Raw genomic sequence first — 137,361 nt, 5'->3', positions numbered from 1 at the left:
GAGAAGGAGGCAGCTAGTGGTGATGCTGCACCTAAGAAGCGTGTTCCACAGAAAATCCTAAGGTATTTTCCAGTGACCCCTCATCTGCAAAGGTTATACATGAGAGCGACCACATCTGAATATATGCGTTGGCATAAGGAGGAACTTGTTCAAGATGGAAAAATGCGGTACCTTGCTAACTCCATTTGCTTTGGACCCTCGTAATGTTACGATGGGTCTTGCATCTGATGGTTTCAATCCATTTGGGATGTTGAACGTGACATACACTACATGGCCTGTGATCCTAATCCCTTACAATTTGCCTCCTTGGTTGTGTTTGAAACAACCGTTCTAGATGATGTCAATGTTGATACCGGGACCAAAATCTTTAGAAAATAACATTGATGTGTATTTGCTGCCCCTTATTGATGAGCTCAAAGATCTTTGGCTCAATAGTGTTTAGACATGGGATGCAAAGGTAAAGAAGAATTTCACTCTGCGTGCTGTTCTACTTTGGACAATTAATGACTTCCCAGCATACGGCATGCTATCTGGTTGGAGCACAAAAGGCAAGTTTGCATGTCCATATTGCCACAAGGATACTGACTATTTATGGCTGAAATTTGGTTCAAAGCATTGCTACATGGGTGTGGCGGATCCACTTTGGATTAGCTTGATTAGACAGGGTTAAGCCGCCTAATATGCGACACCCGTGCTTAAGTCAAGCTAACACGAAATGCCGTCGGATTTCATCCGATTTAACCACTTAGACAGGATCGAGTTTAGCAACTCACACGAAGGTGAGTGGTTCCAGAGAATACAACGAGTCCACCGTGTTAACAAATTTACCCATTTAGTTCGGCCATAAAATCCAACATCAGAGTTTGTACACGGTTCAAAGGAAAACAACAGAAGGTAAACACTAGCGGAAGACTTCGTCGGGGTCGGATGTCCTAGTGAGGCCAACCGGAACATCACTGAGTCCTCTCCTCGTCGTCCGAGGAGGGATCCCACTTGACCGTCCAGCCTGGCGGAAGCTGGGGCGGCCAAGTGCCAGCAAGAAAGGGGTCGGAAGCAGCGACTTCACCTGAAAAACAGGAGCCACAACAAGGTTGAGCTACTAAGCTCAACAAGACTTAACCGATGGGAGTCAGCTACTCCTCCATCTAGACATGCAGGGCTTTTTGGCTGAGGGGTTTGTTTGCCAAAAGCACTAAGTAAAACCCTATTTACAAGTTTTAGCTCCGGTTCTAAGTTTTATTAGCCGGTCTAGGTTTTGCAACCTACTCTAAGCAGTCATAGAGCCAAACAAGATGTGTAGATATAACAACAAACATTGCCATCATCAGATTCCTCATTTACTCAGGGTGACATAGCGATCAAGCAATCTCAGACTGTGAGAGGCAGACGAATCGATTTGAGTTCTTTAACCATGCATGGTGAACCTAGCCTCACGACATCCGCGCACCCAGAGGTCGCTTCCTGTGTCGGCCTTCCCCATCAATCCCCTAACCCGTGTCGGGCCCATTTCCTTTGGTGCAAGGTTCCATAGACCCGGCCTCTGCCGTTCTGTGACCACGCTTGCCACCACGTGCGACAACCAGCAGGGGAAACTCCGTTCCAAGAACAATGGGGCGACCGCTCATGTCTAGGTTCAATCCGGTACTAGGCTTCCTCATCCCATACTAAGTATGAGGCTAGTACTTTCAAACACTTGATCACGAACACCACCACTGTCGGGCCTTAGCAAGATTTCATAGACAGACGGGGCGACCATCCGTCCACCAAAGAGTTACCAAACCCTGCCCCGTCCATCATCCTTATAGTGGTAACAGGAGAGTAAACAAGCAACTCCTACAACTCGCGAGTGACAGGAAATCACTCGGCTTTTACCGTCTCCTAGTTAAGCAATGCATCTACTCGGTCCAACAGCTAGTGCTCAGATCAGGGGGGTAACTGAGTCATGCATCTAGGATTTCAAACAACTCCTATACGTAAATGCACAAACATGTTACAGAAGGCATGCGCAAGTCTGGTAAAACACTTAGGACTTTCATGCAACCGGGGCTTGCCTTCAAGCAAGGAGGAAGAAAACTGCTCGACTTTTGGTGCGACTTCGGCTTCCGCGGGTAGGAACTCGGCTACAGCTTCTTCTTCTGGCACCGGGTGCAACTCGTAGAAGCCGTCAGCGAGGTGCAGCTCTACACGAATGCAATGCAAGAGTTAGCATAGACAGTTATTTCAACAGCAACACTGGCTCGCCTGAGCCTAGAAACTCGCGACAAAGAGCAGGAGGTTATGGTGGTTCAGGAGAGCTGATGATGATCAAGAGGTAAGGGTAGGAAAAGGAACTCATGATCTGATCCTTGAACTAGAGGATGTGGTATACTAGGGGTCCTTAGACGCAAGCGCTGAAGGGTTCCCAAGTTTTACACATACACCCTCGGGTTGAAGAAAAGATCACAGCCAAGCCCTCGGGCGAGGCGGATAAGGGTCGGCGGAACAGACATGGTCGGGCGAGACGGAACCGGGGTCGGGCGGATAGGAGGGGTCGGGCGAGGCGGACTGGGGGTCGGCAACTCACCTTCTTCCTGAAAGGAAAGCTCGGGGTCGGGAAGAAGCAGACTAGGGCAGAGGGACTAAAGCTTCGAACAAGGGCTAAGACTGGGAATGCTACGGCGGCGGCGGTGCTTCTTGCAGATCACAAGAGAGCTTTTACGCAGCACGGAGGAGCAAGCTGCGGGGTGACTTGGAGAAAACTGAGAGAAGAACTCCTCAAGAACTTGGTGGGTGGCGCTAGGAGCTTGAGCAGGGAGCGAGAGAAGGCTTGAAGGCAACAATGGCGGAGGGAACTCCGGTGACGGGGGCATTCCTTTTATAGCTGCTGGAACGGAGAAAGGAAGCGGCGTGGGAGAGAGAGAAGGGAAGCGACGCAAAGGCCGGGGAGAAACAATGGAGTGCTCTGCCGGGGCGGCGATTGAGCGAAGAGGGCGGTGCTGCAGAACTCCGGGGGTGACGCCAGCGATCATTGCGTTCTGCCGTCAGGGCGGCGTAGGAGCGGGTAGACCGGTGGTTGAGATTTGGCGGAAAGCGGGTGTCGCCGTGTGGAAGATTTGATAGAAGCGACCGGTTTAACAGCACTAGAATCGAGGGTGCACAGGTGAGAGGACAGGCAGCCGCGGGCGCGGGCGAGAGCGCGGAACAACAGATTGTCGGGCGGCTTCTGACAAGGCGGGGGAAAGGAGCTGTCGCGGCCGCGGTCGGGGTTGGCGGTGGAGGAATCGTCGGGTAGCGGAGACCGGGCGGCGCGACTGTGGCTGAAGGGATGGAAAAGACGGGTGACATCGGGCTCTGGGGCCGGGATCTGGCGGCGTGATGATGGGCGCGGGAGGCGAGGCTCTGCAGAAAGGGGTGCAGAGGGGCTTCCGCTGCCATTGGGGAAGGGGGCGCGAGAACCCACTTGGTCGCTTGCCAGAGACAAAACTGAGCGGCGGGCGTCGGAGAAGACGAGCCACGCGGCAGGGAGACTCTGAAGCGGGCATGCAACTCGAGTGCGCCTGTCGCGGAGGATCTGGGAAAAAGATCTCGCGGGTCCACCGGTGGATAGAACGGACGTTTGAGGAGGGTCAGAAGGATCCGACGGTGGGCTGAGCTTGCTGGGGTCGGGAGAGGAACGAAGCGGAGAGGGGTCGGGTCTCCGGGGTCGGAACCATGCGGAAAGCTGAGCACTCGGCGCGGTCAAGCAAGACAGATGACTTTGATCAAGGACTCCGATCAAGACTAACTGGGAAGGTTTAGGGGTCGGTCGTTACAGCCTACCCCTCTTAAAAAGAATCTCATCCCGAGATTCAGGGATCAAGGGGGGGTGTGCTGTCCTTACCTCCTTGATGGGATAGAAAACATGGGAAACGCTTGTTCAGATATTCGTCCGTTTCCCATGTTGCTTCATTTTCGGTGTGGTTTCTCCAGAGGATCTTGTACATCTTTACCACTTGGCGTCGGGTGTGCCTTTCCTTCTGGTCAAGAACCCAATCTGGGTACTCGGCGTAGGTCAGGTCGGGTTCTACTTGAAGCTGTTCTTGCTCTAAGATTTCTGCTGGAACTCGGACACATTTCTTCAGTTGAGACACATGGAAAACATCATGTATGGCCGATAGCTGTTCTGGAAGTTGGATCCGATAAGCAACGGGTCCACATATCTCCACAATCTCATAAGGGCCAATATAGCGGGGAGCTAACTTGACCTTTACTCCAAACCGTTGCACTCCTTTGGTCGGGGAGACTCGAAGGTACACATGATCACCAAGGTCGAACTGCAGGGGTCTTCTCCGTCGGTCGGAGTAACTTTTCTGTCGAGATTGGGCAGCCTTGAGATTAGCTTGAATTACCTTTACTTGCTCTTCGGCTTCTGCCACTAAGTCAGGGCCATAGACCTGTCTTTCTCCTGGTTGGGACCAGTTCAAGGGTGTCCTGCATCTTTGGCCATACAGGGCTTCGAACGGTGCCATCTTCAAACTGGCTTGGTAGCTGTTATTGTAGGAGAATTCTGCTAAGGGCAGACACTTGTCCCAATTCTTGTCATAGTGGATAACACAAGCTCTTAACATGTCTTCGAGGATCTGATTGACTCTCTCGGTTTGGCCATCGGTTTGAGGATGATATGTCGAGCTTCGGATGAGCTTGGTGCCCATGGATGCTTGTAGTTGCTCCCAAAAGCGTGCCACAAACTGAACTCCTCGATCAGAGACGATGGTCTTGGGTACACCATGTAGGGAAACTATGCGGTCGAGGTACAACTCTGCATACTGCTTGACTGTGTAGGTGGTGCGAACAGGAAGGAAGTGGGCGGTCTTGGTCAAACGGTCCACTATAACCCAGATGGAATCATATCGTTGCACTGTAAGGGGTAGTCCAACTATGAAATCCATGCTGATGTCTTCCCATTTCCAAGAGGGAATAGGTAGCGGTTGCAGGGTACCTGCTACCTTTAAATGACTGGCTTTGACACATTGACAGGTGTCACATTCTGAAACATACCGAGCTACCTCTGGTTTCATTCCACTCCACCAAAAGGTTTGACGGAGATCATGATACATCTTATTGCTGCCAGGATGGATTGAGAACTTGGAGAGATGAGCTTCATCTAGGATTTGCTTTCTCAGCTCGGGGTCGGCTGGTACTACTAGTCGGTTTCCATAATGCACACCTCCCGTTTGGTCCTGCCGGAATTGCTTATATCCTTCATCCTTTACTGAGATCTTACTGATGATCCGTTGTACTTCCGTATCTCTCACTTGTGCTGACCGGATTTGGTCTTCCAAAACTGAGTTAAGGATGATGTGACCAAGGGTTCCTTGAGGAATAAGCTCCAGACTGAGGTTTTCCATCTCGTGACACAGAGTCTTGGTGAAGGCTGCTGACAACAAGCAGTTGCAATGGTGTTTGCGACTGAGGGCATCGGCTACCACATTGGCTTTGCCGGGGTGATAGTGCACTTCCAATTCATAATCCTTTATCAACTCCAGCCATCTTCTCTGGCGCATGTTGAGGTCGGCCTGAGTGAAGATGTACTTGAGGCTCTTGTGGTCGGTGTAGATGTTGCAGTGAGCTCCCATTAGGTAGTGCCTCCATATCTTCAAGGCATGTACCATTGCTGCTAGCTCAAGATCATGGGTTGGGTAGCTTAGCTCATGAGGTCGTAACGCCCATGAGGCATAGGCAATGACTCGGCTGTCTTGCATAAGAACACATTCGAGTCCAGTGCCAGAGGCGTCACAATATACGTCATACGGCCTAGAGGGGTCGGGCTGAGCCAAAACTGGGGCTGTGGTCAGCAAGTGCTTCAGGGTCTTGAAGGCTTCTTCACACTTGCTGTCCCACACAAATTTGACCTCTTTCTTCAACAACTCGGTCATTGGCTTAGCTGTCTTGGAGAAATCCGGTATGAAACACCGATAGTAACCGGCCAGTCCAAGGAAACTTCTGATCTGATGTACTGAGGTAGGAGACTTCCATTCCATGACTTCTTGGACCTTACTGGGATCCACGGCGATACCATCCTTGGAGATAGTGTGTCCCAAAAACTTGACACTATCTAACCAAAACTCACACTTGGAGAACTTGGCATAGAGCTGGTGATCTCTTAGCCGTTGGAGAACTATATGAAGATGGGCGGCATGCTCTTCTTCGTTCTTCGAGTACACTAGGATATCATCAATGAACACCACTACAAACTTGTCCAGCTCGGGCATGAACACCGAGTTCATGAGGTACATGAAATAGGCGGGTGCATTGGTGAGTCCAAAGGACATGACTAGGTACTCGTACAGTCCATATCTGGTGGAGAAAGCTGTCTTGGGTATGTCGCAGGGTCGAATCTTGATTTGGTGATAACCAGAACGAAGATCGATCTTGGAGAACACTTTTGCTCCGGCTAACTGATCGAACAAGACATCAATGCGTGGTAGTGGGTACTTGTTCTTGACTGTCACAGCATTGAGGGGTCGGTAATCCACACACATACGTAGACTGCCATCCTTCTTTTTCACAAACAGGGCAGGGCAACCCCAAGATGAGGTGCTGGGTCGAATGAAGCCTTTTTCCAACAGATCATGCAACTGTGTCTTCAACTCGGATAACTCAGCGGGTGGCATCCGATAGGGTCTCTTAGATATTGGGGCTGTGCCAGGAATCAACTCTATGGAAAACTCCACTTCTCTATCAGGTGGCATACCCGGCAAGTCTTCTGGAAACACATCAGGGTACTCACAGATAACAGGGAGGTCTTCTAGACGGGCTCCCGATAGAGGGTAGGCACAGGGAAGTGCAGACTCAGGATGGGTCAAGGATACGGTAGAACTGCCATGGGAGGGTGAGCTGATGTAGAGAGATCGGGCTACTGTATCTAGAACCACATGATGTCGGGCCATCCAGTCCATACCAAGGATGACATCTATGCCTTCTAGGTCAAGGATGATAAGGTTTTCCTTGAAGAGGGTGGGGCCTAGCTGGAGAGGTACAAGAATAACAATCTGATCCGATGTTATCCTTCCTCCAGGAGTGGCGATCACGTAAGGTTCCTTAGTGTGACCGACACTTAGCCCACATCTTTCCCTAGCCTTACTCCCGATAAAGCTATGAGAGGCTCCCGAATCAAACAACACAACAACAGCTTGATTTAAAACAAGGAAGGTACCCGTCATTACTGGCGCACCTTCGGGGAGCTCGGTCAAGCTGGTGTAGTTGACTCGGCCTTGTCGGACTTGCACCTTGGGCCTTCTTCCTCTGGCTGCCATGGGGTTCTGACCTTGCTGTGGATTCTTGCTCCTGGGGCAGTCTTTTGCAAAGTGCCCTTCGTTGCCGCAGGTGAAACAACGGCTACTGGCGGCCGGGCGAGGTGGCGTTGGCAGGGTCGGCCGGGGCACTTGCGGTTGGAAGCCTAGGAAGCGAGACACTGTTACTGGTGGGGGTCGGGCGATCCATTTCCCTGACTGCTGGGGTCGGCCAGGGGCTTGTGGAGGAACCATCCGGAACTTTCGAGTCGGCGGACTCGGAAATGCCACAGAGGCCTTCCTCTTCTGGTCGGCCCTGAGAGCTTGCATGCAGTCCTCTTGAGAGATGGCCAGGTTGACCAACTCATTGTAGGTGTCCACCTTGATGGGATTCAACCTTTCCCTAAGCTCTAAGCTCAGTCCTCAGCGGAATCTATCCCGCTTCTTCTCGTTTGTGTCCGCATGATAGCCGGCATAACGGCACAGGTCGTTGAAAGCTTGGGCGTAGGGCAGCACATCTCGGGTTCCTTGGGTGAGGGCCAGAAACTCGTTGAGCTTGCGCTCCAAGAGACCTTCTAGAATGTGATGCGCCTTGAACGCCGTCTTGAACTCATTCCAACTGACCATGTGGCCAGCCGGCAGCATGGCATGGTAGTGATCCCACCAAAGCCGCGCGGAGCCACGCAGCTATTGGGCTGCAAACCGAGCCTTGTTGTTGTCGGGGTATGGAGCGGTGAGAAGCTCAAACTTGGATTCGATCGTACGAACCCAGGCGTCAGCATCAAGCGGTTCTTGTGTCTTTTGGAACAGAGGGGGCTGTGTCCCCAGAAAGTCCTCATACCGTGCGATATGCGGCTGCTGCTGAGCTCTTCCACCATGTGGCTGTTGCTGTTGTCCTTGCACCAGATGCCTCAGCAGCTCAGTTTGAGTTGCTAGGATTGCCTCCAGTGGAGATGAAGGCGGGGGCAGGGGAAGATCCTGTCGCTGATCGCTACTGCCGGGCACAGAACCAGACCTAGTGCGGTGCGCCATCTGCAAGAGTTAACGCTCCATTAAACTCATAACCTTAGAGGTACTCCAACAAATGGAACGTATAAATTAAATCCTTTAATGCGACTCTTGCCAATGGTGCAACACACGTCCTCATAGGGAAAACACACTTTTTCCCACTCTCAGAGCAGATAACACTTATCTTGACCTGGTACTCAACTTCAGGCAAAACAGGTCATATACAGACTCCTATGATCCAACTCAAGCCAAGGGGTCGGGCAACGGTCCAAACTTAAAAAGGGTCGGACGGGGCGGAAACTGCCTCGAGGGTCGGCGCACTCGGCCTCACAGACTGGGGTCGGCCAACTGAACAGGCTCCCCGAAAACAGCATATGGCGCAACTTACTCAACCTAGCATCCACACCATACCAAGACGAAAAAGCTAGGCACCAGAATTAACTTTATATACAAGGATGTTCCAAACACAGGGAGTACTCAACTCTAGGCTAACCTATTACAACTTTTCCAAAACTAGGCTGCCGAGGAGTACAACAAAAAGATGGTTCCCTGAGAACCCTCAATCTACCAATGGACACTATGAGTCGGAGAAGGGGCGCCATCTTCCTCTATATCCATGCTGGACGCTCCCTCATCTTCCTCAGGGTCCTCCTGAGCTTCGAGCTGCATGTTGAGGGCATGCATATCATCGAGCTCAGCTTGATGCTCCTCCAGATGGGCATTGGCAACTTCCAGTTCCATTTCCACCTCCATCTTTTCCTCCGAGAGCTCTATCATGCCGTCCACGAGGTCGGCGACTTCTCCCTCAAGTTCGGAGATCCGATCTTGCATGTCGTGGATTTGGATACCCCGTTGAATCAGCTGGTAGGTTTGGCCTACCATATCCCTTCTTGCCGCTTGGAGGTACACGTGAACATCTGCTGCTGTCCGGGCGAAGAGGGTCATGGCTCTCCCCTGAAGTTCTATCAGCCGGTAAAGAGCTGCCATGCACCTGATGTTGGTGGAGATGGTGACCATGGCGCAGGTGGTGGCTAGCACTTCGATGTTCCTGACGCGGTCAAGCCATGCCGGGTCCAGCCGGTTCCTGATAGGGAAGAGGCCGATCGGGTCGAGCGTGATCTCCACGGGATGCAGCTGGAGGGCGGCAGACTCCCATGTATCCTCAGGAGCGAGGCCATAGGCTATTATGCCAAAAGAGGGCCAGTCGGGCCGTGCAAGGGGAGGAGGTACCAAGGCCTGCACTTGACACGTCTGGATGCCCTGCTCCAGATATAACCGCCCGGCATACAAGGGCGGGGACTGGTACCCAAACCACTTCAGCGTATCCCACAAAATCGCAGGGAATCCCTCGAAATGTAGGCACGTCGATTGGAAGGTACCGTCCGCTCCAAAAAGAACATGTCCGGGAACAGCCATCTGGAACCAAGAACCAAAACCACGTGAGATAAACTCCAAGGGTCAGGGGTCGGATAGAGAAGCATTCGGTTTTAACCGAGAGAAACTAAAAGAAACTATAAATCCTTAGATCCAAAGGAACTCTTCCGAACAGGGTTGCTGTTGAGAAGGAAACATTACAGCTTTTTAGGTATGACGCATGCACGGCCTAGCTTATACTTAACCAAAAACAATTGCCCGAACTCGGGTCTTACGCGGTCAGTGCCGGTGACAAGGCAACAAATACGTCTCTTCCTATAATAACTAGTCGGTTCTACAACGTGTCTTAAACGAACGCGGTTAGCGTACCTGCAGAAAAACACCACACACGAACCTTTCGTGCCAGCACCCACGAAAGCGTTCCCAAACATTACCGCTCACTATAGGAACGGCACCCATGCGTTTAAGGCTGCATGGACAGCACTCAACCGTGGAAATAGGTTCCCTTTGAATGGAACCATATAACCCTTCGCATACTCGTGATGCGGAATCGGCACACGTATGACAAACGTGGCGAACCAACCGTGCTGATAGGTTCGTTGGAATCGAACCGTACCAACCTTCGTATGGATCACATACGGAACCTGCACACGTGTGATAGACGTGGGCGAAAACAACTGCGAAGATAGGGTCCTTTGAATGGAACTCCCTATCAACCCTCGCATGCTCGCGATGCGGAACTCGGCACACGTATGACAAACGTGGCGAAGTGCTAGAAGGGTTAGCAAAATAACCAAATAGTTATTAGTCACCTAAAACAAACCCCAAAATCCCCTAGGGCCTCTCGCACTAAAGCCATCCTTAGCGGTCGTACGAGATTTTTTTTTAAAATGTTTCTTGCAACTTTTATCTTTTCCAAAGAAGTGTGTAGGGCTTGTTGGGTTCTCTGTAATGCTAGACACGGCTCTGATACCAGCTGTGGCGGATCCACTTCCGATTAGCTTGATTAGACAGGGTTAAGCCGCCTAATATGCGACACCCGTGCTTAAGTCAAGCTAACACGAAATGCCGTCGGATTTCATCTGATTTAACCACTTAGACAGGATCGAGTTTAGCAACTCACACGAAGGTGAGTGGTTCCAGAGAATACAACGAGTCCACCGTGTTAACAAATTTACCCATTTAGTTCGGCCATAAAATCCAACATCAGAGTTTGTACACGGCTCAAAGGAAAACAACAGAAGGTAAACACTAGCGGAAGACTTCGTCGGGGTCGGATGTCCTGGTGAGGCCAACCGGAACATCACTGAGTCCTCTCCTCGCCGTCCGAGGAGGGATCCCACTCGACCGTCCAGCCTGGCGGAAGCTGGGGCGGCCAAGCGCCAGCAAGAAAGGGGTCGGAAGCAGCGACTTCACCTGAAAAACAGGAGCCACAACAAGGCTGAGCTACTAAGCTCAACAAGACTTAACCGATGGGAGTCAGCTACTCCTCCATCTAGACATGCAGGGCTTTTTGGCTGAGGGGTTTGTTTGCCAAAAGCACTAAGTAAAACCCTATTTACAAGTTTTAGCTCCGGTTCTAAGTTTTATTAGCCGGTCTAGGTTTTGCAACCTACTCTAAGTAGTCATAGAGCCAAACAAGATGTGTAGATATAACAACAAACATTGCCATCATCAGATTCCTCATTTACTCAGGGTGACATAGCGATCAAGCAATCTCAGACTGTGAGAGGCAGACGAATCGATTCGAGTTCTTTAACCATGCATGGTGAACCTAGCCTCACGACATCCGCGCACCCGGAGGTCGCTTCCTGTGTCGGCCTTCCCCATCAATCCCCTAACCCGTGTCGGGCCCATTTCCTTTGGTGCAAGGTTCCACAGACCCGGCCTCTGCCGTTCTGTGACCACGCTTGCCACCACGTGCGACAACCAGCAGGGGAAACTCCGTTCCAAGAACAATGGGGCGACCGCTCACGTCTAGGTTCAATCCGGTACTAGGCTTCCTCATCCCATACTAAGTATGAGGCTAGTACTTTCAAACACTTGATCACGAACACCACCATTGTCGGGCCTTAGCAAGATTTCATAGACAGACGGGGCGACCATCCGTCCACCAAAGAGTTACCAAACCCTGCCCCGTCCATCGTCCTTATAGTGGTAACAGGAGAGTAAACAAGCAACTCCTACAACTCGCGAGTGACAGGAAATCACTCGGCTTTTACCGTCTCCTAGTTAAGCAATGCATCTACTCGGTCCAACAGCTAGTGCTCAGATCAGGGGGGTAACTGAGTCATGCATCTAGGGTTTCAAACAACTCCTATACGTAAATGCACAAACATGTTACAGAAGGCATGCGCAAGTCTGGTAAAACACTTAGGACTTTCATGCAACCGGGGCTTGCCTTCAAGCAAGGAGGAAGAAAACTGCTCGACTTCTGGTGCGACTTCGGCTTCCGTGGGTAGGAACTCGGCTACAGCTTCTTCTTCTGGCGCCGGGTGCAACTCGTAGAAGCCGTCAGTGAGGTGCAGCTCTACACGAATGCAATGCAAGAGTTAGCATAGACAGTTATTTCAACAGCAACACTGGCTCGCCTGAGCCCAGAAACTCGCGACAAAGAGCAGGAGGTTATGGTGGTTCAGGAGAGCTGATGATGATCAAGAGGTGAGGGTAGGAAAAGGAACTCATGATCTGATCCTTGAACTAGAGGATGTGGTATACTAGGGGTCCTTAGACGCAAGCGCTGAAGGGTTCCCAAGTTTTACACATACACCCTCGGGTTGAAGAAAAGATCACAGCCAAGCCCTCGGGCGAGGCGGATAAGGGTCGGCGGAACAGACAGGGTCGGGCGAGACGGAACCGGGGTCGAGCGGATAGGAGGGGTCGGGCGAGGTGGACTGGGGGTCGGCAACTCACCTTCTTCCTGAAAGGAAAGCTCGGGGTCGGGAAGAAGCAGACTAGGGCGGAGGGACTAAAGCTTCGAACAAGGGCTAAGACTGGGAATGCTACGGCGGCGGCGGTGCTTCTTGAAGATCACAAGAGAGCTTTTACGCAGCACGGAGGAGCAAGCTGCGGGGTGACTTGGAGAAAACTGAGAGAGAATCTGAGAGAAGAACTCCTCAAGAACTTGGTGGGTGGCGCTAGGAGCTTGAGCAGGGAGCGAGAGAAGGCTTAAAGGCAACAATGGCGGAGGGAACTCCGGTGACGGGGGCATTCCTTTTATAGCTGCTGGAACGGAGAAAGGAAGCGGCGCGGGAGAGAGAGAAGGGAAGCGGCGCAAAGGCTGGGGAGAAACAATGGAGTGCTCTGCCGGGGCGGCGATTGAGCGAAGAGGGCGATGCTGCAGAACTCTGGGGGTGACGCCAGCGATCATTGCGTTCTGCCATCAGGGCGGCGTAGGAGCGGGTAGACCGGTGGTTGATATTTGGCGGAAAGCGGGCGTCGCCGTGCGGAAGATTTGATAGAAGCGACCGGTTTAACGGTGACGCACGCCAAAATTTACATGTAGATATAAACAGACACTTACAGAACCCAAGCGCTGATCAGAGAGACGTCCAGGGCATCATGATGATACACTTCGTATATATCCTTGAAGTCTAGCCACAGCACTTTCTCCCCTTCGCCGTGAAAATCTATCGGTTTTACCTTCAGGCCGAGCATCTCCCTCGAGTCGGCGGATGCCATCATATACCATTGATGGAACGCGTACATCTTTGTTGATAGCTTCCGTACCAATGAAGGCTTTACTAGAGGTTTGCCTAGCTCATAAGGCCATCTCGGCTTAGGGGGTGGTGCAGTTGGTGTCTCAACTTGCCCTATGCATTCATCAAGTCCCAGACCTGTTTCTTCCATGAACTTCAATACATTTGCTTGTTGATCCAAGGGCATTGCTTTTACCCGTTGAGCATCTTTTTTGATAAATGGCTGAGGTCGGGGACAGGACCGCTGGAAGATGACTTTCCTTTCCTTTTATCCTTTTCATCAGCCTTTACTAAATCCCGTTCATAGTTTGATAAGAGTGGTATCCTTTTCTTGGCTCCTTCTTCCATCCTGATAAAAAATTTTAAATCTCGCCAACAAACTGGCGGTGGCTCCATCTCCCTTGCTTTTTTTTTCTCCGGCTTGTTTCTTGAACCACTCACTGGCCTCTCGTTGGATTTCTACCCACTGTTCCACATGAGACATTGCCTCCCAGCGTTCCTTACGAGTCACTTCAGGCTCCTTTGTTTTCTTCTTTCTCTATCTTTGCTTGGGAGGCGGTGCTCGTGACTTCTTTAGTGGTGGTGTAGGTTCCTTCAAGGGGGCCGCTCTTGGTGCTGGCGACGGTGATCGGGGAGGGGTATTGTTATTGTTGTCATCGCTCCCACCACCAGGATGTGGTGGAGATGGAGACCTTGATATAGATGGAAGGGACGGTCCTGGAGCAGGAGATGACGGTCTCGAGGTATGAGGAGAAGGTCGCTGCTGGGGATCTACGGGGAGCGGTCTTGAGCTCTAGGAGATGGCTCCGTGCCGGGAATAATGATGTAGCGTTTTCGCCATAGAACGATCCCATCAAGCGCATCTGCCAATGTCTTTTCCCCATCACCTCCCGGGAGGTCGAGCTCTAGACCTTCATACTGGCTATCAACTATTTGCTCTACGCGGACGCTGGCGTAGCCAGGTGGAATCTCCATGCCATGACTGCTCTGCCCCGCCAGGGTTGCTAACGCACTCCCGTACGCTACCTGTACATATAGCAGAAGTAAACAAGTTGACTCCGATCTCGAGGCCTAGATCAATTGACAAGATTGCATAAATATTATGTATAAGTATACCTTAATAGTGAGGTTGCCGACCGGTGCATGCAGCTCACATGAGGTCCATTGTGTGATGGCATCCACGGGGAACCGTTGCTCCTCCACGGGTAACCTGGGTGTCTGCGCATCGAGGACCCCTGTAGAAGCACAACTGCTCAAGAGGCGTTGAGAAGGGCTGGCGGTGTTAGGATTCGGCAATGCTCCAGATTGGGCTAACTCCGCAACTGCGTGGGCCACCCGACGATTGATTTCATCCATCATTCTTTGTTCTTGTGTCTGCACTTTAGATTCTAGCATCTGCCGCCAGCTCTCCTCAATCTGTTCCTTTCTTCGCTTCCGGCTTCTGTACGAGGCGCTGTCGCCTCGGAAAGCAAACTTCCACGGAACCACCCCGAACCCTCGGCAACGTCCTGGGTGCTCCGGATTACCGAGGGCCAATGTGAGCTCATCATTTTCTCGGTCCACCTTCAACCTCCCAGCCTTAGAATCTTCAATGTTCTTCACAAGATGTTCGGCCTTCTCACGTATTGTGTCATTAAAAATCAACGTCCCATCCTCTTGGCTCTCGGAGCCTCCATGAGCATAGTACCAATTTTTTGATCGTTCGGGCCATTCAATAGTTGCAGGTACGATTCCCCATTCGATCAGATCTTGTTCCATCTTCCTCCACTTGGGAATTGCTGAGCCATACCCACCTCGCCCCAGATGATGGTGGTAGCCCTTCTAACTAGCATTTGTTGTGTTGGTCATGATCTTTTTCACACCGTCTTCACTCCTCTTATATTCAACAAATGCATCCCAGTGGTCCCTCAACTTTGGCCACGCGTTGAAGTCTGGAATTCGGCCCTTCTTAATGTAGTGGGTATCCAGCATCTTCTTGAATGTCTGCAATTGTGTAGCCATCTTTTTAAGCGTCCACGCTTTGACATCCTTCTCAATATATCCTTCGGGAATGTGAAATGTCTCTTCACGTCTTCCCACAGCATATTCTTTTCTGTCTCCGGGAGGGCGTACGGATTTGTGCTTCTGCCCTTCCATTCTTTGATGCTGAGAGGCACGTTGTCCCGGACGATTGCCCCGATCTGACTCATGTACTTCTTTGCTACTTTCTCAGGAGCAGCCGGCCTGCCCTCTTATGTCACTTCCGTGATGACAAGCCTCCCTTCCATCACCTTTGTACGACCTCGGGTCTTCTGCCCTTGCGTCGATCCGGAGGGCTAACAATTCAAGATTCGTTAATTAGTACGTAGTAGTAACAGTGGCGTGAAACAATACAAGAATCGTTATATATACCTCGCCGGAACCTTCCGCCACGGCAAGGTGTTGCTGCGGCTGTTGCTCTTCATTCCCATCGGCGGACATGTTGAGGAACATGTCCGCCTGGGTGCCCTCTTCATCCGTGTACAATAGTGGAACGTTGTCGCCACTACCATCACCAGCGATTATCTGCTCCATGATATACCTTGCGGTCTCATCATCTGTCATTTCAACTATTGATTGAAACATACATGGAATCATACATGACAGTCATAGAAATCGCCTTACTTATATGTATATAATGAAATCATAAAATAACATGAATCCTACAAAGTTCGAAATATTTATACAAATTTCTACAAATTAGTAGTACTTTGTGATGAATTTCTAGCAATAACATGAATTTTTACGAATTTCTAGCAATAACATGAATTTTTACGAATTTCTAGCAATAACATGAATTTTTACGAATTTCTAGCAATAACATGAATTTTTATGAATTTCTAGCAATAACCACATGCGGTGCCTAGGTTGTGACGGTGGCGGTCAGGGCGGCGGTACAGCGGAGGCGGGGACGGTTTCCCGGAACCACGTGCGGTGCCTAGGTTGTGACAGCGGCGGTTAGGGCGGCGGTACGGCGGAGGCGGGGACGGTTCCCTGGAACCACGGGCGGTGCCTACTAGGTTGTGACGGCGGCGGTCACGGTGGCGGGACGGCGGAGGGGACACATATACAAAAATCTAACTTAAAAAAATCTAACTTAAAAATCTAACTTAAAAAAATCTAACTTAAAAATCTAACTTCAAAAAATCTAACTTCAAAATCTAACTTAAAAAAATCTAACTTAAAAATCTAACTTAAAAAAAATCTAACATAAAAATCTTACTTAAATACATATACAAAAATCTAACTTAAAAATCTAACTTAAAAAAAAGGCCCTCCCGGCGCCAGTACCGGCCGGCGTGGCGGACCTCTCGCGCGCGGTCGTCGACGGTGGCCGAGGCGACGAGGTGGCCGGGTCGGCGGGACGGCGGCAGCCGGGGCGGCGGGACGGCGGTGGCCGGTGCGGCGAGGACGGCGGCCGAGGCGACGACGACGGAGCCAAGGCGCGCGGGACGGCGGGACGGCGTAGGCAGGACGTCGACGAGGCGGCGACGAGGGGCAACGAGGCGGCGACGAGGGGCGACGAGGCGGCGACGAGGGGCGACGAGGCGGCGACGAGGGGCGACGAGGCGGCGACGAGGATGGAGGTGGCGACGAGGCCCGCGATGGAGCTCTGGTGGCCGGCGGTGACGAGGTAGGGGCCGGGCGCGACGGACGAGGAGGATCGAGGTGGGCCAGCCGGGGCGATGGAGGAGGAGGATGTCTGGGCGCGGTCGACGGCGGGACGACGACAGCCGGGGCAATGGGGGACAACGACGCCGGCGGCCGGCGAGGGAGGCGAACGGGCGGCGACGGAGCAGAACGCGCGGGACTTGGCGAAAATTTTGCTAAGTGTAACTGGCGTGGGGGTAGAAGGGAGTACAGTGCCTTTTAACCCCCCCCCTTTATCCCGGTTCGTAATGGCACCCGGGACAAAAGGGTGCATCCGCCAGGTGGGGCTGGGAGGCTACCCTTTTATCCCGGGTGCCACCACCAACCGGGTGCCACCACCAACCGGGATAAAAGGGGGCCTTTTGTCCCGGTTGCAGTTGGCAACCGGGATAAAAGGGTACGTCCGGGCGGGAGACGAAAAGTACCATTTTATCCCGGTTGCCGTGTGGAGCCGGGATAAAAGGGGGGCCTTTTGTCCCGGTTGCTGTTGGCACCCGAGACAAAAGGTCTTTTTCCTAGTTTTCTGTGGCGGAACCGCCCAACTTAAGCTGGTTTAAGTGCGCCTAATCGCTGTCGGAACAGCAATTATCCGAAACGCACCTAAAACAGCATAAGTCCGGTAGTCCGTCGAGTGTCCCTAGGACTCCTCGAAAAATCCACGACGTGTCTCATAGCCATACATCAGGATAGTATCCGCGATGGGATAACATCAACAAACATTACATTTTTATATACATATAGAAGGTACGAGTTATTACAGAACATAGATTGAAGCAAACTTAGCGGTGCAGGGTTAGACAGAGTTCTAAGACTTAAACATAAACAGTTTAGGAGAAGATGTGCATGTAAAATTTCTTCTCTAGGGGTATTGTGAGACTCAGGACAATACCCTAGGACTTTGGGGTCTCCTCCTCTGTAGACTCCTGCGGAGCTTCTGAAAGATAGCCACAAGGGGAAAACCCTGAGTACGGGGTACTCAGCAAGTCTTACCCGACTAACCAATATAATAGCTTTCTTTGGAATGTATGCTAGGTTTTTGGTGTGTTTGGCTAACACAACTTTTGCCGAAAAGCTTACTACGAGCGATGCCTTAGTTTTATCTTTTATTTGGGTTAAGTTATTACCTAACCATTCTAAATGATAACAGAAAGTAAAAACAACCATGGATGTTAAGTCATACAACAAATATTATCAGAGGCTATTCACTGCATGAATTTATACTACGATGCTCAACAGTGATCAAGTGCATTCATAACCGAGAATTGCGGCGATCCGGATCCATTTACATCCTGCAGGAGAGTACTCTGATCACCAGCTTTATACGACTGTCCAGGTCGTACGTAACTACCTCTCGATTAGCAAAATCAATGATTAGGAATACGACTACCCGGACCTAGGGATGCACCCCCACATGGGACCCCACGTCTGGCCCGATCACCATGTGAGTTTCAGGCTACACCCCTGCCAATCTCCAGCACGTCAAGCGCGGGTACGAAGTATTCCCGATCACAGAGTTTACTAACCTACTGGGCTTTGCTGGTCCCATACCCAGTAAGTGATCAGATGCTTATCACTTGATCAAAGGTTAAGACAACGAATCGGGCCTTAACCAATTTAATCTAGCAGACAGAACTATATCTCTAGCTTCTGTCCGCTTTCAACTTTCCAAGATATCTTCTATAAGCAACATGTATGACTCAAAAGTTTTCCTTAAGGTTGGTAAACCAAGTATGTAAGCAAGTAAGCAATTCTAGACTTGGGTATCTTCTAAGGTTTGAACAAGTGGCAAATATGTCCTTAAAACAAGGCATGATCATACACAAGAATAGGTTTCAAACAACTCCTAGACTTAGTGCATACATAAAGCAAATAACCGATAATTGGACACATGAAATAATGACTCCAAAATAGATAGGTATAAATGCACCGGGGCTTGCCTTGTTCGCTTAAAAAGTTAGTATTCTCTGATGGGTTGGCTTCACAGGGGACTAACTCAAAAACTTCTTCGAACTCCGAAGGTCCTTCTGAAAATTCCAAATATTCTCCTTCTAGCGCTTCGGGATCTATAGCACAATATATGCAGGGGTTAGGAATGCAAAATTTTGAATAAAAGACTATATAACTTTCCTTCATGATAAAGTTGCAAGCCAACAAGGACTATACAACCTATCATGATAAAGTTACAAGCCAACACACGTAAACCCCAAAAGATTAACCCACAATTTTTATTTTCCTAATTAACCCTACCTAAGGCTTTTTCTTTTGTCTTTAGAAAAAGTTATAATTATTTTCTAACTTGAAAACCTAATTTCCTATGAGTTAAGAAAATTTTGTGATTAAGAAAATGTTATTCATATTTTATGCATTTTATAAATATTAAGTATTTATTTAATTACCTTAAAAGGAAGGCATTAAATAAATACCCGAATTTTTATTATTTTTCTAGGGTGTAAAAATTTTAATGCATAAAGGAAAATAAAACAAGCCTAACAAAATTGGTTTCACTAATTTTGGACACTCCTAGAAATTTCTGTGATTTAAATGGTGTAAAACGGATTTAAACTAATTACTTTCTTAAAGGAAATCTAATTTTCCCGAAAAACACCCGGAAAACTTTTCTTACTCAGCCCAACTCTTCCCCTTCTCATGCGCACTGGGCCCCACGGCGCGGACCCACCTTTCTCCTGTTCCACTTACCCGCCGGCCATTTCTTCCCCTGACGGGCCCCGTGGGCCGTTTTCTTTTTCTTTTCCCTTCTCCGGCCCGACACCGGCCCAACAGCCCTTTTTCCCTTTTTTCTTTTCTCGCGAGCGCGGCCTACCAGGTCCCCGGGCTAACCAGGTGTTGGGATACGAGGTAGGCTACACTAGCGCAATTCAAAATTCTACCGTGTATAACCAGGAAGAACTGTCGTATAAGGATCACGGGATTACCACTCGACGCACTACTAGTGCGGAAGATGTAGATATGCGTCGATGCAGTGAAGACGATCACGTAGTCGTACGTAGTCGATCAACGTAGTCGTACGTAGTCGATCACGTCCAGCAACTCCTCAGCAGCTCGTCCACGTGTAGCAAGATCGCCTCCGGTGCCGCGGCTCGTCGTCGACTCGTCGCGGCTCGTCGGCGGCTCGTCCAAGTGCTGCAAGCGCAACACCTCCAAGGTATCCACACGTGCAGGGAGGAAGCGTCGCAAGTCGGACTGCTAGATCCGCGAGTTGCAACAGGCGAGGGCGTGGGAGGCGCGGCAGGTGTGTTTTTCCAAAAAGGTGTAAACCCTAGGGCGCCCCCACCCCTCTATTTATAGAGGTTCCTGATGGGCCTCTGGGTCCGAGGCCCATTAGTACATCTAAACCTAATCCAACTCGGATCAGATCCGAATTGAGCTTCCAGCCCCTTAAGTGTGTGACCCTATGGGTTCGGATACGTATAGACATGGCCCGAGTACTCCTACTCGGCCCAATAGTCAGTAGCGGCCTCTAGCAAGACGTGCCAACTCCTATACGTACACGAAGATCATATCAGACAAACCATCACAACATAATATACATGCTATTCCCTTTGCCTCACGATATTTGGTCTAGCTTCAAGCCGACCGCTCTTTCTCGATCCTGTGATTCGAAATCCCTTTGTAGGTTAACTCTTAACCGTACGTAGCATGGCCATGCATTTTCGGATCCGATCACTCGAGGGGCCCAGAGATATCACTCTCAATCAGAGAGGGGCAAATCCCATCTTGATTGACCATCTCTCATAGCATGCTTCTTGACAAACCCGAAAGCTACCTTTATAACTACCCTGTTACGGCGTAGCGTTTGATAGCCCCTAAGTAGGTGGATCCACATCTAGAATACATGCGACAATCTCAGGTCTAAGGACAAAGCGTATATGTTGTTTAAAGAGAGAACTACTTCTCGTGTTGGGTCAGTCCTAGCACATGTCTCCACATGTGTCCACATTATTAGTTCAACATCTCCATGTCCATGACTTGTGAAACATAGTCATCAACTAATACATGTGCTAGTCTAATATTCATGTGTGTCCTCACATGAACTCCGACTAGGGACAACTTTAGAATAACCATACAAGTAAAGAGTTTCACATACAATTCACATAATTGCAAATCAATTCAAGTAGCCTTTAATGGATATTCAATGAACACAATATACAAATCATGGATACAAATGGAATATCATCATCTCTATGATTGCCTCTAGGGCATACCTCCAACAGTCTCCCACTTGCACTAGAGTCAATCTAGAAGGTACCTAATACCCATAGCTCTTACATGCGCATCATGCTTAGCCTGCGGGAGTGGTTTTGTCAACGGATCAGAAATGTTCAGATCCGTGTGTATTTTGCATATCTTGATCTCACCCCGGTTAACGAAGTCTCGAATGAGATGAAATCGCCGCATTACGTGTTTGTTCTTCTGGTGGTTCCTTGGCTCCTTTGCTTGCGCAATTGCCCCATTGTTATCACAGTAGAGATTCAATGGGCTGGACGCATTCGGGAACACACCAAGCTCAATGAGGAAATTCCTTATCCAAACATCTTCCTTCGCGGCTTCCGAAGCCACGATGTACTCGGCTTCTGTCGTAGAATCGGCCACCGTCTCCTGCTTGGAACTCTTCCAACTAACAGCACCACCATTTAGCGTGAACACAAATCCTGATTGTGACTTTGAATCATCTCTGTCGGTTTGGAAACTAGCATCGGTGTAACCTGTTACAACGAGCTCCTCCTCACCTCCATAGACGAGGAACATATCTTTAGTCCTTCTCAAGTACTTAAGAATGTTTTTCACCGCTGTCAAGTGACTCTCACCTGGATCAGATTGGTGTCTGCTTGTCATACTTAGCGCATATGAAACATCTGGGCGAGTACTTATCATTGCATACATGATAGATCCAATAGCCGAGGCATATGGCACTCTACTCATGCGATCCCGCTCATCAGCAGTCGAAGGACACTGAGTCTTGCTGAGATGTATGCCATGTGACATAGGCAAGAACCCTTTCTTTGCCTCTTCCATGCTGAACCGCTTCAACACTTTGTCAATGTAAGTATCTTGGCTTAAACCTATAAGTCTTCTCGATCTATCTCTATAGATCTTAATGCCCAGAATATATGCCGCTTCCCCTAAGTCCTTCATCGAAAAACTATTTTTCAGTGAAGTCTTTATGGACTCAAGCATAGGAATGTTATTTCCAATCAGTAATATGTCATCCACATATAAGATTAGAAATACTACAGAGCTCCCACTAACCTTCTTGTAAACACAAGACTCTTCTTCATTCTTGGTGAAGTCAAACCCTTTGACCACTTCATCAAAACGAATGTTCCAACTCCTAGATGCTTGCTTCAATCCATAAATGGATCTCTGAAGCTTGCATACCTTTCCAGCATTTTTCGGATCGACAAAACCCTCGGGCTGTATCATATACACGTCCTCAGCTAGGTTTCCATTCAGGAAAGCTGTCTTGACATCCATCTGCCATATCTCATAATCGAAATATGCAGCTATAGCTAGAATAATCCGAATGGACTTAAGCATCACTACGGGCGAGAAGGTCTCGTCGTAGTCAACTCCTTGAACTTGTCGAAAACCTTTTGTGACAAGTCGTGCTTTATAGATGTGAACATTTCCATCCATGTCCTTTTTCTTCTTATAGATCCACTTGCACTCAATGGCTTTAACACCATCAGGCGGGTCAACCAAGTTCCAAACTTGATTGTCTCCCATGGACTCTATTTCGGATTGCATGGCACTCTGCCATTTTTCGGAGTCTGGGTCCATCATTGCTTCTGCATATGTCGCAAGCTCATCATTGTCCAACAATAATATTTCCCGCATTTCGCGGAGCCTTGCCGACCTTCGTGGTTGTGGCGGTGCTTCTCTTGCCATGGGTATCTCAACTTGTTCTGCTACGTTAGCATCACTCATTGATTCTTGCCCGATCGGCTCATCTTGAACTTCTTCAAGATGCACTGTCTTTCCACTCTTTTCTCCTTTGAGAAACTCTTTCTCTAGGAAAACCCCGTTCCGAGCGACAAACACTTTGCCTTCTGATCGGTTGTAGAAATAATATCCCAAAGTTTCCTTTGGATATCCCACGAAAATGCACTTATCCGACTTGGGTGTGATCTTGTCCGACTGAAGTCGCTTGACAAACACTTCACATCCCCAAATCTTTAGAAAAGACAAACTAGGAACCTTTCCAGTCCATATCTCATATGGTGTCTTAACTACGGATTTAGATGGTACCCTATTAAGTGTGAAAGCTGTTGTTTCTAGAGCGTATCCTCAAAATGACAACGGTAGGTCCGACTGGCTCATCATTGATCGAACCATGTCTAACAAAGTTCGATTACGTCGCTCGGACACACCGTTTCTCTGAGGTGTTCTAGGCGGCGTAAGTTGTGGAACAATTCCGCAACTCTTTAGATTATTGCTAAACTCATGGCTCAAATACTCGCCTCCACGATCAGATCGTAAGGCCTTAATTTTCTTGCCACGCTGATTTTCAACTTCATTCTGAAATTCCTTGAACTTTTCAAAGGTTTCAGACTTGTGCCTCATCAAGTAGACATAGCAATATCTACTAAAATCATCAGTGAAAGTTATGAAGTATTGGAATCCTCCTCTAGCCGTCGTGCTCATTGGTCCGCATACATCACTATGTACGAGTTCCAACAAGTCTACTGCTCTCTCAGGAAATCCTGTGAAAGGCGTCTTGGTCATCTTGCCTAGCAAGCAAGCCTCACATGTCTCGTATGATTCAAAATCAAACGAAGTTAGAAGTCCATCAGAATGGAGCTTCTTCATGCGCTTTTCACTTATATGACCCAAACGACAATACCACAAGTAGGTAGGACTCAAATCATTAGGCCAAGGCCTTTTAGCACTACAGACAGGTGAACCATCAAGATTTAAAACAAATAATCCATTCACAATGGGTGCAAAAGCCATAAACATATTATTCTTAGAGATCACACAACCATTGTTTTCACTCGCAAATGAATAACCATCCTTCATCAAGCATGAAGGAGACAAAATGTTTTGACTTAAACTAGGAACAAAATAACAATTATTCAACTCCATAATAAATCCTGACGGGAGGTGGAGTTGCATCGTCCCGACGGTCAACGCAGCAACTCTTGCATTATTGCCCACGCGGAAATCAACTTCTCCTCTTTCCACGCTTCTACTTCTTATCATTCCCTGCATCGAATTGCAAATATGAGCAACCGATCCAGTATCAAATACCCAAGAATTAATAATTGTATCAGCGAGAAATATGTTGTCTATAACATTAACAACAAGCGTACCTGAGGTAGAAGTACTCTTACTTCTGCCATTCTTCAACGAAGCTAGGTACTGCTTGCAGTTTCTCTTCCAGTGACCAAGTTCATGACAGTAAAAGCACTCTTTGTCTGGAGCAGGTCCAGGTCCAGCTTTAACCTTGGGCGCTGGGTTTGGCTTGGACGTTCCAGCCTTGCCCTTCTTCTTCCAAGAATTGCCCTTCTTCTTAAAGCTAGGCTTGTTCTATATAGCCATCACATGGCTGGTACTAGCGCTTTTCTTGATGTCTACCTCTGCTGTCTTGAGCATACCACACAGTTCATTCAAACCTTTCTCCGTCCCATGCATATGGTAGTTCGAGATGAAGTTCCCATAGCTAGGTGGAAGAGATGAAAGAATGAAGTCAGTGGCCAACTCTTTGCCCATTGGGAAGCCCAGCTTCTCCAATCGCTGAGTGTAACCAACCATCTTGATTACATGTGGTCCTACTGCTGCGCCTTCTGCTAACTTGCACTCCAGAAAGGCTTTGGACACATTGAACCTTTCGGTCCTAGCCTGTGTCTGGAATATGTCCTTGAGCGCCACGATCATATCGTGTGCCTCATGATTTGTTTCGAACTGCATCTGCAGGTCGGGTTCCATGCAAGCAAGCATAAGGCAGCTTACCTCAAGATTAGCATCAAATGCCTTCTTGTAAGCAGCCTTAACGGCAGCAGATGCATCATCAGCAGGTACTGGTGGTAGTGGGGTGTCTAGAACATCTTCCTTTTTATCGGCCCTGAGAACAATTCTCAGGTTACGGATCCAATCCGAGTAGTTTGTTCCATTCAACTTGTCCTTCTCAAGGACCGAATGCAAAGCAAACGATGTGGTGGTGATGCTAGGTGCCATTTAATCTACAACAAAAGTAATGCAAAATACACTAAGACAAACATATCCATGATAGAGCAAATTACATTAAACTATTTTAACAGAATCTACTCCCACTAAAATCAATATCCCTCTATTGAAACTTAGTGATTCAGGATCCACAACTAACAAGTCGACTAGTGAGCTTTAGCATCACCGCTAGCAAACGAGGTAGATCGGTAAGCAACTTTTGCTAATCATATCACATATGACTCCTGTTGTTGGGTGACATCTCTATGTCTCGGTGTCCAACCTTTGTGCCCCAAGGTCCTTAACCGTTAAGATAACCTTGTTAAGCAGACCAACCCTTATGCGTGTAAGTGTCCGACACAAACCCGTCTAGTCAAGGAAAACTAGTGGCACCCTAATTTCATAGACCCACCACTAATTGTACAAGACATGGGACGGTGCAAGTTTTAGTTGGGAGGGCATACTAACTTAAACTTTGTGAGGGATCGTTCTACTTCTAACATCACAGCATGCAGAAAGTAAAACATAAACAGAATAGCATTCACACAGTTGTGACACAGTATGGCCCGTTTTCATATGGTGATCTCCATCTCCATAGAACCTGTTTACCATGGTGATCTCCATCTCCATGTTCCATGTGCGCCATCCTCCTGGTGATGAGTCCTCCAAGAACTAGAACATGCTATTACACCTAATAGCTAGTAAAGAATCTAGTAATGAAGATTACATAGTTGCTTGGATCATCACAGATTGGTACGCACACCATTAAATACAATAAAGTGACAACACACATGGCTCCTGCCGTGTTGCCGTACGCGCGACACGCAGGTCACGAATGAGTTACACACATGCATCACATACACAAGGAGGCCATACTGATCACAAGATACATACATACATCCTGCAAAACAGAGTTAGGTGCCCTAACGTTCCAAACTTCGAAGGCCCGAAACTCCATCTTCCAAGCCGAATTTGGGAAATCTAACTTTGCCGAAAATGGCGGAGCGGTTAAATTTTATGTGTAACTTTTTCTGTAGATCAATTTTCATATAAAAGTCGCCCCGATCCGAGATCGTACCGAAAAGTTACGGCTGATTTACCGAAGCATACGCATACGGCAAAAATCCCGACCCCGGCAGTAGATCTCATCTACTATTGCACATCTAATGCGCCTGGCGTATGACCCTGGATCTCGATTCGACCAATCATATTGATCTTCGCTCACTGCAACTGGATTTACGTGTATCACTTAACTCCGATGGCGGAAACCGACCGGTAGGAGTATGTCGTTACACTACCATTGCAGCAAGGGCACGAAACCAGGACATAGATCAAACGGAAAACTCGCATATCTCCATATGCACACATCCTGAATCTAAAACTAAGCAGCTACGACTCTGATACCACTGTTGGGATATGAGGTAGGCTACACTAGCGCAATTCAAAATTCTACCGCGTATAACCAGGAAGAACTGCCGTATAAGGATCACGGGATTACCACTCGACGCACTACTGGTGCGGAAGATGTAGATATGCGTCGATGCAGTGAAGACGAGCACGTAGTCGTACGTAGTCGATCAACGTAGTCGTACGTAGTCGATCACGTCCAGCAACTCCTCAGCAGCTCATCCACGTGCAGCAAGATCGCCTCCGGTGCCGCGGCTCGTCGTCGGCTCGTCGCGGCTCGTCGGCGGCTCGTCCAAGTGCTGCAGGCGCAACACCTCCAAGGTATCCACACGTGCAGGCAGGAAGCGTCGCAAGTTGGACTGCTAGATCCGCGAGTTGCAACAGGCGAGGGCGTAGGAGGCGCGGCAGGTGTGTTTATCCAAAAAGGTGTAAACCCTAGGGCGCCCCCACCCCTCTATTTATAGAGGTTCCTGGTGGGCCTCTGGGTCCGAGGCCCATTAGTACTTCTAAACCTAATCCAACTCGGATTAGATCCGAATTGGGCTTCCAGCCCCTTAAGTGTGTGACCCTATGGGTTCGAATACGTATAGACATGGCCCGAGTACTCCTACTCGGCCCAATAGTCAGTAGCGGCCTCTAGCAAGACGTGCCAACTCCTATACGTACACGAAGATCATATCAGACAAACCATCACAACATAATATACATGCTATTCCCTTTGCCTCACGATATTTGGTCTAGCTTCAAGCCGACCGCTCTTTCTCGATCCTGTGATTCGGAATCCCTTTGTAGGTTAACTCTTAACCGTACGTAGCATGGCCATGCATTTTCGGATCCGATCACTCGAGGGGCCCAGAGATATCACTCTCAATCAGAGAGGGGCAAATCCCATCTTGATTGACCATGTCTCATAGCATGCTTCTTGACAAACCCGAAAGCTACCTTTATAACTACCCTGTTACGGCGTAGCGTTTGATAGCCCCTAAGTAGGTCGATCCACATCTAGAATACATGCGACAATCTCAGGTCTAAGGACAAAGCGTATATATTGTTTAAAGAGAGAACTACTTCTCGTGTTGGGTCAGTCCTAGCACATGTCTCCACATGTGTCCACATTATTAGTTCAACATCTCCATGTCCATGACTTGTGAAATATAGTCATCAACTAATACATGTGCTAGTCTAATATTCATGTGTGTCCTCACATGAACTCCGACTAGGGACAACTTTAGAATAACCATACAAGTAAAGAGTTTCACATACAATTCACATAATTGCAAATCAATTCAAGTAGCCTTTAATGGATATTCAATGAACACAATATACAAATCATGGATACAAATGGAATATCATCATCTCTATGATTGCCCCTAGGGCATACCTCCAACACCAGGCAAGCTGTGGGTGAATCTTAGAGTTACCCATAAGTTGTTGGCGCAACCAGGAGGGAAAAGTTTCCATGTGATGATGGGTAAGCCAAGCATCGGATTTGGTCGGGTTTTTGGAAGCTACCATTTGCCTGTGCTGCTCGATATACGGAGACACAAAGGATGACTGTTGTAGAACAGTGTAGTGTGCCTTGTCGAACAAATCAGTATCATTGCTCAAACTTGATTTCCTTCCAAGGGTGCCCATTCCTCGGAGCCTCCCCTCGTGGCATGAAGTTGGAACCCCAATCGAGTCAATTGAATCAATAAAATCAACACAAAACTCGATCACCTCCTTTGTTCCATATCCCTTGGCGATGCTTCCTTCTGGACGGGCATGATTAAGAACATAGTTTTTTAGGACTGCCATGAACCTCTCGAAAGGCCACATATTGTGCAGGTATACAGGTCCAAGAATACCAATCTCTTTTACTAGGTGAACCAGTAAGTGCATCATAATATTGAAGAAGGATGGTGGAAATAACAACTCAAAACTGACAAGACATTGCACTACATCGTTCTGTAGCTTTGATAGCTTGGATGGATCGATTGCCTTCTGCGAAATCACATTGAGAAACGCGCATAGCTTTACGAGCTGCAACTGAACATTTTCTGGTAGAACACCCCTTAGTGCAACCGGAAGCAACTGGGTCATCAACATGTGGCAGTCATGAGCCTTGAGATTTGTAAACTTCTTTTGTTTGTCCTGCTTACAATGCCTGATATGGTGAGCAGGGAGAAATTGACGATGACCCATATAGACGACCTTCTTACAATGCTTCAAGTACATGCTGTCTGTGTCGTCTAAACAGTGGGTGCATGCCCGATATCCCTTATTTGTCTATCCTGAAAGGTTACTCAATGCAGGCCAATCATTGATGGTTACGAACAACAATGCTCGTAGATTAAAGATCTCTTGTCTATCCTCATCCCACACACGTACACCTTCTTCCTTCCAGAGCTGTAAAAGGTCATCAACCACCAGCCTTAGGTACACGTCAATGTCGTTGCCGGGTTGTTTTGGGCCTTGGATAAGCACTGGCATCATAATGAACTTCCGCTTCATGCACAGCCAAAGAGGAAGGTTGAACATACAAAGGGTCACAGGCCAAGTACTATAGCCACTACTCAACTCACCGAATGGATTGAATCCATCAGTACTTAAACCAAACCTTATGTTCCTTGCTTCACTTTCAAAGTCCGGGAATGTTCTATCAATTGATCTCCACTGTGCCCCATCTATGGGGTGTCTCAGCATCTCATATTCCTTACGGTCTTCTTTGTGCCATCGCATCAACTTAGCATTCGCCTTGTTCCTGAACAAGCGCTTCAAGCGTGGTATTATAGGGAAATACCACATCACCTTCGCGGGAACTCTCTTCTTGGGAGACTGCCCCTCGACAACACCAGGATCATGTCGCCTGATATTATACCGCAGGGCTTCGCAGACGGGACAAGCATCCAATTTCTCATATTCATCACCACGATAGAGGATACAGTCATTAGGGCATGCGTGTATCTTCTGAACATCCAATCCGAGAGGGAAAATAATCTGTTTAGCTTCATATGTTGTGGACGGTAATTCATTATTCTCGGGGAGAATCTTCTTGACAATGTTCAACATTCCTTGAAATGCCTTATCGGACACACCATTTTATGCCTTCCATTGCACAAATTCTAGTGTCGTACCTAGTTTTTTATAGCCCTGCTGGCAACCTGGGTACAACAATTTTTGGTGATCATCTATCATGCGCTGCAACTTTGCTGCTTCCTTCTCAGTTTCGCAATCTCTGTACGCATCTCGTATCACCTGACCAAGGTCATCAGTAGGGCCATTTTCTGCAAACTCATCTTCATCAGCCTCGCCCATTGTAGTACCTGCAAAAGCTTGGCCTGCAACCCAGTCCAGAATGGTGTCATCTTCCTCCTCCTCCTCGCCATCTTCCATTACGACCCATAGTTCACCGTGCTTGGTCCAAACCAAATAGTTAGGCATGAAACCGTATTTAAACAAGTGGCTGTGAATAGTCCCCTAGGAATCCTTTGAATACTCCTTCTTGTTATTGCATTGGAAGCATGGACAACATACGAACCCATTCTCTGGCTTGTTCGCTTTGGCCACTTCAAGAAAATAATGCAAGCCATCAATAAACGCCTTGCTCCGCCTGTCTGCATTATACATCCATTGCCGGTCCATCTACATCGTATTACGCATGAAAATGGATTACACTTGACAATGGATTACGCGTGAAAATCGATTAAAGATCCAAACAACATGGTACAATACAACAACATGAAGATCCAAATACACATATTTAAATTAAAGTCCCAAACAACATGATACAATACAACAAGCCATCCACTGGTTATTATCAAGGAGGACTTTAAGCATCCTTGGACGGTGAAGACGAAGGTTCCGCTGACCCAACCTCATCCTTAGGTTTAATTGTGCCGCCTGAAACAGTAGTACTAAGTGGACGTGAAACACCCGGGACTGAGGGTGGAGCATAACGACCACCAAAAGGAGGTTCCTGACCCGCGGCAACAGCTTCTTCATGACGTTGCTGCAAATAACGAAGCATTGCTTTTTCTAGCACGCTCTTTTTCTTTGGCTTATGCTGAGGGCCAACTATGATTTTCCCCTTGCCTAAATAGGAACCACGATCGCCCCCACGATCGCCACTTCCTCCAGTAGCAGAAGCCATCTATGTACAAAAATTATTACCTTAACACTACATAAATTGTTGAACTTGAAGACCGTGATCATCTCGCGAGCATGTCCTCAACTGGGCGGCACTGCACTTCGTCATGAAAGAGGTTAGATGCTACGGAAAAGGGGACACGGTCACGATGTCCGTATCCACTCTTTCTCGTAGAATCGAACCTCCTTCTTGACATACGTTGCTGCTCGGCGGAGAACATCCTTGGAGAGATGAACACGGTATGCAAGTTCAATAAGTATGGATTTGAAAAACATTATTGAATTTGATAAGTTTAACAAGTAGCAGAAGTCATCTATGTACAAAAATTCTTTCCTTACCACTGCAGAAGTTGTTGAACTTGAAGACCGTGATCATCTCGCGAGCATGTCCTCAACTGGGCGGCACCGCACTTCATCATGAAAGAGGTTAGATGCTATGGAAAAGGGGACACGGTCACGATGTCTGTATCCACTCTTTCTCGTAGAATCGAACCTCCTTCTTGACATACGTTGCTGCTCAGCGGAGAACATCATCGCAGAGATGAACACGGTATGCAAGTTCAACAAGTATGGATTTGAAAAACCATATTGAATTTGATAAGATAAACCGTCTAGACAAGGTAGCATCATTCTTAAACCACTGCAATAATGCATACTATATATATGACACATCAATCTCCCTCACATTCTAGCTCAAAATACCTCTCCATTTTTCTACTTCATCATCACATTCTAGCAAATAATCTTTCCATCTCCAAAGCATAAATCAAAGCATAACACGAGGATGAAGTAGCAAGACTTCACAACACTTGTGTTGGCCGAGTGAAATTCCCACGAAAATGAGGGAAAAAACTTCGGGTAGCACCTCCCTTGCTTCGGCACCACCGGAGAGTAGGTGAAGCTCAGCTCTCTCTGTCAATGTGCTGGACTGGCTCGGGCTGGAGGAGGAAGAAAGTCCTCTGTCTTGGCCGTATTTAATGGGGATGAGTTTTTATCCCGGTTAAAAACTCCAACTGAGACAAAAAGGAACACCTTTTGTCCCGGTTGAAAGTTTAGTCTCGGTTGGAAGCTCCAACCGGGACAAAAGGGATACCCTTTTTTCCCGGTTGGAAGCTCCAACCGGGACTAAACTTTTTATCCCGGTTGGAACCTCCAACCGGGATAAAAGGGTTCACCTTTTATCCCGGTTGGAGACTCCAACCGGGATAAAAGGGTGCCGCCACCGACAGCCCTCCACTAGCCATTGCAACCGGGACTAAAGGGGGGCTTTAGTCCCGGTTGCAATTACCAACCGGGACTAACTCTCCCCTCCATTTTTGCCTACCGTGGCGCACCCCTTTTATCCCGGGCCAACAAAAGGGGGCGCATCGAAAGCCAATTCTCTACTAGTGAAGAGGCAGCTTCGGTGGTTCACCGTCACCGGGCACGAGGTGACGCACCTCCTGTGCCTGGCTACTTCTTGGGGTGCCACCGTCTGGGCTATCTTCTTTGGCGGCCTCGTCATGTTCATGTAGGCATTCTTTTTCTAAAACCTGGTATAGCTTGGATAATGGCTAGCGCCTATGTCTACTGTATATGTGCTTGTAATTTAAGGTCTGGAGAAATAGTTGAATTGTGTGCTTTGGTTGGTTTGCGAAGGAACTTGCCGAGGCACATGATGGGTGCCGTGCTTCCGGCTCACGGCGGCGTCGACGGCCATCTCCGCGGCGGCGTTCGCGTGGCTCCACTACCCGTGGCAGGCGGCATCGGCCGTGGAGCGCCGGCAGCTCGCCGTCCTCGTCGCTGTCGTACGTGGGGCTCGACCTTGCCAACCTGTTCTTCTTCAGCCCCAGGACCCTCAAGGTACGGGGTCACTCCCATGACCACGAACACCGCTTCTAGTTTTGTGGCGTGATGAAGCTGACACCGAAATTTTGAGCCGTCCGTTCCGCTCACCCCTTTTAATCCAACGTCTCGATCAACTTCTTCTTCCAGGTGATGCAGGAGAGGCACAAGGTGGAAAGGAGCCTCAGCGTCGGCGGCCAAATCTTCCTCGACGGCTGGCGGAGCAACGCCAAGGGGCGATGAGCAGCGCTGACCTCGCCGCAGCCACCAGGAGGTTCCGGAAGGCCCACGTCCAGTCGGCGCTGGCCACCGTCGCGTCCTCCGCTGGGCTCGCCGCGCACACGTGCTACCTCACCAGCAAGCTTAAGCTGTAGAGGATGTTAGGCCCATTAGGCCCAGAAGGATGTAGCTTTACATGTGCATGATTTTTAATGTATTGAACTATGAAAGATAAAAGATTTTACCATCTGCAAGTTCATGGATTTGGGGTGATAAACAAAGCCTAAACAGATGAACTGTGGTCAACATTGGAAAACACATATAATTCCATTCTTTGAACTGTGACTGGTACACTACCAAATTGCCATCACAACACCAGTTTTGAACATGACTGCGGTGTTTAATTCGCTTGTGAGCTAGGGTCTATCATCTCGTTCGTGGTGCGCATGCACTAGCAATACATGTACAACATGGAGAAAGCGCACAGGTCGAGAGGTGTATAGATAGTCATCCACATACAGTTAATTCAATTGGCAATCCCCAAGAACAAGTTGAGTGCGCTTTTCCCCTGGTCGACTTCAATTATCCAGTAAGTGGTGTGGTCCAAGACGGAAGCATCGGGGGTTGGAGATGGTGGAGAGAGCTCCCCGTCGGTGACCACCCTGGTCCCGACGTCCACTTCTCCGGAGACGATCGCCCGGCTTATGGTCTCTCATCATCCCTGGTGACCGGCCTCCCTTTGGCTGGTGTTCTTTCTCCCTTCTCTTGGTACTTCTTGGGTAAGATCCCATGGCCTCATTCAAGTTTGTGCAAAGTCATGGCTTTGCCTTCGCCGCCAAGGTGAGAGATCTACTTGGATCCCAAGTGGTCCACCCCCTATCTGTTCAGCATCAAGGTTTTTCTCTGGTGATAGCGTTCAGCAGGAACAATTTCAGATTGACTCCGGCTTCTGTGAGCCATTGCCTCCAAGCGATCCTTGGCGGGCATGCTTCTGGTTTTCATGTTTCTCACCTGGGTCATCAAGTTTACAAGTTTCATGTGTCCTCCAAACATGTTGGCTTTCTTTGTCTGGACCTCAAGGATTTCTCTTGCGATGGTTTTCATGTTGGGTTTTTCTTCAACAATTCCTCCGGTTTAGCGCATGCTTACTCCTTTGCTAAGAAAGATTCTGGACCTGCTTATCGCTGGGAGCTTGTGCGCCCCAGAAAAGGAAAAGCAGTTTCTCTTGTTTTTGATGAGTCAATCTTGAAATCTGATAGTCTTTGGAATGTTGAGTTCAAGAATTCGGCCAATTATGGTAAGATGAATCAAGCTTTCTCTAGTCATCAATCTAATGGAAGCTCCTCTCAAGCAGCTAAGGAATTTCATGCTGATAGTTTGCCTTCTTCGGCACCAAAAGCCTACCATTATTCTGGTTTTTCTCGGTCTTTTGTGGATGCTGTTAAGATGAATTTGGGTAACGTTGCTCCTCTCTCTGGTGCCAATTTGGTTCCCCTCGGATGTCGATCAATTCATCGCAGCTCGGTCTCTCTTGGTGGCGCCACTTTGAACTATGATCGATCCTCTTTTTTGGCTCCTAAGAAAGTCAGACCTTCAGTGTTCCAACGTCTGGTTTTTCCAAATTCAAATCGGTCAAGGTTGCTGGATAATAGGCCGGCCGTAGCCTGTGGGCTGTTAGCTTCTAGGATCCCTAGCTCTGCTGTAGCTGGAAATAGAGATCTCATGTGTTCCCGATGTCTTTCTCCCAACCACCAAAGATCCTCCTGCGTCAGCCGTATCTGTTGCTGGCACTATAAAAAGAAGGGTCACACCCGTAATGACTCCAAACCTTACCACGATCTTCAAAGCTTCATTAAACGTTGTGGCAACTCTTTCGGCTGCGCATTTTCCCCAAGTCTCTCAGCTGGAGATTAGCCCTCTAATTGCCATCTCACCTGGTTCAAGGCCGGCCCATCTTCAGGCCAGCGGCCCACCTCACCTGCCCAACCTCCGCTTCCCTGACTAGCATCGCAACCGTCGCTCCTGCTCTGACCCCTTCGTCTTTGTTGGGTCCCCCCCCTTTGCGACAGCTCTCCCCAACCCCAATGAACCTCGCCACCTGCCACTCTCCACCTCTCCCCACAGCACCCATGGCTTTTCTCAACATAGACCCTCAGCCGATGATGCTAGCTGGGTTCAATAGGGTCATCGTTCAAGGCCGCCAGCAGTTTGCTAGGGTCGTTTTCCCCAGGACGACTCCAAGAAACGAGAATCTGGCTATTGTCACTGTGACAAATCTTCCCCCTGGTGAGATCCTCTTTGGTCCTCTGCGCAATATCATCTTATAGTTCTTGGAACATGATTTGGGTCTAGAGGTTCTAGATATCCAGCGTTGTCCTTTTGGAAGGGGGCAAGCTTATGTTCGGATGGGCCGACCGTCAGACAGAGACGCCTTGATTGCTCAAAGCCCCCATTTTCGCAATGGGTTTGCCTTTTCTTTTGTACAGCACAACAGAGCAGCTAATGCTAGGAGGGTCACTTTTAACAGAGAATGCTGGTTAATGCTCATCGGGTTTCCTCTGGATAGCTGCTCAGTCCGTGAAATTGAAGATGCCATCCGATCTTTCGGCAGGATGATCCTTTGGCAAAAAGATAATGTGCTGGCAAGAATAATCATAAAAGCAAGAGTGACGGAGCTCATTGATATACCGCATTATCTTATCCTATCTGAAGGAGATGATTTTGAAGGAGTCTCGTACACAGTTCAATGTGAAATTTTGCAGCAGAATTTGTTGGGGGGCTTTCTGCAGGATGAGGATATACCCCCAGGTGGGCCAGATGACAACTTTGTGTTTCCAGGCATCCAGCCCCAAGCTCCACCAAATCAGCTCGGTGATTTTCATAACCTGGCCATTCAACAGGATGAGGGTATTCCTGATCTGAATGACAACCCACAGGACAACCAGAACATTCAGGAAGATGATTTCATGGAGGAAATAGGTGAAGAGGAAGAACTAGATGATGAAGTTATGTTGGATATTCTCTTGGAGGAAGCTCAAGCAATTCACCAGGAAGAGGAACAGCAAGTGGAACTGGATCTTCACCTCCACCAGTCTCCACCGCTCCAGGCTTCTCCATCTCCTGACTTGGATGCTCCACTGCTGCCTATGGTGGTCTTCAATGAGGGATTACCTCAAGCTATAGTGTTGGATCCCATTGCACCACCCCCCCCCCCCAACAATTGGGTCATCCTTTGGATTTTCATGCACAGCTTTTGGGGGCTCAACATGGAAACCTGGTCCAGATGGGGGCTCAGGAAGGGAACCAGGCTGCCCAGGAAGTGGTCCTTGGGCTGCCGGCTCCTATTCAGGAGGAAGTGGTTCTCGGTCAGAACGTGGCCCAGGAGGGTCATATGTTTGTTAATCTCAACATAAACATGGTCCTCACTCAAGACCAGCAGGTGAACCTCAATCACCTGCCCAAGAATGTCACGGACAGAATGTCTTCGCTTTTACCAGACTGCCTCTCCATACCCAATGATTTTAATATGGAAAAACGAAGGTCTGGTCAGAACCCCAATATTTTCAGACTTTGGGCCCAACATTTCTCTCCTGTTGGATGTCCTGAGCAGGTGACCCAGATACCCTCTGATTGGGCTGCCTTCTTCATCAACATGCTCATGTCTCCAGAACACTTCGATTGGGCTAACCAGTTTCTGGCCTCCAAGACCTGGGAATTTCTGCTCTCGTGCTCCAACTCAACAGCTATGATGGCCTTCGCTATACCTCTGAAATGTCCAAGCTCTAGCCCCCTCATCTGCTCGCTCTCCTAGGAAGAGGTGGGAACTTCGACCCCTAGATTCAGCAAGACAGCTGGAGCGGAATTGAAGGAAGCAAGGTCACACAAAAGAGCCAGAATCCGATTGGATACAAAAGCCACACCGGAGTGTGAATCTTCGGTCAGAAGGAGTGACCGCATCAAAGCTAAGAACAAAGGTTTTCGCAGATCTTCTTGCCAGGACAATACCTGCTTAGCCTGCAATGCTTGCCCACCTACAATCAACGCTGAAGTCATTCAGAGCTTAGGAACAAAGGTCTGTGCGCTCAACAGAACCAAGGTTTGCCCGGGAAAGTTGTCTTTCAACACTGGATCTTAGAAGCCCATAGGGAGGACGATGGACAGAAGAAGCTCTGAAGCCTCCAGCAAGGGGAAGGAGGTCCTGTCAGAAGTTTCGTCCAACAGCTCCACCGGTGCATAAGGCAACCTGAAGCTGCTGAAATGATTTTGTCTTTTGTTGGTTTCTGGGGTTTTTCTTTGGAACTGCTTGTTTAGTGACTCTATGATGAACTTTGATATGTCATCCCTTGAACCTCTTATGGCCCCTCTTAATTGTGGTCGGTTATGTCCTTTGACAGATGTTGTGCTCTATGTGCTTCAGACTTTTGTTCATCAGTGGTGCCTTTTTTATTCTCCTTTTGCTTTTTGCCTCCTATGCTTCACTATGCTAGGTGTAAAGGCTCAGATGACTCATCCCTTCGTTTAAATGACTGCTAAAAGATCTTGGAATATTCTATCTTGGAATGTGAGGGGTATCAATTCGGTGACTAGATGGAATGCCATCAGAAGCAAAATTACTGAATCTAAGGCTGATATTATTTGCTTACAAGAAACTAAAAGAGACTCTTTCTCTGAAGCCTATCTTAGGAATTTCTGCTGCTCAAATTTCAACCAGTACGATTTTGTTCCGTCAATTGGGAATTCAGCTGGCTTATTGGTCATTTGGAACAATGATAAGCTCAGAGGTGAACCTCTCTTTCAGAATAGATTTGCTCAGTCCATTGAGTTCCATTGCAAACTCTCTGGGGATTCCTGGATTATAACAAACATCTACGCTCCCTGTACCCCAGAAGAAAAATCTGAGTTTTTAAGGTGGTTCAAACGAATTGACATGCCTAATGAGGAACGTTGGCTAGTTGTGGGTGATTTTAATCTTTTGAGAAGGCCAGAAAATAGAAACAAGCCAGGGGGTAATCTTCAAGATATGTTCCTCTTCAACGATGCCATCAGCCGTTTAAGTCTGAACGAAATTCAGTTAAAAGGAGGAAAATACACCTGGACCAACAAACAAGTCAGTCCCCTTCTGGAGAGATTAGACTGGTTTTTTTCTTCCTCATCCTGGATATCCAAATACCCCAATACTAGCGCATCTGTCCTCTCCAGAGATTCATCAGATCATAACCCATGTGTTATTTCAGTCTCAAACCACATACCAGTACCCCAATTGTTCAGGTTTGAAAACTATTGGTTGAATCATGAGCAATTCCCAGCACTTTTGCAAAGGGGATGGAACTATGATCCCCCTTACAGTGACAAGGCTAGGATCATTGGAGCTAAGTTCAAGAACCTAAGAAAGGAGCTAAGATCTTGGAAATCAGATCTGCAAAGTTTAGCTAAAACTATTCAAAACACAAAAGATGTGCTTCTCTTCCTTGATGTCATGGAAGAATTCAGAGATCTATCTCTGGATGAATGGAATTTCAGGGGTGTAATTTCATCACATTTGACCTCTCTTTTACAACAACAGAAGATTTATTGGAAGCAGAGAAGCTCTATCAATTGGGTTAAACTGGGAGATGAAAGTACTCACTTCTTTCATGCAAGAGCCTCTATCAGAAACAAACTCAATCATATTACCTGCCTGCAAGATCAAACTGGTCAGCAAATAAAGGATCACCACGCCAAAGCTACCTTACTGTGGGAAGCCTTCAGAGACAGAATGGGAAGAAGCGATTTCACTCACATGTATTTCGATCTCCAATCTCTTCTAATTCCCTCAGATCACTTAGATCTGTTAGAAGCACCCTTCTCAAGACAAGAAATTGATAGTATTATTAAGGATTTACCTGCCAACAAATCCCCTGGTTCAGATGGTTTTAATGGTGAATTTATAAAGAAATGCTGGCATCTGATAGCTCCTGATTTCTACTCCCTTTGCGATGCTTTTTATGATGGGGAAGTATGTGTAAGGAGTATCAACTCTTCATATATCACTCTCATCCCGAAAAAAGACTGTCCTTTGGAGGTGGGGGACTTCAGACCAATTTCTCTCCTTAACTCATCAATCAAGCTTCTCACAAAAATTCTAGCTGAGAGACTTCAGAAGGTCATCCCAAGGCTGGTTCATAAAAATCAATATGGTTTCATCAGGTCCAGAAGCATCCAGGATTGCCTGGCCTGGGCCTTTGAGTTCTTACACATATGTAAAGCCTCTAGGAAGGATCTGGTCATTCTTAAATTGGATTTTGAAAAGGCCTTTGACAAAATCGAGCATCGGGCAATACTGGAAATCCTAAAGCATAAAGGCTTCGGGAACAGATGGATCAAGTGGAATGAAAGTATTCTTACCTCAGGAACCTCCTCGGTAATTCTGAATGGGGTACCTGGGAAAGTTTTCCATTGCAAAAGGGGAGTCAGGCAAGGTGATCCTCTTTCACCGCTCCTCTTTGTGTTAGCGGCAGACCTCCTGCAGTCCATTCTCAACAAAGCCAAAGAGGAAGGTAGGATTCGACTACCCATTGAAAATGGGGCGGGCACGGATTTTCCAGTCATTCAATATGCAGATGACACCCTGTTAATCATGGAAGCAGATCAGAGTCAACTTCTACACTTAAAATCCATCCTAGACATGTTTGCAGAATCCACTAGCCTGAAGGTCAACTTTGCCAAAACAGTTATGGTCCCCATAAACACGAGTCCAGAAATATTGCAGGACCTTGCTAACTTGCTCAATTGTCAAGCTGGCTCCCTCCCCTTTACCTATCTTGGCTTACCCCTGGGAATGACCAAACCAAAGATTGAGGATTTTCTTCCAGTTATTAAGAAGGTAGAAAGGAAGTTGGGTGGTATTTCTACCATGCTATCTCAAGGAGGAAAGTTACAACTTGTCAATTCAGTCTTAACATCAACGGTAATGTTCCACATGGCTACCTTCAAGCTTCCAAAAGGGGTTATTGCCCAGGTTGATAAATTTAGAAAGCATTGCCTTTGGCGAGGTTTGGACTTGACATCTAGGAAACCATCTAAAGCGGCTTGGCCTTTGGTGTGTCTGCCCAAGAAATAAGGGGGTTTGGGGGTCATCAGCATCCATACTCAAAATGAAGCTCTCCTGCTCAAATTCCTGCATAAATTTTTTTCCAAAGTGGATACTCCCTGGGTACATCTTCTCTGGGAAAGCTATTATCAACATGGTAACCTCCCCGAAGGACGTAGGAAAGGCTCCTTCTGGTGGCGAGACATAGTGAAACTCATTGATTTATACAAGGGGATAGCTTCTGCTAGAGTTTCGGATGGTAGTACAGTTTTGTTCTGGAAGGATACTTGGAACAATCATCTCCTATCTCGTGATCTTCCACAGCTAGCTTCCTTTGCAAAAGATGAAAGAATCACGCTCAAGGAGGTTTTACAAGGCCATTTGCTTAACACAATGCATCTACCTTTGTCAGCAGAGGCACATGGCCAGTTCACACAATTACAAGAAATCTTACATCAGATAGATAATTCACAGCCTCAAGATATTTGGGTATACAGCTGGGGTAATCCTATCTTCTCAGCTTCTAAGACATACAAAACCCTTATTGGAGAAAGAGGAGCTCACCCGATCCACAGTTGGCTATGGAGATCAAAATGTCAAAACAAGCACAAAGTTTTCTTTTGGCTACTTATAAAAGACAGAGTTAATACCAAAGATGTCTTCAGCAGGAGGTCCATGGTTCTGGAATCCACAGCTTGTGAAATGTGCATCCTTCAAAAATGTGAGACAGCAACACATCTCTTCCTGCGATGCAATTTTGCCAAGGCCTGTTGGCGCTCGGTTGGCATCTCTTACCCCTCCACCAGATCAGCCACCTCCATCTTCAATAGTATTCGAAGACAGCTACATTTACCCTTCTCTATGGAAATCATAGTTCTCATGACTTGGAGTATTTGGATAACCAGAAACGATTGGACTTTCAATAATGTGGCTCCGACGATCAGGGACGTCACAAGGAAATTTGTTTCAGAATTTCGTCAGGTAGCTCTTCATAGGGCTAGGACCCTATTGCAGCCCATGATGTTAGACTGGGTAGACGCTTTGTAACTTACTGGTTGATCTCCTCCTCTCCCCCCCTCCTTTCCCTGTTTTAGTCTTTTGCTCTTTTTTTGCTTTGTTGTCGCTTTGTACTTGTTTTATCTTTTTTATATATTCAGTAAGGGTCACCCTCCTGTTTCTTCAAAAAACAATGAAAAGGCGTGCAGAAGGCGCGCTGGTGGACCAGCTTGACTGCAAAGGCGTGCAGATGTGCGTCGAGTGCCAGAAGGGGTGTGACGAGCCATGCAACGGGCTCACCGGCTTGGAGCTCACCGAGTGCCAACAGGGCCGCACCGTCTGCCGTCGCATCTGCCTGCTGGGAAACTGAATGCTTGCTTCGTCGTCCATCCGATGAATTGTTGTGTGCTGCTGCTGCTCTTCTGACCAAAACGTTAGAACACGCAAATCTGCAACGAATCAACTCACGCGGTGCACCCTGCTCAAAACCAGCTAAGCTGGTTTGGGAAATGAGCTAGGCCAATTTCCTCGGGTTTGCCGCAAAGACCTACGAACGCTTGCCTGGGAAGGATCCCATCGGGGCTAGCGCACCTAGGGTTGCTCTGAGAACGGCAGGCCACTCAGAACGCCTCCAAACGCCGTAGAGACGCAAGAAGAACAACAATTAGGGTTTGGAAAAGTAGGGTTTGGAAATAAAGTAAAGGTACTGGTGTTTGGTCGATTGGATTCCCTCAGTCGGCCATGACCCTTCATATTTATAGGGTGGGGAGGTCTCGCCCCGATCAGAAATCGTTTACAAATCAAATCTCGCACAAATCTCCAATCCTTCTTGGATTAAGCCCATAACCGGCTTAGCTGATCTGGGAAACCAGCTTAGCTGATCTAGGAAACCGGCTTAACCTGTATCAGGAACCGGCTTAGCCGGTTTTGCCCAAGAACTCAGCTCCGTGCAAATTTTGGTCGTCAACGCATACTATTAAAAAAAGATGTGGCACGTAAAATTGGCTGTGGTTCTTATTACGTTATATCATAGGAAGTTTCTTTGTGACAAGGCAGACTATTTTTTTGAGGGAACAGCAGGGAAGTCCCCCTTCAGGATTTTTTTTAACTACTAGGGAAGACTCACGCTATTGTCACGTACTCACGTGTCACCTTGCTACTGTTGCATATTACAGGGTTCAGGTAAAGCTTGTTGGCATATTTATTTGACGAAGGATTCAAGAGCGGTTTTTGAGCCCTGGTCATAAGATAGATTTCTCTGTTCTTTGGGTGATTTGTTTTTTTGGGACAAAGGAAGTATAGCTTACATTGCAAACCGAGAATGAGCTCCCACTGTAGAAGTATCTCTTTATGCCAACGAATGGGTGCACGCACCAACTCTGAGTTCCCGTTCCGAACATGTCAAGATGTTAACGAAGGACGTAGGCATATAGAAACATCCAACCTTTTTTTGATTGAAGCTGGTGTTGAACCAATTTACGGTCAACACACACAGTGTGTTAGATTGCACGGGATGTCAAAACCTCCTCGTGGAGCCTCTATTCTGGTACTGGTCAGACCGCTTCGTCAAACCGATTAGACCAGTTTGTATTGGCAGATTAGTTACAGGATCCAATCGGACCCAATCAGTCTGACCATCCACCATCCTAGAAAACCAGTTATTAGTTTAGTAATAAGAAAGAGAATTTACTTTATTACTTGATTTTCAAGTGAAAAAAATAAGAATGAGCCAAGGAAATTTGGTAAAATAAAGTTGCGGACGTTATTACTTTATTATGAGTTATTTCCAATAACTAGTTAACGAGAATACCTAGTACGCCCACAACTGGCGGATCAGGTACTACCCCCATGCTCATGAAGGCCACATCTCCCTCTACCTCGAGCTCGACCGTAGCAGCGCCGTTGATGCAGCCGGCGACGTCAAGTTCAAGTTCAGCTTGCTCGATCAGTCCGGGAACCCCGTGCCCAAGTTCACCCGCGCCACAACCAAGCCGTGCTCCTTCGAAGGCTTGTCGTCGCACCACGGTTTCCGCGACTTCATCAGGTGGAAAGATCTCGAGGAGTCCGGGTGCCTCAAGGACGACGCCTTCACCATCCAGTGCGACGTCGCCTTCACGACGGATCTGGGGGGCTCCACGACCAACGACGCCGCAGCTCCGGCGACCGCCGCCGTGCCGCCGCCGCCGCCGGCGACCAACCCTCACGAGCACCTCATCACCGACATCCTGTGGAAGCACAAGCGATGGGTGGACGTCACCATCGACGTCGGCGGCGAGGCCACGTTCGACGCGCACGGGTGGCTCCTCGCCGCGCGCTCCCCGGTCCTGGAGGCGGAGCTCCTCGCCGCCTCCTCCAAGGAGAAGAAGTCCGCCGCCGGCGCCGCCCACCGCCGCATCGAGATCCAGGGCGTGGATCCCAAGGTGTTCAAAGCGGTGCTCCACTACATGTACACCGACGCGCTGCCGGAGATCGAGAGGAGGAGGAGGACGCCATGGCGATGGCGCAGGGGCTGCTCGCGGCCGCGGACAGGTTCAAGCTCGACAGGCTTAAGCTGGTGTGCGAGGAGACGCTGTCCAGGCGCATCGACGTGAGCACGGCGGCCGGAACCCTGGCGGTGGCGGAGCAGCACGGCTGCGGAGCCCTCAAGGCCGCGTGCCTCGAGTTCATGGCTCGGCCAGGGAACTTGGCGGCGGTCATGGAGACGGAGGGCTACGACAAGGCCAAAGCAGGAATCGCTAGCGTTGTTCTGACGGAGGTTTTCTTGAAGCAGGCGGCTCGCATGATATGATGAGTAGACCATAAATGAACGCCATACTTATTTCTTTTTTAGGGCATCATCGATTAGAAAATTAGTGTATTAGTTTTCTCCGGGCATCAATCGTAATTCGTACGTGTGGTAGCTAGCTAGAGAGAGTTTTTTTTGCTTGGGCAGGTTTTACCATATGATCGATCAATTAGTTTTTAATTTTTACTTGGCTTTGTGCTATGATTTTGTGAGGCAGCAACTACGTTGTCGCATTGTCGCTTGCTGGAACTTGAAGATAAGAAAAATGTTGCTGGTCCTCCAATTCCATGTTCCTTTTGCAAATCCCAATCTAGAAGCTGAATTTCCAACCTGTCCCCATGTCTGGTTAAAACTTGTCTCTCCATAAGATGACATTGGCGTCAGCTCAGAAAACACAGCTTTTTTTGGCATAGAATATAAGTTTCCGAGCTCCAATCACAAATATAATTTGCAGACCACTTGTGCATAAGCTTTTTATAATAGTGTCAGGCACCTATAGCATATGTAAGAACTAAAGCATGCATAAATATATATTGTCATTATGAGTTTACTTACCACTACTCCTACTAGAGAGTATATTATTTGCGCCGGCTCGAAAACCTCATGCGTGTGTGGTTATAGAATCAGCACAACGAAAATCCATGACGGCATGGATAGAGTACCCGTGCTCTCGGAGTATTACGATTTACGAGCCGGCACGGATAGTCGAAATAGGAAATTACAAATAAAAATAGTAAAGAAAAATAAATATTTTTTCCGTGTCATCCCCGAACTACCTTTTATGGTCGTGAGTGCCGCGCGAGGAAACAAATGACCTGGTGTGGCATCGATGACCCTTACAAATTGCCTTCACTGCTCCACGTACTATCATCACAGCCAGCTCTAAACTCTCCGTCACCGTCGGTTTTGGATCCGTCATATAAAGGTCGGTGGTGATGTACCCATCACCAGCGGACCTAGAACCAATGGTGAAAGTCTATTAAAAAACAAAAAAAACATGCTGCACGGCCACTGCACGCTCCGGCTGTGTGCTGCCTCGCCGGATCTGCTCAGCCAAACCTCGCCGGATCTAGCCGCCACCACCCCGCTGAATCCGATAGAGAGAGAGAGGCGTACCAAGGGAGAGAAGGCTGAGGCCACGCCACCATGCCCCCGAGGTTGAGCCCGCCGCTGCAACTGCAGCCCGAGCCCGCCGTCATTGCTGCCGCACCTCGCCCCGCCGCTGCTCCCCACTGCTAGTGAGGGGTGAGTAGAGGGGGAAGGGGAGGGGCAGCAAAGGGGCGGAGGGTGGTACCTAGGGGCCGAGAGTGAGAGAGAGAGAGAGGGTTAGTAGGAGAGGAGGGAGGGAGAAGGCCGGCGGCGGGAGAGCAAGGAGGCAGCGGCAGGAGAGGAAGGGGTTGAGAGGAGGGGCAGCGGTGGGAAAGGAAGTGGAGAGAGAGGAACGATGTGCCGGGGAGGGGGAGCGGATAAGGAGGCGCGCGGGGTGGGTGCGGGGAGAGGGGGTTGGCGGACTCATCAACTAGAATGGATAAAAATGTCGGGTCCGCCTTCCCCTTCACCGTCAGTTTGTTATACAACTGGCGGTGATAGTATTTTTTACTACCGGTTTTGATGCCCTATAGTTCCATTTGCTATAAAATAGCTATATTACTGCTGGTTTACCTAAAACTGGTCGTGATATAACAAGATACGTAGTAGTAGTAGTAGTGCTTGTTTATCTAGGCAACTACTGCTGCGTCCTGACCAGAACTCCAGATGGGTGTTCCTTTGTCTTTAATTTTATCGGAGCCCATGCATGTTACGCATGTTAGTTTTAGCTAGTCCATATAGAAGCCGACAAACACGTATTCGTTGCATTGGAGCAGCTCGATCAATCTGCACGCAATTAATCCGCTCGTGTAATGGCGACCACCACCGCTTTGCTGTCCGCCTCTGTCCGCCGGCTCGCCGCCAGCAGCTTCACCGCCGCCCGCCGGCTCTCAAGCCTCACCGCCTCCAGCATCATCCCGCGAGAGGTGACCGGCAGCCACAAGGTCACCATCGAGGGGTACAAGCAGTCCAGAAGATCATCAAAGGATGGGCGTGGACGTCGAAGACCTTCGAGGCCGCGGGCTACAGGTGGCGGATCTGGTATGGCCCCTACGGCCACGTGGACTCGACGGGCAGCCAGCACATCTCCCTCCACCTCCAGGTCGTCCATGGCGCCTCCAAGACTCACGTAGACCCCGTCGAGTTCAAGTTCAGCTTGCTCGATCAGTCCGAGAACCCGAAGTTCACCCGCGCCACCACGGAGCTCTGCTGCTTCAACGATGGCGCGAAGGGGCGCAACGGGTTCGAAGACTTCATCAAGTGGCAAGATCTGGAGGAGTCGGGGTGCCTCAAGGACGACCGCTTCTCAGTTAGGTGCGACATCACCGCCATGAGAAACTTCAGCAAGAACGAGGGCGCCGCCGCTCCGGCGCCGGCGCACGTCGTCGTGCCACCGTCGGACCTGCACGAGCACCTCACCGACATCCTGTGGAACAAGAAGCAGGGAACGGACGTCACCATCGACGTCGGCGGGGAGGCCACGGTGGACGCGCACGGGTGGCTCCTCGCGGCGCGCTCCCCCGTGTTCCAGGCCGAGCTCCTCGCCTCAAAGAAGGAGAAGCCCGCCGGCGGCGGCGCCTGCCACCGCCGCATCGAGATCCAGGGCGTGGAGCCCGAGGTGTTCAAGGCGGTTCTCCACTACATGTACACCGACGCGCTGCCGCCGGAGACGACGACGGAGGAGCAGCAGGCGGCGATGGCGCCGGCCTTGCTCGCGGCGGCGCACAGGTTCAAGCTGGACCGGCTCAGGCTCATGTGCGAGGAGACGCTGTGCAAGCGCATCGACGTGACCACGCTGGCCGACACCCTGGCGGTGGCGGAGCGCCACGGCTGCCGTGGCCTCAGCCCGGCGTGCTTGGAGTTCATATCTTGCCCGGGGAACCTCAAGGCGGTCGTGGCGACCGAAGGCTTGGAGGAGTTGAGGGCCAAGTGGGGCCCAGCTCTTCTGACGGAGCTCTTCGTGATGAACCAACTGATGGCCACATGAATACCGTTCTTGACTTCTTGTACTAGGTTTCTAGGTTTCTTTTTTACGTATAGTATTAAATATATGTTAGGGTCTATATTAGGGTTACTAATGGTCTATAGCGGTCGTTTAACGGTCTACAAACGATCGTTTAAGGGGTTTTTTTTTTTTTTTGCTGCTGCCTCGGCAATGATTTTGTGCGTTGTTGCTTGTTGAGTTCTTGTCATATGTTCTCTTCTATAGTTCTATGTGTGTTTCGCTTTAAGTGTGCCACTTGTTCATGTGGCCCAAGCCCAATAGTCACTGGCTCACTGCATCACTGCTGAAGCGGCCCACAAACACACACAAGAATAATAACAATAAAAGAAATGAAGAGCTCCAGCAACGAAGCTTAGAGTATGTTCATCCTTCAAGATCACACACTGTAATTGAACGCAAATCTAGCACAAGATCCCATACTTTGCACTACTTCCATAATGACCACCACGTATGTACTGGCACCATGAACCACCGTGAGTGACCAAGGCAGCTAGCTCCCTATATCTTTTGTGGCAAGCTAAAGTAGAAACAGGAGTACCATGGTAGCTAGCTAACCCTACTTGATGTACTGTGACATCCACTTGAACCCTTCGCCATACCCCATCTTGCGGACGACGCTGCACATGAACACCTCCAGAGGGCGGACGTTGGACTCGCCCAGGTTCACGTTGCCCTTGCCAGTGGTGAAATTGCTCAGCCCCATATAGTAGCGGAGCTCCTCCTCTGACGCAGCATAAGGGATGTCGATCTTGTTCCCCAGGATCAGGAATGGAACAGTGGCCAGGGATTCATCCGACAGGAGCGCATCGAGCTCCTTCTTCGACTCAGCAAACCGCTCCTTGTCGTAGGCATCCACGAGGTACACCACTGCATCTACCTGTTCAGATTGAAAGGTTCAGCAAAAAGATGGTCCACCAGCATTCACAGTGACAGAGTATATTAGGAAGTCAGAATTTGATCATGATGAATAATGAAAGTAGCTATACAAAGTATGCAGCAGGAGAAGGAGCATAAGCATAATGCACCAAACCAGAACCCCTAAGGAATCGCCTCATCCTAGGATATTTTTCATCAGTCATGGGATCATTGCACGATTTTGGTAAGATGACAGCATTCCTATCTTTACACCAGTTGTCAAAACATTGCATGCTTCAAGCCAAAGAAGTACTGCTGCATATAAAGTTAGGACCTAATGCATTTATGAAACCATTTCCCAAATCCAACACGCTTTGTCAAAACCATGGACCTTCTAAGGCTGAATGTTAACATTCAAAGCCTGACATATTTGAAGTGGGGGGAAATAGCTTTGTTTTCACGCATGACAATAGGTACTAGCAATTGGCATGTTGTAACATAAAGAATCCGGTAATGGTGTAACCGTGTAAGTCCTCCCTATGAAGATGCATCTTACAATTAAAAATGCATTTCTGTCAGGCACTCCTAATTGTCTCCCATTCCTAAATGTGTCTTCTCCTGTCAGGAATTTACACTTAGTTTGGTTTGCAGGTTTAGTTCATTTACAGTTTCTAATTTGGACATTTCTGGATCCCTATCTATACCTCCTTCTATCATGAAACATTTTAAATCCTCTGCCTCTTTACCTAGAGCAAGAAAAGTTTCCAGATTTTCTACCAAGTTCCAGCAAACTTCAGACACTATTTTAAATGTTTCTCTATATTGGCATACTACTTTATACAGCATTTCTTATATTACAGAAGAATATCCACCAATCCACTAAGCCAACTCCACCACCTCATCGAACACTAGAAAACTAAAAAAGGCGTATAGATGAAAAGAATAGAATAGAATGGAGGCACATCATTCATCTTTGAAAAGAATAGAATGTTAGTTGCAAGAAGGCATATGCTTGGAGACAGAAAAGCAGAGAAAACCAGAAGTCCAGACCAACACAATTTCAACAGATCATGGTGTCTACAGACCATCAAGCAGATTTCCCACCTCCAAAAATTCATATCTACATATATGTAGTGATATATTAGATGGCTACACCAAGGTGGCACAGCATATAGTGGTGGGCAATCGGCTGCCTGCAATCCTATGCCCACTGACCAACTTGCTGAAAATTTGGTAATCAGCAACAGGTGTAGCAAGTGGGAGCAAAAGTAAAGACCAACGTATTCCAATGTCCTCTCTGATAATGACCCCAACTAAAACATCTATGGCTAGAGAAGATGCACAGCTACTAGTACTTGTCAATTTCAGAACGAGCTAAAGAAGTACAAAATGCTGAGATCACCAAAAATCACACCCAGAGGAGAAGAAAACATCATGCAGTAATCGTGAAGAAAAACAAAAACAAAAGAATGAAGACAAGTGGGACCTTGGCATAGTAATCCTTCCACACACGGCGAGCTATCTGATGTCCTCCCAAATCAAATGCCTTGAACTTGATCTTTCCGATACTCAGCTCTTCAGAAGTTGGATATTGCGTAGGCTGATGCTGAACCAATCTCTGCCAGAAGGAACACAGATCCCAAATATAAGCTTCTTTAGCATAAAAGTGTTAAAATATAAACTGCATAGAATTCTTCTTTGCTATCTGCTTGACTTGAGCACATACAGTTCTTCAGCAGGATTCAACCAGTTTTAATAACAAGAACAAACACAAAGTAACAGTTCTAAAGTTGAAGGTTTTTTTTTTAGCAACCTAAAGTTGAAGTTTTGACAAATTGTAGATTCTCCAGATAGGCATGTCAACCAGATCTAAACTGAAACAAACAACCTTTCCCCATAATTTGAACCCTAGAATTCCAGAAAATCGACAAGGAATGTTGTGCCCAAATAACTGAAAGAAGCATAGCATTCTTCCGTGCTACATGCAACTTTTCCTGCTCTAGCAAGCAATCCCATATTCCCGCGCTCAGAGAAAGGGTTAGGCCATACTGAACAAGGCAACAAAGATACCCAACATAAATAAAATCTTTACTTCTTCCAAATTCCCACAAACGAAACTACTGTTTTTAGCCGTTATCCTAATAGGGAAATATCCAGAATGCTACTCGACTGAATCCAGCAAAAGTTGGGGGAAACTGAGATATGATCGAATTGTCCTCATTCCTCAACCTAGTGAAAGGAGACACTTTTGTATCGCCTTCACTTGAATAGTTGAACTACACAAAGGCTACACTTCGAATTGTTGCATGAAAATAACCCAGAACACTCATCCCCTCGATGAACATATATTGGCAGAAAACTAAAGTTCGAGTGGAAACAACAGCCTTGACCATATAGGAACGCGCCAGCATATACAAAAATTTGCGCTTAAGGCTCTGCAATCTTTACTCCAGAAAAAAAATTATCACAAAATTGATAATTCCCCCTGAAACTGCAAGGATGTAAGTAACACGGATCCACCAGACCATCGCAATTCCTCCAAACCTCACCTAAGTCAAAATTAAGGGCATTTCAATTTGAACCAGGACTCAAAATTCCCACAAAACAGCGACCTTTTAGCTCAAAGGAAACGACCCTTTATTCCCCCAGGCAGACATAGCAACCCAACCATCCAGCCCAATCCAAGTATCCAACCATCCCCGCAAGAATTGGCACACAGCAGTAGTTTGAACAAAGGATACAAAGAAGTGATTTTGATCCCGACCTCGTCCTTGAGCATGTGGAGGAGGGTGGTCTTGCCGGCGTTGTCGAGGCCGAGGAAGAGGATCTTGGCCTCCTTCTGCCACAGCCCCAGCGACGCCAGCACCCCGTAGAACCAGTCCACCAGGAACATCTCCGCCCGCCCACTCGATCGCCGGACGCCGTCGGCGCACCCTCCCTCCCCTCTAGGTCGCCGGTGGAGAAGAAGGCGGCGGCGGCGGCAACGAGGAGGAACTCTTCACGGATCTTGGCGAGGAGTCGTGACGTGGCGCCCCAGCCCGCCGCTCCGCCGAAGACATATGAGAGAGGAGGTCCCGGGGATGACAGGTGGGGTCAGCGCATGGTGGGGCCCGGTTGGCAGAGGGTAGGCGGTGGTTCGGTTGGTTTGGAAATGGATACTGCGGGCCGTGCGCACGCGGATTGCCGTTTGATGTACCTGGTGTGTATTTGTACGTATATACGCTCATGTATAACAGTACATTTTCCAGGTACAGCAACAGCAACTGTCAAACACATCTTTTGGCTTTTTTTTATAACCCAAACAAATGCTTGTTTGACGGAAATGAGATGAGACACGGTTCTTCGAACATGGAAACATGAGATTTGTCCTATGTTATTTTTCAAAAAGATAAAGTTTAAAAGTCATGGTATACTTATGAGTTTTCACTCCCAATAAATAATGATAATAATTGTTGGAAGAGAATTTATACCTAAACTTGGATATTTGTGTATTATTCATGATAGATGAACCGGATGAATATTTCACAAAGGGCCATTTTCTCCTTGGGCCATTTCTACAAAGCTAGAATCTCTCTCTCAAACAACCTGGAATCAGCCGGAACAGTTGTGAAACCAAAACCAGGAACATGAAAGCATCGATCCTTGCTTGCTAGTCCAGTTGCTGACTATACCATTATAATTAGGTAGCCCTTGGTCTGATCAGGCCATCAAAACGGTACAAGCTTGAAATCAAATGGAAGGCCGGCTTTTCCCGTGCTTTGCAAACCTGGAGATGCCAAGGGACCACACTGCGTATTATTTTGATTTGCCAGTTGTCATGCATCTCGGAGTTTATACCAGCAACCTACCGATGGTACCTGAGGTAGTAGATTGGTTGGTGGGAAACCGTCGGATCTGGAACTTGAAGGTAAAAGCGAGGACACAAAATATGAATTTATACAGGTTCGGATCATCGTAGTAGTGTAATACCCTACGTCTTGTTTGGGGTGTTGTATATTGCGCCTTGCGCTTGGGTGTTGTTTGGTGTTGAACTTCTTGGTGGTTCTTAGGGTTCTGCTGAGCTAGGTACCCCTGCCCTCCTTTATATACTCCAGGGGGCGGGATAACTAGTCGGTTATAAGGAAAAGTTCTAGTAGGATTATGTGGTATGAGTCCTATAGGATTACAGAGGAATTCTAGTAGGAGTCTGTCTTATTTCTTCCTTGTGGGTACTGGGGATCTATCCCTGACAAGCCTCCGAGCGCTTCATAGTCGAATGCAGCAGTCTTTGAGTACTTTTTATATTCTTGCCGAGTAGTTTTAGTGCTCCTCGAGTAATTTATCTGGCTGAATCTTCAAAATTTCTCAAAACTGCCATGAGGCTATGGTGTACTCAAAGCCTTTAATCGTCTTGATTATGTAATCTTCATGTATGGAGGGCGGTGAAAGTCGCACTCCATTGGAGTAGCCCCCGAGCCTTAGATTGAATCGTAGAATCAGGCTGAGGTCAATAAAATTTTTAATTTTCTTCTTTCAACTTGAAAAATCAACTGTTGGGTGTATCTTATCAGCCCCCGAGCCTTGAAATCATCGAATAATCAATTCAAGGATCTTGAATCTTCACGCAAGTCATCATCCGAGTAGTTTTGCAGCGTCCAGCCCCCGAGCTTATACGCCAGGTGAGCCGTGTAAGCCACGTCGAGTAGTTATTGATGCTTAGCCCCCGAGCTTGGAAGCTAGCTAAGCCAGTGGAGATATTTGAAGTAGTAATTGGCGCTTAACCCCCGAGTTTGGAAACTAAGCGTGCCTTTGGAGGTACACTAAGCGTCCTGGAGCGTCATCGCTGAAGCTTGGCCTGTAAAAGGAGATGTATGCATTATGTAGCATATTTGTAGAATATTGAAAGGTACTGAAATTTATTCAATGCTGAATATAAATGTTTCGTGTCATGCTCTTGTTTCGTTATATTTCTCCCGAGTAGTTAGCTTGTTATGTTTAGGCTTTCAGTCTCTGTTTAGCCATAGCCACTACGTGGCGAGATTTTTTATCTCTTGTACACGTACGGGCACTGCCGTTTGCACAACTGAGATCTTTGTCTCGTGTATGTGTGCTAGTATTTACACATGACAGATGATCCGAGGCTTTCACGAATTAAGGCGTGTTCTGCTCGAGGAGATTAGTGACCTCAGGAGAAGATAAAAATAAGTAGTCGTCGTTGCGATAAAAGAGATTGTGCGTAAGAGTTTGCTGCCCTCCAGCGAGTAGAGCGCATATAGTGCGCATAAGATTTGTGCCTCCTTAGGGTGTAGCCGTTGTGAGCCTCCAGTATTTAGTGCATCAAATTTGTGGTCATTCCCTCCAAAATTCAATATGCCAAGCCCGTGGCAGTGCCTCCACAACTCAGTGTCCTAAACTCGTGGTTGTAGCCTCCGTAATTTGGTATACCATGCCTGTGGCTGTCGGTCAACATGCCCCAGGAATAGTTGGCAAAGTGTAGCTCTGGATGGTAATTACTGTCGAGAGACATACACAAATCAGTAGTCGGCGCATTGGCCAATCATGCTGAAACAAGCCAGAGAAAAAATAATTATTAAAAAAGTGACTTAGCTTGATTCGTAGACGATTTATGCCAAAGCCATGGCGGTCATCGATGAAGCGTGACGGTTTATTGATGAAGCCGACTAGTCGGAGTCGATTCCGACTAGTTGTTGGTCACGTGGAATCCGCCCTCGACTAGTTTTTTAGTCGAGACGAGTAGTCGAAGTAGACCATCCTCGACTAGTTTTCTAGTCGAGACGATTGGTCAAGGTAGTCAATGGTGTGAAGTATGCCCCGACTAGTTTTCCAATCAAGGTGAGTAATCGAAGTAGTCATCGATGAGTCGATGCAGCCAGATGTTGGTATAATAGTGCCCACGTACATCTTTTGCATGTGTCAAGCAAAGGTCTTGGAATCTATTTGGTAGCTTCTTTGTTGTGCCTGTAGCACAATGCTCCAAGATTTTGTTTTTCCAGGAAGTACTCGGATGGCATCCTTGTCTTGATCTTGAGTTGCGTCAGGTCAACAATTTTTCTTTATTGCCTCCGAGACAGACCAGAGACGGCGGCCAATTTTCTTCCAGTGGCGCAGGCCAAGTACAACTTGGTGCCGAAGAGGGCGATTCCAACTAGGCTCCGCCTTGTACTCTGGGACACGAGACGCCCACTGCCCTGATCAATTCCATGGAACGTGTCATCTAGGTGCGATAATTAATTAGCCTTCTTCGACTCCGCTTGGGATTTGATGTGAACAAGATGAGTTGCTGATTTAGTAGACCAAAGAAAGCAAACACGCCGTGCCCGTAATCGATTTTGATGATGCCAACTAGTCGGAGTCGATTCCGACTAGTTGTTGATCAAATGGAACCCACTCTTGACTAGTTTTTTAGTCGAGACGAGTACTCAAAGTAGTCATCGGCGAGTCAATGTGGTCAGATGATCGAAGGTCTTCGCTGGAATCTTTAGTTGTACGTAGCTGTTTTTTACATCTTTCTTGGTACTCTTTCATGTGCATCCTGCAAAGGTCCATTAAATTGCTCTTTCGTCTCCTTTTCCTTTAGCCTCTGAAATTTTTTGATCTGACATACGCATGCATCATCACAGCTTCTTCTTCTTCGTTTCAGGTCGGCCAATTGGATTTGACTTCTAACTTTTGCTTCTAAGTTGCCGCTTGATGATTCCGATTCAATTCTATCCGAACTTGACCTTAGGCTGAAACTCCGACTCTGCTTCAGAACAAAGTGCCTCAATTCACTCATGAGATCAACACCTTGTCGGTCTCCACCAACGCCAACGCAGAATTTTTTTTATGTTCCCGCACCCACATAGGACGTAGCCGACGACCTAGTTGTTCGTCAACTCGGCGATTTGCTTCAAATTGGAACTCAGCGACTTGTTTCTCGTTGAGTAGATTGATTTTGAAGATGAGATCCTTCAAGCTCGCCTGATGATCGGTTAACATCATGAATATGCGATAAAGCAAAGAGTGAAGAAGCAGCAATACGTGTTTTGAGTTATCTTTCTTTTTTCTTCTAAAAAAGCAATAGAAAAGAAGAAAGAATTCCGTAGTGTGTATCAACTTCATCTTCTTGCATTGCATCAACTTCATCTTCTCCACAACCTCATAGACCTTATCACTAGGGAAAGCCGATACAGTTGATCCCTCACCAGATGAGGCTGGTGACAAGTTCCAATTGTACTTTTGTTGACCAATATCTGACTGAGAAATGAGTTGATGAACCCTCATGGGTGGTATTACCAGAAATAGGAATTTTGCCATTATTCGATGATCCAACGCGCTAAGGGAATTCCTGTTCTCAGTATTGACCATTACCCTGGATTCTTTCCTACCCTCAATTGTGCCACCTTCTTGTTACTCGCTGGCCGAGTATCAAAATGGTATAGCCTCCGATGCCTGTAGATTAATGAATGTAGTTTATAACTATAATCTGGGTTATAACTCAGTCTGTTTATTAAACGATTCTCGCCTTCTAGCAGCTTCGGGTAGCCTCCCTTAACCCTGCTGGATTCGAGGGAGTCGTCGAGCCTTCAATTCATTCGGCACTCATTGGTAACTTCCAGGAGCCTCGAATGATTCCGACACCCTCTTCAACGCTTCTGGACGGTTCTCAACTGAAAAGTAAACTCAATTTGTTAATAACCCGCTTTGCAAATTTCTTTTTCAAGTGCAAAAATGATGAAAGGATCAAGGTCCCTTTCTTTAACGATTGTGGCCTTTTTTTAACTAATTTGTTCTATCCGCGTCAATTTTTCTTTTAGCCTCATCTTCATATAGCTGGAAAATCAGTGCAAATAACTCCACCATCAACAGTTCCTTCCTTGGCTAAGAATAATGCTATCCGGAATTGCAATTATATAGTTGTAGATAAGGTAAGGCCCTTCCCCTCTATCCAGTTCAAACCAATGGCATGAAATAGCACTAGCGAAAAGGAAAAGGCTAAGCAGATTTGATAGAGGTATACCTCATCATTTCCACCTCATCAAAGCAAAGAAGAACAAAACCTGGGACGAGGACGGTCGCGAATGCAAATGCTTATGGTTCTAATCAAGTGAAGCCAATGCTAGGAGGTTGAAACTAGAGGTTACAAGGCATGACGCTGGAGAAAGAGAAGCAATCCCCCAAAGGGAAAAGGCTTAGTCACATAGGCAAGTAGGGCTATCCAAGGGAGAAGGAGCAGTAATAGCTTTTAGTAGTAGGCATTCGATGTAGTAAAAAGAATAGGTCTTTTCTTTGAGCAGGCTATTGGCAACGGAAAGAAGCAGATAGCCGGAGTAGAGGTAGCAGGCTAAGGCAAAGAAATGAGCAGTCCCAAAGGAATGAACCGGAATATCCACTTTTCAAAAAGGGAATTAACTGAAGCAGGAAAGAAAACTAGGGTAGTACGGAAATTATAATTAATTCAATTAAACTTCCTCTCAAAAGCAAATCAGATAAATAGTTGTAGGAAAGTAGGCTACGGCAGGTGTTGCTCAAGGGGGTTCTCCTTTCCTATTCTTCTTTGCTTACTTCCTTTCCAAAATACCAACCCTACTTATCCCTTGAAACCCAAGCTACTGAAAAACCTACTTCTTCCTATTACCCTACCCTATCTCAGAAAAGGGCAAACCTAAAAACCCTCCTTTTTTTCTTTTTACAGCTACCTACTTCGGGAATAATACCTACTTTCCAAGCTTGAAACAAATATACCTCCTTTCCGGGTAACTCTAGATTGGAATCGGAATGACAGATATAAGCTTGTAAATTCAATTCAATTAGAAGAAATTGGATATGATCCAGATGACAGTGATGTTGTTTTGACATATTTGGACATTGACAGTCCTTTTTCTTCCTTTTCCTATCCAACCCGAGCTCTACCGGTCGTGGCTTTCTCCTCTGTTCAATTCTTTCCGCCCAAACTAATCCGCACTAGCCCCAAACCCTAGCCCTGTTGTCTGGATTCCCGATCTCTCTCCTACAAGAAAAACCTATCCCACTAACGACTCTCTTTGTCTCATACCTTGCTAATGGTTTACTATTCCAGTTCTATTCTTGAATCGTAGTGAGATTATCTTGCCTCAGAGCACCGAGCAAACAGCTAGCCAGCTTCTCCAACAATTAATGCTCTACAGCTTTGTAATTTCCCTAGCTTACCACAAGATAGAGTTTGAGCCTTATTGGATAATACATATCTTTCGACACCTGAGAATTTAGAGAACCTTTGGTAGAAGGCACTATCTTACCTACTTTGGTTTTGATGTGTGGGGTGCTATTGGCTTTGTTTAGGATAAGTTCATTTTTCTGGCTTATTCTATTTACCACTATTCTTTTACTTTACTTTGAGAAAAAGAGAAATGAGAGTTTCGCCACTTTTGTCTATGCTACTGGTACCTGGTTGGAAAACGATTCGAGAAGTGAGAACTAGTGACGAAGGGCGCTGCTGTGCTTATTTTCATGCCAACAGCCTTCTATCTATCTGGATAGACTTTGAACAAAGGGCAACGTAGAACTTGAAATTCTTTATTCAAAGGCTTGACTTTGATACAAGTAGCATGGTAGGAAATATACTTGGTCTCTTTAGGGTTGTACCTAGTATAGCATTGTTATAGGTACTTTTGATCTGCAGATTGTACTAGTAACTATCCCCCTGAGCTTTGTGTTGATACTCCCACCAATAAGATCATAATCCCAATATCTGAAAAAAAGAGATTCTAACAGTAGAACTAGTCAAGAATTAACTAAGAAAAAAAAGATTTAAGCTGTAGGCAAGAAATCTATTGTCATCTATTCAATGAAAACACATTATTTCTTTCAAATAGAACTATATGACTATCTTCGGTGCTTACTGGCACAAAGCAAGTGGGAAGATCTGTAGTCAACTTATTCTGGCCTAGGTAGGACGAGATATGTTGTAACTTATATAAACTTATTATTTGATTACTTTGCTTAAGACATGCAATCAACAACTTGATTTTAATAGGAAAGACAGAAAGAACACTCCTTGCTTTGATTGGTAGCAGAAGGGAGGGCGCGTTGCCTGCCTTCATTTTTATTGGATATTCGACACTAAATGAAATGCAAATGCATATGAGAGAACTTCAAACTACTTTACTTATTTGCAACAGCAAGCTGAATAATAGAATAAATAAGCAAGGAAGGAATAGGAAGGGAAGAAAGAATAGGGTTGTCGCTGATACACTGTTTGGATTAGATGTCACAATATCGGTTGTAGTATTTCCGCTCTTTCTATAAGCTAAGAGAGATGTCGCATAATCGGTTGTTCATGATCTTATAATTCATGGACCAAAGTCGCAAATCGCTTGTTCTCATTCAAGCATGAGTTCGTTCAAAGTCGGCAACTGGCAACCTACCGAGGGGTACCCAAGGTAGTAGATTGCTTGGTGGGGAATCGTCGGACCTGGAACTTGAAAGTAAAAGCGAGGACACAAGATACGAATTTATACAAGTTCAGGCCACCATAGTAACGTAATATCCTATGTCCTGTTTGAGGTGGTGTATATTGCGCCCTGCGCTTGGGTGTTATTTAGTGTTGAACCTCTTGGTGGTTCTGAGGGTTCTGCCGATCTAGGTACCCTTCCCCTCCTTTATATACTCCAAGGGGTGGGATAACTAGTTGGTTACAAAGAGTCCTAGTAGAATTACGTGGTATGAGTCATAGTAAGATTACAGAGGAATCCTAGGAGTAGGATTCCGTCTTCTTCATTCCTCGCAGGTACTGCGATCTATCCTCAACAATGCATGTATTTATTCAGAATGTGTGAAATTTTGCCATGACATTTAGACAGATACATGCTAGGCGCAATTGTTGATGCAATGCAATCAACAATACCAGAAGGGATTGACCACGTAGCATTAGACATCCATGCATCGGTTCTCATATCTCAGTCGTCGACCATACTGGATTATAGCATCATTTAGTACAACCTAAACAGAGGAAGTTCAGTTCGACAGTTACTGAGCTCGACGATGTCATGGCAACTAAATCCTAAAACCTCCTTCACGTCCACTGATTCAGTGATTCTTAACCATCAGTCGGTTCGGACCTCTGCTTGGTTTCATCCAAGGTTCATCCTGGCCATGGATAGCTCACCTAGGTTCAGGTTCCATCCCATGAACGATGAACCAAGCCACTGGCTATGAGTCCCGGCTCAGTTCAGCCATGAACACATGCACAGCCAGCTATAGATGATGTTAGTCCAACAGTCACTGAGCTCGACGATGACATGGTAAGTTGGCAACTAAATCCTAAAACCTCATTCCCGGAACACTACAAAATAGGCGCTCTGGTAGCAGAGGTACCGGAGCATCTTCACTTCCCTGTGGATCTACCATCCCTTGGAGATGCATGGCTCTTGGAGGTATTGCTTCAGCTATCACCATCCGAGCTAGCGCCATCCTCAGCCTTCATGCTTTCTTCAGCTTGGCATCGCTTCCAGCAACAAAAGTAATGCCAGTTACACTTCTCACATGAAGGCATGAAGCATACAGGGGGAAAAAAAGACATCAAGTTAGTGCATCAACCTCTTGTTCGGGCAATGCAGTGTGCAACCCTTCTCACGGTGTTCGACTTCTCCACATTGCTCACACTGAAGCTGCTCACTCGCACCTGGTTCCTGGCTTGCTTTGGTCGTGTACTTCCTCTTCCCAGCTCCTTGTTTCGGCCGCGGTGCCAGCAACTTGAAACCAGGGTCCACTTTAGGCCACTGCGACTTGTCTGGCATAGGTGGAACCACACCACTATATGCGGCCCTGAATCTCTCTACAGAGTAGTACTCATGGACAAAGGATTCGATGTCAGCATCTGTCTCTGTAGTTATCCAAGCCAGAGCATGGAGGCAGGGCTTCCAGGTTAGTTGCCACTCCCCGCAGCTGCAGGTGTGCTCGTTCAAGTCCACCACGTGCCTCCACAGCATCATGTCCTGAGAGTTGCCGGAAACTTCACCGATCTGCAACCCGCATCTAAAGGCCTTGATGTTTCTCAAACTTGTTGCTTCTGCATTAAGTTGTTGAATAACTGCAGGGAGAATATTGCCCGAGAGCTTGCTCCCAATATTCCTCCTATTGTACCACACCTCCATTGTCATCTGCCTCAACCTATCAACAATGTCAACCACAGGCATGTCCTTTATGTTCGTAGTCCATTCGTAGTAACTTTCAGCTAGAATGTTTTCACGAAAGGGGCGTTCATCTGTGGAAATTGCTAATCCTGGTAGATTTCCTATAGCCTTGTTCAACTGTTCCGTGAACCAAGTCCAGTTATCGTTCGAATCAGAGTCGAAAATGGCCCATGCAACAGGGTACATCCAATTGTGACCATCAAGGGCACAAGCACATGCCAATTTCCCTGAGTACATACCATCCAAGTCCGTGAAATCAAGAGCAATGTCAGGTCTACAGCCATTTTTGAAGCCATCTATGCATGGCTGCAAAGCAAAGAAAAGCTTGTCGAAGTGCACATCAGCTCCACACATCTTGGTGGAAATCTCCACAACTGAGCCTGGAGACCTGGAAAGAAGTGCAGCCCTGAAATTGTACAGTATCTGAAAGCTCTCTTCCCAAGACAGAAAAAGCTTGTTCAAAGCTTTCTGCCTTCCAGCCCATACTGTGGCATAGCCAATCTCTACACTATAGACCTCCTGAAGTTTTTCTTGCAACTCTTTTGCTCCAAGATCTGGATTCTCCCTCAACCAACCAACAACCCTCTCTGCAACCCATTTTTGAGATGCCATTGAGGTAACAAGGTTACTAGTAGACACGCAATTATGCTCTTCAGGCATCATGCTAATCTGCAAAATAACAAACAAAAAACAAATTAGATAAATTACACAAGTTAGGCAAGTTAGCAAGTTAGAGTAGTACCACAACAGCTGGTAGGCCCGGCAATTTGCGAGCCACAATTCTCCAGGGACAGCCTGTTGCCTTGCACTCAGCTCTATACCTAGTCTTATCAGTCTTCACTTTGTGCACCTGAAACCCCTTGTTTATTCCATGCTGTCTCAGTGCCATCCTGAAGTCCTCCATCGTAGGAAAACATTCATTTACCTTGATTCTTGGATTTTCCTTGTCATACACAATGTTGGGCTTAACATCTGCACAATCATCAACTGGAGTTTGTGCAGCAGCAGTGTCAGCATAAAAGATAGGCTCCACCTGAAGTCCCTCACTTTGATTTTTTCTGGCTGCTTCTTCTGTGTCAGCTTCAGCCCTAAGCTCAATATCCACAGACCATCTCATTGTCCACAAAAATATCCTCACCATCCATCAAAGCACAATCCAAATTTCCCTGAGGTGGCACACTAGGACTACGGCTAGCTGCTGCATGTGGCTCCTTTACATTAGTAGCTGCTGCATGCAACTTTGTGTGCAAATTCTTTGCATGGATACCTGCTCCCTGCCACTCCATAGCATGAACACATCCTTCCTGTGGGTATGCCTTCTTCCTGCATGCCAATTTTAAATATTCAATGCTATAGGCAAGTTGAAAACAAAACTGGGAAGTGGGAACACTGTAAATGTGCATTCTAGCGACAAATGTAAAATGCACTCATCTTCTGAGATGTGGGGCTCCAAACTGTGTGCAAACCAAATACATAAGCTGTAAATTTTGAAACTTCTATTGCTCAATACAAACGGTACATCAGACTACAAACAGAAACCCCCTCCAGTACTAGTAATACCATGGGAGCTAGATCATCACTATTTTTCAGACAAGCAGCAACCAGCAAAAGTTATACTAGGAAAATGAGTTGTGGACATGAGAGTTTCAAAATTAATAATGCTGCATAGCATCAAAACCACCGATACCATAAAGATAAGCTCTATACTGCTAACAACAAAAGCCAAATCGAATGATGTCCTGTTTGTTGAGAATAATCTGTTTGCTTAATGCGATAGAATGCTCGTGAGCTGTTCAGGAAAGACAGGTGCTTACTGCAGCTTCTGTGCATAAAAGAACCTCCTCTCGGAATTTATCTCTGCGCCAGGAGTTTTCAGAACTTCGCTTATCTCCACCATCCTCATGGTGTGTTGTGTCATGTCCTCCTAAAATCAAATTTCACAAGTTTAATGCTCTCCACCAATCAAGTAAATCTGGCAGATAATGATGTCAGGAAACTGTAGCCAAAGACATTTATATACAATCAGGGAAAAGCCTATACTCTAAGGTACATTGTTAAGAAAGACCCTTTCATACTTATATCTATATGCACTGACGCTAAAGCAAGCATCAAAACTGATATGTTAATTAGAAATAAGCGGAAGAATCATGTGGTTACACATTCAAGCCCGCTACCAATATCCAGATGGCATTCAAGTTCTCAGGGAAACACATCATTGGCTCACATCAACTGGATGACAATAACCTAAGCAGATAAAATTTAACTCAATCACAAACCAGCACCAACTTTTGGTCACAGGTTACACAATTCCATCTATTTCATACAATGCAGCGACGCTAAATCGACAAGTTGCAAACCAACATCATCGAAATTCATAGTTTCGTACAGCAGCATGTAAAGCGCATTACAAATTACCAGAAGTCAGAAGAAGCATGGCAAGAACAGCGGGAGAGGATTGGAATAGGAAGTGAGGCGAATACCCACATTGGAGTAACCGTCGTTGTTCAGCGACCCCAGCACCCCCTCCGGCGGCGCCACCATCGACGGCGACAGCATCCTCCGCATTCGCCCCCAAAATCATAAATCGCCGCCGCCACCCACTGTGCCCCCCTGTAACCCCGAACCCCAGAGAATTCAGGCTCACCGGAGGATCGTTCTACCGGCGGGGGATCTCACCGGTGATCCGGGAGAGTCGCCGGCGCCCACGGCGGAGGCGAGGGTTTGTTTGTTTCTTTTCTTTTTTTTTTAGGAGATGAGAGACACGAGGTAGTCACGTGCTACCGTATTTTACCTCTATGACGAAACTGCCCCTGCCCCTCCTCCTCCTCCTCTCGCCTCCCGCCGCCGCCGCCGCCCCGCTCCGATCCCTCCTGCCACCCGAGCGCCGCCTCGCGGCGATGTCGGCGGCGACGACGACAACGGCGCCGGTGAGCGGCGAGTATCCGTCCCCGGTGTCCCCGCCCTATCCGGCCGTTTCCAAGGATGTGGAGCTCCGGCGCGCCATGACCGCCTCTGCCCGCTCCGCGGTGTTCGCCTCCGCGGACGTGGTGTTTGAGGACGAGTGGCTCGCCGTCGTCGACAAGCCAGCGGGAGTCTACTGCGACGCCCTCCTCACCGCCCTCCCTCGCTCCGCCGCCTCAGGTGAAAAAAAGAAAAAAAAGTTATCCCTTCTGAGCTCTGAAAATGTTTCGCTTTTAAACATTGGAGAATATCTAGGAGAATTACGAATTACAATGAACAACACATTAGACAAAATTTGCAATTTTGCTTTTTTTTATCACAGGCATGAAACAACCTGAATTCAAACGTTCCTTCTCGTTCTCATATAGCATGATCTTTAATGCACTAGTGTCACAATTCCTACTATCGAGTGTCGTGTACAGAAAGTATGACATGCTATGATGACAGTTAAAAATACAATGTGTAGACTTGAGCCACCTGCACAAGAAGGAAAAAAATGATTTAGAATCCATTCCCAATATTGAATACTTATTCAAGAATCAAGAGCTAGAGTTATGTTCAGTAGATGCAGAAGCAGAAGGGCATATGTTGTGCAAGTGGTACAGACAGATGTATCATTGTTTTTTAAAAAAAAATTATAATGTATCATTGTTTAGAGCCCTTTTTTAGTTTACTTTGCCTCGGTTTCTAATTGCATACAAGCAATATCAATACAAACTAATGACTGTATGATTCTACTGAATATAAGTTATAACAATGGATCATTTGGGGCTATATATTTTTATCGTTTAGAATTTGTGTGTGCAACTCTTCAATTACTCAGGAGGTTTGGAATTGAATACTACTATTTCTCACCTAGTCTCCCAAATTGTACGGAATTAGTTATGGTGAGTTAGTAGTTAGTACCTTTCCTAAGGAGTATAGTTTGTACTTTTGATGCAACTGTTGCCAGGCTGAGGTGAGGAAACAACTTTTTTGATCAATATTTAAGTGGCCCGATGCATATTAATATCGTAATATTGCTTTGCTATACTTATCACCTAAATTTCAATATATCAGACCATATTGAATTATTTATTTGCATTTTTATTGTTTTGCCACGCTGTTTCAATTTCTAACTATAGGCAAATATTTTTGTGACTTGCAGGGGATTCAGCTACAAAACCTAACCTTCACCTTGCCAACAGACTGGATCGTGATACCAGCGGTCTCATGATTATTACCAAATGCAACAAAGTTGCAGGGAAGCTAGTGAAGGCATTCACTGATCATAAAGTCAAGAAAGCATATCTTGCTCTTTGCATAGGTTTCCCACCAACGTGGGAGAAGATTAAGATATGTTCTGGTCATGGGCGGTCGAAACATGGTGCTTGGCGTGTGTATGCTATGCCTGACATTGGTCGGTCACTACCAGGGGGCTCTGTTGTAAGGGACATGAGCACACAATTTGAAGTTTTAGGGGTCAACGGTAAAGGTCAGTTTAGAGAACCCTACAACTTTTTCACCGATGATATTGAGTCAATTACTGTACAAGAAAAGGCACCTGCCCAGACTTGTAATGATGATGTGAAGAACAGTGTAATTTTGGTTAGAGCGTACCCTCAAAGTGGACGGACACATCAGATTCGCCTACACTGCCAGTATCTTGGGTTCCCAATCAGAGGTGATGTGAAGTATGGCGGGGTGATTGAGTGGAATGGATTGGAGTGTGATGGCCATGCATTGCATGCAGAGAGCTTGTCATTTGTACACCCTGTCACAGGATTGCCCGTCACTTTCCAGTCACCTCTTCCTTCATGGGCAAAAGATTTTATCTCAACGATGGAGTAAAGTTCCCTTGATCTTATTGTGATACACAATGCTCCAGTTGACACTGAGTCCACCAAGGCTGTAATTCTGAACTGCCAAAAGCGTTGTGCCTTGGAGCCCCTGTCTGGGAGTAGCATTGGTCAGTGATCACCTTTCTTTGGGGGATGTTTATCAAAATCCTTACTTTATGAACAGGTTATCACAAATACTGAGATGATTGCCGCAGCACGCTTTTTTACTTCAGACTTTAATTTTAGCATTTGTATTTTAGAGACATTATAGGTGTCTTGGCAGCTCGACTGGTGGATGTTCAAAATCTGTACTTTATGGTTAGGATATCACAAATACTGAGATGATTGCTGAAGCGCGGTTTTTGACTTCAGACTTTAATTTTAGCATTTGTATTGTAGAGGTATTATAGGTGTCTTGGCAGCTTGACTGGTGGATGTTCAAAAATCTGCACTTCGTGATTAGGATATCACAAATATTGAGATGATTGTTGTATCACAATTTTGACTTCTTACTGCAATTGTAACATTTGTACCAGAGATATTGAGATGTTTATAATATTGTTTCAACAATGTATGTGGTCATGTTGTACCATGGGATACTCTGTTGTTCAACAAGATGTACAGAAAATTTGTCACAAAAACATCCAGATATTGAAGTTACTCTTCAAAGGCATACCAAAATACAATTTTTCAGTAGCTCAAAAGCAGGTGAAGTCCTGCATTTGAACTAGTTCTTGGTTTGGATGGTCATTTTAGCAAAAATCAATTACATCTGCAGACTAAAAAATCTGTGGTTCCTAATGGAATTTTCAAGAAGTTTAACAAAACTTGCATAATCGTGTGCTCTGTCAACTGAGAACAAAATTGCAAATCATTTGGTAACCAAATTCTGCATCTCATGGTTAATTTGCTTTTTTTTGGAAGAAGCTTCATAAATTTGTTGCTTCCTACTGTAACTACCAAAAAAACTGCAGAAGAAAACATTAAAACGGCGGCTGAAACCCAAATTGTCCTCAGCTCCTCATGTCATCCTTTCTTTGATGCAAACGAACCACGGGGAAATTTACCCCAGTGCACCTGATTATGTCCCTCCTGAAGTTACTAATGTTCTTGAAACATACAATCAGTTCATGGTAGCATGGGTGAAAAATTCAAAAATCATGTCCCTCAGGCTATTGCATCAGAGGGATCCCTTTGCTCTGCTGATCAGCTCCTCACTCTCTCCAGCGGTTGCCGCAGCTGAGGTTGCAGCAGACGAAGAAGAGCGTCATCCCCTCCTCACCCCTCACGGTGGCCTGCAGATCAAGAAGAACCAGAACCATGGTGAGGTCTTGTCAGTCCGAAGTTCCGGCCATGGCCTCTGAAGAAAGCGATGCTTGCTCAGAACTGTGTGTGAATTATGTTCAGTTGCCATGGTCTCTGAAGAAGAAGGAAGGAGGAGGTGACCGACCTGGAAGAAGACGGCCTCGCCGTGGCCGCAGACGGCGCAGCGCACGTCCTTGGTGCGGGGCAGAGTGGGGTCGCCGGCGACGTCCTGGAGCACCTGGGTGAACTCGCCGGCGCTGTGGTGCACCACGTTCCGGTACACGCAGTTGTTGTCCGCAACCTCCTGCACGCAGTTTCAGCAGAGCATTTCAAATTGCCGACCACATCAGAGAATTCAGAAACTCCCATCATCTAAATCCAGTCCAAACTCCGAATTGAATATTTATACATCCTCGTCAATTCAACCGGTGCACACAGCATCAGTCTACTCCTAAATCTAACAACAGCACATTTTGGACTGAATCTGTCTTTTCTTTACCCCGTATCCAATGGACTCCAGGCTTCAGAGTCCCATCTGCATCTTGCTCGAGACTTCAGAGAGGTATTCGAATGAATCGAAGAAGAAGCTGAAGCCGACGATGGATCGACGAGACATTGGATGGGGTGGAGAGGAGGAGAGAAGAAGAGAAGAGGTAAGAACCAACCTGATGGTCGCAGTTCCGGCAGGCGTAGAGGAGCACCTTCTGCTCCCGGTCCTCCTTTGGGTACAGGATGTTGTTGCTGCCAAGAAAGGACACCGAAATGAGCCTCTGCTGTCACTACCGAAACCTCCAATCCCAGCTGAAAAAGGAAACGAGCAAGGCGACACGACATCACCGGGCACGGCGGCGCCGTCGTCAGCGGCTTACCATTCACGGCAAAACTTCATGGTACTCATGGCTGCTGACGGGCTTGACTGATTGCTGCTTGCGAGCAAGAGGGCTTGCTTGACTGCCGCGTTGACTCCTGCCTGGCTATTTCAGATCTTGTTCTTGTTGGTGGACGGAGCTGGCTGGGGTGAGCTGAGCTGAATCGAATTCCTCTTTGCAGGAAAAGGGGATGATGCTTGGGAATGGGTGCTGTTTGGATTGGAGATTTGGTCAGAGGAGGTGAGCCAACACCAAGGAGGCAGAGGCACCACTACTCCACTAGTAGCCATTTAAAAATGGATGAACGGAGGGGAGAATAATAATATTAAAATATCCTTTTCTGCTGCTTCCGTGGCGATGCCGTTGTCTGCCTGTCTGTGGGAACACGAGAGGGAGGAAGAGAGTTTTACGGGGACTCGCAATCTAACGTCCGAGTCTCACAGACCAATGGCCACCGCTCCAGTAACTACTCCCTCCGTCCCGTCCCTTTTTATTTGTTGCTTCCCAAGCGACAGTTATCGAGGGACTGTTTGGGAAGGAGTGTTACCTCATTTGAGGTGTTAACTTTAACACCCTCAAAGGACGGACCGCTTCAGCTTATTCAGCCGGCTTATCAGCCATCAAACAGTATTTTCCTCTCACAACAAATCAGCCGTTTCAGCTTTTCAGCCGGCTTATAAGCTAAAGCGAACAGGCTGGAGGTGTTAAACTTTAACACATTAGGATGTTTGGATGGTCTACTAAACTTTAACATCTTAGGTTAGAAATGATAATTATACCCCAACTCCCTCTCCTTCCTTCTCTCTCTTCTTCTTTCTTCCTTCTCTCTCTCCTACCGCCCGCGGCCAAGCAATTGGCAACGGACCAAACAGCCCCCTCATCTACGAACGGAAATGCAGGCACACGGGCACACGGCAGTCAAATTCAAACCAGAAGCCACAAGGCTCATCTCCAAATTTCGAATTCGCCCAACCAAGCCGGCTTACCCCCATTCCCCACCCTTCCAGAGAGCCCCCGCGCCGCCGGCCGCTGCCTCGCCACCGCTGCCTCGCCACCGCAGGGGATGCCGCCAGCGGTAGCGCCCGACCCGCCGTGCGAAAACCCTAGCGGGCTCGAGCTGGCGGCAGCGGCCCACATGGCGAACCCGGGCCTAGGGCTCGGTCTCGCGCCGCCGGGCGCGGAGCCCTCCGTCGGGGCACCGCTGCCTTCGCGCCGCGCCTGGCAAAGTGGCGCCACCCGCCCGCCTCCTCCCGCTCCCCTGCCGAGGATGCCGACGCGGCAGACGCAGCGGCCGCGGCTAGCAGCTTCGAGCGCCTCCTCGACCAGCTCGTGCAGATCGAGGCCGGCGGCCTCGCCCGCGCCCGCGACAACCCGCCGCCCGCGCGAGGCCGCCGCCCGGGCAGGAGCAGCGCGGACCGGCGGTGGCGGGCACGGCGGCGGCGCGTGACGGGCGGACCGGCGGCAGCGGGCACAGGCGCACAGCGGGAGGGAGGACGCGCTGGCGGTGGTAGGAGAGAGAAAGGAGGAGAGAGGGGGGGTCAACCAGGGAATAAGTGGGGAGGGGAACCACTTTTAACACCTTTGGCACATTTTAACACCCCCTCCATGTGTTTATGAAAAGAGAGGTGTTAAATTTTAACACCACACTTTTAACACACCTGTTTGGGAGCCAAGGTGTTAAAAAGGTGTTAAAAGGGAGGTGTTAAACTTTAACACCCCCCTCCCAAACAAGCCCTAAGAGATGGAGGGAGTATATCACTTTTAGCTGCCCAATCGTCTTTTTCGATCGCTTATCTTGCCGATAGCACTCCTGTTTACATCAACGGATCGGTTGGTACCTAAATTGGTTGATCGTCAAGCGTCAATTAGGTTCAAACTTACTTGCTCGGTGTTGTATCTTGTTGACATACTCCCTCACTCTCTCTACCAAGGATATGTATATTGGTGTTATCCAATACTCCTTCCATTTTCAAATTACATATCGTTTTGGCTTTTTTAAATTTATAGGTATTTGTATGCATCTAGATATACACTATGTTTAGAAAAGTAAAACAACCTACAATTTGGGACGAAGAGAGTAGATTATCTTATATTAATACGTAATTTTGAGATGACTTAACAAACAATCTATAAAATGGGTTTCCTTTTAATTTGTTTCATAATAATTATATTTCCTTAAGTAATGTATAGAAAATAATATGAGTTGCATGATAATCGCAACTCGTATAATGGTAGAGTAGTAGTCTCACAATCCTAAAATTTGGCCTATGAGACGGTAGTTTCTAGAACAACTATGAGGCTCTAGGAACTTTTTTGAATGCTTGATCAATTCATGGAATTTTTTTCTTACAAAAGCAAAAGGCTCAAAGTAAATTTCTTCGTACAACAACTCTCTGGTGCATCTAGCATTTTTAGATTTGATTGTCAAAGCTAACAACGAGTCGGGTCAGGATGTAGCACGTCAGGTAGGATGCAGAAGCGGGACCACTCCATTCAAGAGGTATTCCGTCGAATGCCCATTATTTCTACCAAAAGATTTTGCATATACAAGCTACACCATATACATCTACTCAAAAAACAAAAGTTGAGACACAATAACATGCAATTCAGCCCAAACCAAACACCAGCCCACCTACCAAGCTCCTGGCCTAGTGGGGTGGAGTGCCCCAAATTGTCTACCCCCGGCCCACTACTGCTCAACAAAGAATGGCTTCATAGACTTTACGTGACCGACACGCGTGCTGTCCCAGTGTCCCTCTCCCCACTCCTCCTCCTCGGGTTTCGCGGCGGCGCCCGACGGCTTGCTGGCTTGAGGGCGGAGGGCAACTGGTCGAGGGCGGCGAGCTGGCGCGCCACGCACGCTTGAGCGGCCGGACGGAGGTGCTCGGCGGCGAACATGTCCTGGCGAGTTGGCGACATTGACTCCAACAGCGCCTTCTCCCGTTCTCCATTCTCCAGCAAAACTGGCACGGCGGCAGCGAGACGTTCTGCTGCTGTCCAGGACTGCAGCAACTGAGGTGAGTGATTGTAAGAGCGTTTGTGATTTTGTAAGTTAATTTTGTTAATCGGCTTCCATTTCAAAATTTACCCTTTCAAATTTTGAATACCCATGTTCAAAGTCCTGGGCCCATTTACGGATGTGCAAAAGTACTACCTGAAGATGTGTTTTCAAATGGTTTATTAGAGGACAAAAATTCCCTAATGGTGGGGGGCCACATCATCACCTACTTTGGGACCTATATGTGTCATATTTCAATCAAATGTTCATGGTAGGGGTTGTCTTAAACAAAAGTACTATAAAACCTAACATATGTTAAGTGAATTGTTCCATAACACTTAGGGTGTTGGTGATGCAACAACCATATAAAAAGATATTTTTGTGAATACTCTTTGGACACTTGGGTAGCTTGCTCAGAATCCTACTCCATCCATCCTAAATTGTAAATCATTTTGTCATTTATAAGTTCATAGTTTTTGCTACGCACTTAGATATGCACTATGTCTAGACATATATAGTAGAAGTTACGAATCAGAAATGCTAAAACAACATACAATTTGGAATGGTGGGAGTATATTTGTATGGACACTGTAGCTTGTTGGCAAATGCTTAAGCTTATTTTACAACACGTAACGACCATTAGTAATCCTTCTCCTATACAACGATATCATGTTTTTTATGACTACAATGACGGTGAATGTTTCAGTAAGTTTTTTTTTTTGGGAAAAGAAACGTGACAGACCCCTGTTTGATTCAGAGACCGGCGGGAGGCTTTGCACACCCCGTTATTGCGTCGGATTCGGGAACCTACTTGGGGTCTTGCATTATCCCAGGTGTAACATACGCGCGCGACAGGCAAAGCCGCAATTCAAAGATCGAATCCATCGAAGGACACGTCCACGCGGCACAGCGCCACCATGTCCAAGCAGCGGCGGCCAGACCACCGCCGCTACGCCGGCGTGCGCGAGGCCAAGGGGCTCCCGGTGCTGTGCTGTGCGTCCACGACGGCGGCGCCCTCTTCGGTGAGGAGGCGCTCCTGCAGAGGATCTGCGGGCACTACGAGGCCGCCTTCAAGCTGCTCCCGGTCGCCGAGCACCCCGAGCTCATCGCCTGCCTCGAGTCCGGCGTCGCGCGCTGCCTCGGCCTCCTGGAGCCCCGCTCCAACATCGTCGTCAACGCCGTGATCGACCACCACCGGCGGCGGCGCAAACGACGCAGCCGCCGCAACGTAGTCGCCGTTGACAAGGACGCGGCGGCGGCGGCGGCGTTGGGCGAGGGCGATCCGACGCGGTGGCTTGTCCCGGCGCGACGGTCCCTGAATGCCCTGAAGATCTTCCTCACGCAATACTTCCGCTACCTCTCGCCGCCGCAGGCGCTGGGGTACCTGTACCTCGCCGACGCCGACCTCGTCGTCGCCATGGGGCTCGTCGAGACGGACCTCGCCTGCGGCAGCGGTAGCCGCGGCCACTTCACGTTCCACGCGCCCTGCGACAGGATGCGCAAGGCTCTGCACGCCGCCGCGGAGGCGACCTGGCACCCCGTCCCGGGCGCGGTCTCCTACCTCGCCTACCAGAGCTTCACGCAGCCATGGCAGGCAGGTTCCAGCCCGACCTCGGGAAGCACCCCATCGACGCTGCGTCCCTGCCCGACGTGGCTTACTTCCTGACAGGAGAGAGGCCGGGACGAGGAAGAGTACGGGTACGGGGCCAGGAGGGCCAAGGCCGCCCATCACGGTGTACGGCTTGCGCCGCCGCAAGTACGGCGCCGACCGGATCGTGCTGTCGCCGCCGCTCACGGCTCACCGGCGTCCGGATACCGAGGCAGACAAACGAGGAGGAGGAGGCTTGCTGCGCATACCAAGAAACCTTGAGAAAGATCCTGCTTGATGCCACCTAATAGCAAACAAGGTGCTTGGCTCATGGACACTACTTGTGCCTTTGGTGGTGATGAGATCAATATATCTGGCCGACGGAGGGTTCAACCTTTTGCTGTGGGACATCAAGGTGATGGTGACGGAGGGTTCAACCTTTCGCTGTGAGATGATAGCAGACATCACAATACATGTTAGAAAAATACATCATGAATTTTTATCGTTATTTTTATAAGGTATGATATTTAATAATAAATTAATTTCTACTTCCTCCATTCCAAATTATATGTCGTTTTGACTTTTATAGATTCATAAACTTTGTTATGCACTTAGATATGCCCTATGTCAAGATGCATAATAATATCTATGCATCTAGAAAAGCCAAAACGACCTATAATTTGGGACGGAGGGAATAGAATACAAATTATACAAAAACAATGATAAAAATTCATAATTATTTTTGACATACATGATGATGTCTACTGTCACCCTGCAAAATTTTTCAAATTGAAATTCAACTTGTGTGTGAAAAAAATTATATTAGGAAATAAATTGAACTAAATAGGATAGTTTGGGGGTAAAGTGAATAAAAAATAGTTTATGCAGTTATCAGTTTGGCTATATTTTTCCCATAAACAACAACATTCACGGATTACATTATGTATCCGCTCTAACTTTGCATTAGTCGCTAAGAATAATTGCCCCAAACTAAGCTAAGCAAAGAAGCAATTTTTTTTTGCAACAAAACCTATATCAAGATCGCTACCCATCGAATTCTGCTGGATATCAAACCACTACATTACTCACACGGGACGAACAATGAACCGAAGAATCACACAGAAGCGCACCATCGCATTTGCAAGGTTCAGCAGCGCCATTGCCACCTGAATAAGCGGCTTTTTCAGAGCTCGATCGAAAGGATAAGCCTGAGTCGTCGGGGACACCGGGAACAGGTACTCACCGGTCGCCGGCGCCGTCGATGTTGCTACCGGTGCCGGAGCGAGGCGGCGCAGGCGTGAGGCGCGAGGTGGAGGAGGGGCAGGGGCAGTCTCGTCATTTCTCCCTAAAATTAGAAGAACACCGGGGGCACGTGACTATCTCGTGTTCTTCTCTTGTCTCCTCTCCTCTCCCTTCCTCCTCACCGGCGAGAGGGAAATCAAACCCTAGCGCCCCCGTCGTCTCCGCCGGCGACTCCGCGGGATCTCCGTCGAGGGCCCCCGCGGATAGAGCGATTCCTCCCGCGAGACCTAAGCTCCTTCGATTAGGGATTTCCGCGGGCGAGGCGGGTGGTGGCGGTGGGCGATTTGGGGGGTGGAGGTGGAGGTGGAGGGGAAGGGGATGGGGTCGTCGTCGAAGGTGGTGCGGCCGGAGGACGTGCTGGAGTCGCTGAAGAACGACGGCAGCATCGACGCGCTCCGCATGAAGATCATCGCCCAGCTCAAGGCCAACGTGCGTACACGCCGCCTCCTTCCTCTCCCCAATCCACTCATGTTCCTTTCGAGACCTACTCTTTTGCTCCTTTTTGCTACTATATGCTAGCAATCGTTTGTTGTATGGTGAGGATGCATTATGCGGTTAGGTGATCACTTCCAGCTTAAGGTGGTAAGACCCTGCTTGTGAGATATGCTCGTAGTGTGACTCTGTTGCACTGTGCCGTCGGGGACAGTCTGAATTCATGTGCTGCACTTTCTGTAACTGATGGAATTGTGAAGTTTTTTTGTGACCAAATCATTGATATTGGGTAAGAGTTTAGTTGCTTATTTAACTGCTTGCCCCGTTCCGTGAGGCGACCGTGCGTGTCCGAAAAGACCTTTAAACAGGGGATTGGTTTGCATGAGAATTTGGGTGTTTAGTTGTCCTCTCGTGTCAGTTTCATTCTGATGTTTCAGGAAATGGTTTACATGAGAATTTAAATATTTAGTTGCCCGTGCCGTTTCCTCTTCGGTTTTCATTCTGTTTTCTCTTCCAATCGACATGACGTTTTGAGGATTGGTTTGCATGAGAATTTGGGTGTTTAGTTGTCCTTACATGTTGCTTTGCATGTGTTTGTTTCCTCATCAGTTTCATTCTGTTCTTCCCTCATATCAACATGACGTTTCGGGAAAGTGGTTTGCATGCGTATTTGGGTATTTAGTCGTGATTTGGTGACACTTGGCACGTGTTGTTTCCTTGTCGGTTTCTATTTTCCCCTCCTATTAACATGACGTTTCGAGGATTGGTTCTCATGAGAATTTGGGTATTTAGTTGTCGTTTTGTGTCACTTAGCACGTGCTGTCAATGTTGAATACAGACATTTCTGCAGTAACTTATGTTATACATACCCCTTCCTCACAATCTTGGTGTCACTCTATGTCAGACTCACTTGTCTAATGGAGTAGTGGGAAGTGGAAACTTGGCATTGAACTTTCTAAATTTGATTTCAGGAGGATATGAAGAAAAACACTATGATGATGGTGGAGCAAAGCAAGGTACTGAATACTCCTGGAGCTGAAAAAAAGACCAAGAGGGAGTTGTTTGATGCACTTCGACAAGAACTTGAGTAAGCTCTTGTCTTTTCTGTAGAACTCACTAACATTGGATCACATTGATAACGGATTGTGCTGGTAACAGTACATTTCTCTGTCTGTCTTTGGCCTTAGCTGCAAACTGCTTATACAGGTTATCGATTGTTTTGATGCTCAGTAGCAATATTTTTTTACCCCCCAAAAAATGTATAGGCTTGACTTCATGCACAGGTCTCCATGATATCTTATTTTCCTACCATATTATCTGCTCGCCGCTGCTTGTTTGAAAAGTAGTAAAGATCTAGTTCCCATGATTTTACTTATTCTTTTACTGTTCCCATGTATTGATTGTAATGTGGGAAATCCAAATTTACATGTTCTGCATTTCACACAGTTTGCAGCTCCATTCCCAGCTTCTTCTTGCCTCAGAAGGAATGATTCATCCAAACTATAGTGCAGTGCTGACCTGTTTTATGCAATGCAGGACTCCAGTCCTTGAGAAAGCTTCGAAGGCAGTTTGGGAGCTGATACTTGACAATGGCGGATTAGGGAAAGAGATAACCGAAACAGTTGAGAAAGTCTTCTGCCGACTCAGTGGGATTGACATGATGCCGCCGCCTCCACCGTCAGCAGCTGGTGCTCATCAAGAGAAAGATGACATGGCTATTGATGAGGGTGAGAAGAGCAAGGAGATGGATTCGTTCGAACCATCCTCATCGAGGAAGAGACCCTTCAGCGACGTCAACCGAAAAGGAGCAGGTGCTGTACCAAATGGCAGTGCTACAGACCAGCATGATGAGTCTGATGATAGCGACCAGAAGATGTGATGCTGGTCTGTGCTGTAACTTTTAGTTCGTAGAGGATGAACTAGCTTTTGTGCTTGAATGGTAAGAAGTTGAACCGGATCCTGCATATTGATGTAGTTTACAATCTAGGGTTGTATGTTATACTGGCAAGTTATACTTCCTGTTCATACCAGTAAGTTCTGTAAGCAGCTGCTGTATAATGTTTCAGTTTTCAAGAAAGTGGATGTTCCTGTGTTTCATTCTTCTGAAATCTGAATGTAGAACAAATTGGTTGATTAGTTCCTCCTGAAAGCTTTGTGGTATCTTGAGGTTAATTTTATTTTTATTTTTGTGTTGTTAAATAAATGCTTCATTGTTTTTTCGGGAGGGTTTTCATCTTATGGCGCCTTTAGTCTGAGTTTGGAGATGGTAATGGTCATTTTGCTCATCATATTATTGTTTGGTTTGAGGAATAAGAAGTGTTGATTCTTTCACATCATTCCTCAAAAGCCAATGATTAGTGTAAAAATGAACGAGCAATGAAGTTGTCACACTAAAATTCATGAACAAATGTGATGGATCACTTTTATTTATGATGAAATGACTCCTCAAATTAAACACACCATGCCACCAAAAGAGTTCGTGTCTCCAGTAAAATAAAAAATTGAAGGAAAAAAACTCTATTGTGGTGTTGATCGCTTTTCATCTCCTTGTGTGGACCGCTTGACAGTTGACGCACAAAAAATGCCACAAATGCAATGACTTTCGCAGCAATAAGGAAACACACCAGGTACATACACTTCAGTGTCAGTGTCAAACAAGGAGATTGCAGAGGGGAAAAAACACTAGGCTACTCGTTAGGCAGACAAGAAATTGCTCTACTGGTACAATTCTCAGAGGCTTCTGCCCAGCATTACATCATTGACATCATGAAAATGGTTTGTTGTTCACTATCACTACAACTATCCGATCATGTTAGGGCTCTATCGATGGCATTCATCTCTGCTCACAAATCATGAAGCACCAACTCTTGATATTATATCCCTTCACTCGTGATGGAATGTTAGGTGATCGGGTTCAGCTTCTCATCAGGCATCAATGAAGTGGATGTCGAAGGTGTTCGGATGGATCTGCCACACATTCAGGGATGCATACTCCTCTAGGCACTCCTTCAATTGAGCCTCACTATATCCCTGCATTTCACAAACATTTGAGCACAAGCCAATTTTTGTCAGCAATCAAGCCATTCTGAGATGTGGCATTGGTACCAGTATGTGTATGTAGAAACTGTACCTTTCTGGAGATCAAGTTAAGAGCATGAGCATATCTCACATCCATGCTGCTCGTCCTTGCCGCTTCATCTCTCAGGATAGAATATATGTCAGAAATCGCATCTAGGCCAGACCGCTGACGGTCATCTGAGTATAACGAGTACTTGGACATCTGCATCAGTCGCAGTGCTTCATCAACATCACTCTGAGCCACAGTGTCTGAAAATCTAAGCCTTGCTAAGGCCTGCGATAAACAAGCAACATCATGTTCAGAAGGAGATACCTTGCATGTTAGTGTAACTGGAAAACGAAAGGATAACACAGTTGAAATTTACTTACAATAGAAATGCGGAGTATGCTGAGGAGTGTCCTGATAGTTGTGTAGGAGGTTGGTGCATTTGACTTTGCTTCCTCTTGGCGGATGCTGGAATATGCAGTTGCGATGTATTCCTCGAGCTCTCGAGGAACAGAAGGAATGACTCTTCTCGCAGCAGATATGTAGGCTCTGTGATCAGATCAAGATTGTTAAATTGTAAACTATGAGCAAAGATAGTAAGCCATACTTCTATTCAGTGTCAGCTTATCCGCATTGCTTTCTAACTGTCACTTAAGTGTTGGTACTGCAGCTACGAAATCTTTTTGGGGAAACACAATGACGAAATTAGGACACTAAATGAAATGCAACTTCAGGAATATTGTACTTGCCTAAGAACAGATGGTTCAAGTGGTGTGAAACCCAGCGCTGGCGATTCAAGATTTTGGTGCACATGAACAACATGTCTTGCCATCTCAAGATCACTTTCCATGTCTGCACGATCCAGGATCAACCAAAGGAGGTCGAAACGAGACAGAAGTGCTGGAGGTAGATTTATGTTTTCAGCTGGAGTCCTCCTCATGTCGTACCTTCCCCTGAATAATTAAAAACAATGCAATTATCACGATCAATGTCATTTCCTTTATACCATTTCAAAAAGGGAAATATTCAAATCAAATTTTACCATGCTGGATTTGCAGCAGCCAGAATTGCAGTTCGTGCATTGAGTGAGGTGGTGATGCCAGCCTTGGCAATGCTAACTGTCTGCTGCTCCATCACCTCATGAATCGCTGTCCTGTCTGACTCTTCCATCTTGTCAAACTCATCTATCGCGCAAATACCCATATCTGCCAGCACCTGAAACCCAAGTTTGCAAAATGAGATTAATCATTAGTAGGATTGCATGCCTGTGCTTCGCACCAAATAACTGTTTTTATTGTGCTAAGGTGATAACTCTACAGAAAAATAAAATGGAATGTTTACCAGCAGAACAGGTATGAAACCCCAACTGCTGGCTTGATTTAAAAAAAGAAAGAACTACATATTCTCAACAGCTATAGTCAGGACTGGAGAGCAAAGTTTACATTTGTGAAAGCACAAACAGGTAGACCTGTAGTTCAATAGAAGAGAAAACATTAAAAGATGTCATCATAAGGTCACATCCTTACCAGTGCTCCACCCTCGAGGACAAACTCACTAGTAATTGGATCTTTCTGTACGGCAGCAGTAAGACCAACACCACTGCTCCCACGTCCAGTGGTATACACTCCTCTTGGAGCAACATTTATGATATGCTTCAGAAGTTGACTCTTTGCAACACCAGGATCTCCCATCAAGCATATGTGAAGGTCTCCTCTGATCTGTACATTCACATTACACAATCAATGGTGACATGTGAGCAGTTGGAGAGAGCAAAGGTTGAGTGGGAAATGCATGCCATCCTAATTTGTAGCAGCATGCATACCTTCATGCCATCTGCGAGCTTCCGATGGGGTGCGCCAACAAGCAGCAACAGCAGTGCCTTTTTTACGTCTTCATGGCCAAATATTTCAGGTGCCAGGGACCTTGCCAGCTTACTGTAGATATCACCATCCTCAGCCAATCTGTCAATTTGTTCTTGTTCATCACCTTTAAGTTCATATCTGCAGCAGTTTACAGTCACTAATCAGACAGCTGCTGAAGACAAATGGAATGAATGGCATGAGCCTTAGATGACTCACTCTTCATATTTTTTCTTGAAATGGGTAACAGACATTGCTTCCAAGTAAGTATCAGCAACTAATCCTGCACGCATCGCTCTGAATCCATAGTATGGCATGGGAAGAAAAATGCCTGACATCTCAACCACATCTCCAGGTGCAACCTAATCATGATAACATTTAGTCCTTGGACTAATACAGAATATCTCTAGTGGACCCTTAATGCTCATGAGAGCATTTAGTTACTGAATTTAGTAAACCAAAAGCAGAAATCTGAAAGAAACTTTCTTTCAAAGCTAAGCATACATCAAGAACATAGAGATTATTGTGCTGTGAAACAATGCAAAGTAAACTGTTCAAAGTCAAACAAAAAGTTGAAGTTTGCTTCACCTTTCTAGTCAGCTCTCCTCTTAGATGAACAGTAAGAGAACGAGGGATATGACCCTTTGGTACGTGCTCTGCTAACTCTTGAAGTTTCACCTGCAAGGCAATGTCGCTGTTTTATGGAAGTGGAATCTAAAACATGCCGAAATTTGAGCTGGTCTTTTCATTTTTGACCAGATTTGAAGAAAGGTGAGTACCTCCTGAAATTTCAAAAATTTTGATGCTCGCAGTTGAAGAATTAGATTCCCCTTTGCTCTGTTCAGCTTGCATCTTTGTGATGGGCACTCAAAGAGAGGCATAAAGACTCTAGCAGTCACTTCCTACCAAATTCAAAACAATTGTTTTTGAACATTCATTCAATCATTCTAAATAGAACTTAGAAACAGAGACAAAATGCTAATGTATGCAGCCACAGTACAGATAATAGTACATTCTATCATGTCTCTCAGAATTTATCCCACACTGCTCTAAAATAATTTATTATACAAGGTCAACATATCAAGCCTATAATAAAAAGGAAAGCCTGAAAAAAGATCAAGTACCTGATATATTTCAAAACCACATTCTTCACATGTATAAACAGCAACCTGCATCAAGGGCTTCACATCCGAGCAGCGAGTCACAATTCCAGATATTTTCACAAGTTGCCCGATGTTGGATGCCTTCACTTGCCTAATGGTGAGTGGAGTCACCTTTGAGAATGCCTTGACGTAAACCTCACTACAATGCCAAAACATAATCATTTTAATAAACATCAAACTGATAATTGGATCCACATGACAAATCATTGGAGCGCAGTTCCAGTGAGATACACAGAATTAGGTGGCTCCAAGCATATATATATAACAGCAATAAGAAAATTTAAGCAAGTATAAGATGCAAATATTCATATTTAGCTGACATATTACATCACAGCATACACGAAAGCACAAGTTTGCAAGACATACTTCTAAGATCTGAACCGTTCAGAGGCTAATGGTGCTAGCATGTTATATCAAACCAGATCAAATGCTTTGGTTCACAGCAGAATTTAGAGGGGAAACGTTAGTTCAAATTATGCAGTATAATCAGTAATTTTCTTCATGTTCATGACATGGAATTTGCTCTCCATTCTACATTAACCATAACTGCAGACCCATTTTATTTACCAATTAATCGAAATCTGGAGCTCCAAGGCAAATTTAGGACCAGTCTACTTACAAGAACCGTTTGATCTCAGGTGGCATCCTCTGAAGTGGATCAGTGCCGTCAGCACCACCGTCAGCCCCCTCATCCACACGCTGCGTCATCAGGATGTCCCGGTCCTCGTCGACGGTGTACGCCTCCGTGGGCTCCGGCATGAGCTCATCCATGGCCTCCGCGAAGATGCTGATGTAGCGCCGTGTGTTCTCAGTGACCCGCTGCAAGAACTCCTCATCCACATCCTTGTACTGCACAACAACAACAAAAAAACATTTCGCACCAAAAATCACATCTTGCATCCACAAATTTCATAGAAGGAAAAAAAAGAGGAATAGGGTGTTGTTAAGGGGAGGAATTGGTACGTGGAACAGGTCGTCCAGCTCGATCTGGACCGCCCGTATCTTCCGGTTGGCGACATCTTGCTGCAACCAGAGTGACAAATCAGCGTGAAATTACGAAACCAAACCGGATCTTGAAGGGGCGACCCCTAGAACACGGGGAAGAGATCATAATTACCAGGATGTTCAGGTACTTGGGCTCGCCGCGCGGGTCGGCGAAGTTGGACAGGAAGTCCTTGGCGAGCGCTGCAGACACAAATCAAACACCAAGAACCAACGCGCCGTCACAGAATGTTCTGGAACCTTCCAGGAGCAAAAGAAGAAATGGTTCGAGGAGCATATGCAGGCTGTTGCCGAAGCAACACGTACCTCTGTCGGCGGCGAAGTCGGGGTTCTTCATCCCGGCGGCGGTGATGGGGACGGCGGCGGCGGCGAGGAGGGGGGGAGGGAGGCAGAGAAGGGCGGGACGCGGGACGGAGGCGGCGAAGGGTTTGGGTGAATGGCGGGAAGAGGGGCATAAGAGGAGGCGTTTTGGCGGGAAAGGAGCGGGCGGCGTGGCGGGAAATGTAAGTGGGCCCAGAACCTCGAGTGGGCTGAGATTTTGTTGGCCTAGAAGCTCGAGTGGGCTGGGATCATGTGGGCTTGAATTGGGCTGTTCTGGTTGGGTGTGTGTCTTCGGGCTTTTGTTTTTCTTTCTCTGGTATGATTGTTCATTTGTCTGTCCAAATAATGATCTCTTTACTCTGGAAAATAATTCGCCCAGCTCAAAAAATGACAATTGCGCATTTTATTATGACATTCATGCATACGTTCAGTATTCATAATTCTATATATGTAAAGCTGTTCGATAGACTAAACATTAAAATGCTATGAGCCATCACACAAAAAAAATAACAGCTTTTTTTTACAATTTACCAGCAGAAGTGCTCGTGCGTTGCTACGGGTCTTTACCCTCTCTAAAATAATTATCTGCTTATTCCCAATTCATGTTTCATGGTACTATATCACTTTTCTTCTTCTCCTTCCCGAAATTCTGCACAAGGAAAATTAAAGAAATAGATAAGCTATCATAAGAAGAAAAGTTCATGGATTTCATACAAGGTGGTATCACAAGAATATGGAGGTTCTCGATGTAACTGGATGCTGTGATACGTCACCTTTTTTAATTCCTAAGTCATATTTCCCTAAAATCTTCGCACTAAAAAAATGTAATTTTGGTGTGCATAATTGAAATCGCAATTAATTTATTATCACAATGTATGTTGATCCAATCATCCAGCAATTTTAGTATTAGAGTGCTCCATGAAATTTGTATTTGATCCATACAGATCCTCGGCTCGTTCTCCGACTGTACAATCACTAAGTTAAAATTTAAATTAGCAATTCTGATTAAATTAAGGAGGTTCAGCCAGCAAGACTGTAGAGCAGGCCTTGAGGCTATCTAGGTTGTTTTGCCATTATTTGATTTATAATGTACGACAACATCAGGTTTAAACATACATTAAAGCTTATGGTATATAGATTCAGTATGCACGCAACTCCAATTTCAGCTTTCATGCATTAGCATGTTATTACAGACGTATTGCCCACTAAACTTTCAATCTATAAAAAAGCAAGGCTAAAAAAATGCTTACCCTTGATTAGAATTTGCTGGACCACTTCTAAATTTAAAACTTTCACTGCATGCAAATTTATATAGCAATTACTGAACCAGCTTGACCATACTCCGAGCCGCATAGTACCAACGAGCACTCCAGGCAGCACCACTGCATCAGTAATGTTAGGTGGATGCCAGGCACCGGTGATGGCCTGCAGTCAGTGTTGGCAGCAAGCAGCAGGTGGAGATGCCGCACTTTGCGTCTGTGCTAGGTAGAATGCTACGACAACAGTTTATGCTTTGCTGTTGCGCGGATTATATGTGAGATCACAGCGGACCGTTTCCGAGAAGGCCGGCGCTAGATTAGGGCGGCGCGCATGGGTGCAACAGTGGGCGATAGCATCTGTGCATGGCGAGATCGGAGCTCCGTGTCATGCCACCGGTGTGGCACGATGGGGAGCTTGGGAAACAGAGATGGATTGGAACTGCTAGGCTATTTGACTAGGCGCAGCAAGAAGTTCATGCTCCTATTAGGATGGTGGGTTGATTACGAAAAATACGAGATTTTTTTTTTACATATCGTCAACGAACTACGGCAGTTTAACTCCTAGAACTGCGGGTTGATTAAAAAAAGTTGAGGGACTTTTTTGCAAAATAACTACAACGGTTGGAAGAAACAACCGCACTTTAATATGAGAAATAACTTGCGCTTACAATATTTTCTCATGGCTGCCATTCATGTATGTCTAAGAAGCATAAAGTGTTCTAGAACTACAAATAGTGGGAAGTAATAACAAGAAACAAAGTTCATTAACCTATTTCAAATTATCAAAAAGTATAGACTCCACAACTACACACTTTTATTTTATTTTCCCTGATGAGTATATATTTCGAAAATTGTGACTTCTGAAAGAAGTGATAAATATCACGAAGCAAGGGTGTTCAATTCCTATGAATAATTAATTAGCCGCAAAATTGTTAATCGCAATCATTCAGACTTGGATTAGATTGTCAAAGACGGGACAGTGAGGCAAAGAGTCTCTTCGCAACTGGGATAGTCGTTTCAAGGTCCAAACCTATCTGCAGCCGGCGGCTATATATCTTTGCGAACATAGATGATCCATTACTACTGTAGAGTCCTTGTTGTTCCAAAAAAAAATACTGTAGAGTCCTTGTAAATTTTCCACAACTTATCCTCCCAAAAAGTTAAAATATCCTACTCTTTTTCACAGCCCTGGCTTTGTCAACTTCATTTCTTGGGTTATCCATCCGGGAATCGAATAAAATCATGGGAGTTTGGTTGGTGGGTTTTGTCAACACAAAAAAGGAGAGAAAAGGGACGGATGAAACTAGGGATGCCACACATAGATGCATGCACTTGGAAGGACACTGTCACAATCAAACACCGAATTTTCCCAAGTCCCAACTCTAGAGCACATGGTTTTGAAATCTTGATGGCACAATGGGCTATTTATCGCCACTATATCGGTGGTTAATGAGAGATAAGTCTGGTTTCATGACAATCATTCCAGGTTGAAATCGGTTGGTATCCGGTCGGCAATCGATCGAATATAAACTAGTCATTCAAACTCAGCACATCAAACAATGTTGTGCCTGTCACCGGCACGAAACAGATACCGGCCGGGATGGCTCAAGATTTTCGTGATCATCTGGAATTTGGAACCTTCGTTAGTGCTTCTAAAACTGGGACCTTTTCTCGAGTTGGACCTAACCTTAAAACGTGGTCGGAAAGAAGGAAAAGATTGGGCAAATCAGAGCACAGCAACATGCCAAAGTGGCCACTGGATTCAAGCACGTTTATGGTGCTCTTTTGAGGGACAGCCCATGGCCCACTTGGCTTTTTAAGTTTCTTTTTATTGTAGCTGCTTTGATCTTCTCCTGTTTGTCTGATCCTCTGTCCTCTCTCTAACTAGGAGAACCACTGAACCAGCCATGCCTTTTGGGTAGGACATTATTCTTTCAGTGATCTACTATTAGGTTGCCACAAGTTTGTTGATAGCCTAAATAAAAGGATTAGCTCATCTTTCAGGACTAAAAAGATTGATCCATGATCATGTTTTTGTTATCGTGTACATGTACGTGCTTCCTGCGTTTTGTTCATGGAGACTGTGATGATATGAATTTCCTTGTTGATCTCTTGTCATTTAAAACCTGGTGTTAGGTTTTCCACTTGTCTGGCGACCAGAAGAAACCCACTTTGGAAGAAAGATCGTGGAGGGCTTGGTGCCTAAGTGGCTGCTTAACAAAGCTCCTTTTGCACCATGGAAAGAGAGAGCCATACATGAACTTTTTTTACTTTAGAGAGCTGGGTGTACTATAAGAAAATTAAGTCAAAAAACTTGTACTAGCAAAGGAGCAAGATGTTGCACTCACTGCTTGCCCAGAAATTTCCGATTTCACAATGTGTTGTCAAACATTTTGATAATTAGTTTTGGATAAACATCTTGACTGGAAGTGTTAGTATGTGCTTATTATGGGCCCGTTCGCCAAGAACAAATTATGGACCCATGCATGCAGAAATAGAAAAAAATGTGTGCTCTAAAGGAGGATTATTAAACTATGTACTCCCATTGTTTTTTAATTGAGGATGAGAAAAGAATGGCAGCTAATTGTTTTGAACTTTTGATTCCAAGAGAATCGGGTAGTGAACTTGGGTACTCCTCCTTACATGTAATATATTTTGGTTTCTGCTTTACCTTTATTTGTTTTAGATACTCCTCTTCCTCCTTGTTCTTATCCTTTCAAATACGGAATTGGTTGGGTTGACTAATATAGCTACCACACGAAAAATTCAGAATTGAAGCAGCTAATAGATTTAGAATGACGAATGCATAAGGGATCCAGAGAACCTGCAGCTAGCCGATGAATTGACTTGACGTGCATACCTGTCTAATTCCTATCGAAATTTAATTTGATCTCCTTGTATTCTTTCTTGGAAAAAAATGCTTGTTCATATGAGCATTACACCAACTGTAAAATTTGCATTTTCAACTGAAGAGCAGTATAGTATTCCGGAAATAAGCTAGTCTTTTATACCACACCATGAAGTCACTTTACAGTAGACTACTATATTTCTTGCTACATGTTAAGGATGGTGAACACGTGCAACAGGGGTGAAGCTAATGCTTGCTGTCGGTGTCAGCTGACACCGAAAGATGTTTGAAAATTTAGTGGAAAATACTGTTCAAACGCTGTTTTACAACGCTAATATGACACCGGTAGAAAACGATGCTGACACCGGCGAACGACGAGGCTGGCTTCGCCTCTGATATGCAATCCACGAAACAACTTGGTAGGAATCACTTTTCTGATGACACTAGCATACACTTGTAGTGAATTTTTTTCAAGTACTAGGTAGCACCCAGCATAATTTCTCGTGATAATATGGCATATTTGTATAAAAAATAAAGAACTTTGAAAATAACTATAGATTAGTGTAGATGGTTCTTAGTCTTCCGATAGAGCACCGAAACCTTGCTTGGTTTTGTACCATGGATAAGCAAAGTCACTAGTTAAAATTTTTGCATATGCTGTTGTCAAAGTAATTATTTTGTGCATTACGAAGATATGTTTTACAACATAACTAGATATTAAATAATTATGTTATGAAATCCATTGAAAGACGTGATAAAAAAAGGAGTGAATATATATTATTGCAAAGTAAACATCAGAATCAAAAACGGGATTTTTGATATTGGATAAACATCTTTTGAAAGTGTTTAGTGTATGCATACTATGTGCCCTTGTATGCAACAATTGAAAATTTGTGCTATAATGTACACTTAGACAATGCACTGCTTCTGAATATATTGATCGAGGAAAAGAAAATAACAGCAGCTGATTGTTTTTAGCTTTAGATTTCGAGAGAGTTTGATTCTTGTAGTCAACAAGAATGCTCCTTGCGAAGTTTTAATGTGTAGTTTCTTTTGGTTTTTCACTCTACCTTTATTTGTTCTAGACACGTATGTATATAAATTCTTTCATCTTGTCACATCCTTTCTAATACTAGTGGACATGCACGTGTTTCAAAAACACTAATAAACAAGATGTTTATATTCATAGAAAGTCGAGTAATCAATAAAGCTATTTATTATATAAAAGACATGCAAAAGAATTTAACTTTTAATTTGTATAAAAAATATCTGTACATGTCGACTGGAATAATTTATTGATACATTAACAATCCATCATTATGAACTAACGGACTCATATAAGCACTGGCCATATGCATCTTCAGCTTTTAATCATGAAAGACGTGAGCCGTAGAACATGTACTCGTACAAATATTTCACTGCAGGATATTGGCTGTACTCGTACAATTTGTAATCTACTCAGATCGAGCGGCAAAGACAAATTTAATGATGTCATGTAACTCAAAGTCTGTGTGTATACTATTTCTAACATCTGCAAAATGATAAAACTGTAAGTGTTGATGCACAAGCAATCTTTGGACCAAATTATCAATGTTATTAAATCATCTTCAAATGTTGATAGCAAGGATATCCTCCAGTTTAACTAAAAGTGATAGAAGTGTGATTGCAAGCTTTGGATTAATTTGGTCGTAAAGCTCAAAAAAGGCTTATTGTGGTTGACTGATATGGCTGCCATACAGGGGTTTAAATTTAAAGTGGCTAGTAAGTTTAGAAAGAACAGCATATATTGAATGCTGAAGAGATTGGACTCTGGAAATTGGTTTGATGTAACTATCTAATCTCCACTACAATTTGATCTCCAATCCAAAATTATTCTCAGAAAAATGGACTTTCACGAGTAACAGTAAAAATGCAGGTTTTGCAATATTTTTATTCTAGGGGCGGATAAATATGTGTGTGACTCTGTCTTTAAGTAGACCAATTATCATGCATCAAATGATGTACTCTAATCTAATTTTTTAAGTAACACCGAGAACACACTCTACAATAGAGTTGGTGCCATACATGTTTCATTGAGGATGGTAAAACGCACATACAATCCACTACATAATTTGGTGGAGTACTTACAATCTGAAAGACATTGGCTAGATAGTGATTTTTTTTTTCCAAGCTGCTATCTGCAAGTAGCACCCAGCATCATCTCTCACGACAATGCGGCATATTCCGATAGAGTAAAAGATGAGCAGCAACTAAAATAACTATTTGTGTAGTGGGTTCTTACTCCATCGACAGTGATGCATATTCCCTTCTTGAGGTCTTGGTTTTGTGGCATGAATAAGCAAACTTGCTAGTTAAATCATTTTTAAGATATATCATTAGGGGTAAAAATTTCATTTCATCCGATAATCTCCAAACTCGTGCATCATGCATTAAATACTATTGCTAGCCTATGAAACAATAGATCTCAAAGATAACATGGCACTCTTGCTTGGAAACGACGAACTGAAACTCCCTACTCCCTATTGGGATTGGCCTAAGTGATCTTAAAGAGCCCACTGCAGAGAAATTGACTTGATGTGCCGGTTTAATTCCTATTGAAATTGAATTTGATCTCCTTGTATTCTTTCCTGGAAAAATCCATGTTCAAATGAGTATTTACACGAGCCATAATAGAATGTACGAATTACATTTTGAGTTGAAGGGCCTACATATATGTATGACTTTGGATTGGGTAGACCAATTCTCATGCATTAAAAGTATTTTTGAAATAACCTAGTCTAAAGTAAACCACACCCTGATGTCACTGCACAATAGATTATATTTCGTGCTACGTGTTGAGCATGGTGAAACACATGCGATCCGCTAGACAACTTGGTAGGAGTCACTTTCTGATGGGCACTGGCATGCACTTTTACTGAATTGTTTTCAAGCTGCTACAAGGGAGCCTCCAGCATCATCTCTATGACAGCATGGCATATTCCTATATGAAGTGGGGAAGATAAATGACCTCGATAATAGCTACTGATTAATGTAGTGGGTTCTTAGTCCCCAGCACAACACTAAAACCTTGCTTCATTTGTTGCCGCAAGCAAAATCATTAGTTAAAATTTTGGTTTGTTGTCACCCAAATCATCAAAAGTGTGCCTTATCAGCATATGTTTTACTACCTAACTAGATATTAGTAATTATGCTACAAAATCCATTGAAAGATGTGACACCAAAAGAGCGAAGACGTATTGCTGCAAAGTAGCATATTAAAGATCCCTTTTTAAGGTTTGATGTTGGATAAACATCTTGAGCTGAAGTGTGTATCCACATATTATATGGGCCCATGCATGCAATGGAAAAAAGGTAAGATATAAAGCAGGCTTAGACGGTGTACTCTCGTATGTTGGTTTTGATTTTTGGAGTAAGAATAGCATCAGATTGTGTTTGAGCTTTTTTGTGATATGTTGAGAAATCTGGCACGCGCGCACACTTACACACAAACTGTTTTGGTTGTTTGGTTGGAAAAGTTTTATTTTGCTTGGAAAAAGCGAGCCAGTTGGGGTTGACCGATATCGATATGGCTACCATACAATGGTTCAAAAATAAAGTGGCTAGTATATTTAGGAAGAATACAATGATTGTTAAAGATCTTGAACGTAGAAATTCGTTTGATTTGCATGTCAATTTCCATGGTGTGACTATAAATTATTTCCCAGATAAATGAATGTTCATGAGCACTGACAGAAACAAAACAAAATGCACGGTTTGCATTTCAATTTGTGGGTAATGAATATGTGTGACTCTTCGGCTTTTAAGCAGACCAATCCTCGTATGCATCAAATGCGTTGTAGTCTAAAATATATAGTCACAACTTGTGAACTTGAAATATATAAAGTAACAACAAAAGAAGTTAATTACTTTGCAATGTAATAGGCTGCACTTGCATTGGTGCTTCATTGAGGATGGTGAAACTCACAAACCATCCACTAACCACAACCTGAACGGCATTGGCTATGTGTTATTTCAAGTTGTTTTACCTGCAGCAGGTAAGCCCCTAGCATGCATTATCTCTCGCAACAATATAATGCCGCATGCTTGGATAGAGCAAAAAGATGAGCAACACACAAAATAACTGTTCATGTAGTGGGTTCTTACTCCTTGGACAGTGACCCTATTTCACTCTTAAGCTCTAGGTTTACTTCGTGGAATGACTAAGCAAAATCACTAGTAAGTTTTTTTTAATATATCATCTTACAAGTCACAATATGCATCAGCATATTTTTACTGCCCAACTAAATGTTTATATGGCACAAAATCTATTGAAAGATGTGACCCCGAAAGGAGAAAAATATAAGTTAACATCAAAAATCCCTTTTTAGGTCTTAATGCTCCATTCTGGTGCGGACCAATCAATCTGCCGAAGCATGAGGTATACTTTGCAGACAACCCCACGAAATAAATGCAATTTGCGGAATATGGCTGAGAATATTTTATCTAACAGAATCATGTGGACGGCTGCATGCACATGCATGCAGATGCCCACCGACCATGAATACGTATTAATTATTACTAATGTGCAAGTATACAACTTTTACTAGGCGGTATAGATGATCGATATGGTTCGTATCAAGCCGTGTTATATTTTATAAAATTAATATTTAGTGTCAACCTTTAATCCTCCAGCAATCCAAAACTTTGATTATCTTAACTACTCATTATTTTACGATGTCAATTTCTGGTATTAAACTTTGATTAAAAGTGCACATGAAATGCATACTAGCTAGAAAAAGTCTTTTGGATGATCTTTCTCAAGAAATTCCACTCTAGTATAAAAAAAATCACTGAATGAAAAATTGGAAGCCTGTTCTACACAAGAAATGCACAAAATGTGCATTCTCAGGAGCAATCATGGAGGCATCACATTCAATTGAAGGTGGAGCCCACGACGTTAGGCCAAAACATATAAGAACCTGGACAATAATAATTGAGGTGGCCATGTTTGTCTCCTTTTTACTAGTCCATTTTATCTCCAAGAAAAATGAAGAGGAAATTCCAGCTCACATGTTTGTTTGTGGTCTAGTATGCTTTGGACTCATCCTCCAACATATAATTTTCCAAATGATCATGAATTTAATGGATAATTTTATTTGATATGAATAAATAAATCTGGGATAGGCACTTGTTTCTTCTAATGTGGGCTTTGGTAGAAAATTTCTTCTAGGTTGGTTGGAGAGTGATTATCATACTAGGGCATCACGTCAAAAGCTCATCAATTGAAAATAAAAAAGCTGCGATATGCTTGCTTATATACTACTTCCTCTATTCCAAATTGTAGATCATTTTGACTTTTCTAATTTTATAGATATTATTATGTACCTAGACATACACTAGATAATGCATAATAATATCAATGAAACCTCTAAAACGACATGCAATTTGGAACGGAGGGAGTACATAATAGTCAATACTGTTGTTGAGACCATCAATCTCATGTGCTTCGACGTGCTATCATGCACAGAGAAGCTATTCTTTCACACCAGACTCCATATTCCTTTTTTTTAAATAAAATAAATGCGTAGGCAGGTTTGGCGTACAAAGCTTAAGCACTAATTAAATGTGTTCCTAGAAGTTGTCGGCCTGGAGCTTTTTAAATAAATAGGAGGTAGTACGTATAGTCAAGTACCTACAAGATACAATGAACCTATAAAGATGTCTGCTGCTATAATGCTCTTTTGGAATTGCTCTAGCTAATGTCATGCCGTAGAATGCCTAGAGATCATGGCGAGTTGTTGCAATTCAAAAATAAAAAAAATGTAGTAACAACGGTCCCAATCAAGGAAGAGTAACCGTCCATTGTTAGGTTAAAACAGTGCTCTTTGCTTTTTACTCAATTCTCAGATGTAAAACCCATCTCCTGAAATCCTTCTTTCAAAATTAATCGGCACATTTCAACAAGGAGGTTAGGCTTAGTGAGTTTCGAAAATGTGTGAAAATAATTGGATAAGGTTACTTATATTTGTCCTCCATCAAATGTGCTTATTTTCACTGAATAAGGTTACTTATATTTGTACTCAGACGCTTCAAAAATTCATAATCGTCATGATTCATCGAGAAGACTTCGCCTCAAAGAGAAACGAAAATATCCTTTGCCTGACCCCGGGTTAGTTGGCTCCAACTGCACTTTCGGAAAAGTGCAGAGATTCTTTACAGGGGCATTACTGGAACAGACACCTTGAGCTCAGCTCACATTAGTCTACAGTACACACATGTGGTCCGTGTAAACCGAGCGAGTATTAAAAGTGATCTCTTGCTATTAAGATAAACAATTAGAGGGGAACTGATTCTTATGTGTGTTGCCTCTACAGTTTTTTTACATGAAAAGATTGTTGAGAGGTGCAGAATCGTTCGTACTAAAATTGAGATTCAGTTCGATGGGCTTTGCCTCACTTTTCTTCTTCTTGAAAGATAAAGGAAAAAAACATTAAATGAAATGCCACATTACATAAATTTTAATTGAAGGAAGAATAAAGTGGGCCATCGCTTCATTTCCGTGTGCCGGCATGCAGATTTGTCGGGTAAATAATTTAGTCATCTAAAGTAAATCAGTTGTAGTTTATTATGCGCACTCTTAAAAGATGGGCTGCAGTTTGCTTGAGTTGTAGGCTTAATATAAAGCTCGGAACTAAAATAATACTAATCCCACAAATATGTCTATTGAAGAATAACATACTACTATTTTACATCATTTTTAACATTCTTCGATAAGGTTAATCGAGCCAAACTACTCCGAGGGATGTCCATCTAAAACATCATGATTGATCTAACACAAGTCCAATGTACAATGTTAAAGGAACATAAATAGTTTAGAACAACACATGACACGTCACACCACCGCAACAAATATGATACTCGTTACAGTCCAAATCAATCAGCCACGCCACCGAAATCGCCGAACCCCATAACCTGCCGGCCCGACGATGGCACGGCACGGCACGGCACGCCGCACCCTGGTACACCCGTCATGGTGCGTCTAGCACATCGCCCTCATGATGCACGAACGAAAACAACCCATGCGCCCCCCACAGGGCCATTGACAGCCACCCAAGACCAGACTAGTAAAGATTCCCTTCACCTTTCTCCCATCATTCATTCATCTGGAACCATTCTGCAACCTCCTTTGGCAAGATTACCGAAACGCCCCTGCGTGGAGGATTTACAGAAATGCCCTCGGCCTGGCATTAAATAAGCCTCCCCACCTCACCTGATCCCCTCCCCCTTCCCTCTCCCGCCGCCTCTGATTGAGTGGCTCACCTTTCTTCCCCAACCAGCCTCGAGCTTGCAATCCTCTCCTCCGCCCTCCAATTCCTCCAGATTTCGGCTCGGTTCTCTCGAGCTCGAGCAGATCAGCCTCCTCCGATCGAAGTTTTGTTCAGTTTCCCCGTCCAAGAACCGCTGCTCTTCTTGGTTGAAGATCTTGGCGGAAGATCCAAACCTTTTGTGTTGGGGTTCTCCGGGTTTTCCTGCGCTGGAGGGACGTTTCGTTCTCGCTGGCCATGGTTTGGCTGGGAAGCAGCATCTTGATGCCCAATCTCTGAGCTTTATGAAGATCGCCAGCCACCTGCGCCGCTCCTGCTTCCTCCACTCCTTCTCGGTTGTCTTCCTCTACTGGTTTTATGTGATCTCATAACTTGCCCTCACCCGGATCCGCCATTCCCTGTCCTCTCTCCGTCCCCTCTTGCTTCTCCCTCCCTTCTTGCTTTCCTGAAGAATCGCCGAATAATAGCGCTAGCAGCAGCAGCAGCGGTAGAGGATTTGGTTGTAAGCTAGGCCGGCTCCGTGCGGGAAGAAGATGTCGTCGTCGTCGCTGTCGCCGGCAGGGAGGACGTCCGGGTCGGACGGCGACTCGGCGGACACGCACCGGCGCGAGAAGCGGCGGCTGTCGAACCGCGAGTCGGCGCGGCGGTCGCGGCTGCGGAAGCAGCAGCACCTGGACGAGCTGGTGCAGGAGGTGGCGCGGCTGCAGGCCGAGAACGCGCGCGTGGCGGCGCGCGCCGCCGACATCGCGTCGCAGTACGCGCGCGTCGAGCAGGAGAACACGGTGCTCCGGGCGCGCGCCGCCGAGCTCGGCGACCGGCTGCGCTCCGTCAACGAGGTGCTCCGCGTCGTCGAGGAGTTCAGCGGCGTCGCCATGGACATCCAGGAGGAGATGCCGGCCGACGACCCGCTGCTCCGGCCGTGGCAGCTGCCCTACCCCGCCGCCGCCATGCCCATCGGCGGCGCGCACATGCTCCAGTACTGATGACGATGATGCCTCTCCACCAGCCATGGAGCTTAGTGGTGGTTGGCAAGAAGAATTGGCTGCACGCACCTGCCCACATGATCTCATCTATCTACCTGGCTGCTTCGAGAATTACATAGGCTCTATCAGCTGCTGCTGTGTTAGTAAATCTGTGTTCTTGTTGCTTCAATAATTTGTTGCTGTTGTCTGTCAGTCTGTCTGTAATAGATGATGCTCATCTTTATGTAATTTCGTGCTTGATTTCTGTACTTTCTGTCTTGTGATGTGATAAATAAGTGTTATAATTTCCTGCTCCCACACAGAAGTGTTCCAACCAGATCTGATGGTGCATGAATTTTATTTCCAGTTCTCAACTAGTCATGGAATTGTAGATCTCTCTGGCTCAGTGAGATATGCTAGCTTCACATCACAAAAGAAGAGAGTGCCTGCGAGTCATAAAAGATGTGAGTTCTCTTATCAAACACCAAAGCAAGGAGAAAGGCATCAAAACAACTTGAGTGCAAAGTAACACATCTAATAAAGCGATCAAATCGAAGGGCAAATCTTCTGTTCCAAAGTTCTTCACTGGATTCTGCTTGGTGCCTGTTGACAGCTCCCCTCTCATTGTTGCTTGACCTTTTCCTGGGCATCGAAGCAGTGACAAACGAACATTTTGTTTCTTTTATCGGAACAAAACAAATACAATATATTTTGTTTCTTTTATCGGAAGAAAACAAATACAAATGACAAGATGCATTATTGCATCTGAATCCATGCTTCTCTTTCTTCCATCATCAAGTAAACAAGCAATTGTTAAACACCTGCTATGTGATCAAAGCAAAATGGAACTGGCATCAAACAATGTAGTCACTACATCCGTGACAAAGGCGAAAACGACTGTGAAAGTCACAGGAAAACCTTAAAAACTTTATCTTGACCGAACCTGTGACGTTACCAAATGAAAGAGCAAAGCTGCGCGTGCAAACAGGTCAAAGATTTATAGTGCTTCGTCCACTCAAAATTATGTCAAACGCAGATTTAGACATGGTCTGTTAGGTAAACCACCAATCCATTCACATTAAAGGGCAAACTCGAGCACAATTACTCGCAAAGATCACATAAACTTATGTAAAACTAGATCAGATGTTTGGTATGACATGGACATGTTCAAATATTCATGATGGAGGAAATTCAAACAAAATCTGGTGTTCTCAAATGGTTATGCTTATTTTTCAAGACAAATCTCCACAGCATTCACTTCGTCATGCTCTCCAGAGAGTTTCAGAAACAACTGGGTGAAAATAACTTCAGACTTGACGCATGGAAACTACTCCTCGACAACGACGCTGATCTGGCCCTTGTCCAGCATGTCGTAGAAGGATCTAGTCTTCCTCTGCTCGTTCCAGTGGTGCATCTTCCACATGCCGCCAGCAATCAGCCCCAGGGTGAGTCCAATGAAGATCTCCTTCACCACACTCGGGCCCTTGAGGGTGGCATGTGCAACCCTGCCACCTGCCATTTGCTTGCTGTTGAAGTCAGATGCCAAATGCCTGAAAGAAATGGAGGAGATTCTGTGAGTATACGTGGGAGCAACAGGCAGACAGCATATCGTCACCAAGGTAGAAAGATACTCTTAATAAATGCAGACATGTGCATACAGATCACACATTTTGGCTCTTTTAGATTACATGATTAGTCACACCAAAAAGGGGTTGATTTGATTAGTACATAGCATAAGTAGACCGGAAATGGACAAATGGTGCTGTAACGAGGTAAATGGAAGAGATCAAAACAAGAAATTAAGAATTAAAAAAAAATAGCAGCCGAATATGCACAATGCTATACAAACTTAAGCAAAGCAAGCACAGTATTCAGAAATGCTGGAGGGTTTTATTGTACAACAGAATCAACTCCCTCTTCCTGCATTCACCTCCTAAATTACCGTATTCCACCATAAAAGCTTATTAAGCGATTGGGACGGAACAAGAAATATGACACAAGAAATACTTCCAGCTATGGTATCAATCATTGCTTATTCCACCAGAGAAACAAATGTACACCAGGTACCCTTCACCTAACCCGCCACTCCGCACAAAAAACACAGCCATCATGGTCAAACAAAGCCACAAATGCTGCAAAGCAAATTAGTTGGGAGGGATTTCCACATCATTCATTGTCAAATCAAGGTAACAATATCAACATCTTAGCATCTACAATAGCGAGAGCTCAAACTATCCACTACCTAACAGGTGTACATCAAACCAGACACACAGCATTATCAGAATTGTGCAATGCTGCATCATTGACTCACCATCTACTAAACAACAAATACGTGCTTATTTCAGTTGGCTTTTTTCTTCAATTTGCTTTGATGCAAATCTTAGTTGTTGCAGACACTCTCAGCCTAACCAATGAGCAAACTCTATTCAACTCAGAATTAAAGAAACTCCAAACAGAACAGGTAATCTCACTTTGATACAAGTAGTTACTGACAAGTTCCAAAAATTACCAAAGAGCATAAGTATTTAAATTCAATAAATCATAAAAGGCTCCTAGAAAAGAGCAATAAGTTGATAGCTTAAATAGACAGGAGACTGACTGACTTGTGAAACATAAAACTTAACAGACTGCTAAACAAGCAAAACCCAAACGCTTCAAAAACCAAGGCATACTAGAGACTACAGTGAGCTTGCACTAAGAGCAGTTTATGCTATGGGAAAGGAAAGGACTGGAAGGTAGCTATCAAACACTTATCATAAAAGTTAAAGTCAATTAATCTACAGGCAGAAGCTTAAGTAAATGTGTACATGCCTAGTGTTAGGACAACACAAGAACAACAGCGAGGAACTTCACCAGGTTAGAATCAGCAGGCAATTTCCAATATTAAGTTATTAACACCTCAAAAGAATACAATGTCACTTCTGATAGTTCAGTATTACACATAGAAATACAGATGCATATAAAGTGACACAGCAATGCTAGATGAATAAGTAAGAATAAAATGAAGTGACTCTCTAAAGCACCATCCACACCACAGCACGTCATGAGATGTATTCATGTGCACAAATGCTATAGTCTTAAATGTTAAGTGTTCTAGAAGCTACAAGAAAATGAAGCTGATAAGGCCTTCTACCATGTACTAAATGAAATAGCCTCTGCAATTGGAGAAAATTGTGTTAGGTGTGTCAACCCAGCAGGTCCTGGGCCCAGGTTTAGAGGCTAAACTCCACCCACACACTGGAATTTGTCTAAGAAGACTAAAACATGAAGACCCACAGCACAAAACCTTAAACATAGAAAGAAATAAGAACAGGCAGCAACTTGAAAATATGCTAGCTAGATCAAAAAATCCTAAAAGTAACAACTCCCATCAGTCGATATCACAAGAACAGAGGCAATGAGCATGCATCATACAGAGGCAGTAATAAAATGCAGCCAGCTCCCCAACTCAATTTGTTAATTTACTGATTAAGGTACTTCTATGAAGCTAAGACAACATAAGCATACCCTGGTCCATTCAGATTATGGGTGAACACTGAAAATGCTGAGAAGTGAAGGACACATTACATGTCAAACACTGAAAATGCTGAGAAGTAAAGGACACATTACAAGTCAAACACCATGCATCTGAGAGGCCACACAAGTCAAAATCACTGTTGGGGCACAAATTCTTAGTTAGAATATTATACTCCTCAGAAAAACTTGCCCTACTAGGAGGCTATGCAATGGCCCTGGGCCCAAGCTTAAGAAGCTGAACTGCATCAACAAACTGGATAGCTACCTAAGTGAGCAAAACATGAAAACCAAATCTGCAGACCCTTTTCAACATGGAAACATGCTATACCCAATAATGTCACAGGAGGTTATGCTTATACACCATCCAGAGGCAACAGTAAAAGAAGCTGAAGGCCCGGTCCAATTTACCAAGTCAGTGACCACTGCAGCCTCATGAATGAAGTTAATCTGTGCCCTAAGCTATCATGTAACAGAACTATATTCCTAAGCATGTAGTATCCCAGCTAACAGGCATCCAGATTATGGGGCAACCTCAAATACTGAACAGACTAGGATACAGCCCACAAAAGGGAAATCGCTTTGCGTACAGATTACACAGCATTTCCCCTTGCAAAAAGTCTACATTTTTACCATTCACTTCCGAATATCAATCTCATCGCCCCATGTGCATACGCGTGAACAACCAAAACTATTCGAACTGGACGGATGGGTGGCTAGACGGATGGATACACCATCACCACGCCATGGCTGACTACCCTTGAAACCTTCAAATCCACCAACCAAACCAGAGACATCCGCCCTATCCGCACCCGCGCCCCCCATACAATCCGCCGCGCGAACACCGGCACGGATCCGCCTCCCGAACCCAGCACGACGGCAACGACGACGCCCCAGATCCGAACGGTCAATGAAATCACGGGGAAACTTTTTCCTCCAACCGCGAGCAGGCGCGTAGCGGGGGTTGTATCGGGCGCCGGGGACGGAAGGATCGGGTGCACGAGGAGGAGGGGAGCGGGACGGGAGGAGCTCACCTTGCCGGAGATGGAGAAGGTGGGGGTGCGCCGCCGCCGCGAGAGAGGGGAACAGAGCCTTCCCGTTTCGATCCGTGAGGTGAGGGGTGGCGTTTTTGCGGAGACGCCCTTTAAAGCCCGCCTATTCGCGAGCGTGTGGCTGGTGGCCTGGCGCTGACTGGCTCCCTCATGCTTTTACGCGTTCGGTGCAGCTTTTTACGTATTCGCTCCTCGCTTGCGCTGGATCGGGTTTACGTCTCCGTGCTAAGGGCCAAGTCCACGTCCACGTGGACCAATTGCAAGAGCTTGGACCAACTTATCGTCCAATCTCAAAGCTCGACCTTGGACATGCGATGGTATTGGTGTGAAAGTTGAAGGATGGAGAGTTTGCCACTGCGCGCGTACATAGGTCGAGGATTTGCCAAAGTGGAGAAAATCACAGTTCGAGCTCAAATCCGAGTGCTCAGGCGAGGCATACGAGGTATGAACCTTGAGAACTAGCCAGGGCTTCCGTGCGAGGCTGGGAGGCTTGCACCCACGTAGTGAGGTGCTCGCATGACAAGCTCAAACGGATCTCGATAAAAGGTCACCCGCGTGCGGTATGGCGACTTTGGTGCCTTGGGTGCTGTGCCATGTCGTAAATAATAATACAGTAAAATTTGTTAAAAGGCCTGATCACGAAAGGGCATTTGGTCTAGTGGTATGATTCTCGCTTAGGGTGCGAGAGGTCCCGAGTTCAATTCTCGGAATGCCCCAGTTTTTTAAAACTTTTTATTATTTTTTACTCGCTCATGCAGCTTAAACAGTTCAGGATTAATTCGTGTAGCTTAAACTGGCAGCTCAGGATTAATTCTCTGAGCGCCCTAGATTCTTCAACCTTTTTTTTTCCTTCCTCAGGCTGCTCAGAAATTCATTCTCTGCACGCCCCAGTTTCTATAACTTTTTTAGTTCCTTCCCTCATGCAGCTTCAACAGGCAGTTCAGAATTCATTCTCTGCGAGCCCCAGATTTTTCATTCCTTTTAGTTCCTTTCCTCATGCAGCTCCAACAGGCAGTTCAGAATTCACTCTCTGCATGACCCAGATTTTACAACTTATTTTTCATTCCCCATGCAGCTTTCAACAGGCAGTTCAGGATTCATTCATCATACCATAACAGTAACAAGTTCCCTTCCAACCTCGCAGATTTGAGAAACTCTATGAACGGCTAAAGAAACAACGTACAACAAACTTATTCCACTGTTTATTACACGAACGTACTACGTCCAGTATCTACAACGTACACATTGTAAGAGTAACATCTTCTTTTTCTCAGAGAAAAAAAAAACAGCGCACACATCGTGGAATATCCAGTACACCTATCAGAAGCTCAGTACAAAATCTTCTACAGCTCTTCCCAAAAATCTACTTGTAGATATCCATTTCTATACATGTGCATGCAGGCGCTTATTGCATGGTTTCAGACTCAAGCGCAAATGCGCATTGCCAGGATAAATCATGCTGCATTATTTCCAACCTTGTCCATGGCAACATGGGGAACGTCAACAGCAGACGAACTATCGCCATCATGTTTCCAGAATCCTGTCAAGCGTTCTCCTGGACAGCCTTGTAGCACTTCAAGCTGCAGAGGGGGAGGTTCAGCTTGGAGTGCCTGTACTTGTACTCGTTTGTGCAGGATGGCCCGGCGCATTTCTCCCGTGGAGGAGGGTAGCTGCATGGCACAAAGAGAGTATCAGAGTAGGGTGATGAGATGGCATGAAGCAATGCGTCTAGCAAAGTTCTTGAAACAAGAATGCGAAAGATGTGAGGAATACCTGTGAGGCTTGGAGTTGAAGATGCTGGGGAGACCTACTGCATGTGGGAATGAAACAATGGTTCTGGTGGGCCCCATGACCCAACGAATTGAGCTTGCAGCGATGTTTTGTGCTCTGGTTGCCCGCTCCTGTGTGAAAGGCATGATTTGTTCAGCAAGCTGCTACTTCAACAAGTAGAACACTAGTGATCACAATTCACAGCAGAGCAAGATCAAATAACGCGACAAACCTTCTCTTCTCGCTCCTTTTGTTTCCTCTCTTCTTTCTTCTTTTCAGAATCCAGGCCCAATATTTTCCTTATAGCTTCAGCCTGCAGGGATTATGTATATAGCTGACAACTCCTTGAAAGAAATAATTCAAAGATAAAAAAGGTAACCAGACATTTCTCCTACCTCGCTTTCTTTAGTGGCCTTTTCCACTTGCATCCTGCGCCGCTGAGCAGCCTCGGCCTTCTTTGCAAGCATCTCTTCTTCAGAAAGCTTGTCTTTCTTGCCTGGTTCAACAGAAAGGTGTTTCAAATGCATTTATCGGATGTATAAAGGTGGATGTTCCTAATTGAATTAGCATTGATAAGACACCAAAAGATAGTACGTACTTCTCGAAGGAGCCAGAGGTAGACCATCAGGGAACTCAACAGTACTGCTGCTGCTCCCATCCATCCATGATTGAAGGGCACGGCGACGTGTCGTGAGAGGTTCACTTCTAACGTTGACAGGTGATTCAGTGACTGTTTTTTGCTCATCTTCAGCTTCAGGTTCACTGTACGACGTCAGCTCCTCTTCAGTATTATCATCATCAGCTGATTCCCTAGATCTTTTCTTGCCATCTCTACTAGATCGGGAAGTAACAAACTCATTGTCAACCTCATATGCCTTGCTCCTATTTTTAGCTTTCTTTGAGAAATTCTTCTTAGAGCTACTACCTCCTTTGTTCTTGAGCTCAAGAGCATTACCATCCCAATCTTCAGGAGTTCCAACATTACTCGTATCATAGTCCTCATCTATTTCATTGTCCAACACAGATTTCTTAGCTAGCCTCCTACTCTTCCGGACGGGATCTGAAGACGGTTCTCTCTGAACTTTGGCTGATTGTTCCTGAGCCATTGCTTCTTCAATTGACCTCTCCTTTCTGGTTTTCTTGTCTCTTGAAGAGGTTGACCTGTCGGAATCTTTTGCGCTTTCAGTCTACAAGCAGGTCATCCTTTTGAATCAGTTGCCAATTGTGTGTAGTATCTTTAAATAAAAGAACATATTTGCAAAGGACGCAAATACACCCTAAGCCTAGAACATTGAGATAAAACCAATATTCTCACTTGAAACTGCATTTGCACAAGTCTCTGTAAGTTTGATTGTCTTAGCAAAAATCAGCAAGTTTTCCATTTGCTTTCGGAAGGCAGCTATTCTTTTCTCATATCAAATTACATGGCAATTTGGTGCTAATGCAAGCACACTACAAAACAAAAGCATGCTTCAAGTCACGTACCAGATTACCAACCTTTAGCTGGTGCCGTGAATCTACCGGACGCGGAGGCTTCGCCTGCAAAGACCTGGAATCCGCCGCATCAGGGTTCGGTTTCAGCAACACGTTCCGAATCTTCAGCTTCACCTTCCCCGGCTTGCCACCGGCCGGCGACGAACCACGGTTCCCCTCAGGCTGAGCACCATGGCTGGCACCCTCGGTCTTCCTGGTGCCACCGCCCGCGGCGTCGGAACGCAGCCGGATGCTCCCCTTGGTGGCCCGCTCCGACGACGGAGCGTTCAGGAGGAACTCCCGCCTCCGGTTGCCCCCGTCGGGGCCGGCGGCGTTCTCGTCCGAAGACAGCAGCAGCCTCCTCGGGCCGCTCCTGGACGACGCCGACGGCGACGGAGGGGAGGGGGCGTTGTCCCGCTGGTCCGCGGCAGGGCCGCCCTCCGGCCTCGGCCTCCTCGCCGCGCTGCTCCGCCGCCTCCTCATGTGCGCGCCATCGAACCCGGAGCCCTCGCCGCCTTCCATCCGACCGGAATCTAAGGCGCGAGGCGAGGAGAATGTGGGAGAAACCGTTAGCTTTTCGCCCAAATTCGTGGACAGGAAGTATCACAGAGCGTGGATCGGGAACCCCGAATTGGAGGGAGACGAATCCTAAACGAGTCGGCTCGCGGAAGGGATCTGAGACGCTCGGACGAGGGCTGCGCGACCTCTGCCGCCGGCCGCCGCTGGAGGAGGCGGAGGTCCGAGCGAAGGCTTCGTTTGGAGTTGTTCGGCGAGGACCACGACGAAGGGGGCAGAGTGTAATTTTTCGGTGTATTTTCACTTTAGTACCTGTACTTATCAGAATCGCAGAAACACAAATGTTATACTTTCTTGATTTTTTTGGAATGTACTTTCTTCCTATAATATATTTTTCGCATAATTAAAAATGTAAATGTAGCTAATTCATCCTATTAGAGGTACATGTAATTTAGTATTTTTCCTCTGCTCAAACTTTTTAATTTTGACCATCAATATATAACGGAATCATGTTGTCAATGTAGTACTTGTTACTAGATTCACTATGAAAATATTTAAATTTTAAATTGCCTTTATTTGAAATATCATATTTTTATAAAAAAAAAATATTGACCAAATTTCATTTTATAGGCTGTGTTGGTGTCCTAATAATATGTATTTTGAACTAGAGGGACTATGTACATACTTGCTAGTCTAAAAAGAATGTCTCTATACCGAGACGTGGAATTGAAGGTGTTTTCTTTTCCTTTCCACAGTTTTTAATGGAGACAACATGACTTTGAAAGAGAATGAGATGAAGGCTCTGCTTGGTGATTCTATACCACTCAGATGTCCATGAATTTCACGGAAAAATGTACATTATCGACTACTGCATTCTGATCGTGGCCTAAATGAAATGTTACATTTCGTGTAAATAACATTTGCATTGGTAGATGATTGCTAACTTCTCCAGTTCAGTCTTCATATAACTGTCACACGCAGAAGCTATGTGTTGTCACACGCTAAACATGAGTGCATGACCAAAGCGGCAGAAACAGTGGTACCAGCTCACACGTCTGCAAAGACCTTGCGTGAAATGGATTCAAATGTATGAAGGTATAGCTCTTCCTTCTTCTTCTTCTTTTTTTTTGGCGAAATGAAGGCATGGTTCTTCAGAAAATGGCAAAAGTAGAGTAAATGAAATGAGCATTGTTGACTGCTCTCTCAAAGAAAGAAGGTGCGCACAAGGATTAATATTTCAAGGACTTGAACTTGATGACTGTCTCACGAAATGTTAGTGGGAGAATTAATCTACATGGCTTCCGAACTTGTTCCCAAGTCACATCTGACTCATTTCTCTGGACATTGCGATACATCACCTTAATTAGTTCTTGGCGAAGGTAAAAGAGACGAAGAGGAACAGGGAAATCAACAGTAATGAAGGCTGCAACACACTGCAACATGACACAAATCGAAATGCTTCCACTAACTACATGTTCTTCTTCCCGGATCCATGGATGATACACAAGCTTCTTGCATGAGCGAACGAAGCTATTTCGATGAGTTGAGGGTTAATTATTATAACGTGGTGGTGGTGCTGTAGTTGTCTATGAGCTAGCACAGCTATGGACGACGAGCGAACGGTATTATCTGGCCGCCGGCGTCTAGCGCAGGCCGGCGGCGGCGGCGATGGCGAGGCAGTTGCTGGCGAGCTTGGCGAGCTCGGCGTCCTGCTTGGCCATGACCGGCGTGAGCTCCTCGCGCTCCTCGAATCCCTGGTCGCAGGTGTCCACGTCGGTGCGCACGGTGTCGAGCATGGTCCCCGTGGTGTCCCGGTCGCCGCCGGCGAGGGCCTTCTCGGCCTCGTCCAGGCTGTAGGCGATGTCGTCGAACGACTCCACGCAGTCGTGCAGCGGGCCCCGCGCCAGGGGCTGCGTCTTGGGGTCGTTGGCCAGCGCCGCCGCGGCCGCCTTGGCCTCGCCGGCCTTGGCGCGCACGGCGGCCATCGCCAGCCGCAGCACGTCGGGGGCCTCCAGCCGCTTCCCGCCGGGGAGCTGCGGCTGCAGCTGCTTCGAGATCGACGACGTGCACAGGTCCGGGTAGTCCGTCTTCAGGCACAGGCTCCGGACGATGTCGGCGCTGGGGATGAGCGGGACCGGCTTCGGCGGCGCCGGCGCGGGCTTCGCCGGCGCCGGCTTGGCCGGCGACCCTGGCTTGCTGTGCGCCCCGGACTTCTTCGAAACGCAGTAGGCGCCGGCGGGCGGCGCCACCGCGGTGGCGAGGAGGAGGGTGAGGAGGCAGGCCAGGAGGAGCTGAGGCGGCGGCGTCATGGCGCGCATGGCGAGAGGGGGGAGAAATGGAGGTTAGAGTTGATTGGGATCAGAGTAAATAGAAGGAGACGTGGTCAGTTAATGATAATTGTTTTTTTATATTTTTAAAATGAGCTTTTTAATTTGAGGCCCGGGAAAGGAGGGGATTGGCTGGCTGCGTTTTCCCGGGAAAAGTGGGGGCAATGCTAGCCACCGGTGATGGAGAAATAGGCAGGGTAGAAAATAGCAAATGATGTGGATGGTGATGAAGTGCTAGCTGCTAAATTTTATCCTTTTTTAAAGTTTGAAATTCGTTGGAATTTTATGAGAGGGCTACAAAGGGGAGGAGATGAAATGAGCTGAATTTGGTCTACACGGTTAGTGGTAAAGATGGCGAGTTGGTTTGGAGTTCTTTTATGATGACTGGAGGAAATAGCTAGGGAAGGTTGTTTGGCGCATGGAGGGCAAGGGCTCATTAAGCTTTGAGGATTTGAGTGCAAACTTTATAGGACACTAGAAAGAAGGCAGTTATCTGCGGTGGTACAACAAAGTGAAAAAAATTAAAGCATGATGCATTGATAACATTGCATCTTCTGGACTTGGATTCACGAAGCAGCTTCCAGTCTACCGTAGCTGCTAGTAGCTGATACGACTGGCCTTGTATGCGTAGGCACGTGAGTTGAGAGAGTCCGTATACCGTCTGTATACGTGTGGCCACCTGCCTATACCTGTACAGCTGTCATCAACTGCAATCTCTAGTTTTTCACGAACAAAAGTGACTTATTTCAGAGCATGCCACCACGGAGCTCATGCATTACAAAAGTGTGCATAGCCTGAGGAACCAGAACCTCTGGCATTACAATATGTATCGTAGGCTAGATGACCGAGGATCTGCGGGGAAAAAAAGATTGTGATGTCATTTCAAAGAGCTTTTGGTCAGAACTTTTATTCTGCAAAGTTTCATGCAAATTGGTGAAACAACCAGAAAAAAGAAATCAAAAGTTTTAGTTTCTTGTATCGCCAGAATAAAGAAGCCAACTTCTCAGATCATGTGTTTAACGTAAAGAGGGAATAAGGGGGGAGATGAGGGGAAAAAAACCAGAATCAATTGGTGCTGCCCAGGCTCGAACTGGGGACCTTTAGTGTGTAAGACTAACGTGATAACCGACTACACCACAGCACCGTTCTGACAGCAATTAACTCAGTTAGTTACAGAAACCATCAGACAGTGTTTACATAACCACTCCAGTAACATGGAACCAAGATGGACAGAAGACAGTAAATTTACTAATAGCATCCAGTTACACATTTGTGGCATCAGAGAGAGGAAAGAAGAGGGGGGGGAGGGGGGGGGGTGTTAAATGTTATTGATTCAGTACTACAGTTGACTGTTAATGTTGTTCTACATCAGCTATGACAAGCAACGATTAAACAGATCGTATATGTACTGTACAGGTGGGGAAATGAATAAGTATACAAATTGAATTCTGCGCATGGCTGAGACTAAGAGGAGCAAATGATTCTGTCCTAAGTGTATGTTGTTTCGAACCTAAATGACACAGCATATCTTCAGATCATCGTAGATCCAACAAGCACCATCAGCCAAGTAGGCGCCTGCAGTTTTCGTGGATGTGTTGGGAGTGTCCTGTGTCATCTACTGAAGATAAGATGGGTATTATGAGTCAGTTTTAAATCATACGAGGTCTGAAGGTTGAATCATGCATAATTGCTTGCACAGTGATGATGTAAGGACTGGTTAGTATGCATGGTTTGGAGCATGATATCACTATCAGTAGTTTCAGTTTTAGATAATAGCTAAGTGGAAAAACAGTGATGCAAATATCTTGCTGGAAAATGAGATTTGGAGACATACATTTATCACGTGTCAATTAACTCTAGCACAAAGTTCAAATACTTGCAAGCCCGGATATCTTAATAAAGTAATGGCAAAGGTAGCACGACCAATACTTACATTGCTTGAACTTGGTAAAGGGGATCAAACATGAAGAGTTCCCTCTGCTCATCTGTTGGATTTGTTAACCACCGACAGAACATCCACGCTGCCCCGGCAACTGATGACACAGACAGGATTGCCAAGAAGCCGAAATGGGAGACATCGTTCGCAATAATAGCCATAGCAAGCATGACTAACTCTGCTAGGCTTGCAATTGAAACCTCCATTCCTCCGATTAGATTTGCTTTTGAAGCAGGAACACCTGTTTGGACGATCTGAGTCCCGACAACATCATAAGACATGTGCCCCAACCGAGACAATGCCTGCAGATTAACACAGAATAGATACAGGGATTACTCTATAGTGTTCAACTAAATTCCACTGAAAGGGGAATCTGAAGTTAAGATTTCAGCCTTACAATGGATGCTAGGAATATAAGTAGAGGTGTCCTTTGCGAAACTGAACCAGCCAAATACACTGTGAGCGCAACTGACAGGAGTGAAGCTTGAAAAATCAATCCAGCAGCTCCTGCCTGTTATAACATCAGCCATTTGCATCAACTGTGGAAGAAACTATGGGAACAAAACCAACAAGGTTGAGGTCAAACCTTTAAGATTCCAACTCTTTTAACCAGGCTTGAGGAGATGAATGTTGCAACAAGGCCCATGATAGAACACAATCCACTGAAAGCACCAACAATGGATGGACTAATACCTGTTCAAATTGATAGAGATAGTCTTTTACAAATGCTTTTTAAGGGAGTCATAGATTTGAACTGGAGAAGTGAAACCTACCACGATGCATCAATAATGCAGTCATTATGGCACCCGGGGCAAGTGCAACATTGAAATTTAGGAAGACGGTAGCTGCACTTGCAGGTAGAACTGTTTGCTGCTTATACTCATTCCACCCATGTTTGATAGTGCTCAAGCTATTTTGAACTGAAGATTAAAGAGACTGTTAGACTATCTACCGAAGTAAATTTAAATATCTAACCATGTCAAAGTTCCTCACCTATCTTGCGTAAATCTAATAGATCAATACAAATAGATTCATCAGTGGCGGTTCTAGAGGAATCAAGTGCATGGCACGAGACTCTGTTAATTACTTGACCCAACATAACCTGAAATTGGAAAGTTAAAATAGCAACCTGTGAGCACGCTACGTCTGGCTATTCAAGTTAAGGAGCGAAGATAAATGTGGTTTACCAGAACAGGGAAACTGCATATCATTAGACCACAAGCAATCTTCAAACAGGTCACAGGATGGTATTTTGACAGCAGTAGGCCAAAAACCGAAGCACCAACCGTCTGCAATCATGCCCCCAAAAAGGTTATTGGATATAATTTGCCCACTCAAAATAGGATGTTGTGTTCAGCTATTTGCAACCAACAAATAAAAAAAGATCACGATCAGTGATCGACCTTGTTGTGTGCTGAAGTCTCAATCAATCAAAGATGATGATATGCAAGTCTAAGAGTGAGAAATCACACCTCACAAATTAGATCAAGTCGATTAAGCACAGCATTTGCTTGGGCTAATGCAACGGGCCTGTTTGTTCCTGCTAACTTCACAGAGAAAAGAACTGTAAGGGAAGAAATTGATGAAAACAAGACACAAGTTTTCTGAAATCTCAAAGTTATTTAAGATAACAAACTTTTCCATTTAAACTGTTGTAGATTTCTTAGTTCCATCTCACAATATTTATATTGTAAGAAGGGAATATCAAATATTTCAGCCAAACAAAGAAGCACTCTACAAAAGTGGTATGGGAATCAGCAACCCTACCAAAACAACCCAATCCCGCTCCATGGCAACTCCTAGCGCCAATCCTGCAAGTCTTTCAATAGCTCCAGCTGCCACTAGAGCAATGAACCAAGGTCTCAGAACCACAGCTGTCGTAGAAGCATGGCTCAGATTTTTTAGAGCATAGATGACCATTGCAGCTGATATCAACTGAGTGGCTACCTGCAAGACCGGGTTGCCCAAAAAACTGGCATCAATTAAAATATGTTTTCTCATGTCGCTTATTTACTACATGACAACTTGTCTATTCTTTGCCCATAACATAAGAAACTAGAGAAGATAAAGGACAAGCACCTGCACAGCATTCAATGCTGTGTACATAGGTATTCGAGGGAAATGATCCATAAGTTTGCCAACTATTGGCGCCCCAATAAACACTGAAAGCTGGATACAATAAAATTAATTAGACTATTGAGTATAGATATGGAAGGTTTCTCTTAAATTAAGTACAATGGCAAGTACCTTTGTGAAGAAACCAACAATAGCAACAGGCAATAGGCTTGGGTGAAGAATTGCCAGCGCAGCAGGCCAAGCAAAATTCCACAGTTGTTCCACCAAGTTACCAAATAAGTAACTAGCATATAGAGCTGCATCAATGTTGTATGATGTTTAAAAGGTATTTAAGTTCCATGACAGAAACATCTTAAATTAAAAATAATAATAATCCTTAAGGGTATGATACAGCTTAATTGTTCCATGAAAATATTAAACAGCTACCCTAAGATGGATCTTCTTCCTTCCAAAAATATTTGCAAAGTTGCAAAACTTATACAGGGTAAACAGTAATGCAGATACTGCCATGAGATGGTCCAAAAAAAACTCCCTTACCATGTAGTCCAGCAGGATGAGCTGGAGTGGAGGCCAAAGTATGTTGCTCTCCTTCAGACAAGACCTGCATTATGAACAGATGATCACAAGAGGACAAAAAGAAGCCATTTGACAAAGAACATAGGAAAAGGAAGAAGATTCGTACTGGCAACTCCTCAAAACTAGAAGGACAGGAGGCCCTATCATGCAGTGGAAAAGGGCTGGAATCTAGAACATCTCCTTGAAGATTAAGAACTGGAATGGAGCATCCCGATGGCAATGGTGCGTGATCATCGAAAGCCTCTTCTTTACTGAGAGTACTGACATCAACCTCAACATTTGCAATGTAACACTTTGGGCCAAAATTGTGTAGCCTGGTAAAAAATAATGCAACATGTTAATGATCTACAAAATCTTAAATCAATAAAAATTTCAAGAGAAACTTTTGATGCAAGAAAATAAACAACAGCCTCATGTGTTCAATCAGCTGGACACAAAACGCTATTCAGTGTTTTTAATTCAAAACTTTTCTTGTGACTCAATCTGTTCAACACATTTATGCCAACAGGAAAACATACAAACACACATAAAACAACTAAATTTAGCTTTCCTTTGCATAGCCACTGACTACCCCGGCGACATAAAGGCAAAGGCAGCACAATCTACAAAGGAGCCAGTAGCACAGCACCCACAACAAAAACTTTGACCATCAGGAACATGCTAAGATGATCACTACCTCAACCGTAGTCTACATCTCAGTGTAACCGTCATCATTACAACTCCAAATTCCCACACTAAGCATCCAAATGGGAAGAACCTAACCTGCCAAGGTTAAGCAACCTGCCCTAAATCCTAATCCCAACCACCAATCTTGCATATGAAATTATTATGAATCATCCCCAGCTCAACTCCCCTATTCTAGCAAAACACCCCTCGTCTCCCTTCCGAACTCCAAGACTCCAAAGAGCAAAGAAGGAATCTTTATCGATTCCTCGCGCAACAGAGCACGAGCTGCCGCGTTCTGCGGGCGAGGGCGCGAACCGGCGGCGAGTAGACAGACAGACATTCACCTGAGCGCGGCGGCGGGCCTCAGGCGTAGCGTCCACGCGCCGGAGAGGCGCCGTCGGACGGCAGGCGCCTGTGGCGAGGCGAGGAGAGCGGAGGCTGCGGCGGCGGCGGCGAGCATCCCCATGGCTCCTCTGCTGCTGCGACGGCGGCGGCGCGACTACTCATGCAGCCACTCCAGTACCGGACTTCGGTGATGGGGTCGGGCTCAGCGCGAGGTTCCGGAAGCTTCTGGAAGCATGAGCCCTGCAGCCTTATCTTTGTTAGGCGGAGGCGCGGGGCGGGAGGAGGAACCAGAGGCGGGGAGGGAAGGGGGAGCGCCAAGTTGCCAACTTTCCAAGCGACGAGGGAGTGGCGAAGAGAGCGAGGGGAAGATAGGAAGGGCCCTGCCAGCCGCCTGATGGAGATCAGATGGATGAGGGTTTTTCTAGTGCTTTGCGATGGAGAGGAAAACCCCAAAATTCGAGCAGGAAATGCAGCTACTGTGTTCGGTCTGAAGCGCACGGGAATCTCCAGGGGAATTTATAGGACGGTGAACTCATATTCTTTTCACGTATTTTTCAGCGTGAAAAGATCCTAAATTTGTTCTTTTTTAACTATAGTATGAGAATTTTAGTGGTGCTTCGAGTAACACGCTTTCGCTCATCCAGCACCACAAAGAAGTTTATGCTCTTGCTAGTGATGTTACTCCCATGGTATTTTTGGCATTTAGAGCTGATTGGTTTGATGCCAAAGGCTAGAGTTTTGACAAATCAAAAGTTGGGCAAAAAAATTGCCAAAATTTTGGTAGGATAAATGGGAGATATGAGCAAAATTTGGTAGCCAACCAAATAGCGTCCAAAACTTTATAGTTTTTCCCATGAAAATGGACATAGATGTAGACATTCTAAAATTTCATCGGGAATCTCTTCTGGTCAAAAACCACTTGTTTTTCTTTTTTTTAATAGACCAAAGCATACATACATTTATCCTTTACACTCTATACATTCGACAAAAAAGAATTCATAGTTACTTCTTACGGGGAGCACGTGACATGCCCACAAGAGTTCTTAAAATATTTCCAGCAATTATTAACGAGAGAATGTGGTACTTCTATGGGGATAACAAAAGATGGCTATAAAGAATTGGGAGAATTTGCACTTTGCCGGCTTACATTTGGCTGCCTGAGCTATCTCTCGAGATCACACCTAAGGGGGGGGGGGGGGGGGGGGGTCATTTTCTTCCTACGGCCTTTGTTGCAACGCCAGCCGCCCAGGAGGAAAACCAGTCGCCGCGCCACCATTTTTTCTCCTCCTCCAGCGTTGCAAACTCCGTTCTTTTTTGTGGGATACACCCATGATGTGACCAACTAGAGTTTTCTCAGGTCCATGTACCTGAAACGTGTGCCTTTCTGAACCTCTCACCTGTGTGGAGAGGACAAGAAGCCACCGGTTCATGACTCTTGTCTTTTTGATGCCGTGTGGAGTCGCTTCCAAGTTCAAACACACGGTCAAAATGTCATCTAGGTCCATTGCCACCAGTTCAGAACCTACGAAACTCTTGAAAAATCGAGCGTGGAAGTTTCTAGATATCCTCATGCCTAATGCCTTCGAACTGATGCAATGGTCCAGATAAATATATTTCTCTAAATATGTAAAATATTTTGTTGTCTTTTCTTGGATATGGGAAAGATTAGTTATAAATTGCCACTCGAACAATGCAAACGTGGCTAATGAATTTATTCTAATAGTATCCAAGGGTAAACGAAGTCATTCGCATCCTTTTGTGAGAAGTTAGTTTAGTTTCAGTGGGAGTTTCACGGAGAGTTTCATTCTCATTAATTAGTATGCCACATATGATTTTTTTATAACATGACATGAAATTAAAAAAGAGAGAGAGGGACCAGTTTCATCTGGATGAAATCAAGTATACACGAATACCAACTCTCCATCAGTCATGAAATTAAATGTTATTTTGATCTTATGAAACCATACCACGAAATTATGCATTGGGGAGGGTACTTTCAAACACCATTTCATTTCATTCTTGCGGCTATCTTGAAAAAATCAACATGAAAATTTTCATTAGAATTAACCTAAAACTCCAACTATTCATGCCTAACTATCAAATAAGAACCCCAGTTCTTGGGATCCATTTCACGTAACGACACCTCCTTGTGCCACCTCGACTTATTACAGCAATTTTCCTAGGTACACGTGGGTGATGAAAGTTGTGCGTGGATCCGTACGTGGTCTTGTGCGGCTAACATATGGGTCCATGCAAAGATGTTGTAGGTTTGTAAAACTAAGACTAATCTCAGTGCACAATTTCACCGCACAGTTACAAGACTGGGAACTAGCTAACTGTGTCTGTTGAGTGTCATGAGGATGAAACTCCTCTCACATATAATGAAACTCCTCCTTCTCTCTCATCATAAATACCTTGCTAAGTCAGCAAAATTGGTGATGTGGCATGAAAATTAATACTTATGAAACTCTCCATGAAACTGGCCTAATGGCATGGGACCATGTGAAACCGGTCTTAATAAAGCTGAAGTTTTACTTACAGTCAAATGCGGATTGTCATAATTTATAGAAAATACTTTTTTAAAAATATGTAACAATTTGGATAGTAACTAAATGTGTACCCTAAACCCGCTAAGCACCAAACACGACATGCCTCTTTAATTGTGTTTTCACTAAAGCAACAACATGTGAATGTTTCGATTGGAGTGTCGGGCCTTAAGAGGGGGCTTTAAGTAATCGTTGGAGGGGCGAATTTTTGTGCCATCTCTAGCTGACGTGGATGAAAAATAGCTAGCAATTAGATGTGACTTTGGAGGCATCCTTAAAATAATAGTTGTACTCTAAACTTGTGGTAGTAACGTAGGAAACCTAACCAAGCAAGATCAATGCACACTCATACCGTTTTCAAATTTGTTTATATTTGAACAGGATTTACCGTGGAAGCTAGCGAACTCGTTCAACAGAAGTACTACTAAAATACTATGAGCAAACCAGGTGCTCATGTACGTTCAAGAGTATAAGCTTCAAATCTTCTCCATCAGGCGAGCCAAAGTGTTGAAAATGAATCAAATAATATGTAGGAGACCTAGGGTCATTGTTTTTATCCCCCTGCACTCTCTTCTTCAATGCATGTGCGAAGAAAAGAATGTACTGCATCGATTCATGTTTTCAAAGTTAGTTATCAAAGTCCATGATAAATTATGTGCCATCAGTTGAAAGGCATCTCACGAGAAGACCGAAGACCACATACAATGACACAAAACAGTTATCTTATATCTTAGAATTCTATGTTCCTTTTTCCATAGTCTCATTCTTGCCAATACCAAAGAAACACATACGGTTGAAAATTACACCTAACCATTTGCATTCTTCACGTTCGCTAACTCTCTGCTCCAATCCTTAGAACAATAAATTTGACGTCAACCATTATGGATGTAGTATCCAAACAACACACCATTTGCAATAACTCCACCTAGGAGTATGAAATCCCAAGGAATTCAAATGGAGTTTATACACTTTTCCACGGAATTTGACCAAAACAAACAAAGCCCAACAGCTCTGCGCGCAGGAAAGCGCAGGCGCTCGACGAGTGGCCGTAGCACTTTGCCAGCTCAGCAGCCGCCCGGGCCACCCAATCGTCCGCCACGAAACTCGCCAGCTCAGCCGCGCTGCGATCCGGTCCCACATGTCATACTCCCACACCGCCTCGCCTCCCTCCCTGGCGTCCCCGAAGCCAATGGCCGCCTCGACTCACACGACACGCCACCACCCCTCCACACCCCACTGCAGGTGGGCCACGAGAGGTATTTGGTCCCACACGTCAGTAACACAGCCCACTAAACAATCTGTAGGAAATGCCGGTAGGTTGCGGAGGAAATCTTCCGAGGCGTGTGTGCGGGGGGCCCACGAAACAGTCCAAAAATCCGCTCACTTTTTTTTTGGCGTCTTATCTCTTTCCTTCGCTTCCTTCGCTTCCTTCCACCTTCCCCACCCACGCCACGCGTGTGTTCGTCCCAGCCACCCAATCCCCGCCTCGCGAAATCCGGCGCCAAATCCCCTCATCTTATCGCCAAATCGATCGCCCACCGGCATGATGACCCCCTCACCATCATCTCCACCGACGCTGCACCGCAGCGAAACGGACCTGGTTTAGCCGTCAAAGCCCCCACCTTTCTGGAGCCTCTGTTTTGGCTAGTCCCGTGCCTCCCGCGCGCGAGGACCCGGAGATTCGATTCCGGGCGTAGCCTGCCTTTTTTGGCTGGATTGGGGTGTAGGAGGAGATCAGGGGGTGAGGAGTTGGTGATTTCGTGGGAAAGATTGGAGCTTGGTGGGATTTCGTAGGCGGAATTTGATCGGGTTTGGGAGGGGAGGCGAAGAGTCCGCCGTCTGGGAGAGGAGGTGATTCTCGCGCGGTTGCGTGGTCTGCTGGGAGGCCGCTGCCGCCGGGATGGCGACGCACTTCACGCCGTCGCAGGCGCACGCGGCGTCGCACCACCCGGCGCACCACCACTCGGCGTCCGCGGCGGCGGCGGCCACGGCCACCGCGCGCCTGCACGCGTCCGCGCCGCCGGCCTCGGCGTCGGCCGCGGCGGCGGCGCTGTGCCCGCCGCACCTCCTCGCGGCGGCGTCCACGGCCTCCTCCTCCGCGGCGTGCCCGCCCGCCCACAACCCAATCTTCGTCGGCCCCGGCGCGCCGTGGGTGCAGCAGCCGCAGCGCGCCGCGGCGGCCGCCGCCGCGCTCGGCCCGGAGTTCCGGCGCGCGCGCACCACCAGGACCATCTCCAAGCGCACCCGTGGCGGCGGCGGCGGCGCGGGAGCCCAGGACCGCTGGCGTGCGTCCTCGGCCGCCGCGGGGCGCTGCGTCGACAAGCTGCTCCGTCTGGCGCCTGAAGACCAGCGAGCGCTCAGTGCGGCGCTTTCGTCCTTTCGGGGCGAGCTAGTCGCTCCCGAGGACTACTGCCAGGTCCTCCGGGAGCTTGGCGACAGGGATAAATCGGCATACCGTGCCTATGAGGTGTTTTATGCTGCGTTGCCTCTTGTTGGTGGTGGTGCTGTTGAGAAAGGCAAACTGCTGACTGCAGCTATCGGTGCGCTTGGCAAGATTGGTCGACCTGACCTGGCAAGGAGGGCTTTTGATTCTGGCATTGCTGGGGGCTATGGCAACACGGTGTTTGCGCACTCTGCACTCATCTCAGCTTATGCGAGGAGTGGGCTCGCAACGGAGGCCATGGGGGTGCTCGAGTCGATGAAAGGTGCAGGCTTGCGGCCTACTACGGTGTCGTACAATGCAGTTATTGATGCATGTGGAAAAGGGGGTGTTGACCTTAGGCTCACACTGGGGTATTTCCGTCAGATGCTGCAGGATGGGCTCTGTCCAGATCGCAAGACGTTTAATTCACTTCTTGCTGCATGTAGCCGGGCTGGCCATTTGGAAGATGCTCGTGCAGTCTTCGATGAAATGATCCATCTTGGCAGTGGTCGTGACATTTACACTTACAACACATTTGTCGATGCAATTTGCAAGTGTGGCAACATGGAGCTAGCTATGCAGGTTGTCTTGGATATGGAAGCAAAAAATGTCAAGCCAAATGTTGTTACATATAGTACGCTTATGGATGGCTTCTCAAAACTGGAGAAATATGATGAGGCACTCAAGTTGCGCGGAAAGATGAAGTCTTTGGGAATTCAACTGGACCGAGTTTGCTACAACACCTTGCTGGCGATATATGTGAAGACAGGGAAGTATGATGAAATTGCTACTGTGTGTGAAGAGATGGAGAGTTTGGGTATTGAGAAAGACACTGTTACATACAATTCCTTGATTAATGGATATGGAAAGCAAGGACGCTTGGATATGGTTGCTTTGCTTGTTCAAGATATGCGAGCACAAGGTGTAGCTCCTAGTGTGCTGACATACTCAACTTTGATAGATATCTATTCAAAGGCAGGAATGCATGGAGATGCATTTAATGTCTACTTGGATTTTAAGGAGTCTGGCCTAAAGGCAGATGTTGTTCTGTTCAGCTCTTTTATTGATACATTAGCCAAGAATGGCTTGGTAGAATGTGCTTTGTCTTTGCTTGATGAGATGATGAAGATGGGTATCAAGCCAAATGTTGTAACCTACAACACAATTATCGATGCATTTGGCAAGTCTAAGATTCTTCCTGAGGAGGATCCTGAGATTGCTGACCTGGGAATTGTTGGCGTTTATGGTGGCCAGATTGTAAGGGCTGCTAATCCAGCGACCAGAGGGTGGCGCTCTGCTGTTGATGCTCGGATGAGGAGGTCCCAGGAATTATTTTTCATTCTGGAATTATTTCAGAAGATGGTCCAGCAGGGTGTACGACCAAATGTTGTAACGTTTTCTGCGATCCTGAATGCTTGCAGGTACATCTTTCCATCTTCATCATTTCATTAGAGCTTTTCTATTGCTAATGTTGTTCTGCCCGTAGAAATACACTCTTGTGCACTGTATCAGTTGAAAATTCAACAATTGGTGCTGCATTACCCTGGATATTAAACTGTTTTTTTTTCAGTTTAAACTAGATAAATTCAATATGGATTTATGTTTACACTGGTTGAACTTCAGTATTCCTGTATTTCATGAATACACAAAGTTACTCTATATTCTGTAAACCTATCGTTTTCTTTGATACTAGAATATGCTAGCTGTGGCCTTGTTATTCAAAACAAATAGCACAAAAGCGAAAGATGAGCCTGCTAAGTTCTCTTAAGTTCTGTGTCCTCTTAAGTTTTGTGTGGTTTCTAACTGTTTGCTTTAATCTTGTTCTTGCAGTCGCTGTAACAGTTTTGAAGATGCAGCCCTTTTACTGGAACAGCTTCGCTTGTTTGATAACTTTGTATATGGGGTTGCGTATGGGCTTCTGATGGGCCATCGAGAAGTTTGGTCTCAAGCACGGTCCCTCTTTAATCAGTTGGGACGCATGGATTCTCCAACATCTTCTGCCTTCTACAATGCTCTTACTGATGTGCTATGGCATTTTGGCCAGGTAGATTTTCTCTTTATTGTATGCTTGGATTCAAGTACTGCTGTTGTTTATTAATGGTCACTATTTTCTGGTAATATTATTTTCCACTGTTAATTTTTTTTTGGAAAAGAACTACTTTTATAATAGTTGCAAGGAATGGTGTTAATGCTGGCATACCTCGAGCTGGGAACATCGTTCCTATTCCAGGAACGTTGTCCCTGCCTTGTGAAAACCTTCCACAAGTAGTACCGTGTTCCTCGACCATATTGACCTGGGAATGTTGTGACTATATATTTTATTTCGCTTTTGACAACTTGTTTGTTGTCTCCCAACTATCCATCCTAACTTTTCATTGCATGAGTTGTGTAAACTCTTTCCATATACGTATGTATCTCACTATAATCTAGCTTAGCGATTTTAGTGACATGTTTGTGTTACTGACCATTTTCAGAGACAAGGAGCTCAGCAAGTTGTGCTTGAAGGGGTAAACCGTCGTGTTTGGGAGAACACATGGAGCGAGTTCTGCCTGGACCTGCACCTTATGTCATGTGGTGCAGCTCAAGCAATGGTTCATGCATGGCTCCTGAATGTGCGCTCTATTGTCTTTGAAGGACGAGCTATGCCTGAATTTTTAAGGTACTTGGTCCTTATCTAGCACTTCCATTTTATCATGCGTTTGTGCAAATCTAGTATTTGGTCCTGAATCTCTTGGCTTTGCCTGAACTAACTCCATGTTTTATGTCTCTACAGCATTCTGACAGGATGGGGAAAGCATAGCAAGATAGCTGGCTCAAGCACTCTCCGGCGTGTCATTGAAGCATTGCTCCTTTCAATTGGAGCACCGTTTCAGGTCGAACGCTTCAACATTGGAAGGTTTGTGTCACCCAGTGCTGTGGTGGCTGCCTGGTTGAGAGAGTCTGGCACCATTAACATCCTTCTCCTCCGCAATGAGCGAGTACAGCATGCAAATCCGCCCAATCTGGTACCGAGATTACAGGCGTTGCAGTTGTAGCCTCCCCTAAATCTCATCTCATCATCCCTGTTAGCGTTGGGTCTGTTGCAAGCTTTTTATTCACCTTCGTTCAGAAGATTGTAGTGTATCATAGGTTCAGGGAAGTAGGCAAATAGCTCACTCTATCAAATCCCAGTGTTTTAGGCTTTTGTTAGCCAGGTATGTAATGTTGTAAAATTGGCAGCCTGCCTTACAACTCTTTTTTCATCAAGGTAAAAATCAAACTTCTTCACAATTGGTGCTTCACCGTCCTGACCTCGGACCTGTGCCTCAGCTTCCTTAATGACAAAGAAAAGACAGTTCCTGGGATGGTGATTTGTCGCTATTCATGTGCAGTCAATTATGCCCTTAAGGTCCTGAGTTCTTCTTTCTGTTTGTTTGATGAAAGCTACACTTGCCCATGGATGGCGACACCTCCGTTGCTTTCCCCCTTTGGCCCGTGATGCCTTTGCTGCTTGGAAAGATGCCAGCTTTGCTGAAGATGCACAGAGGATAGAGCACCTCCCCGTTCATGAACAGCCTGTGGCTGTGGCTCTTTTGTGTGGCAGCAGCTCAAGTGGCTGGCTGGGGAAGGGTTGTAAAGGCTGGAGCTCGAAAAGAGTGGTGAAGACCAGTGCAATGTGTTCTCTGCTGATTCAGATTTGCAGCTGTGGCCAATATCTGATAGTTCATCTTGCATAATTGGACCTGGAGATGATAACTTTTACATGGAGATTTGTCAGCCATGCAAATGGGCCAAGACAGAAGCGGGAATTCTGGAAATTATGTTTCTTTCACCCTTTTGGATATTTTCAGTCATTGAAATGACATCTGGCACGAGGGGTGGTCAAAAGAAATAATTAAAAACCATTTGCTGTGTGTGACAATTCAAGCCAGAGAAAAAGGAAAGAGAATATGTGGTCCAGGTGCGCAATTGGTTGAGCATGCTATTGCGATCTGCAAATATCCCTTTTTGTAAGTTGATTTCTTTATCTTTCTGAAGGAAAGCTGATGTATGTATTTGATTAGCTGAGTAGCGTAGCCTATCTTTGTGCTACTTTTGTTTACAAACAATTCTCATTACTTATTTCAGTATTTAAAATTTGAGTGTCACTTTTCACATGTGTCTATAATGTATGCAAATAGTGATAAATATACAATACTCAAAAAACGCCTCTATTGGAAAGTCTAACAAAAATATCTCGACTTTATTCACTAAATTTTAAGAGTTGATGTTAATCAAGTTCTAAATAGTGAACGAACAGTGAAAATTACTTGAAAATATCCTCTCTCTTTTTTTCACAGATGATCTGTTCATGATATGCTACTAAGCTGAAGCACTGGACACCATATCCAGATCCAGATAGTCGAACTGCAAAAGTTTCATGGATGTACTGCACGTCTGCACAAGCAAGAATCGCGTCCGGGAGCAAAACACTTCCAGGAAAGGGTTTGCTTCATATGGATGCAAAGCTAATGATTGCTTGTGATCCAATGTTTCTGGAAGGAATATGCTCTTGTGCGAGGACGACTATCTCTGAGAAACCTAGGCAAACTTGACAACTGAAAGAGATTGGTCGACAGACTGACTATTTACGGATAAATGCCGTTCTTTTTGCTCTAACTGTTACTGCTGGATGGTTATCTGGATTCATAAAGGGGATTTGGAAACAGTTCAATGTACCTGGACCTGATGCTGGACTATTTTAGCTAGAGCAAAGCTAACATAATTTTTCCCTCCGTTCCAAATTGTAGTTCGTTTTGATTTTTTAGTTGTCTAGATGCGTAATAATATCTATAGATCTAAAAGAGCCATAACGACCTATAATTTGGAACGGACGGAGTATTATATATTTCGTGTGACTACGATTCATGACGTTGACTTCAGGTTTTGGCGGTGCAAGCCAATGATAGAAAAATGCATCTGATTTGCCAGAAGTTGTCTGCAAGACTAGAATATTGCTCAATGGTCAAAACCAGCAAAAGCAAAGTTTGTTAATCAGTTGACATTTATGAGAAAAATCGGTAGACTGAAACTATATTAATGTACCTGAAATTATAATTTAATATAGGACATAACTATTTTAGGGGAATACCGGAGATGATTTACTTGTCAAAAAGACATACGGTTTGTTAGTACTCCCTCTAGGCTGTCCTAAATAAAAAATGGCTATAAATCACTTTTTATATGTTGACATATATTAGATATTTACAATTGATATTTCAGTAGTTTTGCCTTGAGATACAATATAAATATTTTGTAACGAAAATTAATAGTTAAAATTGTGTTTTGAGGACTATGTCATCAATATCTAAAACCTTAGTTATTTGTAACGGTTGTAACGGGTGGGAGTATCCCGTCTCGTAGGTCGTTTTGGCTTTTCTAGCTAAATATTTTTTACTATACACATAAATATATTGTATGTCTAGATGCATACAAACATCTACAAATCTAGAAAAATCAAAATGACCTACAATTTAAAATGGAGGGAGTATATTATTGTTTCTTTTTCTTCTTTTTTTAGATACTTCTCAAACTTTTTCCTTGGTGATTAAGCATAACCTTTGTCTTATAAATCTTGAATTCAAGTCAGGCCACATGGAGCATTAAAGAGCTAGCTAATCAGAACTTTGTCCCATCCCATGATAGTTGAACCAATATTCATACATCATTTTTTCCTTGGTACATCTTGCTTGGGTATCACTAGAGCTAGACATGGGCATGACCAGATCTTTTGGTCAAAAGTATACCCACCACATAAAGAATATCAACAATACAACAAACGCAAGTGAAAAAAAAGGTGACCGAAATTGTGGCAGGGAAGCTTGCAGCTCCAGACAGTTGAGTGCTAATCTATAGACATCCACAAAAGGGCCCTACAACACAGCAACAAAAACAAAACACATGAATGAGCACCAAAACAAAAACTGGCAACACATGCAGTCACAGACCAAAAGACAGTTGCTGTAAAAGCCAAGCACGTACTAACCCTAACCCTAGCCCGAAATTGTAGCAACACAACACCAGGTGAGCAGGCCAGCAGGTGAGAATAGCAAGCTGCAAGCCCCCTTGTGAGTTGTGATGTGTAGTACACCAACCAATTTCCCAATTGCCAATTTTTTTTTCTTTCAACAGGGTGACAACACAGGTTGGCACTGGCAGCAAGGTAGATGGATAGGGACAGGGACAGGCCCTGTGTGGATCAACACAACACCCGAGGAAATTATAGAAAAAACTTCAAATTGCAGAAACTGAAAATGGTTAGAAAGTATTTTGGGAAGACTCCAAAATGCCAAACAAAAACTAAGACCAGATACATAAAATGGCATTAGGAAGCCAAGCAAGCAGCCCCTGCAGTTTTTTTTATCACCAAGCTGACCAATCACAGGAGGAGAACACTCAAGAACAACTCACCAAGTCACCATTTCCCTCCATATCCTATATATATTTTCTCTCTCTCTCTACCATTTATTCTCCCCATTATTATTGATATTATTTTATTCAATCTCCATCTGGATGCGTGTGTGTGACTTGTGAGGGAGATAGAACTGCTCCCCAGAAAAGATCGTATTTTTCCCTCGATTCAGCCGGTTCCTGTCCGGGAAATCGCTGCTGGAGATCTCGGAGAATCGGAGAGCGCGCAGTTTCTGCTCCATCTGCTGTCGAATCTGCCTCGGGAGCGGAGAAAGGAGCGACCTTTCGAGCTCCGAGGGGCCGTCTGGAGAAGGCGAGGCGGACGCGGCGGCGGCGGCGGCAACTCTAGGGCGCTCGGGAGGGCGGTGATGCCGGCGGTTGGCTCGGTTTGAGGACGAGTCGGCCTCAGCAGTTTCAAGGACGCCGGCGCCGGCGCCGGCGGGGATGGAGTCCAGTGGGGAGGAGCTCCTGAAGAAGATCCGGAAGCTGGAGGTTGGGCAGGCGCAGCTCAAGCAGGAGATGTCCATGCTCATACCCGGCGTCGCGGAGCGGCGGCGCTCGCAGTCAGTCTCGCCGCAGCGCGGCGCGCCGGTGCCCCCGCCGCCGACGCATTACAAGGGGAAGCCGCCGGGGAGGCGGCTGTCCGGGGGGTTCGAGGGCGGTCAACGGGCGTGGGCCCGGGGATCGAATTCGTTCCCGCACTCGTCACCGCTGCAGCGCGAGGGCCGCGCCACTAGCGCCGGAGACGCCAGCACCAGCGCTAGGTTGCCTGAGAGGCAGTACTCCAGGGTGCTGCAGTCGCTGGGGCAGTCCGTCCACATTCTCGACCTCGATGGAAGGATCATATACTGGTTAGATTTCTGGTTCTTCAGTGTTTCTTGATTTGCTTGCCTGCAACCTATAAGCTTGACAACGTTTGAGGAAATCCAATGGTCATGCTGGTCAGATATTTTGATTCTAGCGCCTGAAACGAAGTGAGTAAGTGACATTGCAACCTAAATGAAATGTGTTCGGGCACTAGCAATCTCTGTGTATCATTTTTATCTAGCATAGCATGTGATACTGGTTAGAAATAGTGGTTACAGTGGGATAGTGTGGGTGACACTCTGTTACACTGTTGGTGCACATAGAACCCTAACTCTGTAAGGATATTAGGGTTACTTATCATCTGTGCTAAGGCACGGTAATTGAATACTAGATGGGATTCATAGACTCTAGCTGGTTCTGGTGATGAGTACTGTGAAGTTCTGCCTTCATTAAACATCTTGTTACTGTTCGTTGCTTGAGGGTCAGCATTAAGTCACAAAATGCACTCTGTTGGTAGAATGGTAGTTGATTTTTTTGACTTGCGTTGCTTATTTAAATTTAAATATTGACAGAATATGCAGTTTGCTCCATGGCAGTCTATTTATCATTTGTAAAATTTGAAATGCTGCTTCTTTGTCTTTAATCAGACAAACAACTTAGTTTGATAAGTGTGCGTGCTTCTAAACTGCACTACAAAGCACAACTGGTTCTGCACAAGTTTTCTTAATTTAATCCCATTTTGTTCTTGTTAGTGCTTCCCTTTTCACCAAATTCTGTCATTTACTGCTACAGGAATCGGTCTGCGGAAAATCTGTTTGGCTATCCTGCATCTGAAGCCCTTGGTCAGGATGCCCTCATGCTTCTGGTTGATTCCCGTGACCACAATGTGGTAAATGACATCTTCCGACGTATTTCTATGGGTGAAAGTTGGACTGGGAAGTTTCCAGTTAAGAACAAGGAAGGAGATAGATTTTCAGCTGTTGCCACCAACACACCTTTCTACGATGAGGATGGGAGTTTGGTGGGTATCATTTGCGTTTCAAGTGATTCCCGCCACTTGGAGCAGATATTTTGTAGGCCTCCAACCCCTGCAAGGCCCCAACCAGAATCGTCTAGGGCATCTTGTGATGGGAGTTGCAGCAACAGTGGTCGCAAAACCAATTTGTTGAACAGAAGTCCTTTTGATCCTCAGCAACCCCTGCAAAGCACTTTAGCGTCTAAGATAACAAATTTGGTAAGCTCTGTTTTTCTATTAAACAGAAGTTGTAGATATAGCACTACTTTTTTCAAATACATAGCATTCTAGCTTGTAATAATATGTTGTTAAAAACATTGCAATTTTGCAAGTTGATAGACTTTTCTTTCAATGGTCCATTTCTACTCCAAAGGTCATTTACCAGACATCATATAATTTCACACCATCTCAATAACAATAGTTACTTAATGAGGACTTTAAATGGGGGTGTACGGTCATCTGTAGATGTTGCCTTGGTTGTTTTGTAAATTCTAGAACGATATCTGCAGAGGAACTTGTGTAGGCATCAAATCTGATCTGTTTTTAGTATATATTCTTGTTTGTTGCTAGCATATTCCTTTTTGATTTTTAGAATCACAACACAGGCTACCAAGGTCACAAATAAAGTTCGTTCTCGGGTCAGGGCAGATGAGAATGGCATAGAACGGGAAGGTGGCAGTGGTGAGAGTCAGTGCTCTGATCGTGGTGCCAAGGAAGAACCGACGTCTAGTGGAACAACTACGCCAAGAGGGGATGCACCACGTGGCCTCTTTTCTACGGAAGAGCACTCGCCTGGGCAATCAACCAACCCAAACAGTGATGAATCAGGTGAAGGAAAAGTAGGGTTACACAAGATTTTGAGTTCAAAGGCAGAGGCCCTGCTGAACAAGAAAGGGATATCATGGCCTTGGAAAGGGCGGGAGAATGAGGGACCTGATGAAAGAAATCATGTGACATTACCATGGACGCATGGTGACCAAGAGAATGGCCCGAATCATCAGAAGGTTTCTGATTCTAGCACAGCTCCAGATGCCCAAGGCGCTGAACACAACCAGCCTAGCAAAAATGAGGCATCGGGTTCCTGGTCCTCTTTCAACAATAACAGCACAAGCAGTGCAAGCAGCACTGGAAGCACTAATAGCAGTGCTCTCTACAAAATAGATCATGAAGCGGATTGTCTGGATTATGAGATCTTGTGGGAAGACCTCGTCATTGGAGAACAAATAGGTCAAGGTAGTTGCTTCTCCTTTAACTAATGGTTGCTTGATCATATGGATGTGTTTATGCATGATTTCATATTTCTTTTTCGTACCAAATAAAAAGTTCCATTTTTCTTTCATGTAATTTTGTTAGTGTTCTTTGTCAGCATTTGGTTCGTTCTATTGTCTGCATGTCTGTACTTCGGAGTAGCTTCTTTTCCTCTAAATTTGTTTTTGTATTCTCTATGTCTTCTTAAAAATGATATCATGACTAGATAGAAATGGCAGGCCTGGCACAGTGTTAGAGTCTCAACACTTGTGGTCTGGAGGTCCAGGGGATAAAACCAGTCTCCTTGCAAAGTTAAGCAAGGGTGAGGCTGTCTAGAATTTCCCTTCCCCAGAGCCCTTGTATCTGGGCTAGAATGGTCTACAGTTGGAGATGTGAATATACCCATTTTAGCCCCTGTTTGGCCGCTATTTGGTTCTAACTTTGTCAGAAGTGTGAACCATGTGCTCATGATGATACCCAGGGCTAGAGCCTTAGCCTGCTTTGCATTGAAATCTGGGATCGAGATTTCAAATTGTTATGTTGCTACTAGTTTCTAAGTTCGTCCTGCTCCAAGCACATGTGTTTGCTCTTAGGATCTGAACCTCGGGAGAATTTTGATCACCAACATGGATGCTCTTGAAACTTTATATACACGAGGATCTAGATTTGCCAAATAAGCCTTGGCATGATCTTTATTATGGTTATAGGAATATTCTCCACTCTAGGTTCTTTTATATTAAGTAATAAAGTTTTACATGCATCCTACTAAAAGCAAACTTAGGTGTACGCTGCATTCTGCTATATTATATACCTTTTAATCATCGTACTTTTAACTTGTGTATTTGCAGGCTCTTGTGGGACAGTATATCATGCTTTGTGGTATGGTTCGGTATGTTCTGTTGCTTGGCTGTTGCATGAACCATGCATTACTAATCTCAATTTACTTTTATTTTTTAGTTTCATCATCTTATTTGACATGTTTCTAGCAGGATGTGGCTGTTAAAGTTTTTTCCAAGCAAGAATATTCAGAAGAACTGATACAGACCTTTCGACAAGAGGTAGATACCCATCCCCAGCTACAGCTACCATACAGCTTATGGCAATAGGACATGCAGCTCATCCTCTAGCTGCAGAGTATTATTAAGTTATGAACCCGATTAGTGTCATAATTATTTCAGTTCTCCCTGTCAATCCTCCAGGACCCAAACAACTCACCTTTTGCCCATGAACCGTTGTGTGTCAATGGATTAGTTTGATCAAAAAGTCATAGTTTGGGATGGTTCAGACTTCAGACAAACTTGTAAAAAAAACAATTTGTATTTTCTATTTCAGGGTTCCTGCAAAACCTACCATTTCCATTGTCAACAAATATATTAATGTAGAATGTTTTTTTTGAAATAACAAACATAAAAATGTGACGCTGACAAATCTTCATTTACTTTCTTTAGAGCTGATTCTGGAAGTGTTAATGAAGCCTTTTGTTAACTTGAGATCTTGTGACTTTCATTTCAAAGTTTGGATTGTTAATTGTACTGATGTCATTCATATGTGAAGGTATCCCTCATGAAGAAACTGCGTCATCCTAACATACTGCTCTTCATGGGTGCGGTTACATCTCCACAACGCCTCTGTATCGTAACAGAGTTCCTCCCTCGGTATGTCTACTAACCTTTTCAAGTTCTTATCATGTGGTATTTCCTCACTGTTGCTCATGTTCATGAAATTGAGCTCAGCAGTTTGTTTACATCTGATTGAATCATAAATTGTTTGACTACTACAATAATAGCTGCATAAGATATAGCAAACTGAAAGTCAGAAGTTCTTGGCATGGTTTAAGCGGAGAAATCATTGATATGCCTTTGTTGTTGGAAGTGGTCTATCGAGTAAAATATACATTTAAGTGGGATCATGTAGTAAGATGCTTCTCGTTCTATGGAAAACTACTGTAGATGTACTTTTGTCAAACTTGTGGATAATCTGGATACATGTGAAATGGAGAACTATTAATATCTAAGCTTGAAGATATTCTTCATGGGTGCTGAGGTGGATAAATGATTTTTTTTTGTTCTTTTTTGCTTGGATTGGTTTGGTTGCATGTTTTAAACACTTTGTGTCACCTACCCAAACTTATGATGATTACTTGCACATTATTATTTTTGGTTCCTTTTCCCATTTTCATCCTTGTTAAATGCAGGGGAAGCTTGTTTCGCTTACTTCAAAGGAGTGGTACCAAGTTGGATGTGAGACGCCGTGTTCACATGGCTTTAGATATTGTAAGTGCATTTTCTTTATATTATGAGCCTATTGTCCACATGATTCAGTGCATAGATCAGCTAGTTAATGCTTCATATTTTGAGCAAGGGACTTGTCAATCCCCTAGCAAATAAAATTTTGTTAAATGTTCTACACTATTTCTGTATGTATACTTCAATCCCCTAGTTATTGTTCTGTGTTTTGTGTTTCTACAGGCAAGGGGCATGAATTATCTCCACCATTCCAGCCCACCTATCATACATCGAGATTTAAAATCATCTAATCTTCTGGTTGATAAGAACTGGACTGTGAAGGTACATCACAATTTATCTGTTTTCCAAATTTTTTACATTCTCCTGCTTGCCTCCTCTCATTTCATGAGGTCAATCAGGTGGCGGACTTTGGTCTTTCACGTATCAAGCGTGAAACTTTTCTGACAACAAAAACTGGGAAAGGAACAGTAAGTTCAACCAATCTTAATTTAAGTACTTTATATATCAATTAACGTGATTGGTTCGAAGCTTTGCTTGTGTTGTTTTCTCTTTAACTCGCTGATGTTGCTTTCCTATCCAGCCACAATGGATGGCACCAGAGGTGTTGCGAAATGAACCTTCAGATGAGAAGTAAGCTGTGGAGAATCTTTATGAACAGATGTTCCTCTTATCACCTCTGGATATGAGTTCAGTAATATCTTTTCATGGTGCTAATGTAGGTCTGATGTGTATAGCTATGGGGTGATCTTGTGGGAACTTGTTACACAGAAGATACCCTGGGAAAATCTGAACTCTATGCAGGTATATTCTTGTTAGATAATTCTGTTTTTGTTAAATTTTGTTTGATTTTGACCATACATGTAGTGACAAATTGCGACTATGATATTGTGAACTCAAGATCATTATTTATTGTAGCAGCTTTAAAAAAAATCTAAACATATCAATTAGGAGAATAGTACACTTTGACTGCTAGTTTTTAATTGGCCACATGGGAATTAGAATTACCAACCCCACCAAAAGCTTGTAATCTTTTTTTTTATTCCAGCAATAGATCTATTGTGGCCTGACAGCACTTTTACTGATAATATTTTTGCAGAGCACACCTTTACCATGTTGATCTTTCTGGGCTGCTTATTTTTCTTCATATATTTGACAAGTTCCTGGATACTAACTCTCAAGGGTTTGTTTCTTACATAGGTCATTGGTGCAGTTGGTTTCATGAACCAAAGATTGGATATTCCGAGTGATGTGGATCCACAATGGTCATCAATTATCCTAAGCTGTTGGGAAAGGTACTTACTGTTTTTCCTTTCTTTCTTTACTGCTTTTAGGAAATGTGAAGCGTTAGGCCCCAGTCTCTGTAGTTCTCTGCATTTCTGAGTAGGTTTCTGCAACCTATGTCAAAATACTTGCAGATTTTTGAAATTTACTCTAGAAGTAATTTATAGTTCTGTATTTTGTAACATTTGCATATTCCTGATCATTTGCCCTTTCTGTGAGCAGCGACCCACAGCAGCGCCCATCATTTCAAGACCTTATGGAGAGGCTCCGAGAGCTGCAGAGACATTATGCCATCCAGCAGCGGAATGCAAAGAACAGCCTCGAGGAGTGAATATCGCAACTCCCAGTCGGTCACTTGCTAAAGCAAGTAAGCGATCGGGCGAGACGGTATTTTCACCGGCAGTGCCGCAGAGGCATGTCAGATCTCGAGAAGGGTTTGAGACCTCCTGTATGGTTTTGCTCCCTGGGACAGCTAAGGCTGGGAATTTGTTGTACAGATGAGGTGCCTTCTATTTTGTCGAGTTCACCCCCCAGGGCAATTGTGGCTGTAATTCCTGAGTTCTGACAGCAAGGTTAGGTTAGTGACTGAGCTCGGGCTGGTTGGAGTCTTGGGTTCTGATTCGTGGCGACGCGCATTTAACATCTGATCCGGGCTTGAATTTGTGGCAAGAACATGCTGTGTAGATTGCGCTGACAACAGTGGTGTATACATGTGGTCGATTGTGATCATGAGGGAACTGAAACCGAAGTTGTAAGATCAGCATTTTTTTTTTGTATCGCATCATCTGCCGGCTGCCGTTGTCGGCCTTGCATCAGCCGTGTTTTGCTGGTCTGAGACTCTTAGCGTCGGGTTTGGTTGGTGCCTTCGATTTCTAAATTTCATGTGCCGATTACACTATATTTGCGCCCTGTTTCATATGGTTCTTGGCACGGTTTGTATGACCACGCTGCATTTTTGTCATCATTTGATAAGCTGAGAAATGCTGCTGTATCTGATTACAATCGCAACATAGCCTTTCAGTCCCAAGTAAGTTGGCGTAGGCTAAAGTTGAAACACAATAAGAGCTACAAATCAGGGTTCGAGCATATGAATAGCCGTTTTTCGAGCACTCCCATCCAGAGCTAAATCTTTGAATATATTCCATCCCTTAAAATCTCCTTTTATTGCCTCTTCTCATATCAATTTTGGTCTTCCTCTGCCTCTCTTCACATTAGTATCACGTCTTAGGGTTCCACTACGTACCGGTACCTCCGAAGGCTTCGTTGGACATGTTCAAACCATCTCAACCGGTGTTGAATAAGCTTTTTTTTCAATTAGTGCTACCCCTAACCTATCAGGTACATCCTCATTCCGAACTTGATCCCTTCTTTCGCATACGCATTTCCGCAACACTTATCTGCTGGACATGTCGTCTTTTTGTAGGCCAACATTCTGCACCATACATGATTGCATGTCTAATCGCCATCCTATAAAATTTGCCTTTTAACTTTAATGGTACCCTCTTGTCATATAAAATTCCTGATGCTTGGCGCCACTTCATCGATCCTACTTTGATTCTATGACTAACATCTTCATCAATATCCCCATCTCGTTGTAGCATTGATCCCAAATATCGAAATGTATCCTTCCTGAGCACTACTTGACTTTCCAAACTGACATCTCCCTCCTCATATGTAGTAGTGTCAAAATCACATCTCATATATTCAGTTTTACTTCTGCTGAATCTAAAACCTTTTGACTCTAGGATCTCCCACGACAACTCCAATTTCCTATTTACTCCTACTCGAGTTTTATCAACTAGTACTACATCATCTGCGAAGAGGGAATATCCCCTTAAATATCCCTTGTTAAATGTCCCTTGTTAAGGGATTTCCAACTCTATGCCCTACTAGTCGAGACCCTTGCAAGTTCAGCCGAATGCTCGTGCGCACTGCACGAATTTTCGCATCTGCACGTGCTAAGCCCAAAACATAAAACAAAATAATTTATCTACACATGTATACAGCTCGTGCTTTTAGGCATTTATTCTTTAGCTCGCCTTAATCTTGCTAGAGATTTGTTGTAATTATTTTTTTTCTTCCAACACTACATTTCGTTACCTCGTAGTCCTAATAACTAAATGTTGGCCTTTCTCTTTTCATTTCCATCTGGTAGAGAATTGCAAGATGCTTACCATTTTGTTTTGCAGATGCCAAAGGTACGCTCTGGCTTTTATGAATTTCAGCGCTTTTTTGGTTCAAAGTGTACATGGAACACCATCGCCCATCAAATCAAGTATGTACTTTCCATCAGGGTGCTTGACGCTGAATCCCATCAAAAAATGGCTAGCTAGCTCCACCAAATTTTAGCTTGACCATAGTCAGGGCATGATAGGTTCGGGTTTTGTTTATTTGGATCGCAATGCTACCAAATTTTGTTAAGTTGTGGGTTATGCCTTGTCGCATGGTAAATATCCTTTTTTTTTTTGTGAAAACATAGAATGAGAAATGTCGTAGATATAATCAAAACAAACTAAATGGGTAAAGCAAATAAAATACATACACACACACAATTGAGAAATCCTGACCTTTTAAAACTTCCAATACAATTGTGGAATTATGAGCTTTTGAAACTTGCAAACCCAAAAGGAGTGACCATGAATTTGGGCTGAAGAGAACAAGTGTCAAAATAGGTTTGCTTGCAGGAACAAACACAGGGAAGAGGTTCCAGGTTCCTCTAACTTTGAGCCTTGGACCCTCGCATTTGGGCTCCCATGGGATTGACTCAAAAGTAGAGGGATCAAAGGCAAAGGATCTCGTTCCAAAAATAGAGGTGTCAACAGGAGTGCACCTGAGGCTGTTAGATTTTGAGTTCTAAGTTCAGATGGTGCTGCCTGGCAGCAACCAAACAAGTCCTAGTGCTAACTAGGTGTCAAATGTCTTGTCGGTTATGAATCCGTAGTGGCGACACAAAATCGCTTGGTGGAACTAGTTGAAGCGGCAAGGGTGCCTGGTTGTCGTGCGGCGCCACTGTTGCGGCGTCGGTGGAATTGAATGGGCGGTGTCCGGCGGTGCGTACTGTAGATGTTGGCAGGAGATGAAAACACGAAAGGGGAGGATGGGAGATTAATAAGAAAAAATAGGGAAACCGGATTGGAAATGCGATTTGCTAAGATAACATACTTTTCTTTGAACCTTCTATAAGGAAAATTCTAAGGAAAAAAGAACGTCTGGAGTTGATTCACCACCTAAATTAAATTCTATAGGGTGCTTTTAAGAAATGTTGCAGTATTTCAATACCCACCTAAAGGATCCTGCTCTTTTTTCATATACATTTTGTCGTGGGAAGGGTGTGGGATCCGCCCAGCCTTGACTCCATCCTGCGTTCTGGAGCTCGGAGGGCTGTTCCAGCAGGGGCAGGGGAGGGTTTGCTCTTCATGGCTCCACAATCTGAGGGCTGGATCTCCTTTAAGGTTCAAGGTGAGATTACTGCTGATACCCCACCCCTTTCCAGCTCTCTATCTTACCGCTGATTGAAATTTTGGAACAAGGGGGCACGCAGCAATTAACAATATCTTAAATTTGGTCTTTTGTGGGAAGAAAAAGTAGCAGCGCATCTGTGTTAATTCTTAGTCTGGTTTCTAGCCAAAAGCTTCACTTTAACAGTTCAACTCGTCTGCTCTGTGTTTTAGTTTCAGTAATAAATCTGAAAACTCACTTCTGTGAACCACAAATGGTAGAAAGAACAAGGGGAATTCAGCAATTAACAATATCTTAAATTTTGGGGCTTGGTTTGCCAAGAAAAGATATTTCAGTTTCTAACTGTTAATTTACTGAATAAAACTCGAACTCCTGAAATTTTTCAAATTTGTTAGTCAAGCCTAGGTCTTTTGCGCTAATTTAGATACTAGGTGATAGTGTTGCATGTCTGCTAGTTAGCCTAGCCTATTGGTGTAGATGTCATCTCATTTCTCAGCTACCATTTTGAAAACAGACACCAACCTAGCCAGTTTATTGTTGTAATGCTGTTAATGTGCTGGATAGATCAAAATTGAACTGTCGAAATGTTTACAGTTTTTAAAAAATGTAGTTTTGCCTGTGACTATTAAGGTGATTTAATAAAACTCAGCGAATTTTGCGTATCTGTGCAGATACTGTGTTTTCGATTGACCCTACATTTCCAGACCCCTTGTTTGGATCTGCTGTTTCGTATGTGTTGTTTGGTTGCATGTTCTCTGCTCACTACCTCCCTGCAATCTCTTTTGTATAGCAAGGGTTTTGCTCTGTTAGTAATCTTATTTCAACTATTCTCCTTCAGGGTAACTGTGTGGTTGGTGTTTTGCCTTGTCAAAATCTGTAAAATTGAGCTTTGCTGGTGCTTGCTACTCAGAACACCTAACTCAGTATGTTTTGAGGTCATAATATGTTGTTATGAGTTTCTTGACCTTTAACTGGGGTCTTTTAGATACTAGCTAATTGCAATTGTCGCTGAAGATCTCTTATGTTTGCAGTGGTAATTTGTACAATACATGCAACACCTCTATTGGTTCTATCCTTTGGTTGCACTGTTTGTATATGTTGTTCAGTTGTTGCTGTATTATTTCATTGTTTACAGTCTTTTGACTTGTAATATGTTTCCATAAGTTCATTGCTTATTGTGTAAGTGCCTCTGTGTGATTGTGTAGTCTGCAATCTAATTTGTTTATTACTAGACATTCCAAAATTCTGTGCAGTACGCTGGTGTAGTCTGCTATCTAATAGACATTCCAAAATACTGTGTGGTACTTTTATTGTTGTTTTTGATAGTAGACCTGGGTTTGTTCCATTTCCAACTTGTCAATTGCAGATGCTTTCTTATGTGTACAACTATCTTTAATTATTCTTATCTTGAGACCATGCATTTCTTTGTTGATTTGATCATCGATTGGATTAATTTTTGTTCTCCACTTAATGAATTTAAAAGTTATCTGATTTAGGCTTCTTCACTGTCTATGAATAGAGCTTTGTGTTATGAGCTGCGCACTACATGGCATATCTATCTTTTTACCGTGAAATTGTTGATCCATTATGTTTGTTTCTTCAACATATCACTTACCATGTTAAGTATTTATTATTTTAATACTGTACTACAGATTGTGATTTAGAGCCTTTTTGGAGATTACAGTTTCATCTGTTCACTTTGATGTATTGGCATAGTTTCTACATGTCTCTTTATCTTGTATGGATCATAATTTCCTTGCAACCTGAGAATTGTTCCCTTGTTTTAGTTGAACTTTCATTCGAATTCCTAGCCTGCAACCATTAAGAAATCAGAAAATCCTTAAGAACTATTGTGTCCCACATTCTAGATAGAACTATGTGGAACGCAGCAATTACCAAGACCTTATGTGTGTTCAAGAATTTGTTCTTATTTCTAACTAAGTGGCATTAGTGTGTACATATTAGTATTAATCAATTTGCTTGATTTCAGAGGTTCATGAGCAATGGAGGAACCCCTGACATGACCCATGAGGTTTGAATTGTTCTATATTGTTTTCTTCTATCAAATGTTCTTTCACAATTTTGGTCACAAATTTACGATTGTTTGATTATGTGAGAATGCATAAAGATGATTACAGAGTTGAACGCAACTACCCAACATCTCAAGAGGAAAATGAAATTTCTCAACAACGTCATCCTCATGATGTTTGGGCTGACCGGAGGAGCTCTCATAGCCGTGTCAGGCCAGTACTACAGCAACTCAAAGGAGAATGCACAAAGGGCTGAGGAGCTAGGCCCAGGAAGATCTGAAAAGGGGTCTGGATATTCTGAGGAGCACCTCTGGCTACCTGTAGTGCTCTTCCCAGGAATCCTAGTGACCATACACCGATTCTGTGGGATTCTGGTGAAGGTCAATCGATTCCAAAACCTAGATTCAGATTTGAAAAATGGTGGCTCCAGCATGCTGATTTCAAAAGTATGGTAGAGAATTTCTGGAGCACACCGATGAATGGTGATAGCAATATTGATAGATGGCAAAAGAAAATCAGGGCTTTTAGGAGGAAAGTTAAAGGTTGGAGCATTAATGTAGAAGCTGCCAATAGAAGAAAGAAACATGAGCTCCTAAGAGAATATGACACTCTGGATAGACTAGCTGAAAGCCAAAACCTTGACCAATCACAAGTAAATAGGATGAGTAACATTATGATGGATTTGAATAGAATCTGGACCATGGAGGAAACAAAAGCTAGACAAAGATCTAGGGAGAAAGAAATTAGGGAGGGAGATAGGAATACTAGGTACTTCCAGACTGTAGCCAACCAAAGAAGAAGGAAAACTTTGATTCAGGCTATCGAAGGCCCCGAGGGGATTGCCACTAGCACTGCAGAAATACAAAAAATTGCGATTGACTACTATAAAAATCTTTTTAAACATGAGGATAGGGCAGATATAGGTGTTAATGAAAACTTCTTTAGTGAGGAGACCAAAGTAACAGACCAAGAAAATCAGGTGCTGGAGGCGCCTTTTACTGAAGAAGAAATTAAAAAAGCAGTTTTTGAGTCGTACTCTGATGGGGCTCCAGGGCCGGATGGTCTGTCTTTTATGTTCTATCAACACTTCTGGGGAGCCCTACAACAAGATCTGCTGGATCTTTTCACTGACTTTTACCATGGTAATCTTGATATTTTCCGAAACTTCGTGGCTAACTTTGATTCCAAAAGAAAATGACGCTTGTACTATGAACAAATTCAGGCTTATTAGTCTTCTGAATTGCAGTTACAAAATCTTTACTAAGGTGCTCACTAACAGGATTAATCTGGTAGTGGATAGGCTGATCAGTAGTAATCAAACGGCTTTTATCAAAGGGAGGTATATTTTGGAGAGTGTTGTCACTGCTCATGAAATTGTCCATAGTGTGCACCAAAAGGGGGAGGCTGGTGTAGTTTTGAAACTAGACTATGAAAAGGCATATGACAAAGTGAACTGGGATTTTCTCATGGACATACTAAACAAAAGAGGTTTTGGGGGGTGATGGTTACTTTGGATTAGGAAAATCCTATATAATGGCTCTGTTGGAGTCCAAATAAATAATGCAGAAGGAAACTATTTTGAAACAGGGAAAGGGCTTAGGCAGGAGACCCTCTCTCCCATTCTTTTCAACTTAGTTGTGGATGTTCTAACCAAAATGATGCAAAAAGCTGCTGATCATGGTATGATCAGAGGTTTGGGGGTGGAGTTTAGTCCTAATGGGGTGATGAGTTTGCAATACGCGGACGACACCATTCTTTTCTTAGAAAATAATCTGGAAAAAGCTAACAACATTAAGTGGATCCTCACCTGCTTCGAGCTTATGTCAGGTATGAGGATTATTATAACAAAAGTGAAATTATCCCTATGAATATGGAAGACCAAGAATTAGAGAATTTTAGGAGGCTCTTCGGCTGCCCTGTGGGGGCTTTTCCCATAAAATATTTAGGGATCCCTTTGCACTACGAGAAGCTTAGAAGAGAGGATTTGCAACCACTAGTAGATAAAATTGTCAAAAGAATTGCGGGCTGGAGGGGGAAGCTCCTGTCCTATGCTGGGAGGCTAATTTTAATCAAAACTTGCCTAGCTAGTATTCCGGTGTACCTTATGTCCTTTAAATTTCCTAAATGGGCTCTAGATATTATTAATTCCCACATGGCAAAACTGTCTCTGGAATGATTATGAGGGTCACGGCAAAATACACCTGGCAAATTGGCAAATGGTCAGTATGAGAAAATAGGATGGGGGGCTGGGGGTCCCTGACCTGAAAAACCTTAACCTGTCCCTGTTGGGGTCATGGGTAAAAAGGTTCATAATGGGGGAGGATAAAATCTGGCACAACATCATAAAACAGAAGTATGTTAGGAACGCGACAAATATCTTGTCTCCCACACTCACAATCATCTACCTTTTGGAAGGGTGTGATGTGGGCAGCAAAAGCGCTAAAGTTTGGGTATAGATGGAAGGTGGGAGATGGAACCAAGATACGGTTTTTGGGAGGACACTTGGTTTGGAACTGCGCCATTGGCGGTGCAGTTCTGGGATCTCTTCTGTATTTGCAACCAAATAGGTGTGACGCTGGCTGAGGTTTGGGATGGAGTGGATATAAAACTGAACTTTAGGAGAAACTTCTCTGAGTATCTAATGCATAGATGGTACGAGTTGGAAGAGATTGTCACTGGGGTGAATTACAATGAGGAGGGGGATGCTTTGGTCTGGCAGTATGACAGTAAAGGAGTCTATCCTTCCCAATCCCTTTACTCAGTGATTAGCTTCAGGGGCGTTAGGCCTGTCTATGTCCCTTCAGTATGGAAGGTGCATACTCCTCCTAGAGTTCAGGTCTTTCTTTGGCTTCTGTCACACAATAAATTGATGACAACTGACAACCTTCTGAAAAGAAACATATCGAAACCGTTGAATTGCCAATTCTGTGATGAGAATGAAACCGTTCTACATCTGTTCTTTGAGTGTGTAGTTGCCAAAAAGATCTGGAAGTTTGTTAATGCTTTCACTAATATCTGGATTAAAAGTTACTCAGACATGGCTAGCAAATGGTTATGTGGCAAAAAATATGATATAATCAACAGCACCTCTGCGGGAGTTTGCTGGGGTCTTTGGCTAGCGCGTAACGACATGATCTTTCATGGACAGGTATGGGTGGATATAAAGACAGTGCTACGAAGGATGTGGAAATGTATGATGATTTGGAAGCCAATGTTCAAGGGGACCCTGCTGGAAGTTATAAACAAATGGTGCAACTCTTTGGAGGAAGTCCTCAAGACCCCCTTGGCAATCGAGGCTCCCTGAAGAAGTTCAAGCTGGGCAGTGCAGGGGGAAAAATGAACCCCCCCCCCCCCCCCCCCCCCCCCCCCTGGAGACTACAACGCTGAACTCCTAAGAGGAACAACATGAAGACGGGATCAAGAGAGTAGTTAATCTTTTCTTTTTGCCCAGTTCTCTGTATTTCAGACTTCTCTGAGCTGCTGTGCGGGCTGTGCTCTGTCTGGTGCTGTAGGCTACTAGGTAGTACACTGCTCTGGCTTCTATCGACGAGCATGTAAACGCCTAAACAAAAACAGCTGTCATGCCTTGTTTTCTATAAAATGGGGCAGGGCGAGGCGCCTGTCAGTTCTAAAAAAAATATTCTGGCACGAACCAAGAGAGCAATTGCTGAACTTAGGGTAAGTTTTACTCACTTGAGGTCTTCCATTCTGTCCTAGTAAGTTAACTGAATCCAAGAAGTCGCTGAACTGATTATGTAAACTGAATGATAACTGAATCTGTTGTTTGCATATTTTCTTTGTAGAAACTGGGTTCTGGTGTGCCTGAGAACTCCTCGACTGCTAGACCCACACCCTCTCCCTATACTCTGTAGCGGCTAAAAATCAGATCCCCACCCCCCTCCAGTTCAGTCAATAGATGTTTGGTTATTTCATACTTTAAGATATAAACAAGGCTAAGAAGAAATTTCATACAGAACAATCTGGTACCATGTGCCAACTACACTTCATCCCTGGTATAAATGAATGCCCTAACACCAAGGTCAGAAGGATGTGATGATGCAAAACAGAAGAAGGAAAAGTAGAAATGGACCTACGATAAACAATGCAGAGCAGTGATGGCGTGGAAAGAGAGGAGTTACCTTTGGTAGGAGCACGGACAACTGCAAGTAAGTAAATCAAAACATTAAAACGTTAGATCAAATCAAATTTTCTTACATTAGGAAAGGAGAACAGAACCAAAGCTCAACAACTATGGACTCTGAATGACGCTTGAACTGACAGCAAATCCTAAAAGTAGACTGACCTGCCTCTGGCTTATCTCTCCTCAGTTTGTCCATCACAGCAAAGGTCAATTGAATACTGCTCTGTGAAATTTGAAAAACCAATTAACAAGCATGTTAGATGCATAACTAACGAAAATTTGAAGGAAACCAATTAAGCTATACCGTCAAACTGTTACAATTGTATCACATGTTAGATGCATAACTCATGAAAGCACATGTGATGGTACGATAATGAAGTCTCTACTTAGTTGTGAAATAACATGCCATTGCTTGCAAAAAATCGAAGAGTTGTGAATATTCCAAATAACATGTTTATTACGTCCCTCCCTAATTTTGTATGCATTTTCAACAACACCGTAGAGACTAAACAAGCATTGCAAACAGAGAACTCACTGCTAAGATTAGCTACTACATGTTTGACATTATAGGTAATCGTGGGTACTTGATTGCAACTACACAGTGCTGTTGTAATTGGCACAATTTTTTTTATAAAAAAAGAGGTAGTTAAATGATTGATAGAACATGCTGCATAAATGGCATGCAAAGGGTAAGTACAAAATCAATCTATGCATGGTT

General features: G+C 45.2%; 15 protein-coding genes, 2 long non-coding RNA genes and 2 other non-coding genes across 23 annotated transcripts in view; 9 read left to right on the top strand and 10 right to left on the bottom strand.

Annotated features, from left to right (window-relative positions):
- The first annotated feature begins 41,019 nt into the window (after positions 1-41,019).
- Positions 41,020-43,614, top strand: LOC105914019 (BTB/POZ and MATH domain-containing protein 1). The gene is made up of 3 exons (XM_012844584.1): positions 41,020-41,163; positions 42,641-43,258; positions 43,303-43,614. Exons 1-3 carry the CDS (start codon positions 41,020-41,022, stop codon positions 43,612-43,614), a joined length of 1,074 nt encoding a protein of 357 aa, XP_012700038.1.
- Positions 43,615-45,512: 1,898 nt separating this feature from the next.
- Positions 45,513-46,687, top strand: LOC111256769 (BTB/POZ and MATH domain-containing protein 1-like). Its single transcript, XM_022825296.1, has 3 exons — positions 45,513-45,644; positions 45,707-46,344; positions 46,429-46,687. The coding sequence occupies exons 1-3, from the start codon at positions 45,513-45,515 to the stop codon at positions 46,685-46,687; spliced, it is 1,029 nt and encodes a 342-aa protein (XP_022681031.1).
- A 320-nt stretch (positions 46,688-47,007) lies between these two features.
- LOC101772664 (GTP-binding protein SAR1A) lies at positions 47,008-50,599 on the bottom strand. The gene is made up of 3 exons (XM_004962718.3): positions 50,325-50,599; positions 49,047-49,178; positions 47,008-47,582 (listed from the first exon to the last, which is right to left on the bottom strand). The coding sequence occupies exons 1-3, from the start codon at positions 50,451-50,453 to the stop codon at positions 47,262-47,264; spliced, it is 582 nt and encodes a 193-aa protein (XP_004962775.1). The 5' UTR covers positions 50,454-50,599; the 3' UTR covers positions 47,008-47,261.
- Positions 50,600-58,320: 7,721 nt separating this feature from the next.
- LOC101771851 lies at positions 58,321-62,324 on the bottom strand. Its single transcript, XM_004962716.3, has 5 exons — positions 62,197-62,324; positions 61,527-61,636; positions 60,455-61,035; positions 59,117-60,381; positions 58,321-59,024 (listed from the first exon to the last, which is right to left on the bottom strand). The coding sequence occupies exons 3-5, from the start codon at positions 60,851-60,853 to the stop codon at positions 59,000-59,002; spliced, it is 1,689 nt and encodes a 562-aa protein (XP_004962773.1). The 5' UTR covers positions 60,854-61,035; positions 61,527-61,636; positions 62,197-62,324; the 3' UTR covers positions 58,321-58,999.
- Positions 62,325-62,462: 138 nt separating this feature from the next.
- Positions 62,463-65,060, top strand: LOC101772261 (RNA pseudouridine synthase 1). Its single transcript, XM_004962717.4, has 2 exons — positions 62,463-62,853; positions 63,821-65,060. Exons 1-2 carry the CDS (start codon positions 62,508-62,510, stop codon positions 64,501-64,503), a joined length of 1,029 nt encoding a protein of 342 aa, XP_004962774.2. The 5' UTR covers positions 62,463-62,507; the 3' UTR covers positions 64,504-65,060.
- A 307-nt stretch (positions 65,061-65,367) lies between these two features.
- Positions 65,368-66,966, bottom strand: LOC101771454 (DNA-directed RNA polymerases II, IV and V subunit 9B). Its single transcript, XM_004962715.2, has 4 exons — positions 66,668-66,966; positions 66,464-66,539; positions 65,944-66,102; positions 65,368-65,788 (listed from the first exon to the last, which is right to left on the bottom strand). The coding sequence occupies exons 1-4, from the start codon at positions 66,694-66,696 to the stop codon at positions 65,708-65,710; spliced, it is 345 nt and encodes a 114-aa protein (XP_004962772.1). The 5' UTR covers positions 66,697-66,966; the 3' UTR covers positions 65,368-65,707.
- Positions 66,967-72,636: 5,670 nt separating this feature from the next.
- Positions 72,637-75,147, top strand: LOC101771063. The gene is made up of 3 exons (XM_004962714.2): positions 72,637-72,984; positions 73,959-74,074; positions 74,524-75,147. The coding sequence occupies exons 1-3, from the start codon at positions 72,874-72,876 to the stop codon at positions 74,864-74,866; spliced, it is 570 nt and encodes a 189-aa protein (XP_004962771.1). The 5' UTR covers positions 72,637-72,873; the 3' UTR covers positions 74,867-75,147.
- A 407-nt stretch (positions 75,148-75,554) lies between these two features.
- On the bottom strand, positions 75,555-80,502 carry LOC101770663 (DNA replication licensing factor MCM7). The gene is made up of 15 exons (XM_004962713.3): positions 80,382-80,502; positions 80,191-80,258; positions 80,037-80,096; positions 79,693-79,922; positions 79,035-79,212; positions 78,690-78,812; positions 78,499-78,588; positions 78,130-78,272; positions 77,874-78,051; positions 77,578-77,769; positions 77,094-77,266; positions 76,801-77,004; positions 76,435-76,600; positions 76,118-76,339; positions 75,555-76,017 (listed from the first exon to the last, which is right to left on the bottom strand). Exons 1-15 carry the CDS (start codon positions 80,410-80,412, stop codon positions 75,913-75,915), a joined length of 2,163 nt encoding a protein of 720 aa, XP_004962770.1. The 5' UTR covers positions 80,413-80,502; the 3' UTR covers positions 75,555-75,912.
- Positions 80,503-91,745: 11,243 nt separating this feature from the next.
- LOC101769858 (ocs element-binding factor 1) lies at positions 91,746-93,087 on the top strand. The gene has a single exon (XM_004962711.3). The coding sequence runs from the start codon at positions 92,341-92,343 to the stop codon at positions 92,788-92,790; it is 450 nt and encodes a 149-aa protein (XP_004962768.1). The 5' UTR covers positions 91,746-92,340; the 3' UTR covers positions 92,791-93,087.
- A 754-nt stretch (positions 93,088-93,841) lies between these two features.
- Positions 93,842-97,467, bottom strand: LOC111256696. Its single transcript, XR_002676894.1, has 2 exons — positions 97,317-97,467; positions 93,842-94,319 (listed from the first exon to the last, which is right to left on the bottom strand). It is a non-coding gene; the product is annotated as an uncharacterized LOC111256696 (long non-coding RNA).
- Positions 97,468-97,978: 511 nt separating this feature from the next.
- Positions 97,979-98,050, top strand: TRNAP-AGG. The gene has a single exon. It is a non-coding gene; the product is annotated as a tRNA-Pro (tRNA).
- Positions 98,051-98,479: 429 nt separating this feature from the next.
- On the bottom strand, positions 98,480-101,354 carry LOC101769180 (eukaryotic translation initiation factor 5B). 2 transcript variants are annotated; one of them, XM_022825495.1, is made up of 7 exons: positions 101,203-101,352; positions 100,590-101,110; positions 99,703-100,291; positions 99,500-99,600; positions 99,337-99,417; positions 99,108-99,235; positions 98,480-99,004 (listed from the first exon to the last, which is right to left on the bottom strand). In XM_022825495.1, exons 2-7 carry the CDS (start codon positions 101,097-101,099, stop codon positions 98,878-98,880), a joined length of 1,536 nt encoding a protein of 511 aa, XP_022681230.1. In that variant the 5' UTR covers positions 101,100-101,110; positions 101,203-101,352; the 3' UTR covers positions 98,480-98,877. The 2 variants fall into 2 exon arrangements, with proteins under 2 accessions (XP_022681230.1, XP_004962767.1); XM_004962710.4 differs by having other exon boundaries at positions 100,602-101,354.
- Positions 101,355-102,736: 1,382 nt separating this feature from the next.
- LOC101768772 (pectinesterase inhibitor 28) lies at positions 102,737-103,402 on the bottom strand. The gene has a single exon (XM_004962708.2). It carries the CDS (start codon positions 103,400-103,402, stop codon positions 102,737-102,739), a length of 666 nt encoding a protein of 221 aa, XP_004962765.2.
- A 721-nt stretch (positions 103,403-104,123) lies between these two features.
- Positions 104,124-109,494, bottom strand: LOC101768105 (solute carrier family 40 member 2, chloroplastic). Of its 3 annotated transcripts, none has more exons than XM_022825341.1 (14): positions 109,019-109,494; positions 108,115-108,322; positions 107,970-108,033; positions 107,604-107,728; positions 107,436-107,525; positions 107,124-107,303; positions 106,829-106,903; positions 106,544-106,645; positions 106,350-106,458; positions 106,130-106,276; positions 105,943-106,049; positions 105,754-105,867; positions 105,354-105,658; positions 104,124-104,272 (listed from the first exon to the last, which is right to left on the bottom strand). In XM_022825341.1, exons 1-14 carry the CDS (start codon positions 109,138-109,140, stop codon positions 104,257-104,259), a joined length of 1,764 nt encoding a protein of 587 aa, XP_022681076.1. In that variant the 5' UTR covers positions 109,141-109,494; the 3' UTR covers positions 104,124-104,256. The 3 variants fall into 3 exon arrangements, with proteins under 3 accessions (XP_022681076.1, XP_004962763.1, XP_012700395.1); XM_004962706.2 differs by lacking the exon at positions 104,124-104,272 and adding an exon at positions 104,636-105,038; XM_012844941.2 differs by lacking the exon at positions 104,124-104,272 and adding an exon at positions 104,636-105,035.
- Positions 104,491-104,564, bottom strand: TRNAV-UAC. Its single transcript has one exon. It is a non-coding gene; the product is annotated as a tRNA-Val (tRNA).
- Positions 109,495-112,987: 3,493 nt separating the features above from the next.
- On the top strand, positions 112,988-117,374 carry LOC101757954 (pentatricopeptide repeat-containing protein At2g31400, chloroplastic). The gene is made up of 4 exons (XM_022824978.1): positions 112,988-115,408; positions 115,818-116,031; positions 116,462-116,646; positions 116,761-117,374. The coding sequence occupies exons 1-4, from the start codon at positions 113,466-113,468 to the stop codon at positions 117,020-117,022; spliced, it is 2,604 nt and encodes an 867-aa protein (XP_022680713.1). The 5' UTR covers positions 112,988-113,465; the 3' UTR covers positions 117,023-117,374.
- A 2,922-nt stretch (positions 117,375-120,296) lies between these two features.
- On the top strand, positions 120,297-127,911 carry LOC101767428 (probable serine/threonine-protein kinase SIS8). Of its 2 annotated transcripts, none has more exons than XM_004962704.4 (13): positions 120,297-121,267; positions 122,016-122,457; positions 122,844-123,471; positions 124,335-124,375; positions 124,473-124,544; positions 125,041-125,141; positions 125,681-125,759; positions 125,955-126,053; positions 126,131-126,199; positions 126,313-126,362; positions 126,452-126,533; positions 126,930-127,024; positions 127,236-127,911. In XM_004962704.4, the coding sequence occupies exons 1-13, from the start codon at positions 120,861-120,863 to the stop codon at positions 127,342-127,344; spliced, it is 2,274 nt and encodes a 757-aa protein (XP_004962761.1). In that variant the 5' UTR covers positions 120,297-120,860; the 3' UTR covers positions 127,345-127,911. The 2 variants fall into 2 exon arrangements, with proteins under 2 accessions (XP_004962761.1, XP_004962762.1); XM_004962705.4 differs by having other exon boundaries at positions 120,298-121,267; positions 124,476-124,544.
- A 2,163-nt stretch (positions 127,912-130,074) lies between these two features.
- LOC111256667 lies at positions 130,075-135,850 on the top strand. Its single transcript, XR_002676840.1, has 3 exons — positions 130,075-130,472; positions 132,463-132,504; positions 135,651-135,850. It is a non-coding gene; the product is annotated as an uncharacterized LOC111256667 (long non-coding RNA).
- Positions 135,851-136,446: 596 nt separating this feature from the next.
- The window catches only part of LOC111256831, a 2,656-nt gene continuing 1,741 nt past the window's right edge, over positions 136,447-137,361 (bottom strand). Inside the window, exons 2-3 of the mRNA XM_022825553.1 lie at positions 136,806-136,866; positions 136,447-136,662 (exon numbers count right to left, since the gene is read on the bottom strand). Coding sequence (XP_022681288.1) covers positions 136,469-136,662; positions 136,806-136,866 — 255 coding nt within the window. The 3' untranslated portion in view covers positions 136,447-136,468. The remainder of the gene's footprint in view (positions 136,663-136,805; positions 136,867-137,361) is intronic.

Source organism: Setaria italica, chromosome III (assembly GCF_000263155.2).
Source record: "Setaria italica strain Yugu1 chromosome III, Setaria_italica_v2.0, whole genome shotgun sequence".
In the NCBI taxonomy this organism is placed as follows: Eukaryota; Viridiplantae; Streptophyta; class Magnoliopsida; order Poales; family Poaceae; genus Setaria; species Setaria italica.
The sequence above is the reverse complement of the archived record's forward strand: the minus strand, read 5'-3'. Positions and strand labels throughout refer to the sequence as shown.

Bases quoted from the DNA above. Each gene is read 5' to 3' on its own strand.
- LOC101771851 (XM_004962716.3), bottom strand. From the start codon at position 60,853: ATGGTGAGGATATTTTTGTGGACAATGAGATGGTCTGTGGATATTGAG. The intron at 60,382-60,454 runs GTACTACTCTAA...GTTATTTTGCAG, and splicing joins CGGGCCTACCAGCTGTTGTG to ATTAGCATGATGCCTGAAGA. The intron at 59,025-59,116 runs GTTGATGCACTA...TGTTGCTGGAAG, and splicing joins CTGCATTGCCCGAACAAGAG to CGATGCCAAGCTGAAGAAAG.
- LOC101769180 (XM_022825495.1), bottom strand. From the start codon at position 101,099: ATGGAAGGCGGCGAGGGCTCCGGGTTCGATGGCGCGCACATGAGGAGG. The intron at 100,292-100,589 runs GTACGTGACTTG...ACCTGCTTGTAG, and splicing joins AGCTAAAGGTTGGTAATCTG to ACTGAAAGCGCAAAAGATTC. The intron at 99,601-99,702 runs GTACGTACTATC...CTGTTGAACCAG, and splicing joins ACCTCTGGCTCCTTCGAGAA to GCAAGAAAGACAAGCTTTCT.
- LOC101768105 (XM_022825341.1), bottom strand. From the start codon at position 109,140: ATGGGGATGCTCGCCGCCGCCGCCGCAGCCTCCGCTCTCCTCGCCTCG. The intron at 108,034-108,114 runs GTACGAATCTTC...TTCATAATGCAG, and splicing joins CTAGTTTTGAGGAGTTGCCA to GTCTTGTCTGAAGGAGAGCA. The intron at 107,729-107,969 runs GTAAGGGAGTTT...ACATTGATGCAG, and splicing joins TCATCCTGCTGGACTACATG to CTCTATATGCTAGTTACTTA.
- LOC101771454 (XM_004962715.2), bottom strand. From the start codon at position 66,696: ATGAGTACCATGAAGTTTTGCCGTGAATG. The intron at 66,540-66,667 runs GTAAGCCGCTGA...CTTTCTTGGCAG, and splicing joins ATGAAGTTTTGCCGTGAATG to CAACAACATCCTGTACCCAA. The intron at 65,789-65,943 runs GTCGGTCACCTC...CTTGATCTGCAG, and splicing joins GCGAGGCCGTCTTCTTCCAG to GCCACCGTGAGGGGTGAGGA.
- LOC101770663 (XM_004962713.3), bottom strand. From the start codon at position 80,412: ATGAAGAACCCCGACTTCGCCGCCGACAGAG. The intron at 79,923-80,036 runs GTACCAATTCCT...GTTGTTGTGCAG, and splicing joins AGCTGGACGACCTGTTCCAC to TACAAGGATGTGGATGAGGA. The intron at 79,213-79,692 runs GTAAGTAGACTG...TTGGCATTGTAG, and splicing joins CCTGAGATCAAACGGTTCTT to TGAGGTTTACGTCAAGGCAT.
- LOC101767428 (XM_004962704.4), top strand. From the start codon at position 120,861: ATGGAGTCCAGTGGGGAGGAGCTCCTGAAGAAGATCCGGAAGCTGGAG. The intron at 123,472-124,334 runs GTAGTTGCTTCT...GTGTATTTGCAG, and splicing joins TGGAGAACAAATAGGTCAAG to GCTCTTGTGGGACAGTATAT. The intron at 126,054-126,130 runs GTACATCACAAT...GAGGTCAATCAG, and splicing joins ATAAGAACTGGACTGTGAAG to GTGGCGGACTTTGGTCTTTC.
- LOC111256769 (XM_022825296.1), top strand. From the start codon at position 45,513: ATGGCGACCACCACCGCTTTGCTGTCCGCCTCTGTCCGCCGGCTCGCC. The intron at 45,645-45,706 runs GTCACCATCGAG...TGGACGTCGAAG, and splicing joins AGGTGACCGGCAGCCACAAG to ACCTTCGAGGCCGCGGGCTA. The intron at 46,345-46,428 runs GTACACCGACGC...GGCGGCGCACAG, and splicing joins AAGGCGGTTCTCCACTACAT to GTTCAAGCTGGACCGGCTCA.
- LOC101768772 (XM_004962708.2), bottom strand. From the start codon at position 103,402: ATGACGCCGCCGCCTCAGCTCCTCCTGGCCTGCCTCCTCACCCTCCTC.
- LOC101757954 (XM_022824978.1), top strand. From the start codon at position 113,466: ATGGCGACGCACTTCACGCCGTCGCAGGCGCACGCGGCGTCGCACCAC. The intron at 116,032-116,461 runs GTAGATTTTCTC...GACCATTTTCAG, and splicing joins TGCTATGGCATTTTGGCCAG to AGACAAGGAGCTCAGCAAGT. The intron at 116,647-116,760 runs GTACTTGGTCCT...ATGTCTCTACAG, and splicing joins GCTATGCCTGAATTTTTAAG to CATTCTGACAGGATGGGGAA.
- LOC101769858 (XM_004962711.3), top strand. From the start codon at position 92,341: ATGTCGTCGTCGTCGCTGTCGCCGGCAGGGAGGACGTCCGGGTCGGAC.
- LOC101772261 (XM_004962717.4), top strand. From the start codon at position 62,508: ATGACGAAACTGCCCCTGCCCCTCCTCCTCCTCCTCTCGCCTCCCGCC. The intron at 62,854-63,820 runs GTGAAAAAAAGA...TGTGACTTGCAG, and splicing joins CCCTCGCTCCGCCGCCTCAG to GGGATTCAGCTACAAAACCT.
- LOC101771063 (XM_004962714.2), top strand. From the start codon at position 72,874: ATGGGGTCGTCGTCGAAGGTGGTGCGGCCGGAGGACGTGCTGGAGTCG. The intron at 72,985-73,958 runs GTGCGTACACGC...ATTTGATTTCAG, and splicing joins TCGCCCAGCTCAAGGCCAAC to GAGGATATGAAGAAAAACAC. The intron at 74,075-74,523 runs GTAAGCTCTTGT...TATGCAATGCAG, and splicing joins GCACTTCGACAAGAACTTGA to GACTCCAGTCCTTGAGAAAG.
- LOC105914019 (XM_012844584.1), top strand. From the start codon at position 41,020: ATGAAAAGGCGTGCAGAAGGCGCGCTGGTGGACCAGCTTGACTGCAAA. The intron at 41,164-42,640 runs GTCTGCCGTCGC...GAGAATACCTAG, and splicing joins AGTGCCAACAGGGCCGCACC to TACGCCCACAACTGGCGGAT. The intron at 43,259-43,302 runs GTGCTCCACTAC...GGAGATCGAGAG, and splicing joins ATCCCAAGGTGTTCAAAGCG to GAGGAGGAGGACGCCATGGC.
- LOC101772664 (XM_004962718.3), bottom strand. From the start codon at position 50,453: ATGTTCCTGGTGGACTGGTTCTACGGGGTGCTGGCGTCGCTGGGGCTG. The intron at 49,179-50,324 runs GTCGGGATCAAA...TCCTTCTGGCAG, and splicing joins TCCACATGCTCAAGGACGAG to AGATTGGTTCAGCATCAGCC. The intron at 47,583-49,046 runs GTCCCACTTGTC...CAATCTGAACAG, and splicing joins GGAAGGATTACTATGCCAAG to GTAGATGCAGTGGTGTACCT.